The sequence below is a fragment of the Carettochelys insculpta genome, chromosome 6, assembly GCF_033958435.1.
Source record: "Carettochelys insculpta isolate YL-2023 chromosome 6, ASM3395843v1, whole genome shotgun sequence".
In the NCBI taxonomy this organism is placed as follows: domain Eukaryota; kingdom Metazoa; phylum Chordata; order Testudines; family Carettochelyidae; genus Carettochelys; species Carettochelys insculpta.
This window is the reverse complement of record NC_134142.1, coordinates 34542415-34686593: the sequence shown is the minus strand read 5'-3', so window position 1 is coordinate 34686593 and position 144179 is coordinate 34542415. Positions and strand designations below refer to the sequence as shown.

The window sequence follows — 144179 nt, the reverse complement described above, 5'->3', positions numbered from 1 at the left end:
GTGACCCAAGGCAATTCAAAACAGGGGAGAGTGAGGTTCTCCCGTGGGAAAAATGCACCCCTTGTCTCCCTAGCTTAAATCCCTCTCAGCCCCAAAACGCCCCCCACACCTACCTTACATGAGCTCCATGCACTGCTACTTTTGCTCCTTCATGGGGCTGCCGCCTCCTCAGCGCAGCTCTGCCTGGGCTGTCTTACTCCTTTCCCCCACCTGCCCTGAGGCACTGAAATGGGACTCAGTTTAACTGGTTTAACAGCCAGGGCAGGGACTGGGAGCAGGAGGAGAGAGCGGTGGCAGTGGCAAGAACTGCAAATGGCTCCTTAAAAAGCCATATGCGGCCCGAAGCCACTCATCTGGAGACCCTTAGAAAAATCGAATGGCAACCCATGTTTGGGTCCCGAACCATAGGTTGGGAATCCCTGCATGAAAGCACTGAAAAAAGTTTTGAGGTTTCACTACCATGGACAGCTCCATTCCAAAGCAAATGTAATCCCACAAAGTTCACAGAAAGCAAAACACAAATTATTTTTACATAGCATCTGCTATCAGCACTGTGATTTTTCTAACGTGCAATATAGGTAACACAATGAGATGTAATGTTATTTTAACAATTTTCCTGGAGTAGCACAGTTTGTTTACACACTGACAACAGTAAGCAACTTTGAAAAGTAAGTTACTAGCACGGTATGAGGTTTTTGGTACATTAATGTCAGTTCAAATAGCTGTAACAGTCCTGTGATACCCATTAACATTTTGTGACAGAGAACATCATATTTGTTGACACATGGAGAATATATACGTAAACAACTGTCTGGAGAAAATGAAGAAATGTAAGTATGTTGAAAATAAACTGCTTATAGATCTATCTGCATGCATACAGCAGTTTTAACTCAGTCACTAGATCTTGTGGGAGCTATGATTTACTGTAGTAAGACACTTTTTCTGTTTTAATTTACCAGGGGCATAATTGAAATCCAATGTTGTTGATAAAGGAGGTCAGAATATGTATTCCAAACCAATTAACTAATGTTTAATCATGAGTTTAATCAGAGTCATTCCAGCTCACAATTTATAGAGCTTCATTTTTATAAGCTGTTGAAAAAGAAGCATATTAGATTCCCCATGGATGCTGACAGAAAACTTTGCATATGAGTTAGGGAGGGTTGCAATGCTATAATTAAATCTTCTGATTTATTATCAACACAGGAATCAAAATAATCTAAGGCGTCTCCTTTGAAAAAAATCTCTTGGGAGCAGTTGTTCCACCTGCAGAAACACTCATCGTAACATGTTTTTCATTTCAGAAGCACCATCTACTCAAATACTCCAGTGAGCTTAGCCAAAGCTGGTAATATCAAACATAGTAGTGGTGGAAGCATATGCAAGAGAGTGCCATCATCTCTTATACTCTGCACAGCTGACAAGCATCAGATAATTATTGATGGGCTCTAATCAGAAAATTACTTCAGCACGTGCTAAATGGTGTGCCTATCCCTATTTAACAACGTGTGTAAGCACAAGCTTAAGTACAATTGATGTCAAATAAATTTCATGTATATCTGGCACACTACCCTCCCCAAGCTTGAGTTTGTGGGACGTACTAAATGAGTTAACAGACCCAGCCAACATCCAGGAATCAGATGTAGCCTTTGCTCTGATAGTCAAACAGGATCATCCAGGAATGACAGAAATCAGACACCTCTTCCTCCTATGCACAAAGGGTTTAAAATGTAGAGGACTGATGAGGCAAGGGATACCAGTTCACAACCAGTGAAGGCAGAAGTGAGCCCTTTGCTTGAAATTGTGTATTCAGGTCTACCATAGTAAAGTCGTTCCTCATGTACCCTTTGACCCACAGATCAGGTGTGAGATTCCAGTATTTTTTTCTCTCTTTATCTCATTTTTAATGTCTACAAAAAGCAGTATTTTAATACAAATTTCACCAGGATATTTTTTATGACCACAAGATTTTTGGCAATATTTCTAACATTATGAGTTATGCTCTAAGTTCTGTTGTCACTAGAAATTATTTTCGTGGGTAAGTCTGTCCCATTTCATATTTAGATCCTCTTATAAAGAATTAAAAGCAGTATGTTTTAGACCTTGTAATAAGGACAGCAGTAGAAAACATTATAGATCATGATGGCTGTGTCTACACTTGCATTTCCTTTTTGAAAGAGGTATGCAAATGAGGGAAATAAAAATGCAAATGAGGGGCAAATTTGTGTATCTGGCACCTCATTTGCATATTATTTCAAAATAGCTTATTTTGAAAGAAGAAAACCAGTGTATATGCTCCTCTTTCAAAAGTAAACCCCATCTTCGAAAGAATCCTTCCTGAAAGAGGAATGCAAGTGTAGACATAGCCTCTAAGTCATAACAATAGGAAAGTATTGCCTTACTGAATAATCTGTAACTCTTCATTAGAGCATCTATTCATATTTTATTAACTCTTTATAATCTTTTTATAAATAGATCCTTACTATTAAGTGTGACCCAAATATTTTTATCTCTTTTGCTGCATCCTAAGGCATCCTCACCTCTCCCTTTTCTGCTATTAATTGCCACAGTGAAATGCTCAAAAGCAAGACCAACCTGTCTTTTAAACTATTAATAAAAATACTATATGCATTTATGGTGTTTTTATAACTTGGATCCACTTCTCTATGTGCAAAGGGAAACAACCTCTGGGGTCAGGATTTTACTAAAAAACTTTAAGATATCGTTAAGTGTAAAGGTTTTTTTCTAATTCCATGTTTTCTTGTCCTATATGTCAAAATGTATATGTGCAAAATGAATGTAAATTATTACTAAATCAGAATTCTTCATCACAGCATGGGAAAAAAGCAGCATTCACTTTGCACAGGTATTAGCTATTACAAGAGGCAATGCAGTGGAGGAGTGGTGTTTGACATTCATAAAATGTTATGGCTGAGGTTGATTTCTAAATGTAACCAACCTTCTCTTATGTTTCCTGCCATCAGTGCTACTTTTTTTCCCCCTCTCCAAGCAGACTGTTTCAATCTGAGAAAAGCAGTGCACAACTTGGAAACAGTGATTGCAGGAGGGGGAAGCTGTCACAGAGAAACAAACATAAAAATGCAAGCTCCTACACAGGGATTTCTGGGGGGTGTGCTTCTTTTTTGTAAATGTGTATTGTGATATTTTTAAATAAAAAGGAGTTCAAAATAGTTGTACAATGGGTGCATAAGAGAGGTTACTGGAAAATTTGAGTGGAAACAGTGACTGGTAAAATGATTTTGTTATAACATATTAAAAATGTATACAGTAATAAAGGTTTTACAGAAATTACCTCCTGGGATCTTGCTCTAATAATCATAAGTGAAAAAAATATTCCAGTCTTCATCTTCAGAATTCTTCAGTTAAGACTATATATAGACTAGTAGTTACAAAATAGATTTTAGGGAACAATTTTTTCTTCATGACAGTAAGATCACAGCATTGTCCTAAGACATGTTCATAGTTAGTTTCCTGCTGCTAGTGGCAAGAGCATGCTATCATAGGCTATCACTTCTTAACTGGATTTTTTAATTAATTTCATAGAAAGCAAATCAAGTCAAAAGGTGCTATGAAATAAGAAGTTTGCATTTCTGTAATCTAGTTTGTTCCAACTTGCTTTTGACATGTTTGTATTAATAGAAATAGCTGCTTGTCCTACAACTGCAGCTGAAACAGGCTTATAAAAATGTTACCGCTGTGCACAAAGATCAATGGCAACCATGGCTCAGAAACTTCATTTTTCATCTGCTGCTGACAGCGAGACAGTCAGACAAGAGGCATCATAACCTTCCATCACATCACAAAGTACCATTAAAAAGTGATTGTTAAATGCTGGCAGATGTTCAATAATATTATACAGGCATTTATCTTTAATGCTTACTAGGTATTAGTTCCCATCCCCCAGTCTTCTTTACCTTCATATACCTCTTTCATTTGCAGTAAGATCTTCCTCCTTCTTGTCTACAACTCCAGACTGAAAATTCACAATCTAGTTTTGAACCAGGTTTAATCAGAATCTAGTTCAAAGAAGCTTCTATGCTGAAACTGACATGTGATTCAAAAATGCCTATGACTACACACACCTCTTACCTAACTATTAAACTCTATACTCTGAGGAAAGGATAGTCTTGTGTCTCCAGCGGGAAAGAGAGAATCAAGCCTTCAGATTCTCTTTCTGATTTTGTCACTGAACTACTGTTAGGTCTGGCTGAAAATTTTCTGCCCACGCTGCTTTCAGAGGGAGATTTGGGCTTGAAACGAGGGATGTTTTTCTGAGCAGTGTCTGCTTTAGATAGAATATTTCAACTAAAAACACAAAAACCCTGAAAAGTTTCAATTAAAAAAAAAAGAAATATTTTTCTTTGGAATTTCACTAAGGCCCTGTGGGAGTTGTAGTTCAGGTGCTTTATGTCCCGTCTATGATCTGAGCTTCACACCTGGTCTCCATCTCCCATGATACACTGCAGTCAGGAGATTGCCATGGTGCATCATATCAGTTCAACTAAAGGTGGGAACCATGCTGCATGGGAAAAGTATTTGAGCAGTAAGTCAAGTCCATAAAGAAGAATTGGAGGCAGGAAACACCCAAATTACAGCTCCCGTGAAACACTGCACCAACATTTCTAATTCCTTTTTCGGGGAACAGCTTAGGAGAGGTTTCAGATGAAATTTCTACTCTGTTTTTCATGAAAAAATACCTTCACTTTTACCGAAGTTTTCCAACAATAAAAAGTCCCACTTTTTCCAACCAGTTCTGCTAAGTACAGAGCCTTGAATGAGTCACTTAAAATCTCTTTGTCAATTTATTCATCTGTAAGAGGGGCATAATATCTACCACATAATATCTACCACAAACATGAGTTTGCATAGCAATGTTTAATGTTTGCATAGCACTCAGGTACCAGATGTAGTCAGAGTGCAGTCGGAAGTCTGGTTATCAGTGGCACAAGTCATACAGTTAATAAGCAGAAAAGGCTATTTCATGATATTTTTTCTCCCTAACATTGCGTAGCATCTTTCAGTCCAAAGCATATCTGCTGTAAAGATGCTATCCCTGAAGCCATCCATCTACCTTTGAAATGCTGCCACCTCTGAGATAGGAACAGGCAACTGTTTAAGCCGGGCGTGTCCAACCCACGGGCCGCATGTGTCCCTGGACAGCTAGTAATGCAGCCTCACAAGATCGTAAACTTTTAACATTATTATGTGATTTATATACATTAACTATATTATATATTTTATACGCGGCCCAAGACAATTCCTCTTCGCTCAGTGCGGCCCAGGCAAGCCAAAAGGTTGGACACCCATGGCTTAAGCAGCAGACAGCAACACTGCTGCCAGTCTTGGCCTATGTAAAGAGACTCATACACAAATAAAACGGCAGGTTACATTTAACAATGCAGCATCAGAGAGGTAGCCGTGTTAGTCTGTAGCTTCATCAGCAGCAAGTAGTCTTGTGGCACCTTATAGACTAACAGATATTTTGGAGCATAAGCTTTTGTGGACAAAGACCTGCTTCATCAGATGCATGAGTGGGGGTGGGGTTCAGAGGAGTATTTAAAGAATAGGGTCCCAGTAAAAGGGAAAGCCAGAGCTGACAAGGTCTATTCAGCAAGGTGGAAATGGCCCATTATCAATAGTAGGTGTCAAAAGAGGAAAAAACAAGTCAGATCAGATGGGGATATGAGCCATTGTCAGAGTCTAATGGGGAGATCTTAACACCCAGGGCAGAGAAGCTGCCTTTGTAAGCTGCGAGCCACTCCCAGACTCTGTTTAATCCTTGTAGGACCTGATCAGCATCCTGTACAGCAAACAGAAAAACATCAAAACAAAGCCCCTCCTCTACCTGCTCTACACTGATGATGACTTCATCATCTGGACCAATGGGAAGGAGGCTCTTGAAGAATTCCACGGTGATTTCAACAGTTTCCACCCCACCATCAACCTTAGCCTGGACCAGTCCACACAAGAGATTCACTTCCTGGACACTACTGTGCAGATAAGCGATGGTCACATAAATACCACCCTATATCGAAAACCCATGGACCACTGTGCTTATCTACACGCCTCCAGCTTCCATCCAGGGCATACTATACAATCCATTGTTTACAGCCAGGCACTAAGGTACAACCGTATTTGCTCTGATCCATCGTACAGAGACAAACATCTATGAGACCTTTACCAAGCTTTCCTCAAACTACAATACCCACCTAAGGAAGTGAGGAAACAGATTGACAGAGCCAGACGGGTACCCAGAAGCCACCTGCTACAAGACAGGCCTCGCAAGGAAAAGAAGAGAACACCACTGACCATCACATACAGCCCCCTCCTAAGGCCTCTCCAATGCATCATCAGTGATCTGCAACCCATCCTGAACAATGATCCTTCACTCTCACAGACCTTGGGAGGCAGGCCTGTCCTTGCTTACAGACAGCCTGCCACCCTTAAACAAATTCTCACCAGCCACTACAAATCACAAACCTGTGGCTCTAGGCCTGGAACCAGCCCCTAACCAGCCCCTGCAACAGTCCTCGCTGCCAGCTCTGCTCACATACCTACACCAGTGACATCATCACAGGACCTAACATCAACCATACCATCAGGGGGTCCTTTACCTGCACATCTACTAATATAATATATGCCATCATGTACAAGCAATGCCCCAATGCAATTTACTTTGGCCAAACTGGACAGTCTCTACGTAAAAGAATAAATGGATGCAAATCAGATATCAGGAATAGTAATGTACAGAAGCCTGTGGGGGAACACTTCAATCTGCCTGGACACAATATCAGATTTAAGGGTGACAGTCCTGAAACAAAGAAATTTCAAATATCAAATGGAGAGAGAAATCTCTGAGCTGCAATTTATTTGCAAATTTGACTCCATTAACCAAGGATTAAACAGAGACTGGGAGAGGCTCACAGCTTACAAAGGCAGCTTCTCTGCCCTGGGTGTTAAGATCTCCCCATTAGACTCTGACAATGGCTCATATCCCCATCTGATCTGACTTGTTTTTTCCTCTTTTGACACCTACTATTGATAATACGCCATTTCCACCTTGCTGAATAGACCTTGTCAGCTCTGGCCCTCCCTTTTTCTGGGACCCCATTCTTTAAATGCCTCTGTGAAACCACTCCCTCCCCCCACTCATGCATCTGATGAAGCAGGTCTTTGCCCACAAAATCTTATGCTCCAAAATATCTGTTAGTCTATAAGGTGCCACAAGACTTCTTGTTGTTCTCTTTATGCAGCATTCAGTTACTTACATCAGAGCGTGCCCAGGATATTAGAACTAATGGCAACTTCATCCTTTTGCAATGTAGCCAGGCACTTGAGGCAAACAAGTGATTAATACCCATCTTAGTGCCTCTGTGAAGAGGCTGCATCTCCAAGAGCACATCACCTTACAACCATGCTGGGGTGCTGGGTTGGTACTGATGTAGACAGAAGAGAGCAGCACCTAATTAATCACCAGCATTAATCCCTGAAAACCTGGGTTTCCTTTTGAGAAGTCCCCTATCAATCAGGTGTAACACATACAAATCTCCAGTTTTTATTTGCAAACAAAGAAGAGCCTCCACATCCATCTTTTCTTTATTTTTTTTAAATGTTCACCATGTATACAGTATCATTTCACATCTGCCTTAATCTATCTTTTTTCAGCTTAATTAGTAACTTTATATGCTCAATTGCATACATCTAAAATAATTTGCACCTTTATACGCTCAATTTGCATGCATCTAAAATAAATTAAAGGACCGGCATTTGCACAACTCACATCTTTGAATGGTTAAAGGCACATTTGCAAGTGCCACTATTCCCATGCTCACAGACTGGTTTGATATTACCTGCAATTCCCTTTCTTTCTCCACTCCCACAAGATTACAAACCCAGCCACACTCAGGGCCTGATATCTCCTCCACTGCTTTCTACTCCCCCCTACTCAACCCCAAAATAAGCTACCCTACAATGGGGTGTTATGATCTCTTCTGGCCTCCCCCCATGACAAGGTTCTCCATCTCTCATTGTATTTAGTGTCTTGGGCTCAGAGTGTCAGGGTCTCAGAATATTCCAATGGACAGTTTTCACAGTGCTATCTGCAAACTCAGCCCAAATCTTCTAATGTTCTGGACCTCCTTGTGCATCTAGTTTGGCAAGTGTCTGCTGCCTGAAAAATTCCCAATCCCTCTCCAGCATTTTGTCTGTAGTTCAGCTTCTCTATTTTAAACTTTGGCCAAGTTGGCAGCAACAATTTAGTCCAACTCACCGAAGCACCAGTATGTCTCACAGATCCTTTCAGGGGCCTCTGGAATCTGGCCCACAGCAGCCCCGGTTCTAAAACTCAGGGTTAAGTCTATCAGCAACAAGCTATGCCTGGCAATCAAGGATGAAGGCAACTACTTAGTAAAGAGATGTGCCACGTTGTTATACCCATATCATTTCTTACGGGTAGGAAGGCTGATCCTCTCCTGAGTTTCTAATACACTCCTCTGCCCCATAAGCAGCTTCTAGGCGGCTTGTTCACAATGGCCACTGCTTTGGGAGGATCGGGTGTCATCCTGAGTTTGTGGCTACCACAGAAACAACTAAGTTCTTAAAAATATGCAACCTGAAAGGCACACACTGGTTGGTGATCACCTTGGTGGAGGAGCCTTAGTGCTCTCACAGTCCCTCTCACTGTGCCTATGTAATCAGAGTCCTTCTGTGAAGGGAGAGGTCTTCAAATCTCCATGGCACCCCCACACAGGAGAAAACTTCTTCAGGAAATAAGTGAACCTCGGCTAGAAGTGAGCTTCGAGAAGACAACCAAGCTGATTCCACTAATGAAAAGAAATTTGCTTGAAAGGCATCTTTTTGCATAAAGTATTAGGGACTGCAGTGGCTGTTTGAAAGGACGAGGGCTGCCTTGTAAGATCCTTTAATGAATCTCATTCAAATAAGAATTTTGATTCTTGCTTCTGGAACATTCTGGGCCAAATTCAGAGACCGGATGTTATATGGGGCACAAGCAAAGCTGTTATGCTCAGGGCTTGTGTGCATTGACTTTTTGACATTAGAGTAAAACCACTTAGAACAGGTTAGCTTGTGACTGTAAATTTACTGATACAAGCTAAGCTGAGATGAGGCAGGTTTTAAATGGGCATCAAAGGGTCCACAAAGTTACACAAATTCAACTAACTCAGCATATAATCATCATGAGTTTGGTCTGCACAGTTCTGTGGGTAGACCATGCCCCACATTCACATAGAGTTACTTATGTGTAAGTCTGTTTCAGGGTATAGGTAGGTCTAACATGAGCCTTTTGTAAGTTAGAAAGTCACTAGCAGCATTGGTAGTTTGACAGCTTATTACAGATGGTACAACAAAAAAACAAGTCCATCTTTTTGCTTTTTATAAGAGAGTCATGGATTTTGTCCATGCCATTCCAGCAGCTATGGATGCCAGCTTGGCATTATTGCCTAATGCTTACAGCATAAGGCCGCAGTAGGGCAAACTCTGCTGCTGCCTCCTTCAAACTACGAACCAGCTCTCTCTACTTGCACATCCACTGTGCTATTTTTTTGAGTTTTCTCTACTAACACCTTTGTAGGGCTAGCACCTGATATCTGGGCAATTGACACCTCCATGACACCACTTGAGACTTAGGCTAGGCTCCCACAGGAGGACCCTCCGAGGCTGGGCTTGGCAGGAAATACTGTCCAGCAGGACCTGAGTGCCAGCTCCTCACAGCCCACTGATTAGTTGACACCAGTACTTAAACTGGGAAGCCATGAGAGGGAGCTGCCCAAAAACCACCACAGAGTGCTTGCCTGTCTCTTCTTTAGCATGTGCATGGGAGAGATCTCAGACTCCAGCTTCTGTCCTTGCCTGCCTCCTGGCTTGTCCTCTGGCCTACTTCCAAGGTTGATCTCACCATAACCTGCCCTGCCTGCCTCCTGAAGCCAGACCCTTGGTTTGCCTACTTGATACCCAACTCAGCCTGACTGACTCCTGCTCTGACCACTAGATCTGACCTCATGCCTCTGTTGTAATGTTTGCTCCCTTTAACTCTGTGACTTTCTCTACTGCTCAGGACTTAGGACCATTAAACCAAACCTCTTTAGTTGGCGACAAGTACAACAGTCTTCAAAATGAGCTTGTTAACATATCACCCATTTACATTTCATATTTGCAAAAAGTCAGCAAAAGTTCCAGAAGCCAACAAAGTGAACAAACAATTCTTTGAAGAGGCTCAGGGCAGGATACAAAATTCAAATATTTTCTCCAGCATTTCCCCCCCCCAGTGTTGGGTACAGACATCCTGTCAGGCTGTGGCTTTGGGTGCAGCAGGGTTTGACAAGTGATTTCTAATGCTTGGCAGAGTGCATTATAAATAGATTTTATTGTTACAATATATTCAAACAAAAAACCGGGGGAAATTGAAATTCCAGCTGTCCTTGGATCCTAGGGCGCATGTTACATAGTCATCCCCTTTGAATTAAGATTCCCCAAGACAAAGACTTATTTAATTAATGTAATCCAGCTATAGTACATTTCCAGGGATTAACAATCAGATCAGGAGAACTCAAGGAATCATTAACCCCACACAATTAATCTCCAGAAAATGCCCTCCTCTATGGTCACTATTAATGATGAAATGGGGCCAAATATAGAAAAAATCACCCTTTTGAAATACGTTGATTTAAATTAAAAGAGACTGAGTTCCTTTCTCCATCTGACATCTCACTTCAGAAATTTGGCTATTGCTGTCCTAAATGAAGAAATAACAGCCACCCCCACACTCCTTCATCAGAGTGCACTAATTCTTCAGGAGCCTAATCCTGGACTCTGACACACAGCCTCCAATGACATTAGCAGAACTTGTATACACTCAACAGAATGCAAAATATACCCATCTGATTTTAAATATACATATGGGAGAAACACCAACTCCCCATATCCCTACCCTATGTCCTTTTTCTCATTCCATCTTTGTTTTCCTGTCTCTTTAGTAGCAGTTTTATTAGGTCCAACTCTCCATTCCTTATTCAGGCCCAGAGCTGATTCCAGCAAATGTGAAGCTGTCTCAAAGCCAGATTATATAGTTTGGGTGACCTGCTATGATTGCCTATGCCATGTTCAACAGGTGACAAAGAACATCGGGCTTACAAAAAGGGACGGGAGATAGGGAATTAGATAGGGAGGCAGGACAACTGGATCTGTTTCCTACTCTGTCACTGACTTGCTGTGTGACCTGGGGTAAATCGCTTCTCACCCTTCGTTTATCTTGTCTATTTAGATTCTAAGTCTTTGGGGCTTCTCTATCATCTTTCATCATGCCACTATTTTAAAGCCTCCAGCCATTTACCTGGTGGCAATACATCCTTCAATGGGTAGCAGCCCTCAGACTCCAAGACATGGGCTTCCGAGGGGAGCATCTGATTTTAGAGCACACAGTCTTCCCCCAAATGATACCAGTCTTCCAATAATAAAGGTGCCATTGGTGTCCTTCAGAAAATTCCACTAGGAAACCCAAAGTGGCTCACTTACCCAGCCGAAGCAGTGCTTACAGCTTGAGGGGAATGAAACAAAACACAATTAAATACAGCTGTGAGGGTGGTTCTAATTTGTAGCTGACTGCAGATTGCCACAAAGGGCTGCACCAGCAATGCCTCCTACCTGCTGCTATGCCCATTAACCTGGAGATCACGAGCAGGGACCACACCAGGTCATTGACATCTGATTCCTGTAACAAAAAGGTGAATTCCAAGATCAGCTTCACAGCCTAATTACAGTGACAGACCAGTGCAAAAAGGCTATACCACATACAAAGTCATCCCCAACATGAACGAGTGTATTTGTTTGTGGAGGGATCTTGGGAACAGTGAATGGGGGGTTTCCTGTTACAAAGATCAAAAAGGGGCCTGTGATGTGTCACAGCCAGGGCTTAAGTCTAGGAAAAGATACACCAGTTCTCCAGGGTGCTGTGGCTATTATTCCCTACACAGACATCAGCAGAAAGCAGCTCAGCCTCTACATCACACAGCTCAAAAGCTTAAGCAGCAAAACACCAAACATCAGTGGTCTCTAGGGCTTCAGGGTTAGTTACAATGTCTGAGCAAGCCCTACTTAGGAAAAACTCCCACTCATTTGCTACACTGGGGCATTTGCCTCAGGGAGGCCTGCAGGGTTAGGTACATTATTATGAAGCAGAAGCAGATGTTTGATGTTAAGACTGAGGAACACCCCCCAACATAAATTCAGTCTTCACCTCCAGGCCATATTATCCCCAACACAGAAATTAACTATCTTGAAATTGCATATGACAAGTCCTAATCCCAGGAATTTTTCTGGTACGTAATGCGGTTAGAAATGCCAGTGACAAAGGAGTTACAAAAGTAGTGACTGCCTGAATCCCCTTCCTGCTCATGTTGATTTTATAACGATTAGGGGTTTTTTTTAAATGAAGAGCATTTGTATAGACTGTGTAACACAGTTGTGGAGTGTTCAGTGGATGCACTAACACACTAAAAGTGACCAATGTGCCTGCTCCTCTCCCATCATAGAGTTGTGGATTGGACAGCACTTTCAAGAAGCTTAACACTATAGAACTGCCAACTATTATTCTGCAAATGGAGTCTAAGCTGATCCTGCAGCTGCTACTCGTGCATATCACCTTATTCAAGCCATATGAGGGTTTGGACCAAATGTAAATCACAAGAGAGCTCACGGATAAGGTTTTTAAATAAGGAGGGAAATTGTGAAATTGCTCTTGACTGGAACAGAGACTGTGAGTTATTTATTTCCCTTTCCCAGTATTATCAGAGCTCATTCCACACAACCTCACCTATGTAAAAGACTGTTTCTTATTTTTTAGGTGAATTACACTTGATCCCACAGATATGCTCTGACTATAAATTCACAAACCCTAGCATTACATTGCTTTCCTCCTGCAAATCAATCCAACACAGCACCCTGTATGCTTCTGGTGCATTTAATATAATCTCCATATTTCCTCATTACAATAACTAATCATTATTAACTGAAGCTAATAATTCCCAGCCTTGATAAACAATCCCTTCTGGAAAAAAAATCACTCTGCCTTCTACCTAAGCTTTAGTTTACCCAATCTGGTCATTTTATTAAAATTAAACCTTACAATGATTAGCAAAAGACTAAATTTATCTTCGTAATACTTTTTAAATAGTGCTTCTGGCAAGAGACCACTCATCTCCATTGATCAATATCCTAAAACCCGTTATAATGATGGATAGGATTTGCTGTGAAAGCATGGGAGAAATTCACACACTCCTGCTGCTCCCAGACCTGAGGCAGCTGCCATGTACAACATCCAGTAGTGGCTTGCTCTTCAGACTTTGTACATTTCATAAATGAAGCTGTTGTTGCTTCAGCAGAATCAAGATATGCGAGGGCTGGATTCCTTTGCCTCAGGCAATAAGAGTTTTTATTATGTTACCAGACAATCACCTTCTTTTCATTCAAATGCTACCTCAGTGCATTTTTCTTCAAAACTTATCAGTGGTGCTTTAAGAGAGGCCAGGAGACTAGAAAGCAAGACAAGGTGTTCTTGAGAGCAGCTCACAGGAGAGATCGGCAGTGCCTGAACTGTTAGGGTTTTAGAACAATACCATCATGCTTCATATATTCAGATACCTCAAAGTAACACTATTTTATCCATAGACAGAAAAAGCAAAGAAACCCATGATGAAAATAGCCATTACATTCTGCTCTGTCAGGGGTACTGCACTTGCAAATGGTGCATCCTCATTAGGAAAAGCTGCATAGGTGCAGAGTTCATAATTTCCTGGACTGTGCTTGATCCCTGATCTGCTCCAGGTTCTGCCCCCACTCCACCAAGGCCCCACCTCACCTCTTCCTGCTCCCACTCAACCTATCCCACCTCCCCCAACCCTGCTCTGCCTCCCCACAAACACTCTCGAGCCTTGCTTTGCTCTCTGAGACCTTCCTGCATGTTGCTGAACAGCTCATTGCAGTGGGTGGGATGTGCTGAAAGGGAGGGGGAGGAGCTGATGGGTGGGGCTGCCAGTCAGTGCTGAGCACCCACTTTTTCCTGTGGGTGCCCCATCTCCAAATCACCCATGCAGTCAGAGCCCAGAAGCATGAGATAAAATCCTAATGAATGCCAGGAAGTCTGAAGCTTTCACATGCATTACCAGGTGGATGCAAAGACTGTAGGGGAGCCAGCTTAACTTATGCAAAAATTACTAATTGCCTTGGACAAGAGGACAAAGTTTTATCCTAGTAAAGAAAAGGCCAAAGAGTAGTATCCTTCCTGTTGGTGAGGCAATGGGTCTGTGATGGACCCAACAAATTAAGCCCACCATCTTCTCCATGTTATCTTCTCATAGTGATCTGGCTGCTGGCCCAGGGAACCAAAAGGGGTCCACCAGGTCCTACTGCTATCATATGACCTCACTCTTGACTCAGAGATGTCACAATCTGTGCCTTGTTATCACCGAGGAATGCCTATGTGCACTAGTCACCAAGTTGCAGCCAGGGGACATCTTGAGGTCAGGGCCAAGCTGAGTTAGGACACCAGGGAGTCTACAGTCCACAGCAAGGCATAATCTGTAGCAAAATCAAGCAGGTAGTCTGCAACATTGCTAAGACAGGAACCCCTTGTGGCTTCTTGGTTTATATAATAGCATGAGCCAATCAGTGGTTTGCAGGGGAAACTGTCAATCAAGCCGTTCTAGGTAGTACTTCCTTCGATGCTTAGCTTCACAGGGTCCTCCAGCAAAAACCCAGCCTAAGGTTCCAATGGTGATGTGGAAGTGGCCTAGAACTCCCAGGTCCTAGTTCTGTAGGGTCTTAGAGAAAGCCTTCTGACCTCAGCCAAATGTACTGTGTTCTAGCTCAGAGTCACCAGGTTTCTGGCTGAGCCCCAACCTCTCCAAGGTTCCATAGAAAGTCTTTTGTATCTCAGCCAACCTTTTTTTGTAAATTCTGGGTTGATTCATTTCAGTACAGAAACAAAAAAGCCAGCAGCAGGGCAAGGATGTTAGTCACTAACACTGTAGTACCCAGAGGCTCTGAGACCTCATCTGGGGTGAGTGAAGTCTCTGCTCTACAGCCTTGGCTGAGAGCCAGCTAGCCTTTAGCTCATGTGGTACAGTGCAGGGCTTTAGACCCTATGTTTGCAGATTCTATCCTGGGGGCCAGCAACCCCAGGTCTGTTGGCATCACAACATTAAAACACAAACAAATATAGCAAACCCAGTCCATTCCTTTTACCTACCCCAAAGCCAAAGCTTTTCTTTCACACCGCAGAAAGTTGGTTCAGTAAAAGATATTACCTCACCCCATTGTCTCAGGCTTTTCAGGAAGTTTTTGGTCCCAATATGTACAATTGATGATGGTTCTTGTAGCCTCCTCTGAATATTTTGAGAAGAGGGCTCTTTCTTTTCTTTCTGAACCCTAGCAGAGGCCTCCTAGGCAAAATTGCATTCCTACAGGGTGGGCCCTGATCATCGCAAATCAGAGAGTTCATTCAAATGCTTTTTCACACATTCCATGCCTGTAGTGTAAAAGTGCAAATTCTCACACACTAGAGTAGCACTGGGTGACAAAAGCTTTTGAACATGCACTCATTTCTCATTGGTATGTAAAAGGGACAGCTTGGAAATGGAGCAATCTGATGTCTATGAAATTCCTAACAAAACAAACCAGCAGTTCAATAGCACTTTAAAGTCTAACAAAATAATTTATTAGGTGATGAGCTTTCGTGGGGCAGACCCAATTCTTCAGATCTGGAGAATTTCCTGGGAATTAAAGGAAAACTGTAAGATCCCTTTAAGAAGCTTAACTGCAACCAGAATCTACAAAACATAGATTGACATGCAGGTCTACCCAGTTCAGCGTGTCTGTTCAGAGTGACATAACTGCCTTAACCCCTCAACTGGTGGACTATAATAAACTCCTTTCTGAAAGGCACCGTTAATGCCTCTGCGGAAATCAGTGAAATGTAGCTTATTCTCTAGATAAAAGATGCTCTTTAACAATTGGTTTAAACCAACTCAGACAAAATAGAATTTAGTGACTATGATCTTCTAAAAAAAAAAAAAAAAAAAAAACAAGGAAGCAAATCTATCTACTGTTAGCAGCATTTTTAAGAAAGATTCCTCCAATGGCTGTTCTTCCACAGTTAAAGCTTCCTCTCCCAATAAGTCAAGAATTGGTTACTTTTTCTCAATCCTGTTGTCTTTCCAGAAATTCATAATACAGCTGTGGCTACATACAGTGAACTCAGAGGCAGCAAAACTATTTACAGCAAGTAGGGCAAATTTTGCACTGTTGTTTCAATGCCCAATGTACACATTACAGTCCTACCTCATCTAAAGCCAGCCAAGAGGATGTCTTTAAGTTCTATATTTAAACAAACAAACAAACAAAAAAAAGGATCATAAAAGGTATTCACTGTATTTTCTCATTAAATGTAAAATCTATCATTTGTAAAATACCGATTAACATTAATGCAGCACTTAACTACCATATACTAGGTTTTACACACAAAGGTATCCACACCCTAATTTTTGAAACATTTGTCAGGTTTCACAAAGCTCCTTTAATGCACTAGGCTAGCTCCTCTGTTTCAATCTCTAGGCACCACTAGGCCTGACCTGCACAATTATCCAGCATGCCTGATACCTGGGACTCCTCTCCATTGCCCCACACCTTCAAGAAGTGTTCAGATAGTACCACTTTCCCCACCATTTCTAAGAGGTAACATTTTCTCTCTGTGTACTCTGCTGAAACTCTCACCCAGTCCCTCAGCATTCCCGTCATGAATACGCCACCTCACCAGTCTCCCCTGTGCCTCGTAACCCACGTGTAGTCTGTACAAATCATCATATCCTCTTTCAATCCTTTATTACATGGAGTTCAAATGACTTGCAATCACCTTCAAGGCTGTTATAAATTTGTCCCTTCCTACTTAACCACACTTCTCCTTGAATTACCCCACTCTCTCTACCCTACTGGCAATGCCACCTTTGCTGTCAGATATTGGCTGCTTATTCCACAACCATTTATGCTCTTCCACACCACCTGCTAGGCACATAGAGAGGCAGGACATTATGGCAGAAGAGCTGAATGGACTCTGGCACTGAAGGTGGGAATTGGGGTGCAGGAAAGATGAAGCAGAAGAAAGCAAGGGAATGCAGTGAGTTTTATTTAGAGAAGTAGCTAACTACACACCATGGTGTTAGCTAGGTTAACCTCAGTCACTTTGCTTGTGTATTATTTTCCCTCCCTTCTTCTATCTAGGTCCAAGGAGTCTGGGTTCAAGCTGTTCCTCTAAGATATTTCTATGGCCCACCATCATAGCCTTATTATTTTAGTGTCTCACAATCTTAGACTGTGTTCAATATTTTTGCACCTCATTTATCATCAACCCCTTTTTATACATAGGGATCAGAGCTGCTAAAGTGATGTAGCCAAGGACATGCAGGAAGTCTGTGACAGAGGACTATGCTAACACTCTAACCACTAGACTGTCCTTCTGTTCTCACTATCTGTTTAGGGTGTATGCTGTTCAGGGCGTATGCTGTTCAGGGCAGGGGGTATCTTCCTTCGAACAGTGCCCAGTAGAAACCATAATGTGCATTGTCAATGTCTATTACAGAGACAGGGTGGCTGAGGGCTAGGATTTTGAGTATATTGTATGATTTAGCTGCAGGCTGGCGTCATATTAACTCCTACATAGAAATGGTCCCCTTGAGGGGACACTGTTAGTGGTAGGAGTTTGTAACCATTTCTCTTGACACCCTGAGAGCAAGTTGTTGCCATCTCTGATGGAATTTTTAAATGGCGGTGGTAGGTATTTCAAATGGATCCTACAGGGGACCATAAAGCAGCATAGAAGAATATATTTTATGACAGGTTCATGCAAGCAGTAAAGAAATTGAAGCTTTTAAAGGGGACCATAGTTGCTTAGCAGCATAACTATCATAGCTTTAGTTCTATGGCATGCCCCATCTCTTCTGTTTCCAGGATCTCTGTCAAAATGTTTCTTTGTTAATTTAGCACTGAGATGATACAGTGTTTTGCTTTTCTCTAATAGCAGTTTTTATTGCACATTACTAATATGGTAACTTACTGAACACCTATTTGAGAAGAAATCTCATGAATGATTGCTTCAATTATTGACACTAGCAGCCTTTACTCAAACATAGCAGGGAAAGCACAGTGAATCTGCTCTACCCTTTACTGATACAAAGCACCAAAAAAATCACCCAGGGACACTTGATTGTCCCAAGCTTTTGTTGCACAGTGTAACGCACTGGTTAAAACCCAGAAGGACAGAGGAGAGGACTTCCATGTTCTATATCTGACTCTGCCACTCACTCTACATAGGTCGCTTGTCTTTTTTGCATCTCATCTTCCTCGTTTAAATAAAGATCAAAACAGTGCCTAACCCTAAGAGGATTTAGAAGCCATATAATGGACTAAATGGACCATGCATTCGATACAGGGGCTTGCAGTCTATGTATAAGATAGTAGACAATAGACATATACAGACATGGTCCTCAGAGGTAAAACAGAGAAAGTACTGGTCAGCATGATAGGCAGTGGTCTCAGCCCATGTGTAGTCTAACCATTGTCAAGTTTTTGTAAGCCTGATGACAAAGGAGAATTTTGAGGAAGGATCTGAAGGAGGCTAATGAGGTAGCTTTGCACACGTTTATGGAGTGTGCCTCCCAAGTTTCAGGAGCACAAAGGAGCTTGTTTAAAAATGTAACAAGGAGGCAATGGAGGCTAGCTTCAAGGGCTGACCGAGGAAAAACTTGGCAGCTGAATAGTAAGAGGTGTGGGGTTGGGATTAGTTATGAGGCACTTGAAAGTGAAGACTAGCCAACTGAGTAATGTAATAGAGGGGAAGACAACAGAAGGATTCAAAGATGAAGATGACAGTCCAAGTGAACGGGGCAAGACAACGATCTTTGCAGCAGCTATCTGCCTAGACATGAGCAGCCTATGATTCCATCTGAGAGACAGAAAGATGTTGCAGTAATTGTTTTAGCTTGTTGATGGATGAGTGTTTTAGCCAGCTGATGGATAAGAACACCTGCATCTAGAAATGTTATGCAGACAGAATTGACAGGATTTAGATCAAACCTGAATATAAAGACCCAGCAAGAGGTCTGAGTCAGGTGTTCCATCCACAGGATAAGGTGGGGTTGCTGCCAGACACCCCATATTTTTGGGAACCCCATGGTGGCTGCCCCAGCTGTCCTATGGACAGGAAGTGGGAGAGTTACCTAGAGCAGAGTGCTAGTGGTGAGGGCTGATGGCAGTGGGGGCAGCAGAAGCAGGAGGTTGCCTCCCTTCAGCAATGAAGTTCTCTCACATAAGATGCTACGGGATTGGATTTGGTGAGTGAACTTTTTTCATCCTCATATTGCTTTAATGCAGATTAAGTGACTTTTCCTTTTTCTCAGTCTTTGTGAATTCAGAACTGGAGAGCAGGTAGGGAATTGTGTGTAGAACACAGAGTTTTCAGAGAACACCTCCAAGTTCTCCAGTCATAAATCTGTGGGAACATTTTAGGGGTCAGTGGGTAACTCAGGGAAATGGCAGAGAAGTATCTCCTGAGTACTGAAAGGAAGATAATTTTAAAAATACAGCACATTATAGATGGAATCAGTAGTTTAACTGTCCAGCTTCCCAAAGGACTTATCTCTTGGTTGTTTTCCAGTCACAAGTCATCTCTACTATTTCCCCACCTGGGTGGTATAGCCCTCAAAGGAACACAGCCAGGGATGTGAAAAATACTAATTCTTCCAAACAGGGGTATCATGAATGCATAAGGAAGGGGTTAATCTCTTCCTGAGGTAACTTGAGCCCAGGTGAGTCAAGGGGAGTGGAGTAACTTTTCTGAACTGAGAACAATTGTAGTTTATGGGGCTTTTGTCTGCTGGGATGGCAGAGAGAAAAGACAGAGGGAGAAGATTTCTCCCAGGCATGAATAGGAATGAATATTGTAAATATCCTGACCATCTCAAGATCAGCCATAGAGATGCAAGAAAGAGGGAAATGTATAGTTAGGCATGATCAGGTTATGGTTCTTTTGAATTTGGTTGGACTGGCTACTGTTATTTGCTTGCTACTGTGTTTTTGTTGTTTGCTGCTCTGTTTCTTTTTGTTGTTGTTGTTTGACTTTTTTTCCCCCCCGATAGCTTTTAAACTGACTCCCAGGGAAGTATTTTTCTCTGAATGCAACCCATGATTTATTTTCTCTTGTTTTGTGAATAAATCACTGTTTTTAAGCAATTGATCTGCTTCCATGTCCTAAGAAGAGTCTGTGCCTTAGACCAAAAGGTTAACTACTAAATTACAGTTTTTTGTGTCTGAACTTTCTCTGGAGGGAGGGTTAAGAGCTGAGGCTGTCCCGAGAAAGATAATCCCAGGTGTATCTTCCCGGTTTAAGGGGGCTTGTGTTTTAATTGGGTGGTGGCAGCCTGCCTTCCAGGGTCCAGGGGATCCGTTACCTTGGGAAGTTTTAAAGTAAAGCCTGTGTACCGACAAGGCATATTCTAAGATTTTGCAGGCCCCCACTTTCTGCAGTCGAAGTGCCGGTGGGGAAGGAGCCTTGACAAGGGGTTACCTATATAAGGGTAATAGTCAAATAAGGTCTTGGATGCCAGGCCATGGGGAGAGGGCATGGCATAAGGGAAGATCGCTGCCAGCTCAACCTGAGGAGCATCAAGAGAACACAATGCCCTGCAGGGTGCTTGTAGATCCTCCACAATGGGCACCATTACTATTAGAACCATACCAAAGACAAACAAAATTATGTAATAAAATCTGTATATCAGTTGCAATATTTTCTCTCTGCCATTATCTAATTAATTGAAGATACTGAACAGAACTGGACCAGAACTGATCCCTATGGACCCCACTTGATAGACCCCCTCCAGCTAGACAGTGACTCACTGATAACTAGGTGGAAAACTGCCCTCCCCCCACCACTGGACCTGACCAAAACAAATAATTATGATTGATAATATTTTTGCTCTTCAAGGGAATCCCTGTGAATGAAGGATCCCTCACAAGTCTGTGAATTAAAGAAGTGATGAATGTAAGCACTGCAGTGGGTTTTATCCCCAGGGATCTCCATAACTTCATCTTAGCTGTATTCCTACAGCTCTAACCCACTCAGGACCTCTGCTGCAGCCATAAGACAAGCTCTCACTCTGACCGTCTCATGATCAGGAATTTTCTGTGGGAGCAGGTGTCTGCTCTCCCCCAGCTGCATGTTGTGAACTCCAATTAGCTGGAATCTCATTTAGGTTCTGTGACCGGAATGTACAACACAAGATAAGTTGGAAGTCTGAGGCAAATACCTTCCCTTCATCCCCTCAAGATGGAATAAACTGATCAGAGTATTAAATCTTTTAGAAGTTATTAAGTGAGACTGGAGAGCCTTGGTCTTGCTTCTGAGTCCAGAAAAGGAATCTGATCTCTGCCCTGTTTGAGAATATGAAGATTTGGCTGTAAATGCTGAAAAGTGAGAGTAATAAAGAAATTACTAAAGAAATAAGGAGCTTCCAAAAGCATCTTTTGAAGACCATTGGCATCACTAATGAACTATATAAAGTAATATCAATAGCTTCCAGATAAAATGAATGTCCTGACCAATTGGAATGTAGATTCCTCTCTGGTAACAAGGCAATGGAATAGCTATATTAAAAGAGATAGTAAAGAGGGAGAAGGAATAGTGGTATTGTGTGATGATGGAAGTCCATTGCAAGCTCTGAACACAACTTGTGAAAGTTATGCTCATGTTCGTTTGTGGCAATGTTTGTGGTCAGTCCCAACATTGGCACCATTCCTTCCCCACGAGAGCACTTCCTTTCTGAGGACTGAAAGAGGAGATAATAACCTGCCTGAGACGACAGCGTAAATACTAAATATACTGGGCCAGTCACTGAAGTTACTGCCAACAGTCAGGGCTACTGTAGGAGCTACTGCTCCAGCTGGGAAAGAGAAGGGCAGCCAACAAGGGGCAGAGGAAAGTCATGATTGTGCTTGGGATACAGTCACAGCTGCTGCCTGTAGCCATGGTGTTGGGATAGCCGCCAAAGCTACTCTTAACCAGGCATACAAGCAAAACCCCACACAGTATCCCAGAAACTGTGCGTGGGAGCAGTCACAAAGAGGCCCTTCTGGTCATGCTGTCTAGGTTGTGGCTTTCTGCCATCTGTTAGCTGTCTGCTCACTGCACAGTGAAGACTGAAATTTATAATATATGAACAACCCCACTCCACCCCCAAACCATTAGAAGGCCATATGATTTCAAACAGTCCTTCAAATTACCAATGCAAGTGCAAATTAAGCAAAAATTACTTAAGAATTTATCTCCTTGAAGAGCCAGTGACCCTTGTTCTTCAGTCATTGCATTGTCTTCCCCTTTCCTTTGGGAATCTGAGCTGAAAAGCTGCTTGCATTTTACAGTAAGGAGGTCTTATGCTTCACAGCATCAGCTGATTGCCAGAGGAGGCAGAGAGGGGTCCCCATTCCCTCCCACACACACACAAACATTAAGCAATCAACTAGGTGCATTGTGGCTTTTTCATCATCTCCCAAGACTAGGGCAGAGAAGAATTCCTGACAAGACAGTCAATTGTTTCCGCACAGGATGACAAAACCTATGCTCATGTATCAAAGAGTTTATATTATCTGCTCTTGCACTGACTACCCCAGCCATAGCAACCTAGAGATGGAAGGTCCCCTGACAGATAATCAGTAACTGCCTGATGTTTACTGTGACAAATAGTCCCTTAGGGTGAACAGCAACAGCCTTTTCTAACACTGATGCTTAATAAAGAGTAAATGTACATAGAAACTGCCCATTTCCCTAAGGCTTGGGCTAGCCTAACTGTTTAGGGGGTTAGTGTGATTTACCACATTGGCTAGTGTGGTTGCTGCAAGTATGACCCAGAAAGGCTGTGTCTATACTAGCACTGCACTTTCGAAAGAGGCAAGCAAATAAGGGAAATTGCAAATGCAAATGAGGTGCAAAGTTCCATGTCTGGTACCTCATTTGCATATTCTTCTTTCAAAAGAGCTTCTTTCTAAAGGAAAAAAGATGTGCAGACACAGCTCTTTCAAAAGAACCTTATTCCTAAGTGTTTTTTGTTTTGTTTTGTTTTTAGGAACAAGGTTCTTTCTGAAACAGGGTTTATTTTCAAAAGAGCTGCATCTACACTGCTTTTTTCTTTTGAAAGAAGCTCTTTCAAAAGGAGAATATGCAAATGAGGTACCAGATATGTAAATCACCATCTTATTTGCATTTTTGATTTCCCTCATTTGCATGCCCCTTTCAAAAGCTCAATGCTAGTGTAGACAAAGCCAGAGAGAAAGAGAAACAGTAATTAACAATTTAGATGATGTCGTGCATGGGCCTGTGCTAGGATCTGGCCTACCCCAGGCAGGGCATTATCATCCCTTTCTTTCTGCTGAGAGCTCACAGGAACAAGTTAAGCTACCCTTCTCCTTGGCTGCATAACGAGATATGCAATGAGACTAACAATGATGATGTTGGATATAGGCAGCTTATTTTTTATCATTGGCAGAGCTCCTCAATAGAAAAGCCCCCTAACTCTACCCAAGATTCTGTCCTGTGTATTTCCCAGGGTCAGGGAATCTGTGACCTTGGTGAGGCTGGGTGTCTGTTTGCTTTTTTAGTAGAAGCCATTAGTGGCAAGGTACTTAAAACTTCTTGTAGGCCCCCACCTTCTGCACTCAAAGTGCCCGAGTGGGGCTCAGCTGTGACAATACTCACAATTAGTTGGCACTTCAAAATTTCAGCCTCCATTCTTCCTGTGTAAAATGCAGGAAAATGCACATTTATTTCCCAGGGATGGCCTAAAGATTGATTAATGTTTGTGAAATGATTAGACACTCTAATAAAAAACGTCAACAAGAAGTCCATGAGAAAATAATTCTGTCATCAGATAAAACCTTTAATGATAAATAAGGCTTGGGACCTCATAGTAAATAAGGCAAATGAAAAACAACATCAAATAGCTGTATATTCAGTGAACACCATCCATCCTATGTGCTGAACAAGAAAGGGTCCTGTGAAAAAATAGCATGTGATTGCATAATTAATGACTGTCTCATAATGTAAACACCAAAGGAAGCCAAATTAAGGTTACAGAAGCAGTCTTAATTCTGGCATTTGCTAACTTCCGAGTGCTTAACTTTGCAGGCTTTACATTCTTTTAACAAGGAGGTTTTCTTTTGGATTTTTGTTGGTATGTTTTATATTTTGAAGGGAGCCTGAAACATAGATACACACGTTTCTTGTAAGTTCCAAACAACCAGTCTTCTGTAGAAATACACCTACATTTAATGCACCTTGGTAGCCCCTGACAAGTGATTCACTGGGGGCAGGGGATGGGGAGAGCCAGTTGAGTTCCACCTCCTTTTTTTTTTTTGTATTTAAAAAAAAAAAGTACTGCCTACATTTATTCCAGAACTATCATCTTCAATGAATGTGGACAGACCTCTCCATGCTCAATTAGCACCTTGTACATGAGGTACCACAACAGAGAGGATTTATGAAGTGTAGCTTCTGTTTCTTTGGAATCTACCGTTAAAATAAATCAGAATATTTCATGTTGAAACTGAAGGGGCGGGTCCCCCTCCATTTCACCACACCCTTTTAATTTTTCTCTTCTTTACATGGTTCCACAAGAATCTGTCTATAAGCCCATGTCATTTTGAAGAGGTAAAATCCAAAAAAGATTAGTCATTGGTTTTCCTCTTGTATTTTAAAACATGATTGTTATAACCTCAAATTTTATTACAGGTTGAACCTCTCTCATCTGGTACCCTTGAGACCTGACCAGTGCCAGACAAGAGAATTTGCTGAATGACAGGAGGTCAATATTTTCTAGGACATTACTGACACTTCCATTGCTTATTGGGCTCTTAGAAGACATTTAGGGGTAAATTACAGCTCAAGGACAGCACAGAACACTGACAGCCAGGACTGGTGGCTGTAAACAAACTTTTTGGGACCCCAGAAAACTTGGCCACACCCATGATAAGTGGTCTACAGCAAACTGAAATCAGTTATGGAGTAACTGGACAAAAGTGTTCTGGACAAAAGTATTCTGGATTAGAGAGGTTCATCCTGTATACCTAAACCATTCATTGGGTTTGAAATTAAATGTAATATATATATATTATGGAACTCTATGACTGAACCATAATCAGACCCTTTTAGTCAAGCTTTCTATGCCATGATCAATTATCCATCAGATACACACGTAAATCTCTTTAAAATCTCCTAAGAGTTTTAGTTCTAGTCTGACAGTTCTTCTCACATTTTACCCCACTATGCAGCTGTACAAATATTAAACCTTGAAAAAGATAGAGAAACACCTGGTTTTTTTCCTTAGAGTTTCACAGGTATAGTGAACAAGGATAAGCATTCTACCCAAAGCAATTTAAAGTGAAGATTCTGCACCTAAGGGAAAGATTGAATTGATCCCTTGAACTCAAGAGCAGCAAATATACACTCAGCCTTAAATTGTGCTGCTTCTTTGACAAACTACTACATAAAAGTGGTACCTTTCTATTCAACATAACTGCTTTCTGGTTTGTATTCAGAGTCACAGCAATTTTAGTAATCAAAATAAATCTCCACTGCTTCTTCACTCCCGTTAACAATGTTGACCCAACACAGCTTAGGGCATAGCGATGGAAGCTGCAAATGTATGGCTGCCCAGAGTACTACAGATTACCGGTGCTAGCAGACTGTAGAATAACCAAGAGGAACCTGTGAAGTTGTTTACTACATTTTAGTCATTTACCAGTGGTGGAACTCCAATAAGGGCAAGGATATTGCACAAATGATGTAAATGGAAGGGTAGGATTGCATCGCATAGATGTAAATGAGGCATGATTTGGCTGCTGAACATTTATTCCAATTATGAATGAAAGCTTAACCTGGGTCTCAGATCCTTTGTGCGGTTGAAGAGCTTGAAAAGATGACTACTTATGTTAAACTAAGCACATTGGCTATTCAGTCAGATTCTGAATTTGGAATTCTATTCTGAGTTTTTACACACACTTGTCAGAGTAGAACTGCATTTCCTAAAGTTAATAAAAAGCAGTCATGAGTGTGGAAGCATTGGACATTAAACTTTTGCTGTATCTAGAGAGTGGAAATGCATAGGGAAAATGCAAAGCAGAATGAACAAATGGGTCTAAGCAATACATTTTTCAGATGTGGGTTTCAAACACCGCAATATTCATGTGGTTAGATCCAGGATTTTCTGTAGTTCATTGCCAAGATAGATGCAAAGACATAAATGAGTCAGACCCAGCATTAAGGATCTTTCAACTACAGGGCCTTAATTTAGGCTTATTTCTGTGCAAAATCACCACCAAAACCAAAAAGCCACTGACTAACCAATATCTGTTTATAAAATAGATGCAGTGGAAACTAAATATCTACCCCTCTATCAAAAACAGAAGAGGGGCAAACAGAGATTCAAGCAGGAGTGAATGTCCTAAGGAAGAGTGAGCAGCTTACTGCTTTTTGTCCAATATGCACAACCCCAGGAGCAAAAATAGGGCCAGTAATTGCTGACTGAAAGAAACAGGAGAAGGAGAAAAACATCTAGCCATCTGAAGCTAGCACTCTGGAAAGCTGTTGAGTATTATCACAAAGACAGTACAACAGCAAAAGGGTTCTTAAGCGCTGCGCCCCCCCCGCCCCCCCACATACTTCGCAAGCAAATAAGAATACCTGTGAATCTCTGTAAGGGTCAGGAGTAGCAGCAACAGAGTGAATGCAAAAGGGACCACTTCCTATAACCCAACAGCACTAGCGCCCCCTACAGAAATAGCTCCACTAACTGAATTACCCATCTCTCCCTGCACCATCGCTCCTGCTTTTGCCGCCCACACATCTATGCGTGGTTCACTGTCCCACGTAGTGGTACCTAGACTATTTCACTTCCACCATGGTGGGCCACACTAGCAAGTCAGTTGCCTCTTGAATCATCAACTCCCACTTCCTGCAGCTTGTACAGCTAGATCTGCACCATGAGCTAAGAGTGCTATTCTAAGCTCACACTGGTAAATCTTTACTAGCGCTCCTCAAGCCAGCATGCTAAAAAAATGGTAGTGTAGCAGCGATAGCAAAGGCAGGGCAAACAGCAGCACGGGTTAGCCATGTTGAGTACAAGCTGCCTGAGCTTTGTAGGTATGTTTGGAGCAGCTAGCCTGAGCTACCACTGGGTCTGCTGTTGCTGCTGTGCTACTAGCTTAATGTGCTGAATGAAAAGCTAAGTGAAAACTAGCACAAGTGTGACTGCATGAGCAGAGATTAATAGCCTTTGCTCACCACGTAGACCTACAAACCTGGAGGTAGAGAAGCTTAGGGTCTCATCACAAGTGGGGGTTGCAGAGAGGATTTTCACTCTGCATTATATTTTCTCTCCATCATTTCATGATGTTTGCAAAAACTGTATTACACAACAGAAAGAATGATCACACTTGGCCACAATTTTTCTCCCAGCTGAGAGGAAACCGAAAGCTGTTAGAAGCTCAGCCCTTGAGAAAAAATGAATCATAGCTCAAGAGCTCTACTGCTAGCTGCTCAGCTACTCCAGATATTCTGCTGGCCTCTGTTAGGCACAAAGGGACAATCACTAAGAATTTTAAAAACATCAGAGGAGCCACTGGAACAGGAGAAAAATTTAAGAAGTGGAAGGACTTTTGCTGAGCAATTGTTCCACCCAAAGCAGACCTTCACTGGCAGTTCCAAAAAAAGACAGATTTTTTTTTCCCCAACAGTTGCTTGCTAATATAAAATCCTCAGTAGGCTGCTGATAGCGTGTGGAAAACTGAGAAATGTTTCTGCCCTGCCCTATGCTCAGATCCCAGGACCCAGGAGAAATCAGTCTCCAAGGATGGGGATATTGTTGCTAAGGGCTTGACTTACCTCCTCTGCATGGCTGAGAGCAGATCAACGTATGGGATTGTCCTCTCCTCTTGGCCCCCTATCCAAAAACAACTGATGTCATTGGAAAGTCTCCCATAGACTCCAGTGAACTTGAGCTCCCAAATATGGATCTGGAGGGCTTCTGTCCTTGCATGTATAAAGCCCCAGATAGTACATATGTAATTTAGAATATGGGATTATTACAATACTAAATTACATGGGTAACTTGTCTAATAGAACAGCATGTCATTCAGTTTTCCATGAAGTGTCAGTGGTCTTTAATATGACCACACTTTACTTCTACCCCAACATGCAAATGAAGCAGCAGCTAACCCCAGGCCTAACAAACTGCGTATTCAGAGCCTGTCACTGAGAGCTCGGCTATCTTTAGGGGACACATTCTCACTATGCTGCAGCTTTCCAAGTGGTAGGGCATAATACTTTTCTGGAGCTGAGTTTGCCATATTTAGTCCTTACAGATGGATTGCTGACCTAGTGCACTAAAACTCCTTGCTTTCCAGACGCTTTATGCCTCATGTCCCTCGTGAAGACAAAGAACTCTTGCAGCAAAAGACTGCTGAATGCAGGCACCAGCAAGCTGAACCCATATATGTGTGAATCAGAAATGGTAACTGTAACATAATGGAATCTGTGTGAACAGTAACAAAGGAATGTTAGAGATTTTCTTCCTCTGCTGCAACAACATCAGAAATCATTTGACACCCCCCATTAGAAAAATCAGAATTCACACAAGCCATTTCTATATGCAGTCTGTGGTCTGTTCCCTGGCTTTCCACTAGTTTGCTGTATACTTGATTTACTTGTCACTTGAATCTAATCATACTGGATTTGGCTGAATTCTTGTTCTCCAGGTATCTAAACTGCATTTCACTTTTTCACAACTGTTATTAGCACCAATCACAGGTGAGCAGGCATGCGCGAGCAAAATGATCTGATGTGACAGGTTAAGTGCAGTGCTACAGAAAAGCCAATATATCTCATTCTTGTTTTGTACTAGTGGATTTTTTCCCCAACAAATTATGGTAATCACTGCACATATTCAAGGAGAATAAAATTAAATTGAGGGACCCAGAATGTATTTTAAGGAAAAAAGGCAGGTGAATGAAATTCGGGAGCATCTGTTCCTGGGATACACACTTAAGACATCACACACCTGCTGAGAACAGTTTAGAATAATGCACACCTCTGTTGTGGCAAGAAACTAGTAAAGGAAACTCACTCATGCCCCTATGTTATCAAAATGATTTGGGGGTCTTTAGAGCACATGTTTAGGGCATGTGAAGTGTGGCATCTCCAAAAACAGTTCCCCACTGAAGACAATACTAGGGTATTGGCTCAAATGGACTTGGAGGAAAACATCAACTTACAAAAATCATTAATGCAACTCCCTGCAGTTCCCCAAAAAATGCCAAATAACTAAGCCTGACCCTACTTAGTTAGGGAGACCATATGTCCACATAGCTTCTGGCCCATGGCTACAGATATAGAGTCAGAAAATTGGCAAAAATTGGGAGCTCTTTATTGGTTTTGCCTATTATCCAGGCAGCATGGTGAGGAGTGATGCTCTTGTACAAAATAGCTAGTTTTGTTCTGTGGTTTGGTCACTTTATCCTGCTGAATTAAACATTTGGAGATTCCAAGAATACCTATCACCCAGACCTCATTGGGGTCCTGTAGCATGCAATGGAGTTAGGAGCGCTGGCTGAACTACGGCAGCTACAGCATTTCCTGCGCATAGTGGATAGTCTGCAGCAGTTCATTCAGCCCAAGCTGAGGGACTTGCTCCCTAGTACTGCAGTCAACCCAGTTATACACACTCATGGGCCAAATGATCACTACATGTAGGGTCAGAAAAGTCCTTTGCCCTGGGCAGGATGGGTTGAAAACAAACAAGACTGCTGCCATCCTCTACAGCAGTGGTTTTCTACCAGCGTGCCTTGAGAACTGTCCAAGCATGCTGTGAAATTTCATCAATTTCCCCTCACCGCAGCTCTTTGCAGAGCTACCATGGCAGAGAGGTAGAAGGGAAAATTGAAAGCCCCCATGCCAGAGCTGCTGCAAGGGGAAATCCCAACCCTGTAGGAGACCATTCACGCCAGGAGGAAGCTGAAACGCTGCTTTCTGGTGCAGCAAGGGGGGAGGGAAGACAGGAGCCTGTTGGAGCTAGGATGAGGTTTCAATACAATATCCCAGCTCCAACAGGCTAGCAGGGAGGGGAGCCTGCTCTCTGGAAACACCTCCTCCCCCACCCCACAAGTAATCAAGTAACTACTGAAGTTTTCAGTGGTCACTCAATTACTCAACTTCTCCAGCATGGCACACATTCACTTGCCTGCCTTTTTTTTTTTTTAGCCTGTTGAAGATGGTGTTTTCTGTGGTGGATTTGAAACATTAATCCATTTGATTCTCATTTAGCTTTTTGTATGCACTACTATGTTGCAAACCTCTCTAGTAAGACCATACCCACAGTAAATGTAAGTCAACGTGACGGTTATCAGCAATTGATTCAGCTGAAAAACATGGGTGTGCCGTGTTACTGAGAAGGTTGTGAACCACTGGTCTATAGCATGGAGGTGTAGGTCACTTACCAGAACTATCTGGGAACATCTCATTGAATCATTTCACTGCTACTGAAGAAGCCTCTAGCCTTGGTGTATCTCAATCTCTCCTATTCTGATTGTGGTACTTCTTATCTTAGCCTTCTCTGGGCTGTAACACTTTGGTCTAACACCAACCTTGGGTTTAGCTTGCAGGTGCTGGTGTCCTGTGATATACAGGCAGTCAGACTAGATGACCTAGTGAACTGTTTTTGTCTTAAAACCTGACTCTAATACTTGTGGAATCCCTGGGAAGGCTGTTGCATGTAGATGCAAGATGCTGCAAAGAGTGACTGTTTGCAACATTTGTTCAAACAACACATACCGGCCCCCTGGGACAGAAACCCATTCAGAGCCTCATCTGAGTAGATCTGGGATGATCGCATCTATGTCACTCTTAGATTGTGAGGTTAATGTTGGAGAGAAGGAGGAAAGTTGTATTCTATTCCTTCTGTTTTTAACTAAGCTGAGGTAGGAGTTTGGAAAGGGAGACAGAAGAACAAGATGCAAGGATGGCTGTAGGCATGGGCACCAAAGGCAGTGGCATATGAGCTGGGGAATAGGAAATACAGGGCTATGACCATGGATGGGCAACTACTCATAACTTTTTGGCTTCAGTTTACCCAGATGCACAATATGAATAATGCTTGACCACTCACCTTTGATGGTTGTGAGAGGTTTGACTAATGCTTTCCATTATAAGACCCCATTTTCAGTTGCTTATAACTTGCCCAACTTTAATGGGAGGGATGACATTTCACGTGCCAAGTGCAAAAGTTAGAAAATCCCATTCTTTATATTGCCTCTGGAACCTTAATTCATCTCCCTTGTGCACATGGACTATGCAAGACCCTTTAAATTACAAGATCACATACAGTTTCTTCCAAAGAGCCCCTCCCCCATTCACTGAAGCAATTCAATATTTTATTTTATCTTCACTATTCAGTGAGTTTCCCCAGGCCTTATTTATTGCAGTTTATTCTATCCCTGCTCTGAAGACAGAACTATTAATTTTCTTGGGCTTTTCTGTGGTGCTTGTCAAGTCTGAGTGTTTCACAAACATTAATGAATGTATCTTCACAACACTCCTGTGAGGTGCAGACTAGGAGGGAGGTGGAGTAATTAACCCTATCTTACATATGGAAAACTGGTGTTCATAGATTAAAATTAAAAGTTTCGAACAATTTCAGGAACCCAATTTGAGGTGAACAAGTCCTGGTTTTTCAGCGTATGTACTGCAGCGTTCTATATGTATAGCACTGATTGACATGAGTTGCAACTGAGATTGTTCAGCACTTTTTCAAATCATGACCATGCAGCTATAGAAACTAACCTGCACCTTTCAAACCTGACCAGTGCAGATGAGAGAATGCATCAGATCATGGGAGGTCAATATCATCTAGCACATTACCAACACTTATTGGGCTCTTAGAAGACATTGAGGGGTAAATTGCAACTAGATAACAGCACAGAACACTGAGAACCACTGGCTATAAAACTTTATGGGGCCCAAGGGAAACTTGGCCACACCCAGGATAATTGGTCAGCCAGCTAACTAAATCCATGTCAGATTACAGGTGTTGGTGGATAGGAGAATTCCAGATTAGAGATGTTCAACCTGTACCAAAAATTACATTACTGAAATATACAGATTAGCCTAAGCATCACGCTAACTCCTTTCAAGTAGTGAACCAGGGCTACAATATAAAAAGACAATCACTGACAAATGAATTTGTTTTGCTATTTGCTTGTATTTTTCCCCACAGTTTTCCTTTCATGTAAGTTAATGAAAGCATAGTTCACAAGTGTCCTATGACCCTGATGTATAATATGAAAGAGACTAAACAAACACTTTTCCCATTCCTGTCCCCTGATGCTTGCATGATATATCTCAGTCTTCTGTGATAGCACTCCAGCCTCATATTCTCTGGGTCAATAGCTGTCTGAGTATTTTCTCAACAAGGACATCATACTTACATTAGAGTTTTGTACCAAAAACCTCTTTAAGTCTAAGCCAGTCATATCTATTCCTTACCCCTACCCACTTTCCTTTTTACTTCCTAGAAGGAAGAAATTGAGTTGTTTTTTAAGCACTGTTCTCTGCACCCCTGAATGAAGAATAGGACTATCCCCTTCATTCAAATGACCTGGTGAGATTTTGGTCATTGGAATCCTCAATGCCAAAGAAAGCTATTACAAATATAAATCATTGTGGGAAAAGAACTAACAAACTTTTGAGTAACATGTTTCTTAAGCAGTAGACTCAACATCCATTTACCTACAGCATTTTTTTCCCTTTACCTTTATGATTGTCCATACCACAGCAAGCCAGCATGCAGCGGGATGAAATTTAATACCTTAAGGAACCTACACTAAGTCTACTGCAGGTGTGCAGTTTGCTGGGGTCTTAATTGGAAGCAGATGAACCTAAATAAGAAGCACAATGGGGCTGTATTCAAAAAAAGGAAATGCTAACAACAGCCTGAACTTACCTTTCTGTTTTGGAGACAGCTGATTGTTTGAGAACAGACAAAGCCTGTTTCCCTAACTAGGAGGTAAGGAGAGTGAGTTCAGGGTATTTCATTTTACATTTGGCTGCTGGTGTAGACAAGTTTTTGGGTCAGAGAGTAATGCAGAAAGAGAGGAATATTTTTAGGGGGAGACATAAACCCCCTTTGGTGCATCAAAACAGACGCATTAAATCAGAAAAATAAGCTCTGCTATGCAGAAACAAATGGCTCTCTTCTTTAAATCCCCTGCTAAGCAGTGCAAAGTGAAAGAGTTGTGTAGGTTTTTTTTAAAAAGAGTAAGTCCATGCTGCACAGGATCAGTGTAATTGGTGATACCTAAAACCCACCTGAAGCCAGCTGATAACCAAGACAAATCTAGACTTCAGGTAGCCAGTCACTTTTTTTCTTTTCCTTGACTGTGCTCTCTATCAAGCAGTGAATTAAAGCTGGCCCTCATAAATCATTAACTAATGGCAGCTGACAGCTGCGTGGCAAGAATTTGTGAGGTAGGGGGCTTCAAAAAGAGCTGCCTAGGGTATTTTCCTTAACTTGACAAGCAACATTTAGTTTGTCAATTATCACTTGATATACAATAAGGGTGGGTGAGGGTAGTAAAACCATGTAATTGGCTCCGTAGCGCAGCATCCCTCTCCCCCAAATGATACTGTGTCAGCGTGTAGTGTGAGGAGTAAATGACAGCACTTCCCTTTTAGTTTGATAGGATTACATGCTACTGCAGATTTTGTTCATTGTGTCTTGTCCAAGAAAATACTTTAATTCATATTTAATGAAATGTGCATGCTACTGAGTGAGACAGTGGCACGCATGGAATTCCTTGAAAGTGTGCTGGGGCATTCAGACAATAGATAGAGAGTTTGCTTAGATTGTTTCAATTTTATTCCTATGTTTTGGCAGTGTTGTGATTTCAGAAATTCATGCCTGACCCACGCTAATAGCTCAGAGTCCATCTTAACTGAAATGACATCTCCTATTCTGTTGTCTCTCGGTGACTGCATGTGATGTGTGCTCAGTTTACAAGCTGGTTTTTTCCCCTTAACTGCCAGCCCTTGCAAGCTCAGCTTGGACTCCCATTCAAGCTGGGTGTTTTCTCTGTTATACACCACTCAGAATAAAAGTTTGTCAGGCCAAGTTCTGCCTTCCATGAAATCAGTGGCTTTGCACAAGAGCTGATTGAAACTTAGTAATCAAATCTTTGGGTAATGCTCAAGAAAGAATGGAATCTGACTCACTCCTTCCTAACTGGGTTAGCTCAGCAAGGACAACAGGAGTAAAACTTATTTTGGTGACTCAGATGAGCAGACTGAACTCTCAATATTCCTGGGTGTGCAGATGTGTTCAGCACTAGAGGGATGTGACAGATATTATGAAATGATGCAATATGTGTGAGACTACTCCAGCAGCCTCTATAAATGCTATCTGTTAATCACTGAGCCAGGAATTGTATGCTGGCTCTGTGAAGGAAGCATTACTGAACTCCTTCCAGGAACTAAAGCCTTTGGGGGATAATTAGTGTAGATACTGGCACAGGTAAACAACTCCAGAAAAGTGCCACCAGCTGAGGTGAATTACACGTATTCAGGTTCAAGTTCAGGAGACAAAGGCTACGTCTACACGTGCACCCAACTTCGAAATAGCTTATTTCGATGTTGCGACATCGAAATAGGCTATTTCGATGAATAACGTCTACACGTCCTCCAGGGCTGGCAACGTCGATGTTCAACTTCGACGTTGCTCAGCCCAACATCGAAATAGGCACAGCGAGGGAACGTCTACACGGCAAAGTAGCACACATCGAAATAAGGGAGCCAGGCACAGCTGCAGACAGGGTCACGGGGCGGACTCAACAGCAAGCCGCTCCCTTAAAGGGCCCCTCCCAGACACACTTTCATTAAACAGTGCAAGATACACAGAGCCAACAACTAGTTGCAGACCCTGTATATGCAGCACGGACCCCCAGCTGCAGCAGCAGCAGCCAGAAGCCCTGGGCTAAGGGCTGCTGCCCACGGTGACCACAGAGCCCCGCAAGGGCTGGAGAGAGAGCATCTCTCAACCCCCCAGCTGATGGCCGCCATGGAGGACCCCGCTATTTCGATGTTGCGGGACGCGGATCGTCTACACGTCCCTACTTCGATGTTGAACATCGAAGTAGGGCGCTATTCCCATCCGCTCATGGGGTTAGCGACTTCGACGTCTCGCCGCCTAACGTCGATTTCAACTTCGAAATAGCGCCCAACACGTGTAGACGTGACGGGCGCTATTTCGAAGTTACTGCCGCTACTTCGAAGTAGCGTGCACGTGTAGACGCAGCCAAAGAATGTATGGTAGAATGACCCAACCTGTAATGGTGCAAAATCCTACATTTTGACCCATAAGCTAACATTGGGTTGGCAAAGACCTGAGGAGGTCAACCAATTCCAACCACCTGCTCAAAGCAGGACCAATCCCAACTAAGTAATCTCAGTCAGGGCTTTATCAAACCAAGACTTTAAAACCTCTAGGGATGGAGATTCTACCACATCTGTAAGTAACCTATTCCAGTGCTTCACCATCCGCCCAGTGAAATAGTTTTTCCTAATATCCAAACTAGGTCTCTCCCACTGCAACTTGAGACTATTGCTCCTTGTTCTGTCATCTGTCACCACAGGAAACAGTCTCTCTCCATCCTCTTTGTTACCTTCCTTCAGGTAGTTGACGGCTGCTATCAAATCCCCCATCATTCTTCCCTTCTGCAGACTAAATAAGCCTAAATCCCTTAGCCTCTCCTCATGTCACGTTTCAAACCCCTAATCATTTTTATTGCCTTATACTGTACTCTCTCCAATGTGTCCACAACCTTTTTGTAATGGGGGCCCAGAATCAGACATTATATTCCAGTGCAGAATTCAGGGGAATAATCAATTCCCTAGATAGGTTGGCAATGCTCCTACTCACTAATGCAGTCCAATATGCCATTAGCCTTCTTGGCTACAAGGGCACATTTGTTGACTCTTGTTCAGCTTCTCATCCATTGTAATGTCCAGGTTCTTTTCTGCATACTTGAGGTTGTTGTGATGGACTACAAAAAGGAACAGTTCCCCCTGGGGGAAGACAAGTGTCTTTTCATAAGCATTGGCATATATGTAGACTTTATTGTCTCATATGTTCTCTGTAATGCTATTCTCCTAAAAATAAATACACTATGTTTCATTAACACGAGCTGGTAAATCTTGTCTAGTTCCTGGGTGGCAAGGGGCAATGCAACCCTGCAAGCACTAAGTGAAGAGAAGGAGGAATTGCATCCTAACCCCCTATTCTGGAAGGACATACTTAAGGGCAGACACCGGTGACTGATGGACAGAGGTCTGGGTTCTCTCAGGATGTTTCTTGAGCAAACTATGGAGGAATCAGAAGTGTGATTAACCCTGAAATTGTGGCAGATGACCTGGACTTTTTGTGGGAGGGGCTAAGTGTTTTTAAGTCACAGTAAAAGGGTCAGCACCCACCTCTCAGTCGCCCCCTTTCTGGTCAGGTCTCAAACACTGTTCACCTCCCCCACCTATTAGCTACATTCTGTAAATCTGCCTCACAGCCTTGGTATAGGGCCATAACACCAAGGCTTCCTCCCAACAGGCACTGCCTTCTTTAGCAGAGCAACAGGGGCTCATCCTCACACCCTCAGTTGGTATCCTTTCTGCAGCCCTCCCTGGAGTCAGTCCACAACCAGACCAGCAGGGCCTCTCACTTTATCCTTGCCTGGCATGGCTAGGTCTGACCTCAGTACCCTAGACTTAGCCTGCAGACACTGACCTGTCTTCCAGTTGGCCAGCCAGCCTATCCTCGGCAGACTCTCCTGGGCCTGTGGTGAACAATCAAGAGCATAGACACAGTCTCCATGGGTGCTCTCGGCTTGGGGAAAAGCTACAGAAGTCTTTGTGGAAATGGCATGATTTTGAGGAATTAGGAAATATTTACCTTCTTTTTGGACAGTTGGCACCTACCTGGCCAGGCAATAAATTGTAGTCTGTGCGGGCGCCTCCTGTGCTCCATTTTGGTAGCCCAGTTCTGTTATTTGTTTGGTTTGGTTTAAATGGAACCTTCATACATTTGCCACATTGTAACTATCTGTTTCAAGGAGAGCAGGTATTGTGTAAAACATCAATCCATGCTGAGAACATTTGTTGTGAGCAGCCTGCTCTGAGGCCCTGAAAGGGGACAGAGGTGTCTCAGTATTACCACTCATCCCTGTTCTTAGTTTCTGTATATTTTAGGGAAAATGACTCCACCTCCTCTTCCCGGGTCCCAACCCTTTGTACATGCCAGGAAATGCCTCACACACCCTGCCGCATGCCAGGAACATCTAACCTCTGCCTCTGAGCACAAAGGAGGCAGAACATAGCAGCAAGAAAAAACAGGTCACAGCTGGAAGGCAGGCTTGAGAGAAGGAGGCAACACCAGGCAGGAGGCAAAGAAGCAAATCAAGATTCACTTCAAGTCCTGCCCTTCGCTTTGCAACACAGGAACTTTGCAATTTTCCCTTCTATCAGCCATAATGACCTGTTGTGATAGCTGGGACTCATTTTAAGCTCACTGGTGAAAAGTGGGTAAAGGTTACAACTGTCACAGTGATCTGCTATATAAAACTGATTAAGAAAAGATGTGAGGAGACAGGAAGACTGAACTAATTTAAATAGAAAGGGCCTAGGGCTCAAGGACTCTCTTACAATTATGCCTGGTAAACAGGAGAGCAGAAAAGCTGAAATTAAGGAACCAAAAATGGTGTGTCAGCAGTGAGGCTTATTTGGCGGACAAAATTATGGGATGATAGACTATTTCACCCATTACTTGTTTGTGGCCCTTAAAAGAGACTTTGGGTAAAAAGAACTTTTACCATCACTGTGGTGGCTGTGGAACAATTGTTACCATGGCACCAGCCTTTGAAGGCAGACACTTGACCATGAGCTGTGCATTAGCAAGGATCCCAACATAACATGTAAGCTCCTGCTCTGCCTACCCTCTCCCTTGTGTGCTCCTTTCTTTCCCCTATTTTTCCTGGCCTGTCTCTCTTTCTCTAAGATTATCACCTCATCCTGAAATCAAATGCACTTCATGGCAACAGGATGGTGCGATGAGACATTCCATCCAGTTCTGCTGCACCTGAGAAGATCCAGTGAAAGACTGAGACTTGACCAGAACTACCAGATGATTCCTGACCAGGAATCTAAAACAATGGATGTTGTGTCCCACTGTGCATTCGTCCCTCATTGATCAGCCATAATATAATTCTGACAACCTCAGCAAAAGCCATATTTCCCTCACCTTTACTTTCCGATCTCTTCTCTTCTTTCAGCGTCTGTTTATTCTAAGGCAGGAAAGTGACTTTCACTTTTAATTCAGCATTAAATATATAAAACTAACCTTTCTACCCCACCAAGAATTATTGATTCACTGAATAACAGACCGATATTTATCGTCTACAAAAGGAGTTAGATAGGTTTTGATTGTTTATTTTGCATAAATAATTTTCACTTCAGTGTTCTTTACCTTGTTTTGATTCTTTTTTCTTTTTCTGTGTATCTAAGAACAAAATTCTGAAATGTATACTGTGTTTGTGATGACATTGACCAACTTGAGAGCTCTGCACATCAAACGCCAGACCTTGTTTAACGCTGTTTCATTTTGGACAGTGACTAGGCTATGTTAATAGCTTTAGCCCAGTTATTCAATCTACACTAATAAAACATACCTCTAATGACTTTCCCAAGATTTTGGGAACCAGCCAGTCCTCAAATGATATCCCAGGATGAACATTCCTGGAAAGCATATCTCTTTTGCCTTAGAATTTCTGATCTTTGGTCTCTTTACCTACTGATTGCTCCTGTACATGTCATATGTAGAACCATCAATAATCTTGATGGCTTAAGAATTCCCCTACCAAACACGGAACTAGCATGTTTCCAACATGTGAGGAGGTCTGTGTCATCTTCCCATAACCCTCCCATCAGCACTGCTTATATTCATTAGAGACACAGAAGAGAGAACAATATACTCTGCCAAACAAAGAATAAATATGACTGGGGTACATATGAAAATGCAAAGCAGGTGATGCTGATAATTTCAGTTACACATTTGTTTTCCATCACTAAGCAAAAGAAGGATAGTGTCCTAACTGAAGTACCTCTGTCTTTGCCAGAAGTTTGAACAAGTGAGAAAGAAAGAACAACAGCGAAAGTGTTTGTAACCTCCAGAAGGTCTTTGTTGCAATTTTTCGCATCATTGAAAAACATTACATCATAAAATAAAGACAATAGCAGCAAAATGTATTTAGATGGTACAAGCACATTCCGCTTGGTACCTCGGTTAATGACATTTCTGAATCCCTCCCTCTTCTGAAAAAGCCTTTCTAAGCACCATGAAATCTTACAGAGAGAAAAAAAGAAAACAGGTAGAATATCCCCGCAAGTGTATCTAATTATTAAGCTGAAGTGCGCCAGAAACAACGAACTGGATCCAAAACCCACATGCAAATATGCCCCCTGCCAAAATCTAAGCAAGTCTCTAGCAGATCCAGATTTCAGAAATTCAAATCAGACCTTCTAGATTCAGTCCACCAATCCAGAACATCAGACTGAAATGCCTTTGGAATTCTGGCAAAAATCACTCCAAACTTACACCTAAATCTGAACTTTGCAGTTTGTGCCTTTGTCTACCACATGGGCCCCAAATGGGACACTAGATTTGAACCCACTCAAACTGTTCCAATCCAGAAGCCAATTTTGCCTGTTTCAACTTATAGCCAATAATAGCTCATCGGCCGGGATCTGTGAAATAGCTAAGGGAGAAACTGAAAGCTGGTATGTTTAGTTTGCATATCATGTGAGGCACCAGTAAGCTTTCCTCTTCAAGCACACAGCTCTTATGAGGAGGGAAAGTGTGTGGGCAGAATAGCGTCTGGAGACAAAAATATTCTCTGTCACACACCCACAAATGGACAGAGACCCATGCTCCCTCTATTTTTTTTCATCCATGTATTAAATAAATTTTGTTATCTGCACGAAGGCATGTGTGGATGTGCACCACCTGAGGACACATATGCTCTGGGTGCTCTGCTGATCAGCTGGGCAGCATGTGACTCTCTCCTGGGTGGCCATCCAAACACATAACTTACAGGGACAACTGATCGAGACCTGCTAGTGATTTACTCTTCAGGATCTCCAAGTGGAAAGCTAATTCCCAGTTGTCAAGACAAACATCTGCTAGGATGATGTCCTTTTTCTGCTAAATCAGAAGCATCTGTATCTCATACTCAGAACCTTAGGCCAATAGATGACCTGCACAATGCCATGTGCTAGCACAGAGATTTAAAGTGAAACTACCTATGGTGAGGGACATCACCACTCAAGTTTTGTACAAGAACTGCATAGATGTTCCAATATGAAGTGCATGTGCACAGGGTTTTATTTACAACTATTTAAAATGCGTGTTGTTCCCAAGTGCCTACAGCAGTTTAACTGGGACCTGCGGTTAATATGACTTATTCGATGCAGCATGATCCAGCTCAGCTACAGCTTGTCTCTACTGCTTTTAGACTCTTTGATTTCAATAATATGAGGCAACATTTGTCATCATGATTATGTCATTGCATCATATCTGAAAAAGAGACGGCAATGAGAAAAAATAGAATAGAAAGATACTTAGGCCCAGATCCTCCAAGGGATTTAGGTGCCTAACTGCTATTGAAATGAGTGGGAGATAGGCACCTAAATCCCTTTAAGGATTCAGGCCTAAGCTCTTTTTTTCCCCTGTCTGTTCCAGCCAAGTAGCTGTATGCCTTCACTAGGAGGACTATCTCTGAGTTTCAGGTAGCTGTGTTGATTTGTATGTGTGTTTCCTTTTAGCTGTGGATATTTTATTACCTTAGAACCAATTTGCAGAGCTGCATTTATTAATGATTTGATGACATAGCATTAAGTGCGCATGGTGCCTCACAGAGGAGTTTAAAAACAGCAGGTCCAAAGCAACAAAAGACCTCAAGTGACTCTCCCAAAATCCTGGGAATCAGCCAGCCCCCAAGCGATATCCTTGCATGCACTTTCCTGGAAAGCACATTACAGAGGAGCTATTGTTTCTCCATGATAACATGCTAAATAATGCAAACGCTGATCTTTACAAGGTATTTTTGCTTCCTGGATGGTGGAAAAAGCCTGGGAAACAGATCTCATGTTATTTTGGCACCATAAATGGGCCCTGGGAGTGAAAAAGCCTAAAAACAATGTATGCAAACATATATTCAGAGAAATGCAGGGTTCTCAGGATTTGTTACAATGCAAATACCCAGCCCTACTTTTCATACCTCTGGATTAGAGAGGAAAATGCTACTCCCAGAAAGTTCCAGCTCCAGCCCACATTATATTGATGGTGTTGAGTCAGAAATAGACATGAGTAAGACTCCTCCTGAACTAGCAATACTCATATAAAACACAGAGACGACGGACTGCACTGCTTTAACAAGCACATAACTCCACCAAGACTTTCTGGAGACATCATAAACCCAGACGGCAAAAGACTGAGTGATTTATAATGTCACCCCAATGCCCAAAATGGGAGTAAATGAATTTAAATCATAGTAACAATTCATTTATAATTCGTATTTCTAATAACCAATATACTCTGTGAAAAGGTGAATTAACTTCATGGCAAATCACTCATGGATGAAGTTAAAACCCTTTCTGAAAACAGGCAGGTACTCATGCAAACATTGCCAAGGACAAAAGGGAATGGAGCCACCTGGCAATCCAGTTGCTTGTAATATAGTAATAATGATTAGTGTCTCAGCAGAATCTCCAGGGGGGCGGGGAGAATGGGACATCAGCAACCCACTACACAAAGACTGAATTGAAACTGGAGCAGAAGGGGCTAAAATTTGTAGTAAAACAGGTGATTCTACTTCCTGGATTTGAGGCTGTGACTAAAGACAGTCAGTGTCCTTAGTAGTTTAAGACCAGATTCTCATGTCTAGCCATAGGGTCCTCAGGACAGCAGCAGGTAGCAAAGCAGATTTAAGTCACTCCTTTGTTCTTCCAATCCTGGGAGGACTGCTGGTAACCTGAAACGTGGAGGTCTGGGTTTGGGTTTTGGTTCAGCTCATATCTCATTCAAACATTCAATACTAGTGCAACAACTCCACCAGAAGTGACATTCAAAGCTTCTATACAAGTCATGAAAACAAGAGGACATGGATTTTAGCTATGCTTCTAGTCAAGGCAACAACTGAGATGGTTTCCCAAACTGCTGCATGCAAAGGATGTGCTGCAAAACAGAAGAGGGGAATTAGGACTTTTTGACGTCAGATCAGTCGATAAGAAATGTCAGTCTGGCTCTCTGTGGTGTCACTGCCATCCTCTGTACATTATCTAAATAATGTATATTAAAGTATTTGCTGTGCAATGCCTGACCACGAAAGCAATCAGATGAGAGGACTGCTATGAAAAGATAAGACTAGCCGCTTTCTCGGCAAGTTTTGCAAATGTAATGGTGAGGAGTAAAATTCTCTACTATTTGAAGCCATGCCTTTCATGTGAAAGGTCACCCAGTGTTCTGCTTAGTATCTCATTGGAAGTTTAGCTTGCATCACCCTTTGTCCCTGGATCAAAACATTCAAAACCAGTAGATGCTAAAGACAGTCCCTAATTAAATGTCAGTTCAAGAATTATGGATAGCTTGGCTAAACAGCAATTGAAGGATGATACAGGCCCAGAACATGTACAGTAAACACAAAGGACTGTAGACTCAGAGAGGAAAAATACATTTTAGATCCTCCAGCCCTCACTCTTAATAGAGCTGCCCCTGCATACATGAAGTCTGAATTTGGCCAATAAACATTGCTTCTAGTCATATGTACATTGCAGGATATTCCTCAGATTGCTGGCTTGCCTGATCATATGGGAAATAGGACGGCAGTACTCGAAATAATGGCTGATTGGACACTGACTTTCACTGAGACCTGTGCAAAATAAATGAACCTGGTAGGACTTTTCTCTTAGCAGCAGGGAACCTAATGCTCTGCTTTTCTATAGTTCATACGGTATGGTTTAGGGAAACCAGAGGAGAGATCAGATGGGACATTGCTGTCTTTTTACACTTACTAAACAAGATGAATTTGTAGAATTGTATTCTGTGCTTTTGGAATCCTCCCTCACTTCCAGGAAAGCAAACAAATAAAGTGTAAAGAGTGTTTCCAGGCAGCACTTTAATTAGAGAAGGAACCAAACCCTAGATCTGAACAACCCTTAACCTTGCCTGGAATCCAAACTTAGATCTGACTTTTGCAGCTAGTTCCTAACTATATAGAACACCAGATCTGAAAAACATAAACCTTAGAGGGTCCAGATAGAGAGTTCTGTGTGATCAGCAGGACCAAGAGCCACCATGGGCTCCAGGGCAAGGTGGGAGGGGGGCCTGGCTCCCTGCCCCAGAAGAGGTGGAGCCAAGGGTGGAAGGGGCAGGGCCTACAGCACTTGGCCCTCAGCGCTGCCCCTCCACTCCCTCACAGCCACTCACAGTGGCGCACTGTGCTGCTGCAGCAGTTCAAAGGAGCCCAGAGCTCCAGCTACAGCCACTGCTACTATGGCTGGAGCAGCAGCAGCTGGAGCTCCAGGCCCTTTTGAAAAGTGAGGCCTGGGGGCAACTGCCCCCTTTGTTTCCCTCCCACTGCCCCCATCAATGGGCCTGTGTGTGATTTATCTACGTGGGGCCTATGCAGCTAACACAATACACTACCAGTTATTACAGAATGAGATAACCAAGGATTTGTTTGAAAATGGCACTGTGACTGTCAGAATCCTGATTAGAGCCCACATTCAGTTCAGCTCCAGCATGTGTCCACAAGGGTGGGGGGTGGGGGGAAGGCATAAGCCTTTCCATTCCTGAGATAGACTCTGCTCCCCATAGCAAGGAGGTCTAAGATTTAAGCAAGGCCCTGGCCCTATCTCCTCTACACTAATCTGCTAGAGAAGAGAGTGCACATTCTACCCATTCAGAGGGTGGCAGAGCAGGTGCTCTGTTATGCCTGCCATTGGAACAATCCCAGCCAAACCAGCCACAGTGTTTCCCAGTGGTGTCTAGCTACAGACCACAGCTCCTCCACACAAGCCAGAATCTAGTCCTGTATCTTCACAGAGTCATCAGGGGACAAAGCAAAATCCACTGATCTTGTTGAGTTAAACAAGTCTGAACTGACTGCAATTTCTCAACCTGTGATTTTTTTCCATCCTTCATTTTTGGACAGCTAGTTTTCCTAACCTAATTAATTTAGGACACAATATTTCAGGTGCTGTGAATCTGTAAGGAAAAGACATACTCAAGAGTTCCTTTTGCCTCCTGCAGCAGTGACTTTGAGATCAGAGTTGCAAATTGTGCACAAATAACTGCATAGGCAAAAACTCACACTCGTAATTTTCATGTGTATTTCCCATGTGTGTATTCACAGCCATGGTAACTGTGTATGCAAATGACCAGTCAAATGTTTAAACGGCCATTTGCACATGATGGCTCAGAAAATGCAAACAAGAATTTTGTTTGCCTTTTTGTACAGACAGTTATTGGCACGCACATCTGAAAATCTTTGCCAGCATGGGTGGGAAGTGCTTGGTTGTATGAATAGCCAGAACTCAAAATGTGCCTGGAGCCTATTTCCAGGTTTACTTTGGCAGGAAATTTACAAGGAATGCTTTTAGAATTGGAGCACTTTGCATGATGGGCAATTTGAGGATTTTGTGAAGAGGGAGGTTGGTGAGAATAAATTGTGCAATTATGTATCTCATTTCCAGCATGCAAAAATCTCCCATTTGTAACGGCCAAGCAGTGCACCACACACACAGACTGAATGCACCAGGCCTTTGTGTTGTTTGTAATTCCCATGAACTATTTCACAGTCTTTTCTCTTAACATTCATTTTGAAATCTGAAGCCATATGTGCTTCCCATATTCACACATCCAGTCACAGCGATGGATACAAAACTCTCACGTTTTGGTTGTGTTTCATAGTCTCAAAACACACACAGAGTTTGTGTTCAGAGTCTGTAGCGAAAAGGGACTTAGAGCAAATATCAAAGAAAGAAAATAAACTGAAAGGGAAAGAAATCAAATAAATTATTGAAAATACTTATTTAAAAAGTTACAAAATAAGACATTATTAATGGCACTTAAAGCTATAAGCACTTAAAATATTTCCATCATATTTTATCATCTTCTCTTGGTTATTTTCTTCTTTTTGTTTAACTTTTGTTTTGGAGGCTTGTGGGAGGGGGCGTTTGTTTTTTGGAGGGTATGACCAGCTCCTGTGTAAACCCTAACCCACTGAAAGGGACATACGGCCCTGAGATTCTAAGGTTGCTCTGCTCCTCTTTTTAGTACTGTAAATGCTCTTAAATCTACTCTTTAAAATTCCATTTCAGCTACAAAGAACAGCTGGTTGCTGACATCATGCAAAGGCCATAGCTTTCTGTCTGTCTTTGTAGTATTACAGCATTAAAACTGAACTTCTTCCAGTGATATAAAGTGTGAACAAGAAAAAAAAATTAAAATTGGCCCAGTATTTGATGAGCCAAGCAAAATATGTATCTTCTCCCCCTCTTTTACACTATATAGCATTAGAACTTGTATTTTATTCAGTGTTTTTGAGTTTATATCAGATATGTCCTCTGAGGGAAATGATCTTTTTCTGTATTTTTGTATTTTTTTTATATCAAAAAAGAAATCACATCCTTTAATCTGTCTGCCTTGATTTTATAACCAGTGTCCAATCGGCTTCCAAGTCCAGGGACGTGCTTTTGGAGTTTAGAAAGATAATGCATCTGATTTTCAAAATGAAGAAAAATCTAGCTTGGATCACGTGCCAAAATGTAAACTCAGCCTCATTGAAAGTTGCTAGTTCATCCCAATCATCTCGCCTCTCTCCAATCACCTGTGGGAAGCTCAGTGATGCCATGATCAATTTAAAAGACACACCACTCTTACTTCTTTTTTCACTCTCCCACAGGTTCTTCTGTCATAGATGTTCTTTGCAAACATGATGCCATGGTGGTAGCACGCCACTGGTATTGCCATGCTAAGTTTCTCCCTTTGCATTTTGCCATTGTAATTGTATGCAGGCTGAAGTTCCCCATGTGTTGCTTTCTGTTGCCATTCTCCATTACTGTATTTCTGATTCATTTTGGCAGAGCAAGCATCAGTCATTATGGCACAGTGAAATATTCTTCAATGCTATGTAATTCAGACTGAATAAGGAGTCTGTATAAGGCACGTGTCTCAATATATATATATGTGTGTGTGTGTGTGTATAAAAACACTAACATCAGTTAATTAAAGTCAAGTATCTTTTACATTTAATTTCTGTCTTCAAGTAATGTTTTGTTCTCTTGTTCCCTTTCTTTGGTTTCAGTGGGGATGGTTCCATTTTCCAGGTCCAAGTGCTGCTGAATACAGTTGGTCAGGATAGCTGTGCTAGAAGAGTTTTCTGAGTTACACATCTTCTCATTCTCCTCTTCCTTCTTCTCTTCATCCAAGGAGTAGTGTCGGAAGGTCTCATAAATTTTCCGCACATCCTCAGGGATGCTTTTTTTCAGGTCTTTGTTTTTCCTTTTGGTCAGCTTGGATGAGGAGCCAAACTTGTTGACAATGTTGTCCTCAGACGACCCTTGTCCATGCTTGTTGAGCTGTTCTGTCCCTTTAAGGCGCAGGTTGTTAGGTCTGTTGTTGATGCTTTCCTGAGATGAGGCCTTGAAACGTCCCGTCTCCAAGGCAGCGAAGATAGAGCGCTTCTCTGGAGAGAGCATATCCAGTGAGTGAGCCCTCTGGTCCAGCCCTAGGCGCCTGCGCTCCATGCTCCGAATGGTGGCTGCTCTCTGAAGCTTGTCATGGATCTCCACGCTGAGCCGCCTACGGGTTTCCCTGAACTCAGCAGTCACATTGGCTTTCCATTCGGCTGCATGGGCTTTTATTTCACCAACCTTTCCAGAAAACAAAAAACAAAAAACAAAAATGCTAAGGAAAGAGTGAAATTCTCAATGTATAATAACAACACATTTTTATTGTATGTCATAGAATTATAGATTGGTCACAGTTGAAATGTCCTGAGTCTGCCCCAAACTTCCTCAGACTCCAAGTACCCAAGACCCAAACAACTTGTATCCTACATATGTGACTTCTTTAGTGTCTTACCTTTGGCTGCCACCTGTGAACATATGTTCAGCTTGCAAGTTAGGATATTCTCACACTCTTACCAACTCTTCCTTCATTCTGGAAACAAAACTACTGAGTGATAACATCTGTGCACTCATCAGGCAATTCAAAAAACTGTCAGCAGCCAAGCATTTTTCTATATGAAACTCTGAGGCCTTCAATAACTTAGAAGTCATAAATATAATTATATAGAGATCTATTTCCCAAACTGTGATCACAGTTACAACTGTGCAATCCCACTGATGGTTCTGTATTTAACAATGCCATGAGTAGTTTATGTAAAATAAATATTCTTATTAAATTACTTAAAATAGAGGAAGAGACTTCTTGTCCAAACAGAGGTCTCTTACCAAATTTAAAGTCTCTCAGGAAGTTACTAAATGCTCTCAGGAAGTTACCAAATGCTTTAATGAGAAGCGTGCCATATATCCATATATAATATACCATATATACATAATCCATAATTCACTTGACTAACTGTGTACCAAAATGTTGGAATTTCTTCCAAATGCCAGCTGCTGACCAGTTTGTTTTCCAGCTTGAACACTGAAAACACTTGGGAAATTCTCTTGGGGTACTTCCAGGAGACATACAGTTCCACTGAAATGTCCCAGTATGATTTATTGTTATGTTATGTTTCTAGCCCCAGGAGCATGAAGGCAGAATAATGACTTGGTAATAGGGAGTTCCCATAGCTTCTGTGCTGTATTAATATGTTTTCTAATATGGAAAAAAAAGAGGATGAAATGAATAACTGGTGTTGCTGCCTCTCCCAAGGTCCATCTTGAGAAGAGTAGAATAAATTCAAGTTGATATAGTGTGTGATCAGCCCACCAATACAAACCAAATTCTTCCATGATGTATCTCACTTTCGTGGCCTTGGAGATGCACCAGAGACAATTTGGCTGAAGGTGATTCAGCTGACTTCAACAATGTCTCTGTTCATAATGACTAGCTATACTAATTTGACAAAACTTGGTTGTGCATTCCCTAACTAATCTGCAAAAGTAGATTTTGTTGGGGTGTGAGAGGTATGAAATTAATCATGTTATGCTTAACTCATAATGTTTGAGCCTCATTTTTAATCAACCCTCATTTTTCTACCCTCATTATCAGTGAGTCACTAGTATATTGTCTTCTCTTCCCCATGAATTACGTAGGACGGTGCTTTGGCTGATATTAACAAAGTGCATTGCTAAAACACTAGCTGCTCTTGTGAAAATTGGCTAAAGTTGCCTAAAAAAAAGTCTGTGAATCCCCAGTCTTTTGAGAGTGATAGGAAGTTAAATTCTGAAGCCTGATTTTGAAGCCAATTTTTAATTTTGTAGTGGAGACTTTAAATTCTTTTTTTTTTCCTCTCTATTTCATTAAGGGATCAAGAGATTGAATCTGTTTAGTCACACACTAGGATACAAAAAAGGAAGAGGTTTGATAAGAAGCAGACAAAAAGGTAAATAAAAGGTATTATTCAGCACTTGTTCAAATAAGGGACCATCCCTCCCTGGCCAGCAGTGATCTGGTACTTAAAGTTTTCTTATAAAGTGATAATGTATTGTTCAAGTAACAGTCATACCTCTTCTTTTGTCTTCTTGGATAGAACTCTTAGCCAGTCTCCAATCATACTCAGGACAGCAGCAAAATAGGCAAGACCAACGAGAATCCAAAACCAGACTAAGGGTTTGTACCACTCCCGATAATGGATATCAGTATTTCCCCCTGAAATAAGCATACATGGTTCTGTGCATGAGTATTTAACACAAGGCCTTTTACAAATCAAGGAAACTCATGGAAGTATTTTGTGGTTCTCATTAGCAGCTTCCTTCTGTCCTAGAAAGTGACTACATGTTTGTCTAATCTGAGGAACAGCTGGAATCCCCAAGTCCCTTCCTAAACTGAGACTGTCTCTGAAATGGTCTAATGTTCTGCTGCCATGTGGCTGGTCACAATATTCTGTAAGTCTGTTTTCTTTATAACGAGTAATATTTTGGAGAATGTATTGGGTCCCCAGTTTAAGGGCACAAACAACTTTCCAAAGACTAAACCTACTACAGGTACAGAATATCATTTTTCACGTGAGCCAGTAAAAGCTCCCCTGGAGAATATACATCATGGAAATTTGATCAATTTGATCTAATTTGATCAAGCACTTTTCATTAAATTGTGCACGAGGCCAACCTGATAAGTTATATATGAATTAGGATCCAAACTTCCAAGAAGTTGGGGCCTATCTGGCTCAAGGGATCTGACCTGGTCCTGGGCTAGAAAGAAGAACATGCAGAAAGAAAGGGTGCATTCCAGACCCTTCTGACTATTTGTGGCCATCTAGATCCAGAGTTTGAATGGGGTCTTCACTTGTTACATGTCTCTTAAAACAGTGCCAATCTAGCTACATACAGAATCAAATTCTCCTGTTTGCATTCTGGCTTTGCTTAAAATGAATGAATTTATGTAAGGAAGATACACTGTTGTATTACACCTTTATGGCTGGGTCTTCACAGACCTGTAGTGCCAGCAGCTTCATGCTAATGAGCAGTCTCATAATTGCAAATGGCTGCTCATTAGCATAATTACACAGGTAATTATCATAGCTGCATGAGATCTCGCTTCCAACAGAAGCTGCTGCCAGCAGTAAACAGGCCATGTAGACCTGCCTCTGCCGGCAAAAACCCCTCTGTCGCCAGCCCCTTCTGCCTGATTTTTTTCAGGCAGAAAGGGCTGGTGACAGAGGGGGCTTTTGCCAGTAGAGGCACGTCTGCTTCTGCCAGCAGCGAGATCTTGTGCAGCTATGCTAATTAGCTGTGTGATTGTGCTAATAAGCAGACATTTGCAATTGCAAGACTGCTCATTAGCATGAAGCTGCTGGCACTACACGTCTGTGTAGACCCATATGTTTATAGACAAGACAGAACACAAGATTTTTCCCTGCTAACAACCCAAGCTGCTAATAAATGTTTTTCGCCTGAGCTGTTATAGGCTATTTGCAATCTGATACATTTTAACGAGCCCTCACAATGAGTTTTACCCAGACTAGGCATGAGTGCACTTACAATGATTGAACACTCTCTTGAAAGCCCAGCATTCAGGTGTTGGCAGGGACCCAAATATTGTTTTTGATTCTCATCTCTCTGCATACACATTATGCATCACTTTGCCTTTGCAGTGAATCAGAGGGAGGTGGAGGTAAGCACTGCGATAGTATAATGAAGCCATTAAGGTCACACATGCCTCAGTGAAAACTTTCTGTGGAGTGGATTGCTGTGGTCTGTCACACTGAATAGACAAGCAATGAATAGAGTGCCACGCTTTTTTCCCAGCCTATCAGGTTTTCCACTGTGTTCAACAACAGCAAACACTTTTTCCATTTTACAGGGACACTTGGCCAAATTCTCAAATGACATGAGTCAGTGCAGTTCCTTTATTATTACTTAACCTCATAGGAGTGTTTCTTTATCCCCATTTTACAGATGAGGAAACTGAGGAAGGGTGCGATTGAAAAATCTTCCTCAGTCTCACAGGAAATATGTGGTATAAATTATACCCAGGTAATCTCCTGCTTCCTGATCTAATGCTCCTATCATGAGATCATCCTTGAGGCTTTTGGGTTACATTTAATTTGGCTCTAAAATACCAGTTGTGGACTGCTAAAAGATTTTGGATTTTATTTTTCTTGCCATCTTAGATTTAAGACAACGTTTTCTAGATTTAAAGATCTAATATTTTGGAATTAGTATTCTTTTCAAAATAGTGGGGAAGGGAAAGTTCCCCAGACCCAGGAAAAATATTGTGAACCCATATTTCTTTGGTTACCTTCTTATGATACCACAAAAACCCAACCATCAGAGGATTCTTCTATCCATTATTCTTCACATTCAAATAGTTAAGGATGGACCAAAGTCAAAAAATTCAGCTGTGGATCTGAATTTTCCCGTAGTTCAGGTGTATTCAGATCTGGGGTTTGATTCAGGCCCATCTGCACAGATAACTCATGTCTTCCCTACCAAAATAAGAAAGGGAGGATGAGGGGACTGTTTATAAAAGAACAATTTTTATCAAGCAAACTGGTCACCATCTGGTTGAAGACAAATTGTTTTAACTTGGTCAGATTTTTCACAGGTGTAATGGGAAATAACAGGACAATTGCATAGTACAGTGCTTTGCAACACAGGGATCCATCCTCCTCTAAACACACTTGTTATAGACAGTAACATTCATGGGAATGGAGCTCACATACCATTGGGAAGAGTGATGCTTTTCAGTTTCTAACCACCTTTTCCTCAGCAAAGCTTCTGTGATCACCAATTCCAGGACAGTCCCTTTGCTGGCAATTGATGGGGATGAGTATTTAGGACTGTACTCATCCTATGAATTACACAGTATCCATATAACATGCAAATGCACATTCTCTTAGTCCCTTTTCACTATTTTAGTTTACCTTAATGGCATGGTGACAGTGTCAAAATTTCTATTGATATTAGAGAGTAAAATTGTGTGAGCTGCCTCTGAGAAAGCTGCAGCTCATACAATGGAAGCTGTGCTCCTGCTACAGCAGCTATCAGCTGCGCTGAGTTGCACAGCTCCAAGATGCTCCAATATGACCATCCAATGGGAAAGCTTCAACAGTGCATCACATAAACTACTTGCTTCCTCTATTAAAGCCTTTATCAGTGTGATGCAAAAGGCACTACTACAATTCGGATGTCTTGAATTCACAAGGAAATTAATTTTGCTCTTGCCTAATTCATAGAATGATAAAGAAAAATAAGGGGTTTCATGAGGAAGATACTCTCTTCCACTGCTCAGAGATTCTTGAGCTCCTCAGATGGCTACGCACCTAGATTTCAAATGAGCATGTACTGCTTTGTGATATTTGTCAGTTGCACACTGATAAAGGTGAAGACATTCAGAATCATTTTCAGTGGAATTCAACATGTTTTTAAAAGTCTGCCGTGCACCTTTGAAAATATATAGGAGCCAAGGCACCTATACCTGGTATCACTAGACTGAGGGTGGCATTTCACGGCTCAGATTGCTCACCTGCTACAAAATCACCAAAGCCAACTGTTGTCAGAGTGATGACCACAAAGTAAATGGACTCCAAGGCTGTCCATCCTTCAATCTGCTTGAAAATGACTGCAGGAATGGTCACAAAGACAACGCATCCTGCCAGGATGAAGAGGATAGTGGAGATCACCCGGATCTTTGTTTGACTCACTTGTTTTTTCTAGAGAAGGGAAACAACGAGAGAAACCATTTTTGATATATTATTGGTGCTTCCCCACCAAGCCCCTGTTGCTGATTTTAACGTAAAACACAGGACTAGCCATGTAAGTAAGTCTTTAAAAACAACCCTTGTTTCAGACCTGGAACAACCAGGGCTGCTCCAGCTGATGACAGTACATCTACCTCTTTTTACCTATATCAGGCTGAACCTCTACACATCTGTCTCTGTGTTTGGCTCCAGCGCAATGCTAGTCCCTGTCTCCCAGTCAGTGGCATGCATGCTAACCTGACTGACTCTTGGGGTGCTCTACATCCCAGAGCAAATGAGACTGTGACTTGGAGTAGCTAAGGATCCATTGCAGGTTCAGAAAAATGAATGGGGAGTGTATACCAGGGCACTCGTGCACACACGCCACCCCACGCAGTCAAAAATCATGCATCAGGTAGAAAAATCATAAAATCAGCTTAAAATCATGAAATTATTAAACCGTGATACTTTGGGGGTCTTGTATTAGATTTCCAAGCCTTTAGGGTACACTCAAGTCACATTTTCCAGATTTTCACAACAAGTGCTCAAAACTCAGTTTTTTTTTAAATGAAGACTTCGATTCATATGTAATCCTCTGACTCCAAGCAACATGGCTCCAAGATTAGCACTAGCACTAGCTAGCATGAAACTCGAGATAACACTGTGAGCACTGGCAACACCGCAATGGGCACCTGTGTCAGATTATGCTGAGGAGCCTTGATGCAGGGAGAGAAAGCCCATTCTAGCTGTTGTAAATTGAACACCTACAACAGTGATGTAAAATTAATTTTTCTACCCTGGGGGATGCAGCTGAGGTCGCTGGTTCAAGATTCTGATTACGGGTGCCCCAATGCAAATCTTAATTAACACCTCTTGAATTCAGAGCAATTGTTCCAAATTTACCAGGCTGTAGATGAACTCCGAAGCTAGTTCAATAGCCCAAAAACTCTGGGAACCACTAGTCTGTTGTAGATTAAATCAAATTCCAATTTAAATTTCATATGTTTACCCTGTAGAGGGAAGGTAGCTAACAAACTGTATATTACATGTTTTCAAATTAGTTCTCCAAACTACCTGCCATCACCCAAAACTGAGATTTCATTTCAGATTAGATCATCTAGACAGGAAATAACGTTTCAGAAATTGTCTTTATAATATTCCTAGACGCTATGGACTGAACTGGACAATGCACAGTGCTACTGCACTTCTCAGAAGGAGGAGGAACTGTATTTCCTTGGAGGCTGAGAAGTTGAATTGTGAAAGGTTGCTTGAATATGAAACACAGAAGACAACATCTAAGTAGTAGCCTAAATAAATTATGTGTCATAAATGCCATTTTAAAACATCTAGGCTACATCTACACGGACAGTCTCAGTCAACAGAAATGGGCTTTTGTCAACAAAACATTTAGCTTCTAGACAGTTAAAGTGCTCTGTCGAGAGTTTGCTGACAAAACTCAGCTGTTTTGCTGGCAGTGTTATACCTCTCCCTGATCAGTTATAACACCTCTGTCAACACAGAGCACCCATGTACAGAGTTCTGTCAACAGAGGGGGCTTCTGGTTCCCCGGGCAGCTCTGTTTGCAGAGCTTCCAGTCAGCTGTTCTGTCTACAGAGGGCAGGGCAGTCAAGCTGCTCTCTGTCAAAAGAGTGGCTTGGTCTTCTGAGACGCTTTCATGTGTAGACATGATCTGTCGACAGAGGTAGTGCTGAGCTTTCTCTGTCAAGTGACCTCTGTTGACAGAGGCTGGCTGTGTAGATGTAGCCATATTGGCTGGGTCTACATGGACCTGTAGTGCCAGCAGCTTCATGGAAATGAGGTCTCGCAATTGCAAATGGCTGGTCATTAGCCTAATCACAGGGCTAATTAACATAGCTGTGTGCGATGTCCCTACTGGCAGAGGCTGCTGCCACCAGTAAACAGACCCTGTAGAATTTTTTCAGGCATAAAGGGCTGATGACAGAGGGGGTTTTGCTAGCAGAGGCATGTCTACACAGCCTTTTTACCGCTAGCAGTATGCTATTCTTCACCTCAGTTATTTTTCTGAATTCTTGTTTTTATCTTTTGTCTTATTTCAGAGAGATAACAGAAAAAGGTTACAGCATACATGACTAATCAAATACAGGGCCTGGAAAAAATCAGTACTTAAACCCGAAGCAGATACACAAAGCTTGAGAATCCAAACTTACTCTTTTTTTTATTACCTTTGAGAAATTATTATTTTGCTTTGAGCAGCTTTCTGAAAACATAAAACCTGATATAATTTTTTAGCAATTGCTCCTCACTGAGAAAACGCAGGGTTGCAGGATTTTGCTTTCATGGGCAATAAACACAGCCACATTTTTAAGAGAAACAAAAATTGACTGTTCGTTCATACAAAGGTGATGTGCACCACACAACTGAGTAGAGAACCATCAGGCCTCATTCATTACTACCCTGCACCACTATTTACACCAGGGGAAAGCAAGGATAAAATGCCACCAAAGCAGAATGATAGCATTGTACACTCACCATATATTAGCATAAATGATCACACAAGGTGCAGGATAGTAATGAATCAGGCTCATCATTTTTAGAGCTTATAAAAGTAGCATAAGAGCAAGCACAGTTTCCCCTCCCCCTATCATTACATTACTTGCCAGATAATAACATATGGAATCCAGTGTAGAAGTAGACTGTTGAGCTTTTTTTTTTTTTAATTGTATGGACTAATGTGGATTGACACGGAACCAGAATGGGTTATGAGACTAGCAAGCTAAATAATTAAAATTCAATCTTTAAAGATATATTAGAAAATTACATAAACGGTAATTAAGGCTAAGTAGCTAAAAAAGCCACGTTAGATAGTCTAGAACTCTGAAATGTCAATTTATTTTGTTGTAGAATTAGAAGATAGTGATTGTGATCGTATTTGTCTGTGTTTACCTATACTTATCCTGTTAGAGGTTAACTCTGTAAACATACATTCCTATCTGTTACTATAGTCTGTTGATTCAGAGATCAAAAGGGTGTGTTAACACTTAGATGAAATATGGATATAATATCATTGTATAGATGTCTCTCTGAAGTTTGTAGTAACAGCCTATGAATTACTTAATGGAAAATAATCTTATGCTGATGAATGCAACTAAGAACAAGTGTCTACATAGAAAAAAGGAGGTTTTACTTCAAAGCCACAGTGCATCACCCAAGAAATACCTGCTCTCAAGAGGCTAGCCATAGCCCACCAGATATCCATAAAAGAACAGTAGGGTCCTGTTCCTGTTATCTCAGATCTGCTCAAGCTGGTCAGGGGATGCTTGAGTCACAAATCTGAGGTTTCCAGTTCTAGTCTAGATTTCCCTTTTAAGACCCATGGAAGAATTTGAACACATTCTGCAAATGGACTGCCTATTTGGACTATAACCTAATATAGGTCTTAAAAGTTCACTGTCTAATAAATGAAAGCTCATTGCTTAATAAATAAATTGGTTAGTCTTTATGTGATTCTGGAAAGAACTTCTTACAGTTCAGCAGCTCACCATTTCTCTTATGAAAATGACCTAAGAACTTTATTCAGATCTTTATGCATAGTGAACTATTAACCAAAATGATCTCCCTTTCCTTAATAAATTTTAGTGTTGTTAATAAAAATTGCCTGCAAGTATGTATTTGGGTAAGATCTCAAATGATCATTGACATTGTGGGCAATGTGTCCAGTCCCTTGGGTCTGACAGAACGTTACATATGATGAACAAGATTTTCAGTAATCCTTATCATATTTGCTTTGGCTGTCTGGGTGAGAGCCCAAGGTCAGTTTGCTTTAAGGGAGCTGTGTTTGGCTTCTGAGTAACCAAAAGCCAGCATTTTAGAAGCTGTTGTGTATCTTGTTTAGTGAGTCAAATTATTATAACCATCAATTTGGGCCATCATCTGGCCCATTCTTTGCAGTTTGCCCAGATTCAGCAACCTCCCTACTCATTCACAGTTGCATGGACCCATCTCTGGCCCCCTTTTTAACCACATGAGCAATCTCCTCTTCCATTCAGGATTGCAGAGCATCCTGTGACAACTTCAACAACAGTTTACATTGGAAAGAACTAAACGTATTTTTCCCTGTCTTTTAATGCAGTGTAGTGACTGAAAGCAACAAGGGAGAGCCAGCGCCATGTGACCACCCAGTTCTCTCTGGGCCAGGAGCAAATGCCCTGCAGACCAAATCTTGAAAATCACCAAAATACACTAGATGCTTCAGTCTGTCTGTCACTGCCTGGCTGGCTGGGCTCAGCCTTGCCCCCATCTAATGGTGATACAGCAGCTTATTGATAATTAGTTACACCCACTGCAGCGAGCAGGGAATTTTGCTGGAGAAAACCAAGATCAGAGTAGCTCTGTGGGACCAGGAGGCAGAGGACTTCAGGAGAGCCTGAGAGATGCAGAAGAATTATTAGTCTGAGGATTTGTTATAGACTTTCAGTTGAACCTTTTGTACTCCAGAATGGGCCCCCATCTGCCCAAAGTCACATGCCATTATAGACCAAAGCAGGTGCAGGAAGCAGATTTCTGCAATGCTGCCCTCAGACATAAGGGGTACTACTCATGGTGAATGTGCTATTGCATAGAAGTGTGTACTTGAGAGGGGGCTTTGGACCACTGAAGGGAAAATGCCACCATGTTAGTGCTGTGCAAGGTGACAAGTATCAGAGAGGTAGCCGTGTTAGTCTGTAGTTTCGAGAACACAAGACTTTTTGTTGCTCATGTTAGTGCTGTAAAACCATGCAACTATGGGGAAACTGAAATAACAGGGGAAGAGACGGGTCATCTTCCTCCCCAGATGCCTGGGAACAGCAGTACAGAGCCCTTACCAGAGTCAGGCTAAACAGAAATCCAGCCTAAATAAAAGATGACCCTGTAAGGAGAGGCACATGCAGGTGCTTCTTCAGCTGGTAACATTACACCCAAGCCCTGTAGCTGCAAGACAGAAATGGGCACTTATTGCTCCTTTACTGAAAAGCTACGGGCAAAAATGATGCAGTCAGTGGTCGCTAGAAATGCTAATGAGGTGTCAGTCAGGATGAAGGAGGCCCAAAGGGTGTGTGTGTGTACTCCGGGCAGCTCCTCACAAGGAGACTCTGAGGCAGCTTTACACTGGCTTACCAACCATGAAAGCCCAATGCGACTGATTACCTCTGATTATTGCCAGAGGGCTTGACTTCCAAGGGAGAACTGTGACATGCCAAAGATTATTGGACATTTGATTCACCGCCTGAGCTACACAAAACTTTGGGAATCGCCACTCTTGTGCCGTTCAGTGACGAGACTACAAAGACCACCAGGGTGACATTCTTGTGGTGGCAAAGCAGGAAGCACCCCCCTTGGCTGCTGTGCATGACCAAGAGTTAGCCCTCACTGAGCCTGCCTTTAAGTACAGGTCAACTCAGGTGAGAAACATTTCATGGGGACTGACCCTCTGAGGGGTCAGGCACCCCACTTCCCTGTGACAGGCTCTGCTGAGGAGAGTGAGACAGCCCAGATCTACCTGTGGATGGCTGTCTGGAGATCTGGTGGTGGTTATTAGTTATGGAACAGCTGGGCCTAGAAAGAGAGTTGCAAGCACTCAGGCAGGACCCTGGCGGGGGCGGGAAGAAAGTTCCTGGAGAAAGAGCGCCTCAGGAGAACTGGGTAGGAAACTACTCTGGCTGGATAGAAAAGCCCCCGGCACACAGAAAGAAAAAACTCCAGAGGAAAGAACAAAGCTCCCCAGGCAGGGAAGTCTGAAAGATACCCTGAATCCGCAGAGGAGGGACTGCCAAGCTCCAGGCAGTGGAGAAGCCTGGGGGTTTGTGTTAGAAACTTGTTTAAATAGATTAGACCCCTGAAGGCACATAGTTCACTATATGTAAGTCTCATGGATCTTCCTGAGACACCAGTCAGGGAAACCGAGGCAGGCATATAGCTGCGGTTCCATATCAATCCAAAAAGAGGCATTCTAGGGCTGGGTGACAGTCACTACAGTATCATTAAGAGAAGCATGAGCATTATGTTTTACACAGAAATTAGATATAGGGCTGAACCAAACTTCTTTGAACTTTGCGAGTATTTAGAAATCAGAATATGGATTTGTATATGAAGATGGCCACTATCTTTATAATAAGCCAATGATTTTACACTCCCAAATTTGGGGGTTTGCAAAATGTGGACCTAAACTGAAATTGTTCATATTAAGACCATCTCTATCCGTAATTATGTGCATGACTTATTTTGTTTCTTGCTTGGTGTGGCAATTGTTTTGACCCTTTAAAGACATTTGTAACAGTATAACCAATATATGTCAGTGAAAAATTATGGTATCAATTTCATTGTGAGTTTGGAATGCTACTGAATTGCAGTAACTCTACATTAAAATGATTGACAATTTGCATTCACCTCACAAATAAGCTTCTTGGAACTGTCATCTTCCTATAAGGAACTCCACTGTGGTCTGTGCTGCTGATTCGTGGGTTTAATGGACCGTAGCTTTTAGATCAAGCTACATTTAGGTGAGTCACAGACTTAACCACTGCAAAATTGTATATCGTGCTGGATTATTGCTGAAAATATAAGACGTGCACTAGTGATGGAAAAGCGTCAAATGGCTCAGATTTCAAGTTACGGTTGTATAAATACCCAAAAAGTTCAGTGCAGGAGTACAGTGCCATGTGAGACCAGTACATGAGAATTGGTGGAGGCTTCCTCTGTGTCTTTGCAATTAATAATAGCAAATAATCTGCAGATATCAGTTTCTACAGAGAGCAGATTAAGAGAGTGCAAGAGTCAGATGATGTGCCAATGGCGCTAGGGGGAAACAGGTGAGACTTGCTCACAAGGACAGTGGATACAAAACAGGCTTAAGAACTAGCCAAGAGCTCTGGCATCCCCTTCATTAAGACGTCAGCCAAAACAAGACAGGGTGTTGAAGATGCCTTTTACACATCGGTGAGATCTGCCAGTATCGGACAAAAAAGCTCAACAGCAGTGAAGATGGGAATCAAGGCTGCAAGAGATCGTCATGAGTTGTGATGTGATGAGAATCTGGTTCCAATGTAATTGGAGGACAAGTCTTGATGCCACTCGAAAGCATCTCATGATGATGCCCTGTGCTACCCTAAGGCAGTATAAAGTCCTTTTCTGTGCTCCAGCTGAAAAGAACATCTATGAACATCTACCTCCTTGCTCAGCTGAGCAGAGGGAGACCCATCTCTTGATGCACTGGGATTTTTCTCTTTTTTTAAACCCCAAATAGATTCAAACAAAAAATGGCAACAAGAAAAGCAAACTTTAGACACCAAATGCTATGAAAAAGATAACATTGTTCCCCCTAGAGTAGATGCTAGAAGTGAGCTTTGTTTCCTTTGTATCAGATTAAGACCTGCAGGGTTATCTGAGAAATGTCACTGATCACTGACTGGCAGGTCATGTCAGAAATCAGTTGCCATTCTTCTTTAATACTCTGACAACTGTTCTGGATCAGTATCTGCTCTTTGTGTGCCCTGCAGAGCCTACTCACAGCATATCATTTTTTCATGACATTTTTTCCAACCCTCTATCTTTCTTTAATAAAAAGGAGAGATCTTTGTTTTCAAAAAATTAATTAAAATACACACAGGACTCTAACAGAGGAAGAACTCTTCTCACAATCTATGTTTGCGAGCTAGACTCTAGCAGCGGGATGCCTGTAGTTGACCTACTGCTGATGGCTTCAGCAAAGCTATTTAACCTATTTCCCAGCATGGTTTTGAATTTCCCAGCATGGTGTGCTAGTGAAATTATTGTAAGAGTTCAGCTGAAAAGGGAGATGTCTTTACTTTCAGTTTTAAATAAAATGAGTGTACTTTTAAGAGGAAAAGTATTTTCTTTGCTGCTTTCCCAATAAGTCCGCCAAACATTTGAAGAAGCAGAATAAGTGTTTGTGAGACAATCATCAATAATAAATTAGTATCTGCTAATGAGAAAGTCTGCAATTTGAATTCAAACCTAGCTAACTTGAGAGAGACTGGAGATGGGGGTTAATGACAAGAGGGGACAGAAGCTATTTCTAGGATGCAAGGTCTTAAAGGATTCTCCTACTGGGATCACATTACAACTATACTGTGTGACCTATACTGGCTTCCATGTGCAAATAAAAGTATTGATTTTTACTTCAAATGAGTTGAGTGTTGGTTATGTTAAAGATCACCTTTCTCCCCCTGTGATATTACTGCTATCGAGGCCATTTCAAGCAATGTAACAACCTACTGCCACCCTCATATAATCTAATCATATAATAAGTGGAGGGGACTTCACTCTCATCTACCCTCTCCAGCAATCTTTGCGGCACTGTCCTTCTCTGTAGTTCTCTCCTGATTTTCAATTACCACAAAGTTCAGTGGAAAGGGATTATGTAAAAAAGGCATGTTCACTTAAGTGATCTGAAACCATCACCTACCCCGCCGCCCAAGTATTCAGTATGTTGTCTTCTGACGTTTGGGACTTTTTGCTATTTTTTCATGTTAGCTGCTATAGAGCAACTATTACCACCAGACGGGGTTAGTTCTTCTTCTGTTAGAATCCTGTGTGCACTTTATTTCAGTTAACACCCAACAGAGTTTTTAGTTTCTAGGTTGTTTGAAGGACTAGACTTAGCAGAAACTCATCTTTCTTTGCAATCTGAGCACATATGACCCAGAAATCACCAATGATGGCATTTTACCGTCCCTTTTCAGAGAAAATTACACTTTAAAGTATTTAGAAGAGTTCACACTATTCCAAGACTTTGTAGTTCCAGCTTCAGTTTTACATAGAATACCCTTCAATATACAGTACTGACATTTTTTTCTCCATTGCTATTCTGAGTTCATACAGTGTAACTACTACCACATCTCACTCTTAGATCTGCTGCTGTTATTGTTTTTCAATTGCCAGGAAGATGTTCTGCAGATTTTTAACCACACCGTTTATCTTCTTTCCCTAGGCGCGTGATTTTGCATCGATTCTGACTGAATAGCCTGTTACTGCAAGTCGCTCACCATCCTGCCGTTACCAAGGCATTTGAAATTAGAATAAATTGCTTTGTAACTAGATTCATCCTTTTGGCCTGCTCCTTTTGTCAGCTTTACTTCACGCCCTTTTCAGGCTGCATGTGCCTCCTATTTTCTTAGGACAACTTCCCTCTCCCTGCTCCGATGGAAATTTAAGTATTTCATACAAAGGGAAACATTTTCAACAGGAGAGACTGAGAAACATTTGCATCAGAATATTCTACAGACCCGTAATTAGGGCACTCACCTGGGAGGTATGGTGTGACCCCTGGGTTCAATCACTGCTCCAAGTCAGGCTGAGTAGGGATTTGAAGCTGATTCTCCCTGGGCAAGTGCTCCAACCTCTGTCCATTAGGCTGTACTGGGAGTAGGGGTCCCCCTTTTTGTGAGAAAAGACTATCCTGTATTGGATAACAGCTGCAGAAGAGGGTTCACAGCTATGAATCCGTGAGTGCAAGGAGGCACCTCTCTCTGCCCAGGAGCTAGGTGCCTGCCTTCCAGAGAGGAGTTTCCAGTTTGCTGTCTGGTTTAGGCAGTTCCATGCTCAGCATGTTGGCTTTTAGGAATTTCATACTTAGCAACCTAACTATCTCTTTACATTAGAGAGAGAGTTTTGACTCTTAACTAGGGACTGCAGATTGCACGAGGTGGCAGAATGTATGTCTTTTTGTGGATCTAGCCCTTAACCTCAGGGGCTCAGAGCTACAGAGGCCTCATCTGCACTACGAGGATAGGTTGAAGTTAGCCATGCTATGTCAATGATATAATGAATGAGTCTATACCATCACGCCCTACCACTGGCCTTAAGGGCTTTCAAACTCTACTTCAGTACTCCTCTTTAATGAGAGGAGTAGCGCTAAATTCAACCTTCTGGGATCCAATTTGGGATTGTGCAGACACAGCACTGTTCTATTTGACATTCTTGGACTCCAGGATGTGCCCCACAGCACCCTAATGTGACCACTCTGGCCAGCTCTTTCAACTCTGCTATTCTCCCAGGAACACAGGAAAAGCCTCAGGAATTTGTGAATTTCATTTGCTGTTTGGCCAGTGTGACGAGCCAGCATCACATCTGACCATGAATGTTCAGGGTCACAAACCAGCTCCTATACTCAGCATGCACGAGATACTGGATCTGATTGCTGTGTGGCAAGAAGAATACGCAGGCAGAACTATGAACCAGCAGCAGAAATGTTGGTGTCTACGCCAAAATCGCAGAATGCAGTATGGAAACCCAGCAGTGCCGTGTGAAAATAAAAGAGCTCAGACAAGCAAACCAAAAGACAAAAACTGCAAATGGTTGGTCTGGATCAGAGCCTCAGACATGCCGTTTTTATGGGTGGCTGCACAGGATTCTAGGATGGACCCAACTACTGTCCCAAAACTGTCCGTAGATATCTCCCAAGCAACTCTTCAGGAAGCCTCTGGCAACCATGAGGAGGACAGCATAGATGAGGAAGAGGAGGAGAAGGAGTATACTCAACAGGCAAGAGCTACGTCTACATGTGAATGCTACATCGAAATAGCTTATTTCGATGAATAACGTCTACACGTCCTCCAGGGCTGGTGCCGTCGACATTCAATGTTGACGTTGGGCAGCACTACATCGAAGTAGGCGCTGCAGGGGAGCGTCTACACACCAAAGCGGCCCACATCAAAATAAGGGTGCCAGGAACAGCTACAGACAGGGTCACAGGGTGGACTCAACAGCAAGCCACTCCCTTGAAGGGCCCCTCCCAGACACATTTGCACTAAACAGCACAATATCCACAGAGCTGACAACTGGTTGCAGACCCTGTGCATGCATCATGGATCCCCAGCTGCAGCAGCAGCCTCCAGAAGCCCGGGGCTAAGGGCTGCTGCACACGGTGACCATAGAGCCCCGCAGGGGCTGGAGAGAGCATCTCTCAACCCCTCAGCTGATGGCCGCCATGGCGGACCCCGCTATTTCTATGTTGCGGGACGCGGATCGGCTACATGTGCCCTACTTTAACGTTCAACGTCGAAGTAGGGCGCTATTCCCATCTCCTCATGAGGATAGCGACTTTGACGTCTCGCCGCCTTATGTCGATTTCAATTTCGAAATAGCGCTCGCCACGTGTAGACGTGGCGGGCGCTATTTCAAAGTTGGCACGGCTACTTCGAAGTAGCCAGCACGTGTAGATGTGGCTAAGCAGAGAATCAAATTTCACACATAGCCAGAACCTTTTTTCTAACTTTGGAGACTTTCCCCTCTCAGGACTTATTGTTGCCAGACCCTGACGGTGAGGAGGACACGTCTGGTGAGTTCACCTTTGTGATCATACTACAGTGGTTAAATGTAATTTAGTTAAATCTCTGATCTGCTGTGAGCAGTTGGGATACAGTGACGGCCAGTCTGCCTGCAGAACAGGAGCTCCCTAGAAAAGTTTGTTAACCTGTATGGAGATGAAGCGGGAATCTTTCCTGCACATCTCTACAAAGCTCTCATTAAGGCATTCTGCAATTCTTCTCAGAAGGCTTCTGGGGAGAGCTGCCTTATTTCATCCTCCACAGTAGGACACCTTACCAAGCCAAGCCAGCAGTAAGTGATCTGGCTTCACTGCAGCACAAAGCATGGCAGCATAAGGTCCAGGTTTCTGGCCACATTCATACAACATTTGCTCCCTATCATGCTCTTTAAGGTATATTTACACAGTAAAGTTATTTCAAAATAACAGCCATTATTTTGAAATAGCTTTCCTAGCACCTACACAACGCAATTGATATTTTGAAAGGGTGGGCTTATTGTGAAGTTGGCAAACCTCATTCTACAAGGAATAGTGCCAATTTTGAAACAGCTATTTCAAAATAGCAGCTGTTCAAACAGGGAATGGAGCCTATTTCAAAATAAGCCAGAGTGTGTCCAGTGGCTCTATTTCAAAATAGGTTCTATTGTGTGTAGCTGGTTTGAAATGCATTTGGTGTGTGGAAGCATTATTTTGAAATAAGTTATTTCAGAATAACTCCAAAAGAGCATGTACAGTCAACTCCTCAGGGCATGGACCTTCTCTGATACAGTGCTGGTCAGGTGCCAGCTAGCTCCCTCTGTGCCCCCTAAATCAGAGGCCGTGGGGCTGCTCTGCCAGTTCCACACTACTGCAGAATTCCCTTCACACCAGAGTGTTCCAGTAGGAAGATCACTAGATTTTCAGCCTTGAAATGCTAGCAGACGTAGCATGAAGATGTCAGAACAGAGGCCATAAAGTTGTTCTCTCATTTTTGGTATCACCAGTTTTGATTAGTGTTGTTCCTAGGCCTTTGTTTAGATCACAGATGAAATTTAGAGAAAGCACATCCTGCTAGTATAAAGAAAATGAATTGCAAGATTAGAGAACAACTTGTACAGCTAAGGGTGGTCGTACTGGCTGTAATTTAGAAACGCACTGCAACAACCTGAGGCAATTCAGGGACATCCAGACAACATTGCTACATCAATGAAAGATCCTTTCTTGCCAATATCTGGACATGGCCATTTCCAAAATCTTAGCAAGAGATAGAACATCGAACACAGCCTTGGAAATTCCTCTTGTGTAAGCGCTGGAAAATTTCTACTTCTCCTTTGTTAGATGTAATAAGGTTTTTACTACCAGCTGAAATAAGTCATTCAGATTTCTTCAGATTGTTTCCAGGAGCTTTTCTTTTTCTGCACAATTCCCTAGTGACTGCCAACAAAGCATCAAAAAAAAAAAACCACCACAGCAGAGCTAAGCTCTGACAGGAAAGCTGAGACTTAGACTTGACTTCCAAAGGTTGAACAGTGGCCTTTGGACATCAAAAGGAAATTGTGCCCCAGTCTAGACTTCTTGATGTAGAATGTTGTGCTGAAACTAGCTTGCTGCTGTATATTTTCATCTTTACCTTCCTTTGACCTGCAGTCTTTGATTCTTTAACTGGCTGTTCTGAAATCATTGCTCAACGTTCTACAGTACGCTCTGGGAATTTGATGCTGACCTCTTTGGCATTTATATCTGTATTTGTTATAGATTCTTCCTAGCTTTCAATAGTAAAAAAAAAAAAAATCCATTGTTGTACTTGCTAGGGGTGAATCCATACCACAGTATTCAAATCTGAATCCAGTTCCAAACTTTGCAAAGTCCTTGATTCTCAGGTTTATGGTTTGGTTTGGGCAAAGCACTAGTTTTTTATGGAAGAGTAGTCAAATGTCTGCTCTCTCTGGTCCTTCTCATGTTGTGGACTCCACTCTTAACATAATTTTCATTTGGGGTGTGGATGGACTAACTGAAGAGTATACACACAAATTATTTAGCCTTGGTTAAAGATTCTCAGTTGACAGCCACTGAGACTGAAGTCCCTATCCATAGAACAGATATACCAGAGGCTGCATCACATCATGTTTCCCACCCAGAGTCATGTCAACATACTTCCACCAAACTTTGGAGAATCATCTCTTGAGTGAGACTGTCATTTGGCTTGTGACTCTGCTGTGAAGGCTGATGGTCAGGGTTGTAGTGGATATTTTTGCACTGTGACACCTAGCTAGAAGGATGGTTCAATGCCTTAATTTAAGGGGCATTGGGAAGAGAAGATGGTGATAGATTAGACATATCTTTAGAAAACCAACCACCAACATCACACGGCTAAACTTAAATTGTAATCCACAAGGAAAAAGGAAAAGAGGGCGCCGAAGAAACACCTGGCATAGAGACCTGAAGGCACACACTAAAAAGACAGTATACACCTGATCAGAACTGGGAAAGATTGTCCAGGACAGGAGATGCTGGTGAATGGTCATCATAGGAGTGGGAGAGACTTACTACTACTACTACTACTATTACTATTAGGTCACTCTATTTTCCCTGATCACTTTTCTTCTTTCTGTCACGTTTGTTTCCTCTTGTTTTATCTCTATCTAATCATGTGCCCCTAACTGAAAGCTTAAATTATCTTGACTCAGAACAAGATTTTCCCCAGGATATAAATGATACTTTCAGATAACAATGATCTACATATACATCCTGAAACATAGCTATTGCATTTTAGCACCATACTGTTTGAAATTAAAACATGTTGCTATGGGAATACAACCAAACTGAGGGCAGTAAAAAAGTAAGAAAGATCACTGGTGCTGCTCCTAGAGACAGTTAAACTCACAATATGTGGAAAGTTCACATGAGTTATTTCCCACTGTTTTGGAGTTTCCCTTCCAGCATCTCCTTTTTCAGACTTCACAAGGAATGGCAAAGAAACCCAAGCAGTTCTGTAAACTGTTAATCATACTTCTAAATCCTGTTTGTCTCTGACTTGCACAGCAGGAATAATTACTTAAAGCTCATTTTCAGTGAAGTCTGCTGAGATTTAAAGCTTTGTGATTAACAGTTACGTTTTGTCAGGGAGTCATGCAGGTAAAGGCCCATTTGTTAGCCTGAAGAATTCTTTACCCCAAAACAAAAGCGTTTTGGTGATTCCAGGCCTCTGTATTCATTTGTCAAAGTTAAGAGCTGCACCAGGTAGAAGCCTCTTCACCCCAGATCCCCTGAGACCAATAATTTTCTTGTCCTTCTTCCTCTGGAGTCAGTGACAATTTCATTCTCTTTTTTTAATAGGAGCTTCTTGTTCAGGCTGATTCTCATTCGTTTGTGCTTAGGCAAATCCACAGTGTCACTTAAGTTGCTGTGTATACACCAGTCTTGTACACACATGGCATGCTCCAAAGTCTTGAATCACTCAAGGTTAAAACTGGAGGTGGACCACACTGGGCCTCAGTATTTAGGCTAGAACCTACATTCACGGAAACAGGCATGTAGTGGGCAATACCAGGTGAGGAAAGGGCAGAATCAAATACCAATGGATAAAGCTTGATATGCCTGAGCTGAAAAGTGGAAGAAACCCACTGTGTGAAAATTTCATTCCCTAGCCTCTATAGTTTCTCTGGCCTTCAAACACACTGCAGAGCACTTGTCTATGGGTGAGGAGGGGATAAGATCAGCTATCCTGTTTGTAAAATGTTCTGTCCTATCTCTGTCAAATGCAGAGAAACTTGTCCTACACTTGAACCCATCTTCTTGTCTATAGGATCCTTGATCGAGCTGTCATCTTTGTAACCAGCCAGCGCCTAGCAAACTGGTCTCTACTTATTTACTATTTCTGAGCACACAGCCAAAAGACACTTAGATATTACAATGTCAGGAATTAGGGAAAGACTTAAGGGTAATAAGAGCATGGGGAATAGTAGTTAAACGGGATTTTTAAGCTTGGACTGCAACAATATATTCACAAGCAGGAAGCTATGCAAAGCAGACTGCTACCCAAATGAGAAAAATAATGATTATGGCTTACTATATTGTAGGGGAAAATGGGATCTGTGCTAAACAAAAACCTTTTGCATCAATCATGGATTTCTCATTCACATTTGTAGGGGGATTCTATTTTAAAAGTCATAAAATACCAGGGGCACAGGAGTTAAATGAGGGCAATCTGAGGAGGACTCTGGTGAGGAGAATTATTGGAGACATGCATCTTAGTCATTTATATAATGAAAAAGATGTGGAGTCTGGAGAAGCAAAGAACATAATTCACTCTGACATCCACTGTAGATAATGCTTTGTAGTTCCTGATTGCCTGGTTCAATGCTCACAATTTATGAGCACACGTGGTATAGAAATGCCATACATGATTAGAATAGGTAAAGAGAATTCAATAAATTCTGAGGGCTGGTTATTCAGCAGGCTCAAATATTTAACATCATTATAAAGTCACTATATGGTCCTGAAACTTGGAGTTTAGCTGATAAGGACTTAATAAATTTCCAGGTAAATTAAATTTCCAGGTAAAATAAATTTCTCAGACAAATCTTCACCATCAAATAGACAGAAAAAAGATTGGGAATGAAGAGCATTGAAGGAGGTCAAACAAAAACTGATAGAGAGGAAATTAAAAAATGAAGATGCCTGAGAAGCACATAGACTGAAGACCCCAATGACATAACAAGACAGGTGTCGACTGGAATCCCCAAGGCAAGAGGTGACAAGGTAGATCCAGGATAACATGGAAATATTCTACAGAAGCAGAACTGAAACTTACCAAAATGACATGGGAAGATGATACAGTGGAGATCAGCAAATACAGAAAGCAGTGATGAACACCATATATTCCATATGGAATAAAGGCTGTGTCTACACTAGCCCAAAACTTCGAAATGGCCATGCAAATGGCCATTTCGAAGTTTACTAATGAAGCACTGAAATACATATTCAGCACCTCATTAGAATGCTGGTGGCCGTGACACTTCGAAATTGACACGGCTCTGCGCCGCGCAGCTCGTCCAGATGGGGGTCCTTTTGTAAAGGACCCCGGCAACTTCGAAATCCCCTTATTCCTAACCTCAGATAGGAATAAGGGAATTTCGAAGTTGCCGGGGTCTTTTCAAAAAGGAGCCCCGTCTGGACGAGCCGTGCAGCGGAGAGCCACGTCAATTTCAAAGTGCCACAGCCGCCGGCATTCTAATGAGGTGCTGAATATATATTTGAGCGCTTTATTAGTAAACTTTGAAATGGCCATTTTCATGGCCATTTCGAAGTTTTGGACTAGCATAGACATAGCCAAAGAGGTATTAGATACAAAACTGGATTCTGAATTCCCTCTTGCACAGCAGGAAACTATAATCTCTTGTGCTACAAGTATTTTCCTTTTCTTTGTACACAGTCTTTTCTCCAGGATGGGAAAGGAGTGACGAGCTAACAAGATCTCCGCAGAACTTATAGTCTCTCCCCTCTGGATTCTTCTGTGTTCTCTTCCTACAAGCTATGGGACTGACCTTTCAACCACCACCAAGCTCACCACCTTCTCGACTCTCCATTCAGAGATGTACCCTTTTCAGGGGATCTTTCTAAAGCTGCTACAGGTTACAGTTGCCTTTCTCATGCCCCAGAGTCCCATCAGATATTGTTGATAAAGCCAGCCATGTCAAAGACTCCTTTGGAGATGGTATGATCTGTATTTAACCATTGGTGTTAATAGTAATACTTGAGATATATTTCAATTTACAGCTGTTCGCTGACCTGCTAGATTAAATAATGATGTCAAAGAGTAACTGGAAGAGAAAAACTTTCTAGTACTCTGTCCCACAGACAGCTGAGCCAAGTAGTAGACAATAAACTCACTAGCTTCTAGATAGGATGTGATGTGCATGGCTAAGAACAAGTGTGTAAAGGACACGCCATGGTAAAGTTAATTTCTCCAAAATCAAACAAGCTTAAAGCACCCCTGTTCTCACTAAATAGTTTATTTGAGGAGATAAAAATTCCAAAATCTGAAGCCCAGGTGTCACTGGTTTGAAATCCAAACATGACTTTACAGATATTAATGTTCTGGATACCCAGATAGAATAGGTGCATTTTATTATCCCCACTTCACAAATGGAGAAAGGTGAGGCAAGGAGCTTAAGTGATTTGTGCAATGTCAAGCCATGACTCAATGGCAGAAATACAATCCAGGAGCCACATTCATCCCTGGAGTAAATGGATACAACATCACTGAGTACAGGGGAGTTGCACTATCTTACGCAAGGGGATTAATCACCCCATAGGAGTCCTGGTAGTCAATGGCCTGCCCTAACCACCGTTTCACAAGATACAACAAAGGAGGGAATGAACAAAAGCAAGAATAAAACCTATACCAATCCTTCCACCACCAGCATTAAAACACCACTGTGGAACATAGGACCTGGCAGAGCTTGGAAGGTATTGCAGTCAGACAGCATCGACCAACTGTTCTTGCCTGCCATCTAGTCTGGATTCTCCATCAGAAAAGTCAGCTGTCCCTGCCATCCCTGGACACATGCTAAAGCTGAACCTTCTTTAATGTGTCCAGAGGGCCATGGCTTTGTAATGAATTTGCCACCAGAAGACAAATTAGAAAAGCTGTAATGAGATTGTTGTGAAACTCTTGTTAATAAGGGCACTCAAGGGAGCCATGTGAGGGTTGAGATAAAGAGCAGTGAAGGCTATATAAACTCCATGATGATTAATTATTTCCTAAAAAATGTCTAAATTATTGATGAACTGAAGCAGAATGCACATGGAGTTGATAACAGGTTTGGAAAAATAGTGGAGGAGCATAACTGGTGAGTGATTTTCAGAAGGGCAGTTGGGTAATTATTTCTTACAATCAAGGATATTTTGGAAAACTGAAGAGAAGGCAGAAGAATTTTGAAGGATTAAACAGTACCTGCAGGTTACTTTACAAAGAGCATGCTGCTTAGTGTATGAGTCAGAGAACTTGGAGTTAGGACTTCTGGCACCTACTCCTGTGTTTGCCACTGATTGATGGTGTATCCTTGAGCAAGTCATTTTGGTCTTGATTTTCAAAAATGAACATCTAAAGTTAATCTCCTACTGCCAGATTTTTTAAGCTGATTTTGGTGTCTAAAACAGACAGATTCCTGGGATTTTCTAAAGCACACAGATACCTAACTCTCAGTGGATATGTACCTGCCTTTTTAGGTACTTAAATACCTTTAAAAATCTGTTCCACAGGCACTTCCGGAAACATTAATTTGTGTCCCACTGAAAAGTAATGGGATTTAGGCTTCTAAATCCAACTTCAAGCACCTTAATTGGTGACTGATTTCCAAAAGCGTTACTCCAGATTTACAACAGCATAATTGAGATGAGATTATGACCCCCAATACAGGTTGGGAACTGTTTTAAAATGGTAGATAGAGCTCAAGCTGTTTCTCTCAGAGAGTCGGTTTTGCCTAATGGGCTAAGCACTAAACTGGGACATAGGACACCCAAGTTCTGTACCTGGTTTGGTCCCTATGCTGCTGGGTGACCTTGGGCAAGTCACTTCCCCTCTGTGCCATCACTCCAGAGAGCCCTCTGTCAACAGATAGGACTTCCAGACCACTGGGCAGCCCTGTCTGCTGTGCTTCCAGTTGGCCACTCTGTTGAGAGAGTGGCCAGGCAGTCTGGCTGCTCTCTGTTGACAGAGTGGATCAACAGAGCGATCTGCTTTTGTCTGTGGCCGCAATCTGTTGACAGAAGTTTTGTCAGAACACACCTTCCGACAGTAACTTCTGCTGACAGATCACTGTAGCATAAATATAGCCCATGTGTGCCTTTCAATGAAACCTGAGTTTGAGTCAATGGAAATTTTGTCTTGGGATCAAAGACAAAATAAGATGTACAGTGTGGGCAAAGAAGAAAATTTTGCCCTTTGCACACGTTAAGTACTTTCAAGAAATGAACTGATTCAGTGGGAACTGTGAAATCAAAATGGCACAGAGCCTACTTCAAGGAAACGCAGAAAATCTCAGGGGTAAAAATGATGTGTCATAGTCTGCTTCTGCAAAGAAATTTACCATTCAAGAAACTACCAAAATTTTGCTTCAGTTCTGCTAGATTCATCTGGGCTGGCTGATAATTCAACTGCCTGGCTTTGGCTATCAGAAGTTCAGCTGCTAAAATGGTGAATGGGGGATGGATGGATTAGGTTATACAGTCAGTAGCCAATTCAGCCCAGTCACTCAATATTACTTTCAAAAATTTCACACAAAGTATCTCTTATTTAATTAAATTAACTAACGCTAATAATTCAGTGGAGTCCCTTTGCACCCAGGCTTGGGAAAGGACTAAAAGATTTAAACAGAGGAAGTTTTCCATGCATCATGGGAATTATATATAAAAATCAGAGATGGACCAGTCAATGAACCTCAGATCTGAACCTCTTTAAATTTTAGATTCTATTTGGATTTTGAGTTCTTAGAATTCTGGGGAATGTTTGGCTCCAGAATTTTGTTTTGACCAATTTTCAAGACAAGGAATCATCTGGATGTTCAGAGGTGTTCAGATCTGAGGTTTGGGTTCAGGACCATTTTTAGCTTGAATAAATTTCATACAACCTACTAGGCCTGTCTATTTCTGTTTAGTGCAACTGATCTTGCAAAGTGGAATTGTAGTTCAGACACTCTGGGCTGGATATATAAACAGTTAACACCTGGCTAGACAGTCTAGTGTTCAAAACCATTTGTACTTAGTGGTAGTATGGTTTTATAAATCTGGTAACTAACTTATTTCTGTCCATACAGATTATCTCCTCACACTTTATTCTTTCTAAGCAAGATACTCTGCTATACGGGAAGCAAAAAAGAAGTCACCTCAAGGCAACAAATCCCCAATTGATGTTATGAAAAGGCAGAATAATACAATCCAAATTAGAAGTGTTTCATGTCAGTTTACCTCAAGGCTTTGCATAATGATCCTCTCTAAGGATTACAGGATCTTTCTGTTTTTAATAGCAAGGCAACCTTGTATCTTCCAGAAGTATTTGCTTCTCAGAGACCATGGTTTATATTATCTCTACCTCAAAATGTCTATAATTGACTTAAAAAGCTTATCAAGAAAAGAAATGTCATTCTCACCAGTGGGAGGGAATTTAAATTAAAATGATCACAGAACTTGCTACTTTGCCGCATTAAATAGATGGCTTATCTCTTTCTGATCCTACTAATACTACCAGTTTTCAGAAATGAAAATATTGAGATTAAATGTCACAATTTAACGGGTTCGTGACTGAATACTACAGTCAAAGAACTTTATGGACAGACCTCGTGTATCTATGTCAGACTTCATAAGGGAAGATCAGAAGGGCATGTCAAAGTTGAAACCTTGAAGGACAGATAATGGATCTGTTAAGTCCCTCCATTTCAACCATGACAGTTTACCTCCCAGAACCCCTCCCAGAGTTCACAATGGACAATGCACCTCTCTGCTACTCCCAATATAATGCTATGACTTGGAGCTGTGGTTCTCAACCTGTGATCTGTGGATGCCTGGGGAGGTCCACAGACTATGTCTAAAGGGTCCATGAAAGTCTGAAAACGGACTGAATAGAATTAAACTACACAGAGGATAGATTTGCAAAGAGGGCTGCCTTTCTGCTCCAAGTTTTTAGTGGTCCACAAATGAAAAAAGGTTGAGAAACCTCTGCCTTAAAGACATAGCACATCTCCTGGATATTAATGTTCTTTTAGCAAACTTTATGACTGAGGATAGGTTGAATCCAATATACTTATCTGATTTTCTTTCAACTTGTTTCTAAACAATTTTAAAGATCTGAATCTGATAGCTATTTAGTTTGCCCTAAAATTAACCTTTGAATAATGGCAGCAGGTGCATTCTGTAGCAGTCAGACTCTGGAATACCTTCCTATCTAGTTTTAGAAACTCATGGCCTGTCTGTGTGTATAGGAAGAGACTGAAAGAAAATGGTTTTCTTTTAATGCTAAGGATTCTTAAATCACGAGTGTTTATTTCAGACGCAGCTGTGGGCTGTGCGTAGAAAGCTTTACAGATGTAGGAGTGTTGATAAGCTTATGGCTTTATGCCGCCTTTATTCAGAGTTAGTTTCTGAAGTGCCTAAAAACCACTGTCAAATAAAAGTGATTATTATTATTATCTTCATTACTAGACATTGTATTTACAGAGGGTTCCCTCAGTGGGGGCTGGGGGTTGATCACACAGGTGCATTTTAATACTGCTTTGAAGGAGCAGCAGGTTACCCTGCATAAGAATGCTAGTGAGCACAGCGTACACACCAGCTGGCTGATAGGCCTGGACACAACCCTTTTGCAGCAAACCTCAGCTCCTGAAGCTCCAGAAACAGGCCCAGCAGCCAGATTTCACCTCCTACTGCTTCTCCCCACTAAGGTGAGATCCTGCTCTGCTGTATGTACCAGAGAAAACAGGCTCCTCATGCCCCCCTGCATATTAGTGTACCCACACAGCAGAGGAGAATTTAGCCCTTAGTATTTATTTAACTGCCAGTGAGTGCCCTGTCAAACCCAAGCTGAATGTGCTGTTAAAAGATAATTAAGGCCCTTAACGAGGAATCAACAAGTTTATACATTGCGAGCAAATGAATGGCTGTTTTGGTGGCTATTTATATGTTCGGATGTAGTGCCAGAATTGCTCTCAGAATGCCAGCTGAACCATGGCACACATCCAACTCCTCCACCGAAACACCCTCTGTCAATAGCGTGGGCGCGGCACACGTGCCATAACAGTGGCTCCCCTCCCCCACCCCAGAGTGCCAACTGTTCTTGAAATGACTCGGTGTGCAGTGTACATGGGCTGTTGCGTATGTGAGGGAAATGTGGTGCTCTCAAATTCTCATCTATGCTGTCAACTAAATGAGATTTTGTGAGGATGCCCAGCTCTTGTCAGATGACCGAACCGGGCCAGTGTGACTTCTCAGGAAGGAAGCTTCCTTTTACCTTTCCAGATATGCTCTGGGATGCCAGAGATGAGCTGTCTGCCACATGGCGTGGGATGGCTGTTCACAGTAGTGCTGCCGCAGAGAGCAGCAGGGTTGTTAAGAGAGAGAATTTGGGAGTAAGAGATCTGTACTGCAGGCTAAAACTGCTCACCCTCCCCAGCTCTCTATGCAGTCATAAAACAATCTACGTCCCAGTGAAGCAGCAGTCCCACTGCATAGGGAGTGGCAATAGGATTCAGGGAATCCATGCACACACACATACCATGGGACATGGGCAGTGCCTCCCCAAACAGCCCTGTGTGGCCCTGCCCATGCGCCTCCCAGAAGGCCCCCTCCTGCTTGCCCTCTCTCCTTTGCCACAACCCCAGCAGGCTGGCTGCTTCTCTTCAGGGAAGAGTGCGGAGGTTGGAACAGCCGTGACCAGCTTGTGGCTAGGACTTGCAGGGGCTGGGGCCACCCAATGCTCTGAGGGTTTGGGGAGCTACTGGCACTGAGGCTCCCTGCCTGGTGCTCAGAGTGGGGCTTGTGGGGGCACCTGGTATTCAGGGTCAGGAGGAGGTATGCTCCGCCTGCCCATTTGGTGCTCAGAGGGATCAATCTGCAAGTCTGTGGGAGAGGTCGGAATAAAGCCAAGGTTTCCTGATTCCCAAACCCATATCTTATGCACTGACCCATGATTTATTTCAGGAATAATCACACTGAAGTGGTTCCCATGAGTGATTTAAAGTAACTGAGATGCAGTAAAAATACGACCCCAGGGGCCCAAGTTTTCTAATGTGCCTAGCTATTTGGCATCCCTTGATTTTTTGGGTGCTCAACTTGAGACATCTTCAAGGGATCAGATTTTTCAGAAAGCAGGTGGACAGCAGTTTCAGAAAACTGGGCCTTTTCAAGCAGTTTCTAGGCAGTGTGACAGGGTGAGGCCAGGGGAGCAATTTACATGGTAAAAAGCAGCTCTAAAAGGCAGACACAGCCCTGGCAATCAGGCAGAGTTGGGACAGCAGAAGAAGAGGCTGCCATAAACCAGTTAGGGCCAGCGGGTCCCACTTGAGGCTGCCACAGGCCTTTTAAAAGCCTTTTCCCCCAATGAGGGGATTGTGGAGCGGGGAGTGTCAGATGAGTTTGAAGAGGAGTGTGGCAATTCAGACAAGCAAGGAAAGAGTTAGAGAGTGGTGCAAACAACTAATAGTAACACCTGCGGTGGTAAGCAGCTCCTGCAAGTAACCTCAGGGCCAGTTACAGGCTGAGGAGACTGGGTACTCAGCCCGGTCAAACCAGGGAGACTTTACCCACTGCCCTTTGAGTCAACAGACCAAAGCCCTAACCCCAGCAATGGCAACCAGGCCCCATGCTGTGGGACAGTGGACTGAGCAGAGGTCTGGGTCCCAGGAGATGCATAGACCCTGTCAAACCAGGCCAGTAATTTAAGGTTCACTGAGCTTGAGCCATTCAACTTCAGATCATTTTGTGTCATTAGGACTTGCAGAAGACATGTAAATAGTACCAAAATGTGATAAAAATGGTGGAGAAGAGGAGATACTGTGGCCCACATCACAGCTATGCTAATTTATACCAGCTGTGGGTCTGGCCCCATATGTCTGTTATTTTCTATATAAATAACTTTCAGCTAGCACGCTTCCTGAGTTCTACGTAGCCCATCCCAGAAATCAGCCTTTACAAATCTTCTGTTTTCCGTACTGATGCATCTGAGGGTTACTCCGTATACCCAGGCCCATAGAATCTGTCTCACTTTGTCTTCCTTTCCAGTGAAGGAAATGTCAATCACACAAACAATCAAGATATTTGTACCCAGCATACACAACTTTGTACAATCCTGTGTAATGTTAACAGCATTTGAAATTAAATAAGATAGGCCACACCAGCAAAGATTTCTAACCATGAGCTTACTCGGAAAACTTTCTCCACTCTTGTGATACTTTTCCCAAAGATGGTTCCAAGCTGGTCTCCTATTCCAGCCAGCAGGAAGCCAAACAGTGGAATCCCAAAGATGGCATACAAAATGCAGAAAATTTTGCCTCCTTCGGTGCTTGGGGCGATGTTCCCATACCCTGGAGAGAAAAAGTATCATAAGTTCACAATTCTGGCATTGCCTCTTGTGCAGGTGCCTATACGCCACTCTGTATCATTTCTCAGCAAGAAAAGGAAGTTTCCTTACATAGTCTCCAACACATTATGCTGGTTGGACAGAGGTCAAACAGGATGTTTTTAGCAGAAACCAGCATTAGTCATTCACATGTAACACTCAGTTATTACTATTTCCCTCTGGATTCATCTTGTTTAAAGCTGTTATTTGAGTAATTGGACTACCTTTACTCAGCATAGCAACAGCAAAGTACCCTACAGGACACCTTTAGATTAGAGCACTGGCCTACCTCTTCCATGCTGCTACAGCATTTGGACACTTGTCAGTTGCTTCCTGATGGGAGGATGGCTCACCTGAATATTCTTATTCTCTGTTTTCAGCTCTGAATTACATAGGCTCCTTATCACAAACTGTACAAATTGCCATTTCCAGTCCTTGCTGCTTTGCCAATGTGAGGCTTTCAGGACTTCCTTTATTCATTCTTCTTTCCAATTTAATAATATAAAGCCCAAGTTTTATTTTACACTGTTGTAATGGGTTTTCACAAACAGCTCTTTGAGAATTCTCTCTGGAGATTTAAGCAGCATTATTAATGTGGTAATAAAGACTCCTATATGACTTTGTGTTTCCCCTTAATTAGGTAACTCACAGAGCTGACTCAACAGAGTGCAAATGCTAATTAACTCCTAATTACCTGTCTATTTCTGCTGAAGCTCTCTGTTCAATCTGAACACCTTAAAACCAGACCAAAGTTGGCCAAAGCCTCAGAACACCATCCAAGCTTGTGAGCAACATGCCAGGACATAAGGATCCCATTGTCTGCGTAAGAGTCTTTGGGCATACACTCTGCTACAAAGCAACTTTCACATCAGCTACTCTGAAATGCAGAAAGATCCTTGCCCAAAGCTCCCCACAATCTTCCTACAGCCGAAGTGCAAGGGGACTGTGGGAGGCTAGTACTGGCAACACTAGGGGACTCTGTAGAGGGGAGTGCCTGGAGAGCACAAGGTAGAGCTCAACCCCTTAGCACACAGAAGGTGCCAGGAGCAGAGGAGGAAAATATATTAGGACATTTCTAAAAGTGTAGCCAGAGCCGACAGTGAGTGCATTTCCCCAGCACACGCAGGGAAGTAAGGGCAATAATGATTCTGTGCAACCAAATGAAACCTTTTCAGTCGGGGGAGTTTGTACAAACTCTTTCCTTTCTCCCCATTCACTCTGTGCCTTTATGCCATGATTTATAACTACAGTGTCCATTGTGTCTCTATTTGGGAAGCACAGTTACCGTTTAAGAGAAGAAATAAGAAGTTTAAGTGCATCACCTGAACCATTAGAGTAAATTTTATTTTGGGGTCTCCATTACAACCCTTTTATTATATTGGTTTCTTGCTTGGCTACTCTGAAAATTAGCACACACCTGCAAAGGAAAAATCAGATTAAATTCAAAATTGTAACCAATAAATCCTAGTGGTGATTTTCATAACCAAGACCATACCGGATGCAATCACAGGGTCTGATTCAGGAAAGTGTCCTGGTTTAGGAAGGTATGGTAAGTACATGCTTGGCTTTAAGCATATACTTAAATCCTACTGTAGTCAAGAGAGTCTAAAAACAACTTGAAGCTTTTCTGAATCAGGGCTATGAAGTGTAATAGCCCATCTATAAAGTTTCCAAACATTTTTTTTGTATAAAAATGAATCCAGATGAATGACACTTCAGTTTTTGACTCTCCCAGAAATACCAGCTGCAGGTAAAGGCAAAGATCATCAATTTATTTTTCCCAGAAGAATTAGTACCAAGACAGGTGATAAAAATAATTAGAGTAAAGGTTTCATTCATAAATGGACTGACAGATGGAAAGATTAGTGCTACTTAGGATGATACAAGTAAGAAGGAGCTTGACAGATTAATACAAATATTAGTGGCATAGGAAAAGTAAATTGAGCATTCCTATTTTTTCCATAGGACATTATTAACTTGTTGAACTCATTGCCACCAGGTATCATTGAGGCAAAATCTGGGTAGGATTTTTAGAAGGATTAGACACTAACGTGGATAATAAGTAGACCACCAGTTAAAACAGCTGCAATTTGAGAAAATTATGAGGGATATAAACCCTCATGCTTCAGAGTATAAATCAACCACTAACTGATATGATTAGGCACCTTCTTTTGTGGGAATGTTTTTCCATTAATGACCACTACAGGATTTCTTGCACCTTCAACTGAATCATCTGGCACTTGTGCTTGATCTTCGGAGACAGAGTTGGCTTGTGTAGCCATGGCCAAGTAGGCAGACACCTCTACAGAGTTACAAAACTGTGAACATTTCTGCACTACTTGCTCTCTGGTTGACTCTTGCTTTCTTGAACTCTCATTATATAAGGAGTGCCTCATGTGCACCCCAGAGCTCAGTGTCAGATACACCACACAATGATACAGCCAGAGCACCCGAAGACAGCTGTTCTGCTACTTTGCCTGTCGCTCTGAAAGCTAATCTTATTTCACCCATTCCTTCCCAATGCCATCATCCTCCTTAAAATAGAAATATACCTATGGTTGTGATGACTGTTCCAGCAAAGAAAAAGGCACTTCCAAGGTCCCAGTGACTGCTGTTGTTAGACGAGTTTCCTATGGGACTGACTCCTGCATTATCTGCATCAATGGCATGCTGCAAGGAAAGAGATAACAAGTCAGTCTACAATGTGCCTTCTCATGTGTGGTACAGTTAGAGGCAGGAACCCCAGCTCCATCAGTGGGGAAGCTTGGATCTGATCACAGAATCACAGAATCATAGGGCTGGAAGGGACCTCAGGAGGTCATCTAGTCCAGCCCCCTGCTTCAAGCAGGCTTAACCCCTACTAAGTCATCCCAGCCAGGACCTTGTCCAGCCAGGACTTAAAAACCTTGAGGGATGGAGAATCCACCACCTCTCTAGGCAACGCATTCCAAAGCTTCACCACCCACCTGGTGAAGAAGTTTTTCCTAATATCTAACCTACACCTCTCCCTCTTCAACTTCTGACCATTACTCCTTGTTCTGCCATCTGATACCAGTGAGAACAATTTCTCACCCTCCACTTTAGAGCTCCCCTTTAGGAAGTTGAAGGCTGCTATTAAATCACCTCTAAGTCTTCTCTTCTGTAAACTAAACAAGCCCAAATCCCTCAGCCTATCCTCATAGGTCTTGTGCTCCAGACCCTTAATCATTTTTGTTGCCCTTCGCTGAACCTACTCTAGCAAATCCACATCCTTTTTATACTGGGGGGCCCAAAACTGGACACAATATTCCAGATGTGGCCTCACCCGTGCCGAATAAAGAGGAATAACTACTTCTCTAGATCTGCTCAAAATGCTCCTCCTAATGCACCCCAGTATGCCATTAGCTTTCTTGGCTACAAGTGCACACCGTTTACTCATACCCAGCCTTTCATCCACCATAACCCCTACATCCCTTTCCATTGTACTGCTGCTGAGCCAGTCGGTCCCCAGCCTGTAACAATGTTTGGGATTCTTCCGCCCCAGGTGCAGGACTCCATACTTCTCCTTATTGAACTGCATCAGATTTCTTTTGGCCCAGTCCTCCAATTTATACAGGTCCCTCTGGATTCTCTCTCTACCCTCCAACATATCAACCTCTCCCTTCTCCTCTTCTGTAAATGATGCTCCAAGTACAGTAGCATTCTTCATACAAATTGTATCCCCAATGTATTCTACCAGAATTAAATAATAAATATCACAGGGGAAGAAAAATTAAGAGGCACAGACAAATGAAGAAAGATGCAATGAGGCTTGGAATCAAAGTCCAGGTCTATGTCTACACAACAGCAATCTTTCGAAAGAAGTCCTTCCAAAAGACCTCTTCCAAAAGAGCTTCTTTCGAAAGAGTGCATCCACACAGGCTGTGTCTACATTTGCATTCCCTCTTTTGAAAGAGGAATTCAAATAAGGGAAATAAAAAATGCAAATGAGGCACTGATTTACATATTGCATGCTTCAGTTGCATAATCTATTTTTGGAAGAGATTCTTTTGAAAGAAAAGAAGCAGTGTTGACAGGTCTCTTTTGAAAATAAACCCCAACTTCGAAAGAACCCTTCTTTCTGAAACAAATTATATGTACAGGCCTGCTGACAGGGAAGTGGATTGTTAAAAGGAGCAGTTGCCCTGGGCCTGGCCTTTCAAAGGGGCCTGGAACTCCACCTCTGCTACTTTGGCAGTGACAGCAGCTGGAGCTCCAGGACCCTTTGAATTGCCACAGCAGTGCAGCTCTGGCCACACGTGGCTTGGAGGGAGCAGTGGGGGAGGGGGCAGTGCCTCAGTCCCAGAGGCACTGAGGGCCAAATGTCCTACCCATTTTGCCATTGGTCCCACCCCCTTCTGGGGCATAGAACTGGGTCCCTGTCCCACCCTGACCCAGGGCCCATGCAAGCTCTAAGCAGCACTGGATATATAGAATATTAATACACCATTTTCATTTCCTCTTGCATCCTGCGTTTCCTACATATATTCTTTCCTTGGATCCTACATCCTCAATAGTCAGTTCAGCTTCTGGAGCTGTGGCCATATTAATTACCATGCTCTCTAATTTTTGTGTGACAAACATTTTATATCTTCTTCAGTTCAGATTGCTTATCATGGCCAAAATCAATAATGCATCCACACAATAATAAGAATGCTGTCTATGGACCGAATGATGACTGCGTGCTTTGTTTTATACAGAAGAGGTAACTGCATGCCTTGTAGCTTCTACTAAGATGTGACACTGACTGTTTTAGCAGGGAGAAAGAGAATCATATCAACTTGATAAGAACCAAATATTAGTGGGATTAAACCTCAGATGTTAGCATCAGAAGAGTATTGCTAAATTGTAAGCCGTATCTTATGTCCCTAGTGATCTGATGATCAGAATCACTGAGCAAAGCCACAGAATTTTGCAGCATTATATCATGAAATAAATAACAGATAATGTAGATATATCTTTCTTCTGTCTTGTGACGCGTTAGCCCAATACAAAGATACATTTAAATGAAATAAGAATCCCTGCATATTGATTACTCATTGACTATAAGGTCAGAAGGGGCCATCGTGATCACCTAGTCTGACTTTGTGAGCACTACAGGCCACAGAACTTCATCCTCCCACTGTTTAATAACTCATAACCTCTGGCTGGGTTTCTGAAGCTCTCAAATCATGATTTATAGATTTACAATTATAGAAAATTCATCATTCACACTAGTTTAAACCTACAATTTCCCCATGCTGCAGAGGATGGCAAAGAAAAGAAAAAAAAAACAGAAAAGAAAAACAAGATCTCATCTAAGGTGGCCCAGGGAAAAATTTCTTCCTGATCCCAAATAGAGCAATCAGTTAGACCTTGAGTACATGGTTAAGAACCACCAGGCAGATACCTGAAATAGAATTAGGTTTAACTGTAATATATACATCAAAGTGCTGGAAAAATCCTCTAGATGTCATTGCATCCCTTCCTCTACACTCACAGCAGAACCTATGACAACCCCAGACAAATTTTTTGTTTTGTTTTTACTCTAACCTACCTCTTCAAGGATTGAACTCATAACCCTGGGTTTACTACAACCAGTGTAGTCAGTGGGCTATATACCATTGTAGGAAACCCCATCATAGCACTCCTCCACTCATAAACTTATCAACCTCCCCTTGGAGGCCAGACAGGCATTTGGGTTTTTGTCCCCACTGCTCCTCTTGGAAAGCTGTTCCCAAACTTCACACTTCTGATGATTAGAAATCTTTGTCTAATATTGAACCTAAACTTGTAATTGTCAATTTAAAATGAAAAATGTGTTAGAAAAGGGTTTCCCAAACTTTATATAGTTGGAATTCTTTTTTTTTCAGTGCCTTTTTTGTGGCCCAAAATTATAAACGCATCTGAACAAACCTTATCACTTGTGAATGCAGTTTCATCCAAGGCTACTATCTACTATCCAGAGTAATGTGATCTTGTTAATGCAGTGGCCCAAGTCTCAGGAAAGCTGAGCTCCATACCTGGCTCTACCAGTGACCCTAGGCAAATCATTTCCCCTTCTCTGTGCCTTAGTTTCTCCGCCTATAAAATGGAGCCAATGATAATTACCTTTTTCATGCTGAAAACTATGGATGAAAATTGCAATATAAAAGCTAAGTACTTTCACTGTTATAAATTAGGAGTATAACCTGGCATCATAGCAAAGTCAAGAGAAATGTTGCAGAACTGGAGATTAAGATGATGACTGAATCATCCTGCTCTGAATGATGTGAGCCATCTGGGAAGTGCTGCCACCCTTCTGGTAAGTGCCAGCTGTTTAACCATGGACAAGACACCAATTTAGGACAAATAGTTTTAGAAAAACTGAAATTCAGAAGACCTGATTCTCATTAAAAGAAGGGCCATTTACATAGTTCAGTCTAGACATCTAAAGGGGACTTAAAGCATCCATACATTAAATGGATATCCACTTTCAGGGTCCTTTATTGAGAAAGTTTAAAGGGTCAAAGTATAAGAAAAAACTTTGCCAACTGTATTAAAAATAGTAATCAGAGGGTCATCACTCAGGCAGAAGAGCTAGCTTGCTCAGTAATCTAGTCCAGTGTATGTAGAGTGCTTTGTGGTCCTTGGTGAAAAGTACCATATAAGTGCATATATTAATATTATCATTTCCTGATTATCTAATCTGACTATGAATTAATTAGTCTGAGTTGTTCCATATCAATTCCGTATTTTGTTTACCATTTTTTTCTGCCTCAGTTGCTTGTCCATCCTCCCTTCTGGGTATATCAAGATTCATAAATCTGTCTCATTAATTCCTACCATGCAACCCATGGGGAGCAGCCAAGTGAATCTGAAACAGAATAGCAGTCTAAAGCCTTATTTACAATCAGGAATTTCCTTGAAGAAACACCAAGAAGTCCTGTGGCACCTTAGAGACTAACAGATTTATTTGGGTATAAACTTATGAGGGTAAAATCCACTGCAGATTCATTGGAATGAAGTTGGTTTTATCCATGAAAACTTACGCCCACATAAATCTGTTAGTCTTTAAGGTGCCACAGGGCTCCTCACTGTTTTTTACAGATACAGACCAACACAGCTGGCCCCCTGAGATTTTTTCTTGAAGTCGGCAGGGTGAGTCAGCAGGTTGTACGGCATTCTATGGAAATATGCCCAACCAAGAAAATGCAATGCTTTGGCAGAGGAAAAGCCTAGAGGTGGCATCCTGACTAGTCTGAGGTCAATGAAAGCTGTTATAGACTTCAAAGTTTCACCCAAGTAACACAGAACAAATACCATGGACCCACAGCTCCACTTTGACCTTCATTCCAGCATATATTTCACTATATGAAATTATTTAAAAACAACATGGAATCAGCACAATCAGTGTGGCAGTGAGTGCATTTTAAAAATGTTCACTTTTACTTTCATCTTTAGACACCTGTCCCTTTCCCTGCCCTTCATCTATAGAGAGTCCAACCTGCATTACTTCTAATTGACTACCAGTTCCTCATATAGTTCTTGAAGGATAGGACCCATCTGCTTCAGTGGGGCCTGTACATGTGAATGCAGTAAGCAGGATTTGGCCATTGTATAAGCCCCACAGGATAGATTTTCTTTGTCAGTAAAATACTATATACACCCATGGGACTGGATAAATAACGAAAATGTCCACTGGGGAAAAAAATGTGTTATATACATGGATTGGATCAAAAGGATGTTTAAAAAAATCCTGGCATTAATAATATTGCCTTTTAGAAAATCATCACTGTAATGGCCTGATCCCACAATTCTAATAGGTGTCATTGCCTGTGTCAGGAAGGCAGGGTCGAGCCATTCATTAGCTACATGGATGTTTCCTAGACATAGTAAGATTGACTTAGAGATAAGGAGTACCCAGGAGCCCTAGTCATGGACATGGAACCATTGTGCTAAGTGCTCTACTGCCATTCAGATTTAAGTCTCAGAAAATGTATTTGATTTCTAATATATTCCTGCATCTGCTGGATAATCCCCATTGGAGCCACTCATGCCCTTCTGTCTCAATTACTGAATCATATCCAGGCCCCCAGAAGTAGTGGAATTCCCTGTCGGATGATGTGGCTGCCTGTTCCCAACTACATCTCTCAGGGTTGCACAGGGAGAACAAAAGCCAACGTGACCTAACTGAACTGTGAAACATTGAAAAGAAACATTACCAAACAAAACACTGATTAAAGAGACCATTTCAGAACAAACACAGGATAGTCCCTTTGTTTTAACTCAGTTCTGACTTGGGCCAAGCTCCCACTGAAGTCAGCATGAGAGATGAGAACCAAATACTACAGGTTTTAACCAGGCAAAATGCCTAATGATGGGAGTCTCATTCTCAGGTAAGTGCCTCAGGGATCAACTCTTTGCAAGTAAGTGCAAGAGGACACTGCCTCAGCAGGCATTCCCCCAGGAGCTAATACTAGAATGCCTGGGCTAGCTGGTGGAGACCATGAGCCTGGTTCATCTCTCACATTGGTTCTATACAGGTGTAACTCCATAGACTACTGGAGTTCTTTAGGTCTTATTCCAGGGTAAGTGAAAGGACACTCAGGCCTTACCTAGTGCCACTTGCTGTTGCCCATACATCTTCTGCCCCTACCTCCACTCATAGCCCAACTTACATCAGTAAGGGATCCTTAAAGTGATAGAGGATGTAACTGGGAATAAGCTTTTCTGTGATTCATAGTTTAATTTGCTGGGCCTTTCAGCTAATGGAAAGTATAATTAACAGAATGGCAGATGATCTCTAGTCGGAGTTTCAGCTCTGTGAAGTTACAGCCACATGGAACCAAAAAAAAAAAATTGAGAGCATTTAGGAAGAGCTGATAATGGAAAAGTTAATAGGATTCAAGAAACAGTGACACAAGGTGATATCCATATTGTATGGCTGCCATTCTATGAGCATCTCAAGGAAAATTAAATCTAACATTTTTTTTAAAAAGTAGATATCGCTGTATCTCTTTGAGATATGGTAATTCAAAACTCCCAGTCCTAATGAATGTTTCTCACATAATATATTTGTCCTATGGGTGCTTTGTCTTGACAACAATATAAAACAATGAAAACGTTTAATTCCATGGCACATCGTGTTGGAGTAGTGCTGTTACAATACTAACTCTATGAAAATGAAAAAATGAAAGTATTTCAAAACAAATTAAAAGTTCTTAAAATGCACAGAAATGTGATAGCACTGCCAATATGCGCAGCTTCTTCCCATGGGACAAGAGTTTCTGTAAGACAAGTTCTGGTGGACATATCTTGAAGTCCTTCCTCAAATTTTCACTCAGCCTGACTAAGAACTAAATAAGGCTTGCATCTAACTGGTAGGTCTTGCCCACATGCTCAGGGTCTAGCTCAGGGTCAGGAAGGAATTTTTCCAAGTCACATTGGCAGAGACCCGGGAGAGTTTTTGCTTTCTTATGCAGCATGGGGCTCAGGTCATATGTAGGTTTAAACTAGTGTAAATTATGGATTCTCTGTAATTTGAAATCTTCATATCATAGTTTGAGGACTTCATAAGAACCTAAGAACGGCCACACGGGATCAGACCAACAGTCCATCTAGCCGAGTATCCTGTCTTCTGACAGTGCCCAATGCCTGATGCCCCAGAGGGAGGGAATAGAACAGATAATCACCACAGTAATCCCTCTCCTGACATCCATTTCCAACATCTGACAAACAGAGGCTAGGGACACCATTCCTATCCATCGTGGCTTACAGCCATTGATGGACTGAACATTTCTGTATTTTGTTCAAAAGACCTTCTCTCTGCTCCATTTAGGGCTTTTTTCTTCCATTTCATTCCAGTCACCTGATTTCTCATTTGTCCACTGTCAAATGACCAGCACAAGCCAGTTGGCTTATAATCATATTCAGTTAAGTCCAGTTCTACAAAGGTATTTCAGTGCCTACATCCCAGACTTGGGCTAGGGTTTAGGCACCTAAGTCCCTGTTTTATCTCTGGTACCATCCACAAAACTCCTGCAAACACTGCTGGTGCCTAAGATTTCAGATAAAAGTTCATTTGGTGCCTCATTTTCAGTCTCTGGCCATGCCTACTTCTTCCTCCCTTTAGGTATCTCAGTGCATATCTCCCCCTAAGCTCCAGAACAATTCAAAAACCAGGGAAGATCAGCATTCAATCACCCAATTTGCATATGGAGCTTGATCCAATAGATTGGTTCAAAGACTGCCTACTGAATCTGGCAATATTCAAAATATGGTAACTGCTTCACTTAAAACCCAGTTGTTACCAACTATACTTGCAATGGAGAGAACTCAGGTGCAGTTCTGGCCTTTCTGTTGGAAGAATAGAAAGGATGTGAACTGGGCTGTCTTGCCTCTGAGGCACATATGCAAACTATTGAGCTGTGGAACTTCCTGGTGTGAGACTCCTTGAATTTCTCCTGTTGAAGCTACTTCACCATACTTGAATACTGAAGGAGAATGTGTCTAAAGTTCACTGTTCAGGCAGGTATCCACTGGAGAGATGGATGACACAGTGCCTCATCCTCAGTTCAGTTATCATCACCTCCTCCTTCTGTTTTTGCATGAAGTGAGGTAGGCATCTAACTCATTCCTGAAAGAAACTGTATAGGCATCTAAGCCACCAGAATCCAGGAGATGGGTTCTCATTCGTGGATTGCCAAGCAGAGATAGGTGCCTACCCCTATACCATACCCCTGCTGTTGTGAAAGGGTAATGCCTACTACTTTGGAAACAGCTGTAACCTCCTTGTAACGCATTCACATTGTACAACGTTATAAAGGGAAGGTTCTGATAGTCTTACACCCTTGACCATAAGGATTACTAACCCTGGTAATTTTCCACTAGCAATAGTAACTGCAGGTATTATTTTTATTAAAATAATCATTTGATCCTTTGTTGAATCTTATCATGCTTTGGCCAAATGGGAATTAGAACACTAAACACAATGGAGGCAATTAGGTCTGTTGTCTTTCTTACTCATTCAATTTTTCCCCCTCTCAAAGTTCAACTTCAAATCAATCTAATGAAAGTTCCACATCTGAAAGGGCTGTGATTAGGAAGTAGTGCATAGCTGGTTTTGTTTATCTCTGATACCTCTATATTTATAGTTTGCATATATCATGGAAGCCAGGTTGTGGATTGCATGAAGTGCTAATTAAGGAGTTAATTTCACTGCCGTGTATTCACCTTCAGAAGCAAATGTGGGCTGACAAAACTACAAACTTTCACGTCAGGCAAACTGGGATACCATCAGATGTGCAGTGTGACCATGAAGTTATTGCTTGGAGAAACTGTTCAGTATCCTGCACCACAGCAAGCATCACTATTTGAAATGGGCCTGAACTAAACTCCACTTGCAAACACAAACTTTGAGAAGTTGACTTTCCCTGAATTTCACTGACAACAAATCAAACAGAGACTCTATATCTGACCATGCATAAACTCTGAAACTATCTGAGTCTGGATTCCTCTGCATCTACACCAACGGTGGGCAAACTGTGGCCCATCTGGTAATCACACTGTGGACTGTGAGACAATTTGCTGACATGGACTATCCAGAAGCACCGCTCCCTGCAGAACCCAGTGGTTCACCCTTCCCAGCCAGTGGGAGCTGTGGGGGCAGCATCTGCAGCTGAAGGTGCTGCAGAACATGCTGGCTGCTGCTTCCCGCAGCTCCCATTTGCTGGGAACAGCAAACCGCAACCATTGGAACCTGTGAAGGGTGGTGCCTGTGGACAATCAGCATCAGCAAAATGTCTTGTGGCCCAGAATCACATTACCCAAACGGGCTACAAACATCCCAGTGGCCACAGGTTGCCCACCACTGATCTAGACATTTTTGCTGCATTTGTCGCTGCCATATCTGTGTAGCTGCACATCTGAACTTCACAGTTTGGGATCATCTCTGGTCACTCTCAATAGAACAAGCAGTGTTCGTGCCAGTAATACAAATGTTTTGGAAGGAAAAGGAAGGGATTGATATGGAGGGTAACTTTCAACCATTCCAAGGCTCTCCCAGAATCACAGTTGCTATGTTTCTTCCTTCTACGCTTTGTCTTCCAAAGCAAGACTCTTCCAGGACAAAGACCCTGTTGCTCAGATCAGAGGTCTGACCTTGCAAACTCTTCAAAAGCTGCACCGTCTTCTCTTTACAACTTCTTCTTCGGCACCCTTCTAACAAAGACCACTACAGCTTGAAAGCACACAGAGCTGCCCTAAGGTTAAAGTCTCCCTTTCGCTCCCCTGTCGGATCCATTACCTAGGAATGTCTTCCAGTAGCTCAGAGCTGAGTCAGCACTGTATTCTGGGGAAGATGATAGGTGTATTTGTCTATACAAGGTGAGTTAGCCTGATTGAATTACCAAGAAATACCACCCTTAAATGTGGTTTTGCGATGAAAATGTGTCAAACTGCCAAGACCCCAGGTATTTTTTTTTTAAATTCCGGCTTTACATAGTTATGGCTGGGATGATTAGGTTGGGGTTGATCCCGCTTTAGGCAGGGGGCTGGACTAGATGACCTCCCAAGATCCCTTCTAGCCCTAGAATTCTATGATTCTGTGATTCCCACATCAGTTCCATTATTCTGCACTGATGGTCTTACAGGCAGGCCAGCACTTGATGCAATTCAATAATCCATTGTGCCAGCTGGGTAAGATGTTACTTTTTAAAATCACTACCATAAAGGTATCAGAGAGGCTGCCGTGTTAGTCTGTAGCTTCGAGAACAACAAGAAGTCTTATGGCACCTTATAAACTAACAGATATTTTGGAGCATAAGCTTTCGTGAGCAAAGACCCGCTTCATCAGATGCCTGAATGGTTCCAATGAATGCATCTGATGAAGTGGGTCTTTGCCCACGAAAGCTTATGCTCCAAAATATCTGTTAGTCTATAAAGTGCCACAAAACTTCTTGTTGGTCTCTGTACCATAAAGGTAGAAAGCAAAAAATATTAAACCCCTTGACAATAATCTGAAACACTGTTTTGTGTCCCTACATTCAGCTTGGATACAAATTCAGCTTTATAACATGTCATCGTATTTCACATAGCTGTGAGCCATGCTCACCTATTCCCAGGCATGCAGGAGAATCAAATAGAAATTCTTTTTTATTGACAAAATGCATTTTCGTATTTTCCACTAGCTGGCCTTAAGCCATTCTGTATGTTAAGCTGCTAAACTTGCTTAATTTACTTTTTAGAAATGATTCCCAGTTAGCCAGTGAAATGCCTGAGGACAAATTGAATTCACAAGTGATAAGGTTTGTTCAGAATATCTGACTTGCTGTGACACAATATGCCTGTCTATTAACTTAATGCCACCACCTTTGAGATAGAAGGAAGGACAAAATGTTGTGTACGCTTGAGTACTGAGATCTGGTTCAGTCTACATAATATGAAGAAACATCCTGGGGTTGCACTCTATAGGCAGCAGTCTTTAGCATCCTGTTGAGATACTTTTTTGTGGCTATTAAAAATTCTGTTTGTTAGAAAAACAAGGACTTTGAATATCTTTCATCAATGACCTTCAGACATATAACACGCAAACGTTTTGCTTTAATATTCATGCCTAGCACAGTTCCATTATGTATTGCACCTCAAGAATAGCAGGAAATGTTAAGATTAACAGCCCTCTCATGATATGTATTAGAAACAGATCAGAGCAAAAATCCCAGACTGGAAGATTTTAACTTTGAAAAATTCACATTCAAGTCCAGGTTCCATATTCATAGCAGAATCCCTTCCCTTACAATGGGATGATTAAAAACAGAAGTGAACACATTGTGTTTTGTGGAGGTGCAGGTGCAAATTCAGATCTGCAACTTTAGGGTCAGGCCAATGTAGTAATATGTATATAGGCCTTAAATTAATCCCGTGACATAAAATACATGCCTTGCTACATTTTATCAGTTGCATATAACACAATTCTTCTACAGTGACAAGAACAACTGCATGACGTCAAAATTTAAATGCTTTTAAAATATGTATATAGTTTCCTCTTGTGAACTATGGAGATGTGAGATTCTCAACGGTTAAATGAGAAGGATGGATTGGGTCCAGCATCAAGAAAAAAATTTTTGAACATAATGTACCCCAAGAGGCACTGACACCACTGACAAAGGAGAGTGAAGTCTTTGCTCTACAGCCTTGGCTGAAAGTTAGCTGGCTTTTAGCTCATGTGGTAGCACACAGGGCTTTAGCCCCTAAGGTCACAGCTTCGCTCCCTTCTGCTGATGACCCGGGTGCATCAGCCTTACAATAAGAAAGCCTCTTTCCTGAGTTCTGGACCTACCACAAAATTCCAGTCCCAGTGTACATAAAATAATTTCAAGCTTGCTAGAAAACATTTGCACACCTTTAGAGAATGTACCCAAATTTACATCTACTATGTTTCCCTCTGCTCCAGATGGGTATTCTCTTTGCCTGAGACTATCAGTCTCCTCAGAACCACAGAATCTGTACGACAGGAGATGGGAACCATTCTTCAGGGTCCCAGAAAATCTCATCTATGTACCTCTCTGTCTCTTTCAGGTCCTCCAGTGCAGCCACTCTGGTGTCCAAAGCCCATAGACAGTTGCTGAGGGCCAGGAGCTCCTTGCACAAAATGCACACATATGCCACCTGCCCATAGAGCAGGCAATCCATACGTGCTGCATTGATGTAATAAACTGGATAGCCCCCCCACTCTGTTGCTGGGCCTCTGCCTGTACAAGATGAACCTCTCTAATCCGGAACTCTCTCATTTGGCAACACCCATAATCCAGCATGATTTTAGTTAGCCCGAAGACCACTTATGATGCGTGTAACCAAGTTTCCCATGATCCCATAAACTTTGTTTACAACCACCAGTCCTGGATCTGTGTTCTGTGCTGTTACTTAGCTGAACTTTACCCCTAAATGTCTTGTAAGAGCCCACTAAGCCATGGAAGTGTTGGTAATGTACTAGAAAATACTGACCTCCCATGGTCTGGCAAATTCTGTTGCCTAGCACCAGTCAGGTCCCAAGGATGCCTGATGAGAGGTTTAACCTGTATTTTCTTTTTATTCCCAAAGCTCATTTCTTCTTTGTTGATTTGTTTTTATCAGGGGGCTTCTTTGGCTTTAATTTTAAAGGTTAAGTGTATCCAGCCCCCATGTACACACACACACACACACACACACACACACACAGAGTCATCCCATCCATAGGCGAGTTCAGGGCAACCACCCCAAACCCTGCACTTTGCAGGTCCCACAGTGGCTGCCTCAACCATCCTATGGAAGGGACCTGGGGGATTAGCAGGGGCCTGGCAAGGGATAGCAGCAAGGGTCCCCCTCGCCCCCACACTCACCACAGCAGCGGGATCCAGAGTGACCCAACAGGCTGCTCTGCTGTGCCCTGCCCCGCTGTCTTCTCCCAGCCTGAAGAGAAGTCAAGTGCAGTGGGGTGTGAGAGAACAGTGGGGCAGAGTGGAGCAGAGCAGGCTTCCAGGACACTTCAGTTCCCGCTGCCACAGTAAGTACATGGGAAGGAAGGTGCAACCCCTGCTGATGCCCCACACCAGGCCCCTGATAATCCCTCCGCTTGTGTTGTGTGGGAGACAGGGGTCAGGGAGCATGAAGGGTTGGGACAGAATTGTAGAACTGGGGTGGAATAGAGGCAGAGTGGGGATAGGGCCTGCAGCAGACGGTTCTCCTGGGTTTTGTACCTGGGCGTTTGCCCCAGGCTGCCCTAGGCATGGCCCTACACACACGCCTCCTCTACACTCCCCGCAAAAACTTTTCTGTTAGCTACTCCTCTCCACTAGCTTCTCTAGTCACTTAGGGTTGACCTTTTTAAAGCCCTGGGTCTCCCTGAGTAGCCCCGTCCCCTGATTAAGCGTTGATAGGTACTAAAAGTCTTAGGGATCAAAGCCTCATTAAGAAGCTCTCAGCCTTGTGGGGCAATCCAGGAGGCTCAGCACATTCAAACCTAGTGTATATTCACTGACTTCAAATGAACCACACAAGGATTGCATATGGCTCCCTCAAGTGTTGCTATTCTCTTCTGCAGTGAAATTCTAATCCTCCTCTTCAAAACAGATTTTCAATACAAGAAGGCTGAACAGTTGGTGTATGATTTGGTATTTATGAAATCAATGGCCATCTTATGTATGAACCTCAGCTTTTGTCAGTCAAATCAGCAGGGAATGTTCTTACACTAGTATGCAAGGGCCTAAAAATAAATGAAGCCTGCTCCTAGATACTTTAATGTGACTTCAGCATTGGTGAAAGCGGCCAGATAAAAAGCACTGAAAACAGGAACACGTACAGCACAGGCAGCAGCAATGCAGACCTTTTCACAATATCTCGCCTGGGAGACACCATCTGAAGAACAGAAGGAGGATTATCAAATCCCTCAGCGCATTTGGTCTTTGGCCCCTCTGTTGAGGCTGCCAGCTGGGATGATGAATGACAGCAGTTCAAACTCCTTTTGAGTGGAACCTAGAATGAGACTAATTCATTTCATATAGGCCACCAAAGAGCAATCAGGTGATAACTTCTGCCACTACCTATTTGGGATGTATACAAACCAGAAACTTCAAGTTGGAAGGCTCTATACTTCATTGCCAGTCCCCCTGAGCCATCCAGTCACCTGTTGTTTGGGTTTAGCAATAGAATACCAAGCTAATTTCTCAGAACTTCCAGTAAGAAGCTCAAAAAATGTTTTGTCCTTCATTGAGAGCTGCTATCTTCCTCACATTGCTCACCTGAATCAGGGTCTCCAGCTCCATTGGGGTCACACAAATATGCTCCCGAAGGAAATCCGCTTTCTCCGAGGCTATTGTATTTTTCTGGCTGCTTTCAAAAGGCTGCTCCAGTGCACGGAAGACAAGGCCTCCAGTTACCAGGTAAGCTACAACCACAACGAAGATGGCCACCACTGTTTTCCACTTCATGACTGTCTGCAAGCCCTGGGAGGTGGTTTCCATGGTAGCAACCACAGTGGTCCGGGAAGAAACAGAGAGACGTGGAGCTGGGTTGTGCCCATTGGTCTTGGGCTCACAGGCTGGCATGGCTGAGGGAACAGCCACTGAAATGCAAAACAATGGGTATTAAAATAGGATTGGTAGAATCTGATTGTTACTATATATTAGGGCTGTCAAGCTGTCAAGCAATTAAAAATTGCTTCTATTAATCAGTGTTAGTGCACTGTTAAATAATAAAATACCAATTGAAATTAATTATAAATATTTCAAATGTTTTTCAATGTTTTGATTTCAATTACAACACAATACAAAATTTCCAGTGCTCACTTGGTATTTTACTACAAATAGTTGCACTGTATGATAAACAAAACAGTACTTTTCAGTTCAGCTCATATAAGTATTATAATACAATCTCTTTATCATGAAAATGTAACTTACAAAAGTTTCTTTTTTTAACATAACTGCACTCATAAATGAAGTAATGTAAAGCTTTAGCACCTACAAGTCAAAGCATGAAGAGGCACATAAATGTTTAGCATACATGGCACATAAGTACCTTGCAATACTGGCTACAGAAGTGCCATGTGGATGCCTAGTCTCACTTTCAGGTGACATTGTAAATAAGTAGTAGGCAGCATTATCTCCTGTAAGTGTAATCATACTTGTTTGTCTTAGTAATTGGCTGAAAAAAACTGAGTGGACTTACATGAGGTGAATTGAAATATAGATTTTTTTGTTTTATCTTTTTTACAGTGCAAATATTTGTAATAAAAATATAAAGTGTATACCTTGTATTCTGTGTTGTAGCTGAAATCAATATCACTTAAAATGTAAAAACAAAAAAATCCAAAAACATTTCCACAGTTGCAAGAAATAATTACTTAATGACAATAGACACTGACAACAAAAATTCCTTTAAAAATGCAAGTTGTCAAAATTACATGTCAAAATGTATAGAGTAAATATTAAATAAAATGTTAAGTTCTCAAACTGAATTTAGGAAAAGTGTTTTTTTTTCGAATCTTTAAAATTTCAATGAGCAACGAAGGGTCCTGTGGCACCTTATAGACTAACAGAAAAGTTTAGAGCATGAGGTTTCGTGAGTTAACTCACTTCTTCAGAGAAGTGAGTTAACTCACGAAACCTCATGCTCTAAACTTTTCTGTTAGTCTATAAGGTGCCACAGGACCCTTCGTTGCTCTACAGATCCAGACTAACACGGCTACCCCTCTGATACTTGATAAAATTTCAATGTTTATCATTGAAAAAGCATTTTTATTGTTTTGTGTATGTATAAAATTCTAATCCTTCCAAGCCTTGTTAAAATTAAACTTTTGACTGAAAGCATGGCCTGGACCTTTATATATATCTGCACATATAATTTTGTGAAGTATTTGAGTTTAGCAATAGACTATCAAGCTCATTTCTCAGAACTTCCAGAAATAGGCTCAAAATTTGATACACAGAGGAACCTTGTTATACTGTAACGATAATTCAAAGTGATGGAACATCTTCCCTCATGAAGCATCCATCAGCATTGCACATCTTAATATATACAAATTATTCACAGAGATCACTTCACCCACTGCTTCTCAGGACACAACAGCTGATGCATTTAGGAAAGATGTGGAGAAGCATTTAATCCATTTAGAACACCAAGTGTGATTTTAAGTAGGCAAAAGGATATCACACAAAACAGAGATTTTTCAAAACACTGAAATTAATATGCAATTCTTAAATAATAATTATGAACTAGTATTATTATTGGGCCATTAGGGACAAGATGTGGTTGAAGCTAGAGTTGGTAGAATAGTGAAAAAAAATCTTTTCAAACATGTCAATAAAACAAAAGACTGAGTTTGACTTACTACGATTTGGTGGGGACACATGATTAGGGTGACCATCCGTCCTTTACTGGGCGGGACAGTCCTGTATTTGAGATGTCAAAAAGGTGCCCTGACTTATTTTTAAAAAGTGATTCATCATCCCACATTTGGGCCATCCCCCTGCTGACCTTTTCTGCCAGCAGCTGCGCAGGTGCAGCTGCTGGCGGAAGTCACTTTCCTGAGCCTCAGGGAAGCAGGGGCAGCATGGGCAGCTGCTGCTTCTGTAGGGCTGCAGGGGAAGGCCAGCAGCTGCCGCTTCTCTGGGGCTCCTGGGGGATCCCCGGTAGCTGCCGCTTCCCCAGGGCTCCTGGGAAGCGCCAGCAGCTGCCGCCTCCTTCCCAGCTCCTCGGCGCTTGGTGTAGCTAGGAGGAGCCACCCCTCCCCCCCATTTGAAACGGAACCTCTGCTGCAACCTTAACTATGGGTGTTGCCATCATTAGTCCATAATCACTTTGAGAACTTAGTTGTTTTTCAGTGGTTCTCAACCTTTCCAGACCAGCATACTTGACGTTTCACCTCAATTAAAAATATTTGCTTACAAAATCAGACATAAAAATTCAAAAAAGTATCACCGCACACTTTCACTGAAACATTAATTAGTTTCTCATTTTTACCATAATTAGAAAAGAAATCAAATGAAATTTAAATATTGTACAGGTTGTACATCTAAAAACTGGGATTCTCTGGCCCAGCAACATCTGCAGTCTGGCAGGACCACACATATTGCTGTACCTGGGCTGGAGCCTGGGGCAGTGGGACCACAGCGGGGGCTGGTGCCCTCAGCAGGCACAGGTGGGGGGAGCACTGCCAGGCTAGAGCCCTTGACAGTGGCATAGGTGGCCAGAACCAGAGCCCTCAGTGGGGTCATGGGGGCTGCAGCTGCAGCCAGAGCCCTCAGCGGTACTGCAGCCAGAGCCCTTAGTGGGGCCACAGGTGGCCACAGCCTCCAGCAGTGGTACAGGGGTGGTGGCCAGGCCAGAGCTGACCATGTTCAGATTGAATACACCACCATGATTACATCATTAACTAGACCATGGACTTCTCTTCTCTACCAGCAGAGCAATTTGTGGGTACTGTGACTGACTAACAACCAGACAGCCTGAGCCAGAGCTCTGCCATGGCAGCCCCACCTTAAAAAGGTAATGGTTGCTGGCTGAGCAAACCCAGGCCTGATGTCTGGCAGCTGTGAGACACTGGGGCAGAGAGGTGATACAAGGCAGGTGGTAGAGTGTAGAAGGGAGAGTGCAGGAATGCTAGGAGGGAGAAGAGGTGCCAGGGCATGGAAGGCTCTGCTCCCCTGTAGCTGTGTAACCAGAAGATTTTCTGTGACTGACTGTATTTAGAAGGTGGTGGGATTTTACACATAATAGAAAAATGAGTGCCTGGAACTTGTGTGCTCTCCACTTTGTTTGTGGACAGAACAGGGGCCTGGGGCCCAGGAGCTTGAGAGGCCCTGCCACAGTACAGAATAATTTACAGAAATTGCTGCCTACTAAACTCAGATGTTCCCAAAACAGGTACTGTACTTTTTTAAAGCATTACACTGGGGATGGATCTTCCACCTGTGTAGTGACCAACATACTGTACGGAGCCCTACTGAATGTAGTTCTCTTCACTTGTCCATTTAACTACAGGCCCAGTTGCAGCTCTGCTTGCAAGCAGATGTTGGGCTGAAAGAAAGTTCTAGACAAAAACCTGCGGTAATACACATTTAAACTGTATGGGCTGGGCCCTCTGCTGGCCAAAGGAGGGGATGGGGCTGTGACGGAGTGGGGGAGTGTCCATTCAGTGGCTGGGCTGGGCTTGGCCAGGCCAGGCCGGAGCCCACACTGGCTGGGGGAGGGGTTGGGGCTGGCACAGTGCAAGGGGGAGGGACATGGTAGAACCTTGCACACACAGATGGACAGACAACAAAAATAATATATAAGATGCTGAGCTAGCACACAAAAAGAGCTTGCACTCAAGAAGCAGAAAGTAAGCAGCTTTTATGTCACTATTCCCTTCTGTTTTCCCCCACACCTCAAAGATTTGTGGTCATGCACATGATGAGGGGATTCCAAGTCCTGAATTCTAATCCTAGCTCTGCTGCAACCTCTCTGTATTTGGGAGCAAGTAATTTCAACTTTCAGTCTCAGTTTCCCCATCTGTAAAAGGAGAATAATAATGCTCACTCTCCTACCACACAAGGATGTCGTGACAATTAGGTCTTGTCTACACTATGCAGTGATTAATGCTGCAGTCATCAATCCACCAGCTGTTAATTTGTCACGTCTGCTGCAGACACAATAAATCGATCTCCGAGCATGTTCCCATCGATTCAGGTACTCCACCAAAATGAGAAGAGTAGCTGGTGTCAGTGGGAGAGCAGCCCCTATTGATCCTACTGCACACAAAATGCCTCAGTGAGTGTGTTGACTTCAGATAGATCAATGGTGCTGCATGGTATTGACAAGGTCTTAGGGCAGGTCTACACTTCCCCGGACGAGTGACCCACTCAGGTACACACAAAATTGACCTCTCAGGGATTACATTCACCCCCTGCACTCCTTGCGAGATGCAAGGAGTAAGGGAGGCCAATGTGAAAAACTCTCCCATTGACCTTCCCCCATATAGACAGCCAAGTTAGCCAAGCGCAGATACGTCTATGCAACCACTGTGGCTAGGATTGCGTGTCTATGGTCAACTTACTTTGCTTTTGTAGATGTAATGTCTGCACGGTACTTTTAGTGTACAGAGGACTATAAACATGCTGAGTTTTACTGAAATGCAATCACCTCTGGAACAAAATGCAGAGACAGTTTAACAATACAAGGTAGTACTACAAAACAGTTCAGGAAAGTGAATAATTCCATTTACACTTCAAACAGCAAAGGTGGATTTACAAATACCACACAATGTAATTACCCAAATTGGAATTTAACTAGGAAATTAAGATTTATGTCCTCATTTATCCAAAAAAGAGAAGACTGGATTTTAGTCACAACAACTGGCCGTGAGGTTTTACATTTCATTTGAAAGGAAAGTTGCCCATGGAGAGCTCCCAGCATCTCTCAAAGGAAATCAAAGATGTATTTGGCTTTGAGGATATCAGACTTATGCAGCAGAGACCCCAGACTAAAGAAATGAAAAGGGATCTATGGCATAATTGATTTTTACAAAAGTTGAAGGTTGCTATTGTACTTGTGATTGGTTCAACTATTTGAGCATCATAAGACTAGAGCCAACACCATAAAAGAGGAAAAAGTCTTGCAAATGCACAGCATGTTCCTACTGCAAATGACAAAATGAAACAATTGGTTTAAAAAAGTGTTACCCAGCTTGCCATACAAGATAGGTTGTTAGGACATTTGATAAGTTGAAACCTGGGTGTATCAGGGCATGATGAAACCAATGCTGTCTAGAGTATTGACCGCAAGCACGACATTTAAGGGCGCTTGGATAATTCTAGATTTGTAGCTAACCTCACATTATAGAAAGAAATAAAAAATAAAAATAAAACACAAAAAAACTAATTTGGAACAGTGACCACTGCAACTTGAATCCCTGGAAGGAAAAATTAGAGCAATCTTGGCTTTCCCCTTTCTGTATTGTGCTAAATTGTCTTTAGTTAGAACAATGTGACTTAATTAAGCCATTTCTTCTGAGTTATTTGATATTTCATTGATTGATTATTCAAACCAGTGATCCCCCAACTTTTCAGAGTCATGCTCCCTTGCCCCTGTTTCCATGCCCCCCTGTGGGTTGGAAGCAGGGCTGCGCATAGGGATAAGAGAGCCCAGGCTGGGAGTGCGTATGTGAGCAGCACAGAGGCTGGGGACAGGGCTTCATCTGTAGTCCAAGGCTGGGGGCAGAGCTGAGAGTGGAGTGTCGGCTGGGGGTGATGCCAGGTGCAGAGCCCCTACGAGGGTGGGAAACTAGGGGTGGGGCCAGGGGCAGAGCCAGGCACAGTGCCAGCAGATAGGACCACAGCAGGAGGTGGGGCCAGAGTGGCAGCAGCAGTTGGGGATGGGGTGGGTAGTGTTCCTGAACATTCTTTCACCCCTCTATAGGGGTGCCCCACACTTCGAAGACCTCTGATCTAAATGAATCCATCTAGCAAATATATCATTGGTTCATTGTAGTTAAATATTACATCTAGTTCAAATATGAAAAAAGAAAATTACAGTTGCACAGTCAAGCACTCAAAGGTTGGAAGGTGCCTGACTTAAAGGTACCTGTGCATGATTCAATACAGAAGCACACACAATCAGAGCCATAGGCTCTCATTCTGCATATAGGTCAGATGGTGTTCATTGAATGGGCAGCCATTCAATACTGAATGTCCTGAATACAGAATTATTAATTTCCTCGTGGGTTTTCCTCTACGGTGCTCAGGTCATAGTATCAGAGTCCTATATAAACAAAGACTTTATCTTCATAATACCCCAATGAGCTGCTGTAGCTCTATTTCTATTTACACATGGGCAACTGAGGCACAGAAAGTAAAGCCAAAAATATCAACTACCTTCAAGTCATCCAGCTGAGAAGGCAAGGACTTTTTTTTTCAGAATACTCAGCATTTTATACCACTTTATAGATCCAGAGCAAAGGTTCCACTGATCTTAGTTCTCTAGATGCCAGAGACGGTGGGGAGAGCACACTGAGAGCACAAGAGACATTACCCAAGCTATATGCAGCACAGCCATAGCTGTGACAATTCCACAATATAGGACAGACAAGGTGAATGAGACAATGGCCATGTCTACACTAGCCCCAAATTTAGAAATGGCCATTTCGAAGTTTACTAATGAAGTGCTGAAATGCATATTCAGTGCTTCATTAGCATGCGGGCAGCCACGGCGCTTCAAAATTGACGTGGCTCGCCTCCGCACGGCTCATCCCAACGGGGCTCCTTTTCGAAAGGACCCCGCCTACTTCGAAGTCCCCTTATTCCCATCTGCTCATGGGAATAAGGGGACTTCGAAGTAGGTGGGGTCCTTTCAAAAAGGAGCCCCATCGGGATGAGCTGTGCGGCGGCGAGCCGCATCAATTTTGAAGCACCGCGGCTGCCCGCATGCTAATGAAGCACTGAATATGCATTTCAGTGCTTCATTAGTAAACTTCGAAATGGCCATTTGCGTGGCCATTTCGAAGTTTGGGGCTAGTGTAGATGTAGCCAATATGTATTATTGAACCAACTTCTGTTGGTGAGAGAGACACCCTTGAGCCACACACAGCTCAGAAGACCTTAAGAAGAGATCTGTATGGCTCGAAAGCTTGTCTCTCTCATCATCAGAAGTTAGTCCATTATCCCAGTCCTCAGTTCTTCTGCCTGGCATCACAGTTCCTTGCAGTCACAAGAAACAATCACAGAGTATTTCCTACTCAGCCCCTACTGCCCTGGATTGATGCAAGCTCAGTGACCCTCTAAGGGTGATATAGTGCAGTCAGCAGACAGGACTTGTGAAGAGATGGATCATACCCAGAACAGATAGAACTGAAGAATCTGACTGCTAGAAAATACCAATGCCTTCTTGATCATGTGTGTACTGCAATTTTTCAGAGGCTTATAACTTGATCACATTTAGGTAAATTTTCACACACACAGTGCAAGGCATATCCCTGACACTAGGATAACTCATCCTGACAAATTTCAAGTCCCTGCTCCAAAGCATGGAGAGGCAAGCGTTTCTCAGTAACACCATTCTCAGAATGCTGGTGTAGGTGAGTGTTTCTTCTTTTCAAAAATAGAAAAGAACAAAATGTATTTTTCCCTCATGTCATTCTCAGATAGGGCTCAAACATTTTAGGGGAAGCTTCCCAAAAGAGTTCAGCATGAGGCAGCTCACCCATATCAAAAATTTCACACTCAACAATTTCAGGCTGGCAAAGTTATAAACAACTGAAAATATCATCTTGTAATGTCACAAAACTTCAACATAGATGTTGCTACCAGCTTTGCTTATAATAGGCTCGACTAACTGCATGGGAATAAATGGATTCATTTCACAGGCATTACTGTTACTATGCAGGATTTTCTTATAAGACAAACATAGTGCACAAGAATGGGAAATGTGTATTAGCAAATGCAAAACAAAATCTCATTTCTATTAATTCTTTATGTTTCAAAATAAGCCACTGTCAGAATGGTCTTTTTCCCAGAGTAATGTTGGTTCATTAAATCATATTGAAGATGAATTAATCTGCCTCATTAAAAGCAATGATGAATCTTCATTTACACAGACACACACTTTACTGACAAATAGCCATCCCTCAAAGGGACATGTGTGTTTTGATATAGGCCTTTTCCCAGCAAGAGGATGCCTGTGGGGAAAGCAAAATTCTGTTTGTTTGGACAAGCCTCAGAGTGAAACAAGCAGAAGACACTAATGTTACCAGCTGCATTAAATGTCAGCTTCTGCACTGCCATTAACCTTTGTAAGAGAATGCTGCCAGAGCCCAGCCTTGGAAATCTGCACTTATATGAACAGAATTGTCAGGCTTCGCATTAGTACAGAGGGGCTTACTCAGGAGACTTCTAAGAACACTGGATGAGAGTTAACCTAGGAAATCCCCAGCCACTGATGGGCAAGCAGGTTAAAAGCAAGGCAAAAGGATGAAATGTAAATTATTATTGCTACTACAGTTGCACCGCCCTTATCTGGCATGCTCAGGACCTGACAGATTCCAAACAAGAGAATTTGCCAGATTGGGGGAGGTGTAGGGCTTCTGCAGGCAGAAAGCCCTGCGTTATGGGACTGCTGCAGCCACAGCCGGAAGCCTCCCTTCCCAGCCCAGGCTCTGAGGGGCTGCCATAGGGCTCCAGTCCGCGCCTGCCACCCTGGATGCCATGGGGCAGGTGGGAGCTCCAGCTTCCAGCCCTGCAACAGCCTTCCAGCCCCTGCTGCCACAGCACAGGCAGGAGCTCCTGGGTCCCAGACCCCTCACTACTGCAGGAGCAGCAGGTGCTCCGGGCCCAGCCCCTGGGTGACTGCTGCTGGCTTCTGCTCTCTTCCCCCCTGCTTCTGCAGGACCAGCAGGGGCTCTGGCATCTGGCCCCCTGCTGCTGTGGTGCAGGTGGGGGCTTCCGCACCAGCTGTTACTCTCTCATTTGGCAACATCCTGCCAGACCACGGATGTTGCCAGACGAGAGATTACTGGATTGCAGAGGTGTGGCATACAATGGGATGCACGCTTCGTTGAGGACATGGATTTAAGAACTTTTTACGAATGTATTCTGGAAATATTGCTTTAATCATTTATTTGTGGCTAGGAACTGAGTAGCTAATGAGTTGAATGCTTGGATCTGGAGATGTTGTTCTACATGCCAAGTAAGAACATGCAACCTTCCCTGGCTGATCATCAGTAAGAGAGCTCTGCTTATTGGACGTCTGATTCTGCCTTCGCTAAAGTCAGCTGTGGTGTTGTCAGTACTGGGGTCTAGAAGAAAGTTCAGGGAATAATATCCCATAAGAATATCCAGTAGGGAACACTCTTGCACTGGCCCTTTGGAGAAGAGCCAGATGATCTAACAAGGTTTTTCTCACTGTTGCCAATTCTGAATTTGAACATGTTGCTGATTGTTTTTCTTTTAAATCCCCAGCTCTGGGAGGCAAGTGATTGTACAAGAATATCAGTAGGTAACAGCCTTGTGCCTGCACGGATCAGGTGTCACTCGCCATGCAGCAGTTCAGAGCCTCCTCTCCAGCTCCATGTGGGCCCTTATTCCCTTGAATCAACCTGCATGTTTCCAGGGCTGACAACCAATCACTGCTGGCACAAGGAAAACTGTGATCCTGGGAGTGAAAGGAGCAGAGCAGAACCCCTGACCAGGGTCACAAAGAGAATGATGAGACACCAGCCTGAGGCTCAGTTGCACCACTGCTGTATGGCTCCTGCCTGGGGAATGAAGCCTGCTGGGTGACAGGGTGGCCTCCCACTCAACTTCCTACATGCAATCCCAAAGGGATATCTCTGCTCTGCCCCACCAGGCCCACAGCCTCCTGCTCCTGCTTCCACCCTAGGGTCTTGGGCCCTTCAGCTGCGCAGGTAGCCTCCTGCGGACAGTGTTGCCCTTATCCAAACTCTAGTCCCAATCCTAGCCCCTCCCCTAGTTTCCAGCAAGTATAAAAATAAATATTTTAAAAGTGAGAAACATAATCAAATTTAGGAAGAAATTCAAATTCCATTAATCCTTCTCAGACAGCTCTTCTGCAGCCTGCCCTATGCATTTGGAAACAATTAAAAACCACAATTGTTTGTGACGTTTGCATAGCCCCTCCCCAGTTAGGGAAGTTCCCAGCAGCAGCTTGCCCCAAAAGAGCTCTGAAGATGAGACTGGAACAGGAACTGAGACTGCCTGCCTGGCCTCAGCTAGAGGGATGTAGGCAGCTGGGGAGGAGTTGGATCTGATTATGTTCATGCCATAAAGCAAACATTCTGACTAGAAGGTTGTAATGTAACATCTTCTGAGAATTCAGAGCGGTGAGACAAAAGAACTCAAAACAGAGAGAGGGGGAAAAAACAAAACAGGCTGTTTCCTAAGGCACAACTCCATATACATAAACGCTTTCATGCTTGAAACCCCGGGACCAGGAGCTTGCCTAATGTGTAAATATGCCAGTTAACAGAGAGCACCTGGGGAGGCACAGGCAGGGCTCAGGAGACGAAAAGCCACAGGAACCCGAATTGGGCGGGGGAACACCAGTAATTCAGAGGTGAGAAGCCGGCCAGGGGAATGCCTGCAGCTCCAAGGCCAGGAAGCCTGTTGGGGCAGGGGAATGCTGGCAGCTCTGGGGCTGGGGGAGCGCCGGACAACTCTTGAGCCAGGAAGCTGGCTGGGGTCGGGTGAATGCTGGCAGCTCCAGGGCTGGGAAGCCCTGGGAACCTGGCTGGGACTGAGGGAACTTCGGCAGCCCTGGGGCTGGGACTTACTTCCACACTCAGTTTTGCTCTCAGAACAGGGAACAGCATGTTTGTGCTGGTTATCTGAGAGTTCTGGTTGAATGTGTAGTACCCAGAGGCACTGAGACCTCATCCGAGATGAGTGACGTCTCTGTTCTACAGCCTGGGCTAAGAGCCAGCTGGCCTTTCACTCATGTGGTAAAGTGTAGGGTTTTAGACTCTATGCTCATAGGTTCTAGCTTTGGTACTGGTAACCCAGCGCTGTTGGTATCACAACTGGATAAAACGTAGTTCCTGTACTCTGCTTTCAGCTGACTCCTTACATACTGACTGATTTCCCACTTTTCTACAGCACTATCTAACCAGGGGTCTCCACGCTGAACCTCACACATGCAATTTCTTCAAGTGATAGCCTGCAATTCCAACACATCTCTCAAAACACCACAGATCTGGGTCCTGACTGCCATGCCTGTCTGGGCAACCTGGGAGCCTACAAATAGCTGGGACACAAAAGCAAAATCTGAGCTAACTGTAGGGAATCAGTCTGGGGAAGATGGGCTGCATCTACACTACAAGATACTATCAATGTTAAGTCAGTTAGCCTGATTTTTCCCAGTGCCTGTCCTCACTGTAAATTCCATTAGCTTGATTTATGGACCACTAAAATCGACGTGACATTGAAATCCTAAAATCCTACTAACCTGACAGGGTTCAAATTTAAGAATCCAAACGAAGGGTAGTAAGGATGTGACGTGTCTTTAAATGGAGTTCATTAGGTATCAGAGATGTCCCATATGTGCCCCACAACGTACCACAGTTCTCAGTCTGACCTCTTACATCTCCACTGGTCTCAATTGCGTAGGAATTAGGCAACAGGACAGTTACAATTCGGCACCTGCAAGCACGTGGCTGTAGGGTCATGAGAGGCTGAAAAATCTTTATTTTTCTTTGCTCGGAGCACAGCTGTGGAGTCTCTGTTCCTATGTATATCTCTACTAGCTGCCTTTTTTCTCTGCACTGCCTGGAGCCAGCCACTAGCCCCCAATACCATGCATCAGCGAGTCTGTGCGTGGGGGTCGTGCTTGTCTGGTAGTACACGAAACTTCTTTTCAGATGTTTACATGTTATCCTGATTCCCACATCCTCTTCCTTCCCTCTCCCTAGAAGCACCACACAGCCTGGAACATTCCTGCGCCCAGCCACATCATATGGCTTGACCCCAAACCAATAAAAGGATGTGCTGCACCAGGTGCCAGGCAGATTCCGCATGGTCAGGGTCATGATTTTCAGGGGCTGGCTGTAACCAGGGCTCTTTTAGCCACCTAGAGGACATCTCCCTTGGTGGTCATGATTTTCAGAGGCTGGCTGTGGCTGGGGATCTTGTAGCCACCCTGAGCCATACATGTCTCAATGAAGGCAATGTATTAGCTACACAAGTACCACAGTTATTGAACTAAGGCTTGCAGCAGGGAATATTCATGTCCTAAGGGTCTTCTTTTCCATGTGCAAATGGGCTGTAGTCTGGGGTCTTTTAGCCTGATGAATCATTCCAGTTTCAGTGTAAGAACTGTGTCTACTTGAGCATAAGGATCTTCTTTTGCAGGTAGCCTAAATCCAGATGCAAGTCTGAGAGAGGCACTACATGTGCGGTCACAATTTGTGAGGCTGTCAACTGGTTATCATCTTTTAGCTTCCCTGGCCCATTACTGATGATTCATTTGACTTTCAGTGTAAGAACTGTGTCTACTTAAACACTTAACATGGCAGGGGAAAGAGGGGAATGAAATGTGGGAAGATGGCGTCATACACCCACATCTACTTGTGGGGCCAGAATGCAACAGGGCTCACTGAACAGTTGGATAAGTTCCCACAATACACTGCAGCAGCACTCAAATTAAGCTCGATTTAAGCCACTTGTGTGTGGCAGCAGTAAGTCAATTTTTTGGGGAGCATGTGGGAAGGTGAAGAAGTTCAAAATCAAATGGATAAAACCATTGCCTCTCTTGATGCTGAGCTGGATTCCCAGATCTACAACAGAGGCTGAGCTCCATGATGCTGCTGTACCAATGTGGCTTACGAGCCCATTGAGCCCAGTAGGCCTGCATTGCTGCAGCACTAAAAACTCAGGGTCCTGGTCCTAAGGGTGATGCAGCCCTTGGGGAGAGAGGAATAAAGAGCTTCCCCACCACCAAGGACTAGGTTGCCCCCAGGAAAGGGCCACATCTAATTTTAACTGATCAAATTATTCTAAACGCAGCAGATATACAGGTTTCTTTCTTCAGAAGTAATTTTTCTTTTCAATGGTTTACTTACCTCACTGAAAAATTAATATCCAAAGATGTTCCTATTTAAAACAGTGTGAAAGAACTGAGAGGTGAGCAGCCTAAGAGTGGAGAATACATTCATCTTTCACCCCTAAAGCCTAGGCTAGTCTCCAAATAGAAGTTCCTGAGGGAAATGGGTTTATACCATCGGCTTCTATGTCTCAAAAAAGCACACACAACAAATGCTGAAGTGATTTCAGCTAACGTGGCTGCTTAGGGAAAGATAACAGAACTGTGTACATGAGGAAGAGTTAGGACAGGGCTCTGCAAGACGACACTGAAGAAATCACTGCACTAAGTTATTAGTAAGTGACCAGGGAGCTTGCAAACAGGGGGTTTGCTAACAGGAGGGAGTTTTGAGAGGAGCTCTCCTGGTTAGAGAGGTAAGTGGGGTACACCTTGGGGTAAGTGGCTGTCTGCAGTATGTGGCTGTTTGTTCATGGGTTCAGGGCTTGAGTTTGTCTGTTTGTTAGGAGTTTTGAGTGCTGAGCTGTGTGTGTTTGTTTGTTTGAAAGGCCGTGTGCTCAGGCTGGCAGGTGGAAGCTGTGAGCCTTAATTAGGATTTGAAATCAAAAACTCTCTACTCATTGGTCAAGCCGTAGCCAGAACCAGAGGGAGCCAATCAGAGACAGAAGGAGGAACCATCAGGAAGGCCAGAGCTTTATAAACCCTGCTAGTAAGCGACCAGGGTGTTTGCTAACAGGAGGGAGTTTTGAGAGGGGTGCTTAGAAGGTGCTAGTTACTCCTGACCACCTTTAGATGTAAAACTTAATAAATTTAAAACTTTATGAACATTTAAATAAAAGCCCCATATATAATCAAATTTATTATTAGGGGAAAATGCAGGCAGAAGCCCAGCAGCAGAGTGGGGGCTATCCTATTTATTGTGTTGAGTGTAACATGTATGATTACCTGCCCTGTGGGTGGGTGGCGTATGTGTGCACCTGGTACAAGGAGCTCCTGACCCTCAGAGACCGAGTTCAGGCTTTGAAGGCTAGGCTGGCTGAACAAGAGTAGCTAAGGGAGGCAAAGATATTTGTTGACGAGGCTTTCCGGAACACTGTAGCCCTGTCCCACTTCCAGTCTGACAGTCTCATTACTGTTAAGGAGGATGAAAGGCTCAGGGGAAGAGAGTAGTCAATGGAAGCAGAGGAAAATCATCCCATAGTTGGGACACTCCTTCCAAAGGATGTTATGGTATCCTCTTGCACTGAGGACACCTCTCTGTGGGAGGGAACACCAGTTGTTAGGAAGAGGCAGGTGGTAGTAGTGGGGTGATTCTATCATTAGAAACATAGATAGTTGGGTTTGTGATGACCAGGAGAACTGTATGGTGACTTGCCTGCCTGGTGCAAAGGTTGCAGATCTCTCGATGCATCTAGATAGACTTATGTGTAGTGCTGGGGAGAAGCCAGTGGTCATGGTACACATAGGTACCAATGATGTAGGGAGACGTAGGAGAAATGTCCTAGAGGCCAAATTTAGTCTGCTAGGAAAGAGACTGAAATCCAGGACCTCTACAGTGTCATTCTCAGAAATGCTTCCTGTTCCACGCGCAAGGCCAGATAGGCAGACAAAACTTCAGTGTCTCACTGCCTGGATGAGACAATGGTGTAGGGAGGAGGGGTTTAGTTTTATTAGGAACTGGGGACACTTTTAGGATGGGGGAGCCTATACAGGAAGGAGGGCTCCACCTAAACCAAGGTGGATCTAGACCACTGGCACTGAACATTAAAAAAGTCATAGAGCAGTTTTTAAATTAAGAGATGGGGAAAGCCGATTGGCGTGGAGGAGCTCGTGGATTGGACAGAGACTACTCTTAGAGGAAAGTACATTGATAGAGATTCTCTAGGTGTTAGTCAGAAAGAAAGGAGGGGAGATGATATAATATGAATCAGATCAGATAGGAAACACATGTAAAAGAACCTAATACATCAGGGAAGGGCAGACAAACAGTGGCAATTTTTTAAAGTGCTTCTACACAAATGCTAGAAGTCTGACTAATGATATGGATGTATTAAAGGAGAAGATTGACATAATAGGCATCACAGAAATCTGGTGGAATGGGGACAATCAGTGGGACACTGATATATTAGGATATAAAATATATTGGAAGGACTGAATAGGTCATGCGGGTGGTGGAGTGGCACTGTATGTGAAAGATAATGTGAAAGATATCTTTCACTGTATGTGAAAGATAATAGAATCAAATGAAGTACAAATCTTAAATGAATGAAAATGTTCTATAGAATGACTATGGATAGCAATTTCATTCTGTAATAAGAAGGACAAGGACAGTGATAGTGACTTTGAAATGCTAAGGGAGATTAGAGACGCTATCAAAATAAAAAACTCAGTAATAATAGGGGACTTCTGTTATCCCCGTTGTGATTGAGTGCATGTCACCTCAGGATGAGATGCAGAGATAAAGTTTCTTGACTCCTTAAATGACTGCTTTTTGGAGCAGCTACTACATGAACCCACCAAGGGAGAGGCAATTCTTGATTTAGTACTGAGTGGAACACAGGATCTGGTCCAGGAGGTAACTATTACAGGACCACTTGGGAACAGTGATCATAATATAATAATATTTAACATTCCTGTGGTGGGAAGAACACTTCAGGACTCCAACACTCTGACATTTAATTTCAAAAAGGGGAATTACACAAAAATGAGGTGGTTAGTTAGACAGAAATTAAAAGGTACATTGACTAGAGTAAAATCCCTACAAGCTGCATGGAAAACTTTCAAGGACACCATAATAAAGACCCAACTTAAATGTATAACCCAAATTAAAAACATAGTAAGAGACCTAAAAAAGTGCCACCATGGCTTAACCATGTACAAGAAGCAATAAGAGATAAAAGGCATATTTAAAAAGTGGAAGTCCAATCCCAGTGAGGTAAATAAGAAGGAACATAAACACTGCCAAATTAAGTGTAAAAATGTAATAAGAAAAACCAAAAAAGATTTTGAGGAACAGCTAGCCAAAGACTCAAAAAGTAATAGCAAAATGTTTTTTTAAGTACATTAGAAGCAGGAAGCCTGCTCAACAACCAGTGGGGCCCCTAGATGATCAAGATACAAAACGAGAAAACACAGATGATAAAGCCATTACAGAGAGACTAAATGATGTCTTTGCTTCAATCTTCTGGGCAAGGATGCTAGGGAGATTACCAAACCTGCACCATCCTGTCTGGGTGATGAATCTGAGGAACTATCCAGAATAGAAGTGTCATTACAGGAGGTTTTGGAACAAATAGAAAAACTTAACAGTAACAAATCACCAGGACTAGATGGCATTCACCCATGTGTTCTGAAAGAACTCAAATGTGAAATTGCAGAAATATTAATTGTGATTTGTAACCTATCCTTTAAATCAGCTTCTGTACCTAAGAACTGGAAGACAGCCACCATAACACCAATGTTTAAAAAGGGCTTTAGAGGGAACCCTGGCAATTACAGATGAGTAAGTCTAATGTCAGTACCAGGCAATTAGTTGAAACAATAGTAAAGAATAAAATTTTCAGACATGTAGAAGAACATAATTTGTTGGACAAAAGTCAACATGGTTTCTGTAAAGGGAAACCATGTCTTACTAATCTATTAGACTTCTTTGAAGGGGTTAACAAACATGCAGACAAGGGGGATCCAGTAGATATAGTACACTTGGATTTCCAGAAAGCCTTTGACAAAGTCCCTCACCAAAGGCTCTTGTGTAAATTAGGTTGTCATGGGATAAGAGGGAAGACCCTTCCATGGATTGAGAACTGTTTAAAAGACAGGAAACAAAGGGTAGGAATAAATGGTAATTTTTCTGAATGGAGAAGGGTAATGAGTGGTGCTCCCCAAGGGTCAGTCCTAGGACCAATACTATTCAACTTATTCATCTAGAGAAAGGGGTAAGTAGTGAGGTGGTAAAGTTTGTGGGCAATACTGAACTGTTCAAAATAGTCAAGAGGAAAGCAGACTGTGAAGCACTTCAAAAAGCTCTCCCCAAACTGAGTGAGTGGGCAACAAAATGGTGAATGAAATTTAATGTGGATAAATGTAAAGTAATTCACATTGGAAAAAACAACCCCAAGTATACATTCAATATGATGGGGGCTAAGTTAGCTACAACTCATCAGGAAAGAGATCTTGCGGTTATTGTGGATAGTTCTCTGAAATTATCCACACAGCTTGCAGCAGCAGTCAAAAAAGCAAATAGGACATTAGGAATTATTTAAAAAGGGATAGAAAATAAGACAAACAATATTTTCCTGACCCTTTATAAAACTATGGTATGCCCACATCTTGAATACCATGTATAGATGTGGTCTCCTCACTTCAAAAAAGATATTTTGGCATTAGAAAAGGTTCAGAAAAGGGCAACTAAAATGATTAGGGGTTTGGAATGGGTCCTGTATGATGAGAAGTTAAAGAAACTGGGACTTTTCAGTTTAGCGAAGAGGAGACTGAGGGTGGATATGATAGAGGTATATAAAATCATGAGCGGTGTGGAGAGGGTGAATAAAAATAGTTTTTTACTTGTTCCATAATATAAGAACTAGAGGACACCAAATTAAATTAATGGGTATCAGGTTTAAAACTAATAAGAGAAAGTTCTTTTTCACATGGCACACAGTCAACCTGTGGAACTCCTTGCCAGAGGAGGCTGTGAAGGCTAGGACTATACGAGAGTTCAAAGAAGCGCTAGATAAATTCATGGAGGTTAGGTCCATAAAAGACTATTAACCAGGGGTAGGAATGGTGTCCCTGGCCTCTGTTTGTCAGAGGCTTGAGACGGATGGCAGGAGACAAGTCACTTGATCATTGTCTTCAGTCCACCCATTCTGGGGCACCTGGCACTGGCCACTGTCGGCAAACGGGATGCTGTGCTAGATGGACCTTTGGTCTGACCCAGTAATGGGCACTCTTATGTTCTTAAGTATTAGCAACATATAGTAAACTCTTCCAGTTGCCAGAAATTCCAATATGCCTGATATGCAGGAGGTTCCAATATGCTCTGGACGGGGCACCATGCCATGTGGGGAGCCACTCTGGGCAGCTTGCATATGGCTGCACCGCACTGGGAGCCGTTTTGGGTGGCTTGTGCATCACCACACCAGAAGCCACTCTGAGTGGAACAGGGAGCCATTCTGTGTGGCTCATGCCTGGCTACGTTGCATATAGAGCAGCTTTGGGCGGCTTGGCACTGGGCGGGAGAGCAGAGGAGCTGCCAGACATACATACATGGGATAAGAAGTCCAGTTGTTTGAATACCAGTTAAAACAGAGTTTACTGCATGATTCTCATCCATGTGTGTAAAGTAGAAAGGGAGTGAGGATTTAACAGAAGGAAGCACAGGTTCTGCAGGAAGTGTGAGGTTGTTACAGGCATAGGTGTGAAATGTGATTTAGGAGCCTCTATACACATAGCACAAAAAAAAAAAAACTATTGTGCCATTAGAACTTTGCATTATCGGTGCATGGCTAGTCACCATCTGTCACCTTAGCTGCTTGTTCCACTTTCCTCTTCCCTTCATTTCTGCCTACTGTGTCTTTGAGGGCCAGAAGTGGTTAAGTGAAGTGCTCAGCATCAATTTAACAGTAAAATAAGTGACCAGATTTTCACATGTTGAGTGCTAAGCCCTACTGAAAATCTGGCCCTAATTGTGAATGCTGAGTGCTTGAAAATCTGATCCTGAGCTTTTCCAAAAGTCTGGCACTCTGGGGTATGTGTGTGTATTTTGGGAAACAGGGATAGTGCCTTCTGTTGTGTATGTACATTTCAGCCCATTGTGGGCACTACCACAAAAACTAACTAACTAATGGATAAAGTTCAGATTGTGATGAATACATGGAAGACTAAATCCTCACTTCTGACTACAGCAACGTACAGGGCTGCAGTCCAGCATGCTGTTCCAGCTTGAGTCAGAATGCCAACCGCAGCCCCTCTGTGAAGCACTGGATCCATGTAACTCCCTGCTCTCCATGTTGGGCTATGCAACACTGGTATGGAAACCCCATACTCTCTGGGGTTGCACCTCTAGTATCATCCTGCTGCACAGCTTACGCACAGCAAAGGTTCTGGTGCTAGCCTGCCACAAGAAGGTGAATTTCACACCCCTGAATTTATAAAGTACTTTGCTGGAAGTTGCTAGAGAAGAGCAAAGTGTTCTGATTACAGCTTCTTTCAATGTTAGCAAAGCTGAATGCATCACTTGCTGTGAGAACGCATGCAGTGCTTCAGGGCAAATGGCTTTACATGGTGGCAGCATCTCACTGGTGGAGTCTAACATCATTTTACCTAATGAGTATTCTCTAATGCAGCATTAGTGCTGCTAACCTCAGCAACATCTCAGCAGTCTGCTGCAAAGACAGTCTTCACTGACAACAAATTCAGCCAAAGACTGAAAGAGGGAGACAGATAGAAGAGATATAAATGGTGGTCTAATCTTACAAGGAAGAGGCCAAGTGTGGTGTTAATAACAAAGTAGTATGTTTATTGCCCCCAAATATTCCTGCCCAAGATGTATGTATAGGTGTTTACACAGCTTTGCTTTGGGAGATTAAAATACGAGCAGTGTCTTCTACATGGGAATGAAGCCTAATTTCTTATCCCTGCCAGCTGCTTTGGGGAAAAGTGTCATGTACAAACAATTCTACAATTTTGGGCATATATCTGCAGCTGACAATACAATTCTCAGTAATTGACAGCCAATCTACATGATTCTACTTAATTGGTTATAATTGACACCCTGTGATTAGTAGTTCTTGGAATAACCCAATGCTTAATTGATTTCAATTGTAAAGAAAAAAGGAAAAACACCGCTGTTTGTAGTGCTGTTTCCTCACTTCTTTGTGAGAAACTGTAGTTAAGACACTAAAAGAAAACAAAGAAAGCCCCAAATAAGAGTACAGTAGAAGGCAGCTAAGCCCAGTGGTCTGAGAGAAAGGCAATGTCTACACTAGGCAAAGTAAGTCAACCAGATATTCTAGCTACTGCATTTGTGTATCTGTGCTCAGCTAACTTGGCTGTCTATACTGGGGAAGACTGTTGGGAGAGTTCTTCCCATCGGCCTCCCTTACTCTTCATATCTCGCAAGGAGTACAGGGCTCGACTGTGACCCCTGAGAAGTCAATTTTGTGCGTCCATACTAGACATGCAAAATCAAACCCCGGAAGATCAACCCTGAGCAGGTCAATTTTCCAAGGTAATGGAGACATAGCCAAAGCTTGCCATCCCATTTGAGTTGGCTTCCCAATGACCAGAAGGGAGGCCTGCAAACCTGGAGGAGAGATAAGTCATCAAGCTGTAAGAGCTAAGAAGATTTTAATCATCCTACCCTGTGCCATAAAATCCTTGTAAGAACTTTCAAGCAGTTTAGAAGCTACAAAGCAGGCACTTAGGATGAATTTCGTATTCTACTAAAACGGCACTGCACTTTGCATTTTTGGGTGGCCCTTTTCATGGAAGAACTGTGCTCACTGGCAATCATCCCCAAGGATTTCCAAACTTATGGAGAGCACTGTGGAAACATTCCTGAATGCTTCCACACACTGAATTTGCCTCTGATTACCACTAAGAATTTAAGTCTTCAGGGCTCTGCTCCTGTGCTATCAAGGTTCTGACATCATTCTCACTATCACAGCATCATAGCTCATTAAGGCTATTCACCACAGTACTTCATTAGTAATCTCCCGTTGCCCTGATTAACATGCCCCCTTGGAAATTGGGGGTAAGTGTAGACCCAGCCTAAGTGTCGTAACTGATGTCTGTCCTATACCAAACTGGGAGAGGAACGGTACAGATAAGAGTGGAGTTCAACAGTGAAAATTCACTACCCTGCTTCTCTTCTGAAGCTTTCCAAACATGGGGCTTTTGTGTGGTATAGACACCTGTTCAGTGACTAGGTAATGATCTAATACAGGAGTGGCCAACCAGTTAAGAGCCAAAATAGTGGTGGATAGAGTGCAAAGAGCCACATATTATATATTTATTTTATCTATCTATCTGCAGGAGGGGGAGGGCATTGGGTTAGAGCAGGGAGGCTGGGGATGCCTGGTTCTGGGAGAGTGGGAGGGCATCGATCCACATATTATATATTTATTTTATCTATCTATTTTTATTTATCTAGATAGACAAAAATAAATATATAATATGTGGATCGATGCCCTCCCACTCTCTGAGAGTCAGGCACACCCAGCCTCCGTGCTCTAACTCAATGCTCCTACTTCACACCTCTCCCAGAGGCACCCCCGGCCTCTAGCTTTAACCCAGTCCCCACCACCAGTCTAACCCAATGCCTGGAACTCACCAGAGCCAACACCGCAGCCATGAGCTCTCCCTCCATGTGCTGGGGCACATGCGCAGAGTGCAGGTGAGCAGCCCCAGCGTGCAGCTTTGAGCAGGAGATACATTACAGTGCGCACAGAGCCACAGGTTGGCCCTGCCTGGTCTAATACATAAGTCAGCACTCAGGCTACAGTGGTGAACATGGCTGTAGACAGCAGACAGCCTTTACATGCTGATAACTTTCTGTCACTTACTAGTAGAGCTGGGTGGATACTATACACAGAGCACCCATTCAGCTTTTTTGAAGGAATTTGCTTCTCACATTCCATAAGTCCTCCGCACAGATACCATGCACACACATATTTTGTTCAGTTTCTGTACACAGTTGAGAAGCTGACTTTAATGTCAGACATTTGCACACAAAGCAAACGTCAGTGTTCCATTATATCTCAGACTGGGAGTGCTTACGGTGTAACTAACCAAAGAAAGAACATCACACCGTGTGACTTATCTAACCAATTACAGCTAACTGATACAACTCAAAGGCTATGTCTACGCTAGCCAAAAACTTCAAAATGGCCATGCAAATGGCCATTTCGAAGTTTATTAATGAAGCACTGAAATATATATTCAGTGCCTCATTAGCATGCGGGCGGCCGCAGCACTTCGAAATTGACATGGCTCGCCGTCACGCGGCTTGTCCAGAAGGGGCTCCTTTTCGAAAGGACCCTGCCTATTTCAAAGTCCCCTTATTCCTGTGAGCAGATGGGAATAAGGGGACTTCAAAGTAGGCAGGGTCCTTTCAAAAAGGAGCCCCGTCTGGACGAGCCGCGCAGCAGTGAGCCGCGTCAATTTCGAAGTGCCGCAGCCGCCCGCATGCTAATGAGGCGCTTAATATGTATTTCAGCACTTCATTAGTAAACTTCAACATGGCCATTTGCATGGCCATGTTGAAGTTTTTGGCTAGTGTAGACATGGCCAAAAAGTATTACAGAGTTCATAATCTGCTTGCAGATATCATGCAATTATGACAAGAAGCTGAATTTGTTGGACATGGTTTTTGCTAAATTCTATTAACTGTTAACCTGGTAGTGATGATTTTAATAAATGACAGAGATTAAAAGTGCCCTCTTTAAAGTTATTACCAATTCACCGAGCCATCCAGTTCCCTTATTTCTTCTGACAGCTTTTGTCCACGTATTAAAAAGACTTTTCTGTGGAATTCTGTTATTTCAATTTAAGAATCCAATTCCCTGTTTCCCTGCGGAGATTTAAAAGAAATGGATGCAGTTTGATTTAATTTTACTTATAGTAATTAGAGAGAAAGGAGACTCGTAATAACATTTGGATACCAGCTGTGCTTTCCACTGATGCTGCTATTTTAAAAAACAATGAAAATTCTTTAAGGAGCACAGGAATAGTAATTCATGCAACCAGCTGATTGGGATCTTTCCAAGAAAGAAAAGAAAACTCTTACAATGACTGCTTAAAAAGTATACATGGCCATATATCCCACTGCCATTAATCATGCAAAAACACTTATGAGGGTTAACAAACCAAATCTCAACTCAGTTTATTGACATCTTGAAGAATAACTAGGTAATTATTTTTAATTAAGCACTTAATGTTAATTGATAGGTAATTAATAACCTCATACACTATAAACTCTTCAGAACAGGGACCCGCTCAGCTTGTTTGCACAGAGGCTAATACAAGGAAGCTACAAATCTGAATACACTACTGCAATGCAAATACCTAATATGTATAGGGTGCCTTTCAGCCATACGTCCCAAAGCACATTACAGTGTAATTTTACAGGTGGAGTGATCAAGGCAAAGTTATGTAGCCAAGCTCACTCAGCAAATTTGGTGACAGAATTAGGCATCCGGACGAAAGGAAGAAGGGTGAGCAGTAACATACAGACCCCTGATTTCAGAAGAGCAGACTTTGACTCCCGAAGAGACCGGATGAGCAGGATCCCTTGGGAAACGAAGATGAAGAGGAAAAGAGTTGAAGAGAACTGGAAGTATTTTAAAGAAGTCTTACTGAAGGCACAGGAACAAACAATCCTGCTGCGTAGTAAGAAATGCAAACATTGTAGGCAACCAGCTTGGCTTAACAGGGAAATCCTTAGTCAGCTTAAATTCAAAAAGGATGCATACAAGAAATGGAAACGTGGACAGTTGACTAAGGAGGAGTATAAACATACGGCTGGAGAATGCCGGGCAGTAATCACGAAAGCGAAAGCACAATTGGAACTGCAGCTGGCAAGGGATGTGAAGAGTAACAAGAAGGGTTTCTACAGGCATGTGAACAATAAACAGGTTATCAGAGAAGGTGTGGGACCATTACTGGATGAGGGAGGTAACCTAGTGACAGATGATGCAGGAAAAGCTGAAGTACTCAATGCTTTTTTTGCCTCAGTCTTCACGGACAAAGTCACCTTCCCCATGATGATCCTAGATGATGCAGTACGGGAAGGTGGAGGGCAGCCATCTCTGGGGAAGGAACAAGTTCTGAGCTATCTAGAAAAACTAGATGTGCACAAGTCCATGGGTCTGGATTTAATGCACCCCAGGGTACTGAGGGAATTGGCAGAGGTCATTGCTGAACCTTTGGCCATTATTCTCGAAGACTCTTGGAGATCAGGGGAGATATCGGATGACTGGAAGAAGGCAAACGTAGTGCCCATCTTTAAAAAAGGAAAGAAGGACAATCCAGGGAACTATAGACCTGTCGGCCTTACCTCAATCCCTGGGAAAATAATGGAGGGAATCCTCAAGGAATCCATTTTGAAGCACTTGGAAGAGGGGAAAGTGATCAAAACTAGCCAACATGGATTCACCAGGGGCAAGTCCTGCCTGACCTATCTGATTAGCTTCTACGATGAGGTAACAAGCTCTGTGGACATGGGGAAGTCAGTGGATGTGATATACCTTGACTTCAGCAAGGCTTTTCATACGGTCTCCCACAACATTCTTGTCCATAAGTTAAGGAAATATGGATTGGATCCTTAGACTATAAGATGGATAGAAAGCTGGCTTGATGGTCGGGCCCAACGGGTAGTGGTCAATGGCTCAATATCTGGATGGCGGTCTGTTTCAAGTGGAGTGCCGCAAGGCTCGGTTCTGGGGCCAGTATTATTCAACATCTTTATTAATGACCTGGATGAGGGACTGGGTTGCAACCTCAGCAAGTTTGAGGATGACACAAACTAGGGGGAGAGGTAGATACGTTGGAGGGTAGAGAGAGAATCCAGAGTGACCTGGATAAATTGGAGGACTGGGCCAAAAGAAATCTGATGCAGTTCAATAAGGGGAAGTGTAGAGTCCTGCACCTTGGGCGGAAGAATCCCAAACATTGTTACAGGCTGGGGACCGACTGGCTCAGCAGCAGTACGATGGAAAGGGACCTAGGGGTTATGGTGGATGAAAGGCTGGATATGAGTCAACAGTGTGCCCTTGTAGCCAAGAAAGCTAACGGCATACTGGGGTGCATTAGGAGGAGCATTTCGAGCAGATCTAGAAAAGTAGTTATTCCTCTTTATTCGGCACGGGTGAGGCCACATCTGGAATATTGTGTCCAGTTTTGGGCCCCCCAGTATAAAAAGGATGTGGATTTGCTGGAGCAGGTTCAGTGAAAGGCAACAAAAATGATTAAGGGTCTGGAGCACAAGACCTATGAGGAGAGGATGAGGGATTTGGGCTTGTTTAGTTTACAGAAGAGAAGACTTAGAGGTGATTTAATAGCAGCCTTCAACTTCCTGAAGGGGAGCTCTAAAAAGGAGGGTGAGAAACTGTTCTCAGTGGTACCAGATGGCAGAACAAGGAGTAATGGTCAGAAGTTGAAGAGGGAGAGGTGTAGATTAGATATTAGGAAAAACTACTTCACCAGGCAGGTGGTGAAGCAGTGGAATGCGTTGCCTAGAGAGGTGGTGGATTCTCCATCCCTTGAGGTTTTTAAGTCCCGGCTGGACAAGGTCCTGGCTGGGATGACTTAGTAGGGATTGATCCTGCTTGAAGCAGGGGGCTGGACTAGATGACCTCCTGAGGTCCCTTCCATCCCTGTGATTCTGTGACCTTTAGGCTCCTGATATTGTGCAGTTTAAGGTATATAGAAACTGAGGCAAAACCAATGGATTTGGTCTTCTGAAATTCAGTTATTTCATAAAATTCATAATTGTTTATCCTTTGTGTTCACAAGATGTTTTTATGGTGCATAAATATTTTTTTACATTACATCTCTCTTTGGGAGGCATTTGAGCTTTGAAAAAAGAGTGTATCAATGAAACTTAAGTTAGTTGAAAAAGTTCCCACCAGGCTCCACGTGGCACACTTCCTGTCTTAACTACTATTTTATATATTCTAAAGCTACATAATACTTAGGTGACTGAAGTGCAAACCATATGAAATTCTGTTGCTTGCTGATTTTGGTCCACAAGATTTAGCCCTCCAGCCAGATCACGTTTTAATTCCAATCCTTCCAGGTTAACAAAATATAACTGAAAATCCAGTGTCTTTACATCTGGTTATTGGCTCCACCTCCTAGCCCAACAGTTCTTACATCCTTTTCTCAAGGTTTTTAATAGTATTTATCCCCTTATGTCAGCAGCTTCACTTCATCTTCTCAGCAGTGGTTAGCTAAATCAGGTCCACCCTCTACGCTGGCATCCAGGAGCCAAGGTCTGCTCTATCAGACTCCATGTTGATGTTTTTCTAGGCTTTTTCATACTGTAGCCTTTTTAGGCCTTCTCCCTTTGGCCTCCTTGGGTTTACAGTTCTTCCACATCCATAACTCACAAGGGCTGTGCCCTCAATCTGCCAACAGAATCCCCAAACAAAAGTACAAACACTAGAGCCAAATTGTGATCCCCTCAGGCTTGACCCTCCATCCCTGTTCATTCCCTGTAACTGATTGTATCTCATCTTCAGCCCCTATATCTTTCATCCCCTACTCAGTTCTTCAGCTGAACGCCACTCAGGCTCTCTCCCTGGAAGTCCAGATCCTGCCCTGTTATCAGGGCTCATCATCTCAGTAGTTGTTCCATGGGTCTCCTGGCCTCCTGCCAGGCTTCTCGACTTAAGAGAGGCTCTCTAGACCAGCTCTTCCCCTGAGCTTCCTCCTTTACACTGCTAGTCTCTCTGTGTGGACTAACCCAACCAGATGCCTGAAACGAGTTTGCCAGTTAATGCTTTTATTACTTGTGAGTGGTGCAAACCCCACCACATGTCCTTTTACAAGTATCCCAGCACATATTAATATGTAGGTGCCAACGTGGTAGAGCATAGTAGAAGCAAGAAGCCGTTAAAGTCAGAGAGCAGAAAGAAATGTGGGTACAGTAGAACCCCGAGACACATGCACTCGAGTTGCACGTATCTTGGGTTAACGTGATTCTGAGTGATGGGGAGCTAGTGCCTGGCTCTGGGCTGCCCACCACTCAGGGGATCAGGTAAACTGACCAGCACAGCAGTTCTGGTCAGTTTCCTGGCTCCTGCACATGGTGGGCAGCCCAGAGCCAAGCACCAGCTCCCCGCCACTCAGAGGAACAGGTAAACTGACCAGTGCTGCTGCACTGCTCGGTTTCCCAACTCCTGTGAGTGGTGGACAGCCAAGAGCCAGACAACAGCTCTCTACCACTCAGGAGCTACGTCTACACGTGAAGCCTACATCGAAGTAGCCTATTTCGATGTGGAGACATCGAAATAGGCTATTTTGATGAATAACGTCTACACGTCCTCCAGGGGTGGCAACGTCGATGTTCAACATCAACGTTGCGCAGCACCACATCGAAATAGGCGCAGCGAGGGAACGTCTACACGCCAAAGTAGCACACATCGAAATAAGGGTGCCAGGCACAGCTGCAGAAAGGGTCACAGGGTGGACTCAACAGCAAGCCGCTCCCTTAAAGGGCCCTTCCCAGACACACTTGCACTAAACAGCACAAGATACACAGAGCCGACAACTGGTTGCAGACCCTGTGCATGCAGCACGGACCCCCAGCTGCAGCAGCAGCAGCCAGAAGCCCTGGGCTAAGGGCTGCTGCACACGGTGACCATAGATCCCCGCAGGGGCTGGAGAGAGAGCGTCTCTCAACCCCTCAGCTGATGGCTGCCATGGAGGACCCCGCAATTTCGATGTTGTGGGACGCGCAACGACTACACGTTCCCTACTTCGACGTTGAACGTCGAAGTAGGGCGCTATTCCCATCCCCTCATGGGGTTAGCGACTTCGACGTCTCGCCGCCTAACGTCGATGTTAACATCGAAATAGCGCCCAACACGTGTAGCCGTGACGGGCGCTATTTCGAAGTTAGTGCCGCTACTTCGAAGTAGCGTGCACGTGTAGACACGGCTAGGGGCAGCAGCCAAGAGCCAGGATGAAAATACCATCTTAAAAACCTGTAATAAAGTCTTAGTTCTATGCAACACCTTTCATCCCAAAGCATTTCACATTCTGGTCACTAGACACTATAGTAAAATGCAGCCCTCAGCATCAGCATGCAGAATAGGGGAAAGAATGCTTCCCTTCCATGCTTTGCCCAGACAATAAGCTCCACCCATGTGAATAGCCACAATGAGAGTCCAGTGACAGTAGATTTTTCAGATGTTCAGAACATGATCCTGTGCTCTTTAGCTCTGCTGGGCTCTGAGCTTGACTCCATTTTGGTTCAAATATGCCCACTGGCTCCATTTGGGCTTTTTTGAGCTTGGTTACTTACTGACTGGGAGAAGGGGGGATAACAAGTGGTGGTATCTACCAAATTCTATTCACTTGTGGCGACATAATTAACTCATAATAAATCCGTCACTCTCTACCTCCTTCCTTACAAGAGGATGAAACAGCTAACAATGTCAACATATCAATTATCACTCTGAAATGAGTATGACAGTTTGCACCTCTCCAAGCTATTGCTCCAGGCTCTCTGAAGACATGTCTCTCATTTGATTACATTTAGCTCACATTTTTAACTTTTTCTTTACGGCTGTGAGGAAGCCTTACTTTTTCTCTTAAAAATACTGAGATCCTGCAGAACAAAAGAGTGGCTTCAAAGTGTCAGTAAAACATATAGACACACACTAGTTTTCAAACTCTGCAGCATGAGCATACCATGCAAGGGTGGTAGAGAGAGGCTGCCCAACGACACAAGCTTACACTCCCCACACCACTTTTCGGGCAGATGTTGTGACTCTTTAGAAGCTTCTAAGAACAGTCAAAATATCAGTTCTAAGTTCTTGTTCCAAAGAACCCTATGCAGCCAACTGCAGGGTACTCAATTTATCTTCCTCAAAGGGTGCATCTACACTTGCACTCCTCTTTCGAAAGAGGTATGCATAGGAGGTAAATCAAAAATGCAAATGAGGCATAAATTTGCATATTTGGCACCTCATTTGCATGTTCTAATTTCAAAAGAGCTTCTTTCGAAAGAAGAAAGCCAGCGTAGACGCTGCTCTTTCGAAAGTAAACCCCATCTTTGAAAGAATCCTTCTTTCCTTTATTTAATGGGAAGAAGGATTCTTTTGAAGATGGGGTTTACTTTTGAAAGAGCAGTGTCTACACTGGCTTTCTTCATTCAAAAGAAGCTCTTTTGAAAGTCAAATATGCAAATGAGGTGCCAAATATGCAAATGTGTAGCTTGTTTGCATTTTCAATGTACCTCATTTGCATACCTCTTTTGAAAGAGGAATGCAAGTGTAGACGCACCCAGGCCGTGTCTACACTAGCCCCAAACTTCAAAATGGCCACGCAAATGGCCATTTCGAAGTTTACTAATGAAGCGCTGAAATGCATATTCAGCGCTTCATTAGCATGCGGGCGGCCATGGCACTTCGAAATTGATGCGCCTCGCTGCCGCATGGCTCGTCCCGACGGGGCTCCTTTTGTAAAGGACCCCGCCTACTTCGAAGTCCCCTTATTCCCATTTGCTCATTTTAAATTACAGCTTGCCTAACAAATATGCAATTGATTGTAGTGAGTCAGCGGTCACACTCTGGATAGAGAGGCATTAAAGCAGGTTGCAGGGAATGTGTTCAGAGCCCCAGCCAGTTAGGAAATAGCTTATAAGGAACCAATCAAAAGGCAGATTTCTGGGGCAGCCCTGTTATAAGGAGCTACTCAGCAAAGTAGTGGGCAGCTGGTCCTGACCATAGAGGATGTAGGACTTGCGTCCAGTGACAGAAAAGCACCTGGAGAGACCAGTGCTGACCAGGCGTAGGGGAGCATGAGAGAGGCTCCGTCCTGGCACCTGCCAGGCAGTGGCCTCGGTACAAAGACCAAGAAGGTTCTAGGGTACCAGAGGAAGTGGCCCAGGAATCAGGAGACAGTAGAGTTGAGTGAAGGAGGGCATGGAAAGGCCGCTTCCAGAGGGTCCCTGGGCCAGGACCCAGAGGAGTAGGCAGGCCTGGGTGCCCTCTTTCCTCTTTGCATCACACCTTACCAGCGTGGAGCATGACCCTTGCAGACTGCAGCTTGCCCCTGAGCTGTGGAGCTAGAAGTTGGCTGCAGTTGGCCATGGCGGAAGGTGCATGACCGAGGACTCCTAAGACCCTCACAAGGGGTCAACAGACCACAGCAGTCAGCACTGCCAAAGGGCAGCATCCTGAAGAGGAGGCCAAGCTCCTGGAAGCTACATGGGTACAGAACAAGAGAGTGGAGAGCAAGGACAAGCAAGACACCAGCCAGAAGAGGGTTCCCAGCTGAGAGTCAGAGCTAATTCCTGGAGTGACCCACAGGAGGCGCTGTGGCAGTGAGTGTGCAGCTGGTTTACAGAGAGACATTTGCGTCTCATTCCTCATCCTTTAGGCCTCCGCTCCCAGTCTTGCAATGGCAAGGCACAAAAAATTCAATAATATATTAATCTGGGGAACTAGTAGCCACCGTACAGATAAAGCAGTTTTTTAACAAATTAGCATTAGCCTAAATTCTTATTTCTTACAGGCATGTATGCTGAGATCCTGAATACGGAGCACAGTTAAACCGAAAAGGTAAGGTTTTAGTAACTGGCAGAAATTCTGTCTCTGTGCCTACCTTAATTGTCAAAGTCTCTATGGATGCACTCCAGTCACTATCTCTTCGCTTCCCATCCTCCAATTACTGAACATCAAAAGCCTCTTTCCTTTGTCACCATTATCATTTGGGGCACTCTCCCTAGCTATGTCTACACTTGCCCCCTTCAAAGAAGGGGGCATGGTAATCAGCCTGATTGGAGAATACTAATGAAGTGCTGTGATGAATATGCAGCACTTCATTAGGCTAATTCTCCCCATGGAAACTTTGAAGTGCCAAACTTTGAAGTGCCGGCATGTCATGTAGCCACAGGCACTTATTCCCATCAGCTCATGGGAATAAGGGGACTTCGAAGTAGGTGGGGTCCTTTCGAAAAGGAGCCCCATCTGGACGAGACGCGCAGCAGTGAGGCGCGTCAATTTCGAAGTGCCGCCGCCGCTCGCATGCTACTGAAGCGCTGAATATGCATTTCAGCGCTTCATTAGTAAACTTCGAAATGGCCATTTGTGTGGCCATTTCGAAGTTTGGGGCACGTGTAGACACGGCCCCATGTGACTAAGTCCTCTATTTCCTCTTCACTTTAACTAACATTAACACTTTCCTTGCTATTTCCATTGAGAAAATAAATCCTGACCAAGCTATGGTCATCTCTCCACTTCATTATTGTCATCTCCTCTCATGTCTGTCCATTACTTCCTCCTCCAGCCTATCTGAAAAGTTGTTGATACTGTTATCATCCTCTCCTGCTGATCCAATCTCATTTCTCTGTGAACTCCTTTTTTGGCTTCTTGTCTTTTACCACATCACATTCAAACTCCTCCTCAGTACCTGCAAGGCCCCATGTAAGCTTTCCTCCCTATTTATCAGTGCTGTCACTGCCTCAGTCACTTCCTCAACACCTCCTAATCCTATCACTATACCACTCCTATTAGATGTGTTTTTACTGTTTTCCTTGTACTTAGCATCATGTAATCGACATCCAATTGTGAATAAACTCCTTTTATTTTACTATAAAGCAGCTCTGTGCAGTGTTTAAAAGGAGATGTTAAGTCAATAAATTGTGATGTGTTTTTGTGTCTTCAGGGAAATGAATGAACCAGTCCAAAGAAAGCTGCAGATTGGACAGCACTTGGCTTTTGGGGAAGTTTGTGACTGTACATGTCACCTCACTTGTTGCACCCAGGGCTGGTGGATCTGCTGTAGGCCTCTAGACAGGCCATTGGGCTCAGAGCAGCTGAAACAAGGCAGTTTAGCACACATATTTTTTGTGCTGTGGCCTGTATGCTTGTAGGCTGGTTGTGAGCATCCCAGCCTGGGAGCTCCAGCCACAAAGCATTGTAAGGCACCCAAAATCACAGGGTAAGAAGTGACATGATCCCTTGCTGGTGTTTACTGCAGCCAGAACCCATAAAAGGTCTAGCCCTTCTAGCAATATACTCTGAATGGCCAAAATATACAGCGCAGTAATAATAATGAAGCCCTAAGCAGCCAGGTGCTTGTTATAGCTCTAGCTACCTAGAAGTTCCTGCTCATTCACATGCTGAATCTGCTGTTCAACTCTGAAGTTCTAGACATGGTTGTTTCTTTCTCTCCGAATACTGATCACAGACAGTTAGTGTGCTGGTTTCTATTACGTCTTCAGTAGAAATGGCAAAGATCTTCACAGAGCCCTGGACAGCCAGAAAAGTTCATGGAAAACCAAAATTACGTAAACAAAACATAACGGGGTCACATCTGTAGATCGAACACTGGCCATGTTTGGAACAAACAAGATAAGGGCCCCACCCACAGTCAGATCTGCATACATATTCATCTTCAATGTGAAAGAACAGTATTTACAGCATAGATTGTAATGTCTTCTCAAGCTAAATCCTGTTGTCCTTAATAATACAAGTAGAGCCACTGAATTCAATAAGAACAAGAAGTCCTGTGGCACCTTGTAAACTAACAGATATTTTGGAGCATAAGCTTTAGTGGGCTTTTTCAGACACTTTCTTCACAGGCAAAAGTGAACCCCTGCATACCAAGCAGCTCCATTTTTACAGTTTAGTTAAAAAATCACTTTCTAATTTTGCCTCTGACACTTGTAGAATGGCTGCTAGTTCTTGCCAAGGATGTAGATGTCAGCCAAGCACTGACCAAGTCATAGGTAGACACCAGGCCAATTTACCTATATGTTGCTATTGTTCATGACAGTGTTGAATTTGAAGGGTGTGTTTAGTCTCTATAGAATGCTTGTAAACTGCTGAATGCATTAATCTTACTTGTAATGTCTGTATCCCTGGATGTAAGATAATATGTAAGTTTTCTTTAATTCTGTAATACTGCCTTCTCCAAACTTCCAAACTCAGGAAAGAGGAAAGATGTCCCCACCCTTCAGGGAGGACTATTAAAAATAAGTGGGCCACTGTGATGCACCATAATACAAGGCCTGGGCTAATGGCTGTAACTTGTAATTAACTCTCTCATTTCCTTTTCTTAGTTAATATTTATTAAGTACACTATGGCTGTGTCTAGGCTAGCCCCCAACTTCGAAGGGGGCATGGTAATTAGGGTGTTGAGAGATTGCTAATGAAGTGCTGCCGTACATATACAGCACTTCATTAGGCTAAATCTCCCCCGTGGCAAGGTCAAAGTGTGAAACTTTGAAATGCTGGCTTGCGTGTAGCCACGGGTCACTACATCAAAGGGACTTAAATAGATTTTGGAGTATTGCAAGCACTTCAAAGTACCCATGGCTGACCTGCGGCGACCTGCAAGCTGGCACTTCCAAGTTTCACACTTCGATGTCGCCATGGGGGAGATTTAGCCTAATGAAGTGCTGCATATGCACTGCAGCACTTCATCAGTAATCTCCCAACACCCTAATTACCATGTCCCCTCCAAAGTTGGGGCTAGTCTAGACACAGCCTATGGGATTAGCTACCAGAGTTGTCTTGGGTGTGAGATCTAAGGTACAAACAGATCTCAGATAAGTGACTGCTCTCTTGGGACTGGGAGAAACCTGAATATTTTGAGGTGTTTGGTGTGACTATTTATGACTAAGTCCAGCTTGCCTGGCTGGCAAAACAGTCCAATGTGCCTCAAGAGACTCTGTAATTCCATGGTGATACTGATACAGGGCTTCAGTAGTTCACATTTGATACTGTGTTGGTGAAATCTAAGTATCGAACACACCAACAGTTTGTGTTTTCTACCTTGCTTAGTGACAGTCTGCCCTGAAATTGGTACACACAGTTTGTGTGCCACTCCAAACTATGACAGCCTCTTTGAAATTAATAGTCAGTACAAAGCAGCAATCACAACACTTTGTACTTGCACTAGAGGCAGCATTAGTTTAACTAGCACGAAGGGTTAGGGTTAGGGTTAGAGTTCCGACCACCATCCAGCAAGGAATAATCCAGTCCTGCATTAAGAAAAGCAACAAAAATTGTGTCTCCAAAAGAGGTTGTGGTTTACTAGAGTTGTAAAATGTTGAGATAATCCTACTTCTGAAATGCTGTGATTTGGAGTATCCAGTGTGCAAGAAATGAAGCTATTTAGCTCTTTCCAAATTGTTGTAGCACTTTAGCATAACACAGTAGTTCTCCATTAAAACAGTTCCTTTCAGCCATGGACCTCGAATTGCTTTAGAAAGGTTAATTATATTTCACAACACCCCTTTCAAATAGGTAAGTGTTTAGAAGCACCATTTTATAGGTAAGGAAGAAAAAAACAGTTAATGAAAGATTAAGACCTGGATCCACAAAGGGACTTAAATGTTGCAACATTTCAACTTGCTGAGAACCGTCAGTAAAAAGATACGCAAATGCATCTGAGAGGTCTGCAGTCTAGACATAGCCTATATGGGGAACTGCCTAAGTTAGCCAATAGCAGATGGTAAGAAATGACCCCTCTCCTAGAGAAAGGAGCCTAAATCCAGGCTGTAAGAATAATCCTATCTCTGCTTAGCCATCTACAAATGGAAACCTGGCACCTGAGCTCAGGTGATGTATGGGCCTGTCATGCTCCACACAAAACTGGAGAAGGTGCCAATCTTATCACTTTTAGAAGAGTGGTTAGAGCACTGTAAGACCTACATTCAATAATGATGGAGTAATTGGAGAAGGGAGACTGAACCCAGGGACTCCCACCTCCCTGGTGGGTGCCCCAACCCCTAGCCTTCAGTCATTCTCTCTTGCCAAATGGTCCAGCCCCTCTGCACCATTTGCATTATTTAAAATAAAGTGGAAGAGAGCTTTGACAGAAGATACAGCGCTCCCCACACTGGAACATCCCATAGCTCAATGATTAGAGCACATACCTGAAAGGATTTGAACAGGAGTCCTCTACCTTTCTCCCCATCTCCCAGGGGAGTGCTCTCGCCACTGGATTGAAAGTTGCAGGAATGGGCACCACTTCTGCCTCCAGACAGAATTTGAATGAGACCTAATCAAGGAGGCAGCCCCTGAACACACATACCTGATTAGAGCCCACACACTATTTAGGTGGAGGAATGTCTATCTTCACCTGGTTTATGAATCACCATGAGATTTAGGCAGAAGATAAGTGTCTGGCCACCTACGGTGAGGCAGCAGTGAGCATGGCCAAAGGCAGGAACTTACACACCAAAAGTACCTTTACCCTGAAAACTTTGGTTCCAAATTGGTTTAGGTGCCTACAATGACCAGAAGGAGTTTTAGGGACACAGTGGAACCAACACTAGGACTTTGGTGCCTACAGCTGGGTTTAGATGCCCAAATACCTTTGTGGATCTGGGCCTATGTGACTTACTGAAAATCCTGCAGTAAGTCAGCAAAATCAAGGAGTCCTCACTCCCAATCAATGCTCTAATCTCTATAGAACTCACTCAGCTTCTGTCTCGCTGTCTCCCAAACAGCATGAACAGACCTTACACAAAATGTGCCTGTATGAGCGAACCCAAGGAATCACACTATCAGCTCAGTGGATCCAAATTGTCAAAAAGTCGCATTGGAACTGCACATATAACCAGAGTTTCAAGGGACTTTTACAATCCCTGTCATTTGAATGAATGTTATAATTTTACTATATTTCATTTATACAAAAGAAGCTGAGCAGTCTAACGATTGCACAATGTGCTATCAGCTACAAGTTCAAGACTCAAGACTTGGTCTTCTGCCTATTGGAAGCATCACAAAGAAAACACATTCTTCCCCTGGAGGAGACAGAACAGTTTGCATCACGCTGCAGGGCATCAACAATTCAGGGATGTGTTTGACGGATTTTGGAAGGAGTCACATCCAGCCCTCTTTGGTCCAAAGGACATTTCCCTTTAGAAGATGACGAAGCAAAGAAAGGAAAATGAGGGATTCTCTGTACTCAGAATAAAATTATCTTGGAGCATTAACATCAATACCTAAAAGTGACACTGTCATCATATTGGTGCCAGTTTTAGATCTGGTTAACAAAATGATTTGTTAATCCCCTCCTCTGAACCTCCCCTCCACACACAAACACACATGTACACACACTTCACCCCACACTTATATTTCTTACTTCTTAAATTTCTCATATCACACACACACACCCCTGGCCCAACCTCTTGTCCTGAGCCTCTCCCCGCCACCCCAGGGGGTGCAATATGATAGTACCGGTAAGAAATTTGCTAATTTCACCCTGGAGAAGAGCCAAGTTCCTGCTGAAGTGAGTGGGCCAAATTTTAACTGACATTACGGACCAGATCCTGAAATACCTATATAGTTTTAATCATTCTGTGCATGATTTATGTTTCCTTATTTTATAGTAAGAACACCAAACAGGGTTGGACCATTGGTCCATCTAGTTCAGTATCCTGGCTTCTGACAGTGACCAGTGCCAAGGTGCTTCAGAGGGGAATAAACAGAACAGGGGAATTATCAAGTGATCCACCTCCTTTGTCTAATCCCGACATCTGGTAGTCCCAGGTTTAAGGAAACCGAAGGACTGTGTCCCTGATTATCTTGGTTAATTGCCGTTGAGAGACCTATCTCCCATGAATTAATCTAATTCTTTTTTAACCTCATCATACTTTTGGCCTTCATAACATATCCTGGCAACAAATCCCACAGGCCGACTGTGAGTTGTGTGAAGAAATACTTCCTTTTGTTTCCTTTAAACCTTCTGCCCAGTAATTTCAATGGGTTACCCCGGTTCAGGTGTTACAAGAAGGAGTAAATAACATTTACTTTCTCCACACCATTGTGATTTTATCAACCTCTGTCATATTCCCTATTAGTTATCTCCCCCCGCCCCAGGTGAACAGTTCCAGACTTCTTAATCTCACCTCATATCGAAGCTGTTCCCTAGCCCTATTCAGTTTTACTGCCCTAGGTTGTACTTTTTCCAGTTCTAATCTATCCTTTCCGAGATGGAATGACAAGAACTTCCTGAAGGATTCAAAGTGTGGAAGTACCATGGATTTATATAGTGGCATTATGTTTAGTACTGTATTCTCTCTCTCTTTTCTAATGGTTCCGAACACTGGCTGGGTCTACAAAACCCCCTTCCTTTCCAAAGGGGCATGTTAATGAGCGGGTTTGAAAGATGCTAATGAGGTTCTTCCATGAATATGCAGTGCCTCATTAGCATAATGGCAGACACGGTGATTCAAAAGTGCGGCTTTCGAATTGCGCAGTGCCTGTGGAAAAGGGGACCCTCCGAAAGGACCTCCCTGTTTTCGAAAGCCCCTTCTTCCTATCTGGTTATTTAATGGGAAGAAGGATAGGATTTACTTTCAAAAGAGCAGCATCGACACTGGATTTCTTCTTTTGAAAGAAGCTCTTTCAAAATTAGAATATGCAAATGAGGTGCCAAATATGCAAATTTATACCTCATTTGCACTTTTGATTTACCTCATTTGCATACCTCTTTCGAAAGAGGAATGCAAGTGTAGACACACCCGGACTGTGTTAGCTTTTTTGACTGCTGATGCATGTTGAGTGGATGTTTTCAATGAACACAGTAACTTTAAGATATCCTTCTTGAGTACTGACAACTCATTTAAATCCCATCATTTTGTATGTATACTTGAGACTATGTTTGCCAGTGTGCATTACTTCAGATTTTTCAGCATTAAATTTCATCTGCCATTTTGTTGCCCAGGCACTCGATTCTGTGAGATCCCTTTGTAACTTTTCGACATCAACTTTGAACTTCTCTATCTAGAGTAATTTTTCATTGTCTGCAAATTTTGCAATCGCACTTTTTACTCCTTTTCTCCACACTATTTATGAATATGAAGAACATCAGTGGTCCCATTACAGGTCCTTAGACGACTTCACTGTTTACGTCTCCCTGTTGTAAAATCTGGTAATTTATTCTTATCCTTTGCTTCCTATCTTTTAACCAGCTACTGATTCATTAGACCACCTTTCCTTTTATTCCATGACCACTTGCTTTCCTAAAGAGCCTTTGGCAAGCCTTGTTCATGTGCTTGTTGACTCCCTTAAAGAATTCTAATAGGCTGGGAACATAAGAACATAAGAACATAAGAATGGCCATACTGGGTCAGACCAAAGGTCCATCCAGCCCATTATCCCGTCTGCCGACAGTGGCCAATGCCAGGTGCCCCAGAGAAGGAGAACAGAAGACAATGATCAAGTGATTTACCTCCTGCCATCCATCTCCTGCCCTTGTACTGAAGGCTAGGGCACCATACTTTACCCCTGGCTAATAGCCATTTATGGACCTAACCTGCAAAAATTTATTGAGCTCTTTTTTAAACCCTAATAGAGTCCGGGCCTTCACAGCCTCCTCCGGCAAGGAGTTCCACAGGTTGACTGTGCGCTGTGTGAAGAAAAATTTCCTTTTATTAGTTTTGAACCTACTACCCATCAATTTCATTTGGTGTCCCCTAGTTCTTGTATTATGGGAAAAGGTAAATAATTTTTCTATATTCACTTTCTCCACACCATTCATGATTTTATATACCTCTATCATATCGCCCCTCAATCGCCTCTTTTCCAGACTGAAAAGTCCCAGTCTCTCTAGCCTCTCCCCATATGGGACCCGTTCCAAACCCCTAATCATCTTAGGCATGATTTCCTTTTACAAAAGCCATGTTGATTCTTCCCCAGCAAATGGTGTTTATCTAAGCATCTGATATGTCCATTAATGTGAATTTTAAGGCTCACTACAACTGCCAGCCTGTTTAAATCTTGGCATGGAGGATGGAGTGCCTCAAAGCAATGAAAGGGCAAGTCCCAGAATTTAAGTGATTACAGCTGCTAAAGTGTGAAAAACCAGGCAGAGGTGCAGGTCAAAGGTCAAAATGAGGGCTCCAAACTTGGGGTTCAGAGTTCCAGAACAGTGTCTTATATTGTTTATCCACCAAACACATGTAGCCTAGGCAGTGATAGCACCACTACTCCTCACTGCACTATCATTGTGTGTCACCCCTCCCCTGGAGGTATCCCCTAGAGGTGCAAAGGTTTCCATGAACCATCACTTCATTGGCCTTACGGCTGAGCGACTGAACCACCTCCCATTGGCTGTCTGCCAAACACCTTCTCTTTCTCTTCTGTCAGTTTCCAGCTGTATGCCCTTTCCAGCAGTCTTCTCATGATATCTTTGGGGGAGGGATGTTTGCTATGTGGATTAAGGACACCAATTTCATATAAGCAAAAGAAAGAGCCATTAGATAGCAATTTATTTCCTTTCTAAATACTTATAGTGCAACCAGCGCTGTGGTATCTGAGCATTAATTAATTAAAAGGTATTAATATCCTGACCAGGCTTCAAACCAGGAGCCTAACCAGTTCCCTGATTTATGCAATCCCCCATTACAAGATCTTGGCCTTTGGAAGATATATGTCATTTCTGGAAAACACGTTCCAGGGTAATTTGTTATAAAACTATCTTGGGAACAACTGTAGGTTTCTAAATATAATGTTCATCACTCATAGCATACGACATATTCCAGTTGTTGGCTTGCTAGCAAAGAACTATAAATAGGTGTACTCCAGATCCATAAAGGTACTCATGTGCCTCAGTGCCACTTTTGGTACCTTAGTCCAACATGTAGTTACCACTGAGATGCTCAGAATCCCTGATTAGCCACTACCTCAAACTGTGCAAGCATAAATTCCCTCAAACTGAGTGAGCCTCAGTTTCTGTAGGTGGGCACACATGAAACCACTTACATCCTACCAAGCTACTTAGCCCCCGGTCTCACAACTAAACCATTCCTCCACTGATTTCATCTGTCAGGTCCAATCCAGCAGGTGATCTCTGAGAATGCCTACAGGATCAAACCTCACACAAAGAATGACAATGGGCAAACAAATCAGGAACAATAACCTAGAGGTCATTGTTCTCATCTGGGATGTGGGAGATTTGTTTCAAATTTCCCCCTCTGCCTGAGTAAAGCAGGGTCTTCAACCCAGTGATCTCTTAACATGATTGCCTTGACTGCCCCCCACCCGACTTATTGGGTATTCTGGGGTGGGTCTCTTGGTGGATCAAATTCATACAACTAATTAAATGTTCATGGGGCTAGCAAGAGATTGGGCACTCCTGTGGAATACAGGAGAACTAAATTCAATCCCTGCTCCAAGTGAAGCTGAGAAAGGATTTGCAAGCAGAGCTCTCAGATCCCAGGTGAGTTCCCTGGCCACTGGGCTGTAGGCAATAATGGGTGTGCTTGCACTCTTGCTCTCTCTCTCATTCCTAATGAGAAAGGATAGACCTGGCTTAGGCACCTAACCCCAGGAGAAGTTTCAAAGCTCTGAATGCTGCACCAAGAGAAGTGCCTAAACTACTCTCCTCACCACCTCCTATTGGCTAACTTAGGCTCTTGGCTTCTGGAAATACCATTCTGAGCATCATGGGCAATAATTTTTGATGGAGAGGGCCACTCCAGGATTTGGTAAAAGGTCAAAGGCTGCACTTTTCTATGGAGGTAGATGAAGGGCAGGAGGATACAGAAGGGAGTTCAGGGCAGGAGACTGGGGTGCAGGAGAGCGTGTGGGGTCTAAGAAGGAGTTAGGTTGAAGCGGGGATGTTGTGACCTGGGGCATGGCTTTGAGATACAGGGTCTGGGACAGGATATGGGTGCAGGAGAGGATTCTGACCCGGAGAGGGAGCGTAGGAGGTGGTGCAGGGTCTGAGAGGGAGCCGGTGTGCAGGGAGGAGAGGGTACAAGAGGCAGGCTGTGGCAAGCACGTGCTTATCGAAACAGCTCCCAACCCAGGTTTCCCTGCCTGCCAGCAGCCCCAGCCCACCGGTTGTTCGATATGGCTCTTTGAACTTCACTTGCTGCCTTCCCCCAGCAAAATCTCTCAGCTCCTATTGGCTGGTAAGTGGAAATCAGCCAATTGGAGCTGAGAAACTGTGCGGCACTGCCCTACCCTCACCAAATGCTCTCAGCTGCCATTTCTCCCAAAAGGAGCTGAGAGACTTTGCTGGGGGAGCAGGCTGTGTGTGAAACCATCAAGGGGACCTGAGAGATTTTACCGGGGGTGAGAGCAGCACCGTAGCTCTCCCCTCCACGGCTGCAGAGCCAGATGTGGGCCAGATTAAAAGGCTTGGTGGGCCTTGGGCAGGATTTTGCCTACCCTGCCCTAGAAAGTGATATCCTTAACTCCATATACGTACGTATGCAGATCAACAAATGGACAGCATGCGTTACTCCTGGGGAATGTTGTGCCACTGCACATACACAAAATTTATGTCCCTCCACACATTTCTTTGCATCCCCACAGAAAAAAAATGACTTTCTGACAGGAAAGCAAATGGAAGCCACAAGAGTGGTCATGCATCCTGCCCCAGCAGTATGTTTTTGGTGTGCAGAGCATGCAGCAGAGAGTTATCTGTGAAGCAGAAGGTGGGACTGGGGAAGACCCAACAGGGCTGTGGAAGATGAGACTTTCTCTTCCCTCGCACACCAGCTCCAGATTTCCCCCCTAACTGTAGGACTCTGCTCTTACACCCACCCTGGCTTTCTGCATGCATCGCTCCTCAACTACAGGGAGCAAAATCCCTGTACAGGAAGCTGCTCCTCCATCCACCCAAACCTGGTACATCCAGACCCATCATACACAAACCCTTCCAGTGAGCCTCACCCCGCAAACTCAGAATCCTCCCCACTGAGTCCCACCACCCCTCTGGACCACCCAACAAGCAACTCACAACCAGATCCCCGCTTCACTGGGCCTAAACCATCTGCACCTGTATCCCCACCCCACTGAGCCCCACTCCCCCAGAGTCTGACCCCTGAATAATCCTCCCCACACCCAGACTTCCCTGCTGAGCCCCAATTATCTTCACCTGGACCCCCCTGCAGAGTCACATTACTGCTGTACTTTGAAGCTCCAAACAAGCCCCTGTGGACCAATCCCCCAGTGAGCCACCCACACTCAGACTGCCCCTCACTGAACATTCTCAAGCCATTCCTGGATCTCCCCACACAAAGCCGCTCCACACTTGGGGATCCTCCTTTGCTCAACCTGTCTATGCACACCTGTTGTTCCTGGCATGGAGGGGTAGAACCCCAGGGTGTTGCTAGGGCAGGCCCAGTCCTTGCATAGTATCAGGGTTGGGTGCAGCCTCACTGCTGAATCTATATCCTGGGGCTGGGAGCTGCACAGTTATCTCCCACCTCTGTGCACCCCGGTGCCATGCTGGATCCTCCACGTTTATCTGACAAATAAAGTTTGCAGAATTTTAAAATATTCTGCTTAGATTTTTCAATTTTTTGGCACAGAATGCCCTCAGGTGTAATCTGTGACTGGGTGGGTGGGGTAATATCTTTTACTAGGCCAACTTCTGTTGGTGGGAGAGACAAGCTATTCAATTACACCGAGCTCTTCTTCAGGTCTGGGAGAGGTACTCAGGGTGATACAGCCTCATCTGCCTTGTCTCTCTAACACTCTGGGACCAACACGACAACAACAACACTGCACACAGTACAGTAATCCCCCAAGGTATGCAATGGTTGTGTTCCACGCAAAACCTTGAGTACCCTGAAATTCGCAATAAGTCACAGGCTTGGGCAGTGAGTTGGGGTGTGGGAAGGGGGCAAGGGGGTTAAGCCAGGGGTGAGTTAGGACTGCAGGAGGGGACGGGGGGGGTTGAGTTGAGCCGGGTCTGCGGGGGTTGGGGCTGGGGCACATGGTGGTGGCTGGAGCCAGGGGCTGCAGCTGAAGTTGGAGCTGGGGCGTGCGGAGGTAGGAGGAGCTGGGGCATGCAGTGGTAGTTGGAGACGCAGGCTGCAATGGAGGCTCGAGCCGGGGTGCGTGGTGGTGCCTGGAGCTGGGACTGTGGCAGAGGCTGGAGCCAGGGCGTGCAGCAGTGGCTGGAGCTCCCCTACCCGCCCCAGGTGGCCCTCAGCTGCCAGCTCTGTTTCCCTTTGACAGGGGGATCTCCTCCCCTGCCCCACCTTGGCTTATCTCGAGGGTTTACTATATAAAGTATGAAATGGGGGTTAATTGGGTAAGAGTGGGGTTGCATACGCTGAGACCTTACTATATCTGTGACTGTAAATCTAATCAATTGTTAGGGTACCTAGAGCTTTTGCATGGGCAATTTTTGTTTTAGTTTCTTTTCAAATTTATACCCTATGGATTCAAACCTGCATCCATTAGTCACATGATTTGTTCTTCAATGGGGACTATTCAACCGAGTGCATATTATGGGTGTAGTCAAGTAAAGGTTACAGAATTGGACCCAAGATGTTTTTCCCTCCAAATTTTGCATTTCACTGGGCTAACATTTATCCGTTTCCTTTGTTTGTTATAAAGCTGTAAATTAATGTGCCTTTTTCTTTTTTCTTACTTCCTTGTTATCCATCAGTATCCTAGATGCCTGACTGATGTCAGTAGGTACTACTGGGGGAAACAATAGGCCCAGTCATGCAGCCCTTACTAGGGATTAAACTCAAGAAGGAAGAAACACACCATCTATGCTGGCTGATTTTCACCCAATGTGGCAAACTGAGGCTTTGAAGGCACTTGGTGAGTTGTGGCCTACCACTTGTTGGAGGGACAGACACCCCCACAGCTGATTGCCAGATAATGGAGTTGTATACAGGATGACATCAGGAGAGCAACAGCCCCCAAATCCATGTGTGATTTGTCACTGGATCTTTTTTTCTTTCAAAATCAGTAAGATCAAATTCTAAACAAGAGACAGCAGCAAATAAACAAACCACCAAAGATGCTGTCACACAGATTCTACAAGTTCTTACACTGTCTTATCTTGAGTCAGTGAACCTTTCTGGACACTTGATGCCTTATAAGCACAGACTATTATAAAATAGTATAGAACCTAATCAGAATTATTGGTAAATCTAGATAAAATACTGATAAAAATACTGATAGTATTGCTAAGAGATACTGTTGCTCACGTTCCGGTGGTGAACCACAGGCGGGTTTTTAGGTGTCTATTTCAGTGTTCACCATATTAACCAGGTAGTAGTAAACAAAAGCTTATTGCTCTCTATTATTCAGACACCACCTCACACAGCTCTTCACCTGAGGAGATGGGTCTTTTGTGGTTGGTCTGAAGTAGGAGAAATGTTTTCAGTGCCCCGTTTTGCTGCTCAGCAGGGCGGGGTAGCAGAGAATCAAGCCAGAGCGGCAGAAGCAAGGCCAACACCCCCAGCCGAGGGCACCCTTTCACAGTTCCTCCGAGCGCCACTCAGCAGCCCCTGGCTGCAGACCTGCACCTCCAGCTCCAGCGGGCTCAGCTGCTGGGGATCGCCCGAGGAGACCCCACGATCGAGCCGCGCGCGGGCACTTCTCGCGGAGATTTCACACGACCCACCCCCCACCCCCGCGGGCGCGGAGAGCATTGACACACACACACTCACACACACGCTCACACGCGCGCGCGCCTGGATCGCTGCGCGGAGAACCACCGCAGCGGCGTAGGCGCTCTCCCCTCCCCCACCGCACCAACACGCCGCAACCTAAGGGCAGAGTTCATCCAGCTGGCGCGGAGCGACTGCGGACAGGCGGCAGTACCGCGTCGGAAGGGCCAGTGGCCGGCCGTGCCCGCCCTGCTGCCCGCTCGGCGGGACCCATAGCAGTCGCCTTCCGCCCCCCCCTCCACCCCCCCGCTCCCCAGGCGCCGGGCAAGAGACAGTCACGGCCGAGGGCAGCGGAGCGAGACAGACAGTCCCCTCCGTGCCCCCGCGCGCCAGAGACAATGGTCACCGGCACAACAAAGAGCCGCGCCGCAAGCAAACGGACAATGCCCCGGTGCACGAGCGCCGCCCGCCGGAGGAGTTGGCAGCGGAAACCCTGACATCCCGCGCGGGGGAGGGGAGATCACAGCGCGGCCGGGCGGGTCTCCCAGCCCCCCGCGGCACCTCCGAGCTGCACCGAGAGCCAGGTAAGAAGGAGAGCGCACGAGCCGCGCGCGCGGGGAGCGGGCTGGGAGGGAGCAGCTCCGCCCGCGCCGGGCCACTCTCCGGCCAGCCCCGGCGCGGGAAGAGCAGGCGGAAGGGGCGCGGCGGGGCCACCCACCTTGAGGATCCCAGTTCACCTGTTTCCTTGGCGCCTCGATTGGAAATTTCATCGCTCCCTTCGGCCCGGGGCGGGAAGGGGACTAACGCGACGGCCCAAGCTGTGCCGCGGTGCTGCAGTCCGACTGAGCGCCGCGGGGGGCGGGAAGCCGCGGGTTGCCAGGCGCAGGCCGGAGGGAACCGGGGGTCAGGCTGGGGCGGGGACCGGGCTGCGGGAGGGCGCGTCCGCTTCGCGGTGTGGCTGGCTCGGGCGCAAGGTCTCTCGGCGGCGGATCCGGCCGGGGCGGGGGGCTGCCCACTGCAGCATGACACATCCGACTGGCGCACACGTGAGCGTCTCGCAGGCTGGCGAGGCGCAGCGCCGAGGTGCCCGGGGCTGGCGGGAGCGCGGGCAGCCTCCCCCCTCCCGGCCTCTCCCCTCCCCTGCCGGCGGCTGCGTCTGGCGAGAGGGAAGCGCCCCCACACGGCCCCCGCCCTCCACCCGCGGCCCCGCCGGGCTGGCCCGGCCCCGCGCGCCGAGAACTCATTCACTCGAGGCCGGCCGCTGCCGCAGCCCGGCTGGCGGGGGGAGCCCGGCCCGGCCCGGCCCAATGCAGCAGCGGCTGGGGATTCCGGGGCGCTCCACTCCGCGGCGAGCCGCCCCCGCCTCCCTTTGTGCGGCGAGCCCGGAGTGCTGGGAGGAGCGGGGCGATACTTACTGGCTCCCTTCCCCGGCGGCGGTGGCGGCGGCTGCGGCGGGGCTCGGTGGAGTTGGCGGCTGGAGACACGCTTGGGCAGCTGCGAGCGGCAGCAGCACATGGCAGGCGAGCGCAGCTGGGAGAGCCCCGCGACAGCCGGGTGGGGGGCTCTCCCGTGGATGCTGTCACAGGGGACAAGGGGACGGGCCACGCTCCAGCCACGGGCCTTGCCCTGTTCCTTGTTCCCCGGCCCCCTTGAGATGCCCAAGGAGCGCTGGCCCGGGACTACCCCAAGGCAGAGGCGTACGCTGAGGTTCGGCGGGCTGCGGGGTACCCTCCCGGTGCAACACAAGGCCATGGGGCTGTGGGTTCCTATGCCATCAGCGCCCCGGCCTGGGGAGGGAGGAGACCCTTGGGCTGCGTTTCCCGTGGCAGTTACGAGACCTCTGCTGTTGAGGCTAATTCTGCATCCTTCCTTGCTCCAGGTAACAAGGGCTTGAGGGCCAGCCAAGGGCAGGTGGGCCCCGCTCAGCTCCAGCAAGGAGCGGCTGGCTCTTGAGTCACGCGATCTGTGTTAGGCTGTCCCGTAAGAGGAGATGGAAAGGGTCGGCACCACGCTGGAGGTGAAGCCTGCCCTGTCCGCTTCTGTTGGCAGTGGAGAGTCACCCTCTGCTGGCGTGGAACAGTCATGCTCTGACAAGGGAGTGAATAGGAAGGGGAGCAGCTGGGGTCCTGCAGCCTTCAAGCTTCCCGACCATGGTACATCTCAACCATCAGGAACTCGGCTCTGTTTGGGCCTGCGTCAGAACCCCTGCTCCAAACATCCCTCCAGCAGCGATGCTGGAACAATTTGTATAGTGCGGGTTGAACCAACCTGTAAATCCTGTATATGATGGAAACCAGTCCAAGACAGAAGGGGTAGCAGCATCCCTTGTTTCCTCATCTATGTCCTCCCTTGCCAAGAGAGGGGTTCATAATGCAAACCTTCTGAACCAAGCTTGGAATTGTTTATATTGACCCATCTCTGTTAAGCGATCTCCTCAGCTGCCCTCCAGAAGCTGCCATAGTTACTACTCCCAGGGTTAGACCTAGGTAAGTGAGAACATGTAGAAAACCAAAGCTTTATGAAGAATGCAGCTGCTAAATTTTCTCCTACTCCAAACTGCAGGTCTGGCCAGTAACACAACCTGAAATTTGTTTTAAAAAATCAATTTCACAAGTATTTGTAAATGCCTCAATCTTTGTCCAACACTGAACAAGAAGAAAGTAAAACCAATAACATGAGACCTGTTGAATTGTCATTTGTTTGCCTGGGGGGAGAGACCCTAAAATGAGACTTAGTTTTAAGAAACTAGTTTGAAGTAATGCCATAAGTTTTCAAGGAGTTAAGCTATTCACTTTCTTCCTTTTCCCTAATCTCAACTCCCCTGCAGCTTGTGGTGTTGAACAGGAGGAGAGGAGGTTGCTGTGAGGGAAGACGAGAAGGGAATAATAATAAGCCTATCCAGTCAGACTTGAATTTAACATGAGTGCAGTGATGACATCATATTGAAGCAAGGAGTATTTCCTGGGAAAGTATATCCCACTGCATTCTGAAGAGGGATTCCTGTTAATATTCCTTCAGCAAAACTGAATGGAAACAAAACTCAGATTAGGTTTTACATCTGTGCTGGAGCAACATGTTACAATGACTTAGATCTTGAACAGGAAACCTTTGATGATTTAGCTTAAGAAAAGCTGTTGGAGAATTCCAAACCCAGTGCCCACACATCACCAAAGGACTGCTGATGCCTTTCATGAGCATTTTAATGAACTTTTGTGCTGTTCTTTTTCCCTCTAGCACTAATGAAAGATGCACTCTTGACACCCTTGGAAATTAAGGACTCTATTTTTCCCCACAGAACATGTGTAGCATGCACAGCATCCCAGAAAGGTTCGCCCCCCCCATATGAAGCACCACCTTTAGCTACCTCAGTCTCCATGGCACCTTCACTACTTCACCACCTGCTACAGTATTACTACCATCAGTGGCTGTGGTAGATTCTGTGCTATGCATATCTGTCTGAGAATTGGACCAAGATCACCAAACAGAGGCTGCTGGAAAGCCAGTAGCCTTCAATTGCTGGCAGTTGGGGCTGGATTTACATCTGTAGCTTAGGGGATGAACATTTCACGTACTCCCATTACAGGACTCCTGAGACATCTGGACATTGCTTGTCAGTGTTACCTTATGAAGAGGGATTTTCACATCCTCATGTTTTAGTAAAACTCAGCTCAGGAAAGTGCCTATATATTTGAGTTATCAAAAATTAGATTTTTTTCAGATTATTGTATCACATTCCTGTCTTCTGACTCTCTGTTGCAAATGCAGTTCCCAAACAGCATTTGCATACTCTATATTACCATTTCTCTTGCTATCAGCCATATGGTTTAAGAGGTTTATGGCAAATCAATGTTTCATTTAAAAAAACAATCAGATACTGAACCACATGATGTCATATAACTTCTTTGCAATTAGTTACCATGTTATGAGCAGGCAATTATTTGCTCAATTATTTCAGTGCCTCAGAACTGTTATTTCTACTTAGTGGACCAATTGATTGTTGGATGTAACTTCACTAAAATTAATGAAGATTACACCAGGGATAAATTTAGCACAATGAAATCTCCTCTCACAGCCTATGTGGATGCTGCATAGGAACCTAACAGTCATCATACACAAATGAGACTTTTCACCCCTCAGTGATGTGGATTTCTCAGGAACAAGCAAGCTTGTGTCTTAACGCATAGTGCCTCAGCCTGTGGCACCTCTTACAAAGCAGCAATTGCCCTACTGCTTACTGCCTAAACTGTCTTTAAATAAATCCAAGTAGTTCAGGATCAGTCTTACAACTGGCATATGAGTATGGAGGATTGGGCCCCATAGCAGGATCTCAGTAGGTTGGTCGAGCTTAAAACTGTGTTATGGCCCAATAGGAAGAAGTGCCAAGTGCCCTTAACTTCTATTAGAATTAGTTGGACTTGGCACTTACTACCTTTAGAAACTGGCATTACCATCTCAGGACAATGGGCGACAAGGTTAGCAGGAGAAAAAAAATACAAAGCACTCTTTTGCAATTCATTAGCAATATGGAATAAGTGATTTAGACACTGTTGTAATGTACATAAGAACATAAGTGATTTATCTCCTGCCATCCATCTCCTGCCCTTGTACTGAAGGCTAGGGCACTATACTTTACCCCTGGCTAATAGCCATTTATGGACCTAACCTGCAAAAATTTATCGAGCTCTTTTTTAAACCCTAATAGAGTCCTGGCCTTCACAGCCTCCTCTGGCAAGGAGTTCCACAGGTTGACTGTGCGCTGTGTGAAGAAAAATTTCCTTTTATTAGTTTTGAACCTACTACCCATCAATTTCATTTGGTGTCCCCTAGTTCTTGTATTATGGGAAAAGGTAAATAATTTTTCTATATTCACTTTCTCCACACCATTCATGATTTTATATACATCTATCATATCGCCCCTCAATCGCCTCTTTTCCAGACTGAAAAGTCCCAGTCTCTCTAGCCTCTCCCCATATGGGACCCGTTCCAAACCCCTAATCATCTTAGTCGCCCTTTTCTGAACCTTTTCTAATGCCAATATATCTTTTTTGAGGTGAGGAGACCACATCTGCATGCAGTACTCAAGATGTGGGCATACCATAGTTTTATATAGGGGAAGTATGATATCTTTTGTCTTATTATCTATCCCTTTTTTAATAATTCCTAACATCCTATTTGCTTTACTAACTGCCGCTGCACACTGTATGGATGTCTTCAGAGAACTATCCACTATAACTCCAAGATCCCTTTCCTGATCTGTCATAGCTAAATTTGACCCCATCATGTTGTACGTGTAATTTGGCTTATTTTTTCCAATGTGCATTACCTTATACTTACCCACATTAAATTTCATTTGTCATTTTGCTGCCCAATCACTATTTGCTGAGATCTCTTTGTAGTTCTTCACAATCCCTTTTGGTTTTGACTGTCCTGAACAACTTGGTGTCATCTGCAAACTTTGCCACCTCACTGTTTACCTCATTTTCTAGATCATTGATGAACAAGTTGAACAGGATCGGTCCCAGGACTGACCCCTGGGGAACACCACTAGTTACCCCCCTCCATTGTGAAAATTTACCATTTATTCCAACCCTTTGTTTTCTGTCTTTTAACCAATTCCCGATCCATGAAAGGATCTTTCCTCCTATCCCATGACCGCCTAATTTACATAAAAGCCTTTGGTGTGGGACCGTGTCAAAGGCCTTCTGGAAAACTAGGTATATTATGTCCACTGGTATCAGAGGGGTAGCCGTGTTAGTCTGGATCTGTAGCAGCAACGAAGGGTCCTGTGGCACCTTATAGACTAACAGAAAAGTTTAGAGCATGAGCTTTCGTGAGTTAACTCACGAAAGCTCATGCTCTAAACTTTTCTGTTAGTCTAACCCTTCATTGCTGCTATATGTCCACTGGGTGCCCCTTGTCCGCATGTTTATTAACCCCTTCAAAGAATTCTAATAGATTAGTTAGACATGACTTCCCTCTGCAGAAACCATGCAACTTTTGCCCAACAATTCGTGCTCTTCTACGTGCCTTGCAATTTTATTCTTTACTATTGTTTCTACTAATTT

The 144179-nt window shown here is 43.5% G+C and overlaps 1 protein-coding gene across 1 annotated transcript; it reads right to left on the bottom strand.

The window, feature by feature from the left end:
• Window positions 1-46522: 46522 nt before the first annotated feature.
• Window positions 46523-138884, bottom strand: KCNK10 (potassium two pore domain channel subfamily K member 10). Its single transcript, XM_074998775.1, has 7 exons — window positions 138833-138884; window positions 93773-94095; window positions 79574-79691; window positions 76826-76986; window positions 52413-52599; window positions 48952-49094; window positions 46523-47146 (listed from the first exon to the last, which is right to left on the bottom strand). The coding sequence occupies exons 1-7, from the start codon at window positions 138882-138884 to the stop codon at window positions 46523-46525; spliced, it is 1608 nt and encodes a 535-aa protein (XP_074854876.1).
• Between the last annotated feature and the right edge of the window lie 5295 nt (window positions 138885-144179).

Bases quoted from the DNA above. Each gene is read 5' to 3' on its own strand.
- KCNK10 (XM_074998775.1), bottom strand. From the start codon at position 138,884: ATGAAATTTCCAATCGAGGCGCCAAGGAAACAGGTGAACTGGGATCCT. The intron at 49,095-52,412 runs GTGAGCAATCTG...TGCTTATTTCAG, and splicing joins CTTTGGTGATTTTGTAGCAG to GGGGAAATACTGATATCCAT. The intron at 47,147-48,951 runs GTATGACTGTTA...TTTTCTGGAAAG, and splicing joins CCAAGAAGACAAAAGAAGAG to GTTGGTGAAATAAAAGCCCA.